Consider the following 144,179-nt stretch of genomic DNA (forward strand, 5'->3'; position numbering starts at 1 on the left):
CTGTGATGCTGGCAGCATTAGCAGACATATGAAGGTGAGGTGGAGTATCAGGATGCTAGGTGTGAGTGCTGAGTGCCTGGAAGTGCTGCAGCTAAGTAATTGGAGCTTGGTGCATTGATTATTGTGTGCGGCCGGTGGAGCAGTGGAGAGGAGAAATAATGTGAAAATGCGTCCACTATCCTTATCTACCACGTGAGGTAATTAGAGTTCTTGTGGCACTGCTGCCAGGTCCTCGGTACTAGATGTTGGAAATTGACCTCGGTAGCCACTTTTATCGAACCACTTGAGGGCCTCCTGGTCCTCCAGCAGAATCCTGCAAACTGTCCTCCTGTCCACCCCCACCACTAAGGTCTCCTAGTGCATCTATGATGCAAGAACTCCCTCTCTGCCCTGCTGTTCTAGTTCCTTGTCTGGAATTACAGCAATAGTATTTAACAGTCCTTTGAAATTTGTTGTACCCTAGGAAGGACAGGCCGCCTTTAAGAACAGAATAGTGGCTGCACCATATGCAATTAGCCCACACTGCTTGTGTCCTTGCTGAGCACCAAGGCAGCCAGTAGTGTGACAGATGCTCAGCCCTTTGCTACGACGAGGTAAACAAAACAACACAACCAAATTTGTGTGCTGCCTCCTTCAACCTCAGCAGGTATGGGCAGGTTATGAATTGTGACCCCTAGGCCCAAATAACAGTGTGAACTAATTTTAAGTCTTTTGACTGGAAGGTAATCTCCCTTACATTACCACGCCACACCTTAAGATTTATGTGAGTGAGGCAGAAGACACGAAATTATAGGCTGGTTAGCCCGACTTCGGTCATTGGTAAGATTTTAGAGTCCATTATTAAAGATGAGATTGCGGAGTACTTGGAAGTGCATGATAAAATAGGACTGAGTCAACACGGCTTTGTCAAGGGAAGGTCATGTCTGACAAATCAGTTTGAGTTCTTTGAGGATGCGACAAAAAAGACAGAGGAGAACCAGTGGATGCAATCGATTTAGATTTCCAGAAGACCTTTGACAAGGTGCTATACAGGAGGCTATTAAATAAGTTAAGAGCCCATGGTGTTAAGGGCATGGATAGATGATTGGCTAACTGGCAGAGGTCAAGAGTGGGGATAAAGGGGTCTTTTTCAGTATGGCAGCTGGTGATTAGTGGGTCGGTGTTTAGACCACAACTTTTCACAATATATATTAACAATCTGGAAGGAGGAACTGAGGGCACTACTGCTAAGTTTGCAGATGGTACAAAGATCTGTAGGGTGACAGGTAGTATTGAGGAAGCAGGGGGGCTACAAAAGGACTTGGACAGGCTAGGAGTTGGGCAAAGAAGTGGCAGATGGAACACAATGTGGAAAAGCGTGAGGTTATGCACTTTGTTAGGAAGAATGGAGGCATAGACTATTTTCCAAATGGGAAAAGGCTTAGGAAGTCAGAAGCACAAAGGGACTTAGGAGCCTTAGTTCAAGATTCTCTTAAGGTTAACGTGTAGGTTCAGTCAGCAGTTAAGAAGGAAAATGCAATGTTAGTATTCATGTCGAGAGGGCTAGAATACAAATGCTGGGATGTAATTCTCAGGCAGTATAAGGCTCTGGTGATACCCCATTTGGAGTATTGTGAGCAGTTTTGGGTTCCGTATCTAAGGAACGATGTGCTGGCCTTGGAAAGGGTTCAGAGGAGGTTCAGAAGAATGATCCCTGGAATGAAGAGCTTGTCATATGAGGAGCGGTTGAGGACTCTGGGTCTCTACTCATTGAAGTTCAGAAGGATGAGGGGGGATCTTACTGAAACTTACAGGATACGGTGAGGCCTGGATAGAGTGGACATGGAGAGGATGTTTCCACTAGTAGGAAAAACCGGAACCCAATGGCATAGCCTCAGACTGAAGGGACAACCCTTTGAAACTAATATGAAGAGGAATTTCTTCAGCCAGAGAGTGGTGAATTTGTGGAACTCTTTGCCGCAGAAGGCTGTGGAGGCCAAATCACTGTGTGTCTTGAAGAAAGAGATAGATAGGTTCTTGATTTATAGGGGGATCAGGGGTGATGGGGAGAAGGCAGGAGAATGGGGATGAGAAACATATCAGCCATGGTTGAATGGCGGAACAGACTTGATGGGCCGAATGGCCTAATTCTGCTCCCATGTCTTGTGGTCTTATTTTGCCCTTTTAACACCAATGTAGCAGAATGTGTGGTGTGCATTCAGCACCAAGGATGCTATGTAAAGATAGCAAACAAATTAAAATGCAGGAAAAGCATTAACACCAACTTTTAAATTAAATGACACTTAAACCCTGGTAATCCAGTCTAACTACATTTTCACACCGCGTTATTTTGGGGTTTTATTTTGCTTGACAAATAGATCTGCTTTCAGCGAGGCCTCTCTAGATGTACCACTTGAAATTATAGCGCACAATTTATTCAGCACCATATGGTCACTCAGCACAATTTACACTTTGATCGCGTTTCATGTGATTCCATCACCACAGCAACTCTGTTCACTTAAACTCAACCATACCCGGAATCAATTCCACATTCACTCACACACCCCGGAGCACACACTATACAGTACCAACATATGGCAGCTCATCTCCTTGTCGAAGTGAAAGGAAGAAATTGACAAAGTACTGACAAATGTAGTGCTTCAGTTGTGTGAAAGGAATTCGGTGTGTATATTGTATGCTGAAGTATTTATAAGCATTGCATCTTCTCTTTGCTTCAATGGCATAATGATACAGCTTCTACCCTTTCTTCAGCAGTGATGTGAGGCTGAAGGGGGCAGTCACCAAAAGCAGCACCATTATACCTCGTACCTTCTGGTTAGCTGTGAGACGATGTGAACTGTTCCTAAAAGGCAGATTAATTTTCTCAGTGAATATGCAGTGGGTATTGCGAGCAAGCAGGAGTGGAGTAGAATTTTAATTTTTCGCCTCCAGATGAAAGCAGCAGCACTTTTGTATAATCACGCAGAGATGCAAAGAGAAAATTAACAGCAGCCTTTGATTTTCATTTTTTGCAGCCACTCTACTGAATGGATCGATTAACGACATATTTTTCAGACGCATTAGAGAAAAAAAGCCTCACACAAGCATAACAGGAAAGAGTGAATTGTTCGAGCTGGACTGAACAAAGAATGACTGAAGATAAAATAATAGATTCCGTTGCAATATCAAACTCAGCTGTGTTCTTGTACAGGTGAATCTGCATATGCCGACGCAAACAACAATTTCTCCGTCTAAATATCGATGTGCTTCTCTTTCTTTGGCAGGCAGAGTTAATCGACAGGCAGGGTTGAATGAATGGCACCAGCTGTCCATTGCCATTACAATTGCCCAAAGAATTTTTCTGGACATTTCATTGGAACTATTGGCCAACCAACCGTCCAGAAAGGTGCAGCACCCTCTACAGCAATCTGCATCTGCAATCTGTGTGATAGGACTTGACTATCTCCTTAACTAATCAGGTTGAGGAATCCTCAACTTGGGGCTGATGGTGGGGCTGGGGGGTTGGAATCTGGTCCCTGATCCTGGGGTTCTGAGGAGGGGTTCAGATCCCAGCCATAGTTGGGGGTGGAGTGCTGATTCCCAATTGTTTGGATGAGTGAGTGAAGAGGGTTTGATAGGAATGTGAGTCTAACCCTTGGGAAGAAATTAAAGTTGGTGCGTTAAGGCCGAATGGTCATGTGATGGCGAGATGACTTCCTACTTAAAGGGTCATGTGACAGGAGCGCGGGAGTTCTCTCTGGAGCGCGGGCAGAGTGCAAGCATGTAGAGCTGCTCAGGCGAGTGAATAAACTATTGTTCTCAGTTCTTTGTCTTATTGGAAGCCAGCACTTGGACAGTGGGGGAGAGGTGGCAGCATTCCTGCTCCATCTGGTTCATGGGCAGTGCTGTAAGGGCAGTTAACCTTTTTCCTGAAGCTGTCCTCACTCCCTTGAGCTGCTGAGTTTTCTGAAATCTGGGAAAACAGGCCAGCCAAGGATAATCATATTAAGAAGCTTAAAGGTGAGACACTTGGCCTCATTACAATATTTCAATGCTGAATCAATATGGGGAGGCAGTAACAAAATGGCTTATTAAAAATTCATTTCCAGGATGTGGATGGCACTGGCGAGGCCAGTATTTATTGCCCATCCCTATTTGCCCTTCAAACGCCTTCTTAACCGCAGCAGTCCCGGTGGTATAGGTACATCTCTAGGTGTTAGGGTGGCAATTCCAGGATTTTGAGCCAGCGACAGTGAAGGAATGGTGATATATTTCCAAGTCAGGATGGTGAGTGACTTGCAGGGCAATTTCCAGGTGATGTATCTACTGCACTTGTCCTTCTCGATGGTCTTGGGCTTGGAAGGTGCTGCCTAAGGACCTTGGTGAGTTACTGCAGTGCTTCTTGTAGATGGTACGCATAGCCGCCACTGTTTTTCAGTGGTGGTGGGATTGAGTGTTTGTGGAAGGGGGGGAAATCAAGTTGGCTGCTTTGTCCTGGATGGCGTTGAGCTGCTTGAGTGTTGTTGGAGCTCCAGTCATCCAGGCAAGTGGAGAGTATTCCATTGCACTCCTGACTTGTGCCTTGTAGATGATGGACATGCTTTGGGGAGTCAGGAGGTGAGTTGCTCACCACAGAATTCCTAGCCTTTGACTTGCTTTGATAGCCACAGTATTAATATGGCTAGTTCAGTTTAGTTTCTGGCCAACGCTAACCCTCATGATGTTGAATGTGGGGAATTCAGCGACGGTAATGCTATTGAATGTCAAAGGGCGATTGTTAGATCCCCTATTGTTGGAGATGGTCATTACCCGTACCAGCCTCCCCGAACAGGCGGCGGAATGTGGCGACTAGGGGCTTTTCACAGTAACTTTATTTGAAGCCTTCTTGTGACAATAAGCGATTTTCATTTTCATTCATTTCATTTTCATTTCATTCCCTGGCTCATGTGTGGCACGAATGTAACTTGCCACTTGTCAGCCCAAGCCTGGATATTGTCATAGAATTTACATTGCAGAAGGAGGCCATTCAGCCCATCAAGTCTGCACCAGTCCTTGGAAAGAGCACCCCATTTAAGCCAATCCTATCCCTGTCACCCCATAATCCAGTAACCCCACCCAACCTTCTTGGACACTAAGGGCAATTTATCATGGCCAATCCACCTAACCTGCACATCTTTGGACTGTGGGAGGAAACCGGAGCACCCGGAGGAAACCCATGCAGTCACAGGGAGAATGTGCAGACTCGGACAGTGACCGAAGCCGGGAATCGAACCTGGGACCCTGAAGCTGTGAAGCAACTGTGCTAACCACTGTGCTACCGTGCTGTCAGGTCTTCCTGCTTTTGGACATAAACTGCTTCAGAGTCTGAGGAGCCGCAATTGGTACTGAACATTGTGCAGTCATCTGCAAACATTTCCACTTCTGACCTTATGATAAAAAGAAGGTAATTGATGAAGCAGCTGAAGATGGTTGGGCTAAGACACTGCCCTGAGGGACTCCTGCAATGATGTCCTGGAGCTGAGATAATTGACCTCCAACCACGACAAACATCTTCCTTTGTGTCAAGCATGACTCCAATCTGGGGAGAGTTTCCCCCTGATTCCCATTGACTCCAGTTTTGCTAGGGCTTCTTAGTGTCTCACTTAGTCAAATGCTGCCTTGATGTCAAGGCCAGACACTCTCACCTCACCTCTGGCATTCAGCTCTTTTGTCCATGTTTGAACCAAGGCTGTAATGTGGTCAGGAGCTGAGTGACCCTGGTGGAACCCAAACTGAGCGTCCGTGAGCAGGTTATTGCTGAGTAAGTGCCGCTTGATAGTACTGTTGATGACTCCTTCCATCACTTTTCTGATGATCAACAGCAGACTGATGGGGCAATAATTAGCCGTGCTGGACCTATCCTGTTTCTTGTGTCGAAGTCACATGTGGGCAATTTTCCACATTGCCATGTCGATGCCAGTGTTGGCGCTATACGGGAACAGCTTGGCTCGGAGCACAGCAAGTTCTAGAGAACAAGCCTTCAGGACAGAGCTTTGACAAAGAGTCATCGGACTCAAAACATTAGCTTTTTTATCTCCCTACAGATGCTGCCAGACCTGCTGAGATTTTCCAACATTTTCTCTTTCCCTTCAGGACTATTGCCGGAATAGTATCAGTGTCCAGTGCCTTAGGCCGTTTCTCGATATCATGTGGAGTGAATTGTATTGGCTGAAGACTGACAACTGTGATCCTGGGACCTCCGGAGAAGAGCTGAAGTGGATTATCCACTCAGCACTTCTGGCTGAAAATTTTTGCGAATGCTTCAGCCTTGTCTTTTGCACAGAAGTGCTTGCCACCTCCATCATTTAGGGTGGGGATATTTGTGGAGCCGCTTCCTCCAGTGAATTGCTTTATTGTCCACCACCATTCACAACTGGATCTGGCAGAATAGGGAGGCAAAGGGCGTAATCTTATGGAAAGTTGTGGCAGCGAGCGGGAATTGGCGGGTGTTTCCCAACAGCTGAACTGGCGAGATAATGTATCCAATGCCAACTAGGGCTGATAACAATGCCCCACGGGCTTCACGTCGGAACTACACTCCCACCAGCTGATTCACCTTGGCCAAGCCCGGAGGCTCCCCGCTAATGAGGGTGAGCAATACTTAAACCAGTCCTGCAGAGAAAACCCCACACAGCACACAGCCATGCCACCAAGACCCGCACTGCGATTCAGAGACACAAACCTGACCAAACTATTGAACGGGGTGGAGTCCAGACGGGATAGCCAGCTCCCCCAAGATGGTTGAAGGATCAGCCACAGGGCATCCAGTGCCAACTCTGAGGGATAGAGGCCGTTGGGGTGGGCATATCACAAGGAGTAGCACTACCCAGTGCCACATGATGCTCAATGACTTCCACCAGGCCGTACAGGTGTGTTAGCATCGGCCACGTGCCCCCGACAACCCTGCGGTTGACACCGCATCACCCCCCCCCCCCAGCATAATACATACCTGTGCCCCAGCACACCCTGGCACCCACCTGCACACCCCACACTTCACCAGAATCGCTGCTCATGTCTGTCAGCTGCCCCACGATGCGTGAAGCGTGCGGCTCATGATGCCCTCTCTTTGTCCCGGCAGAAGAAGTTGGCCTATAACAGATGAAAAAGGGCCCGGATGATCAGCAGGATGCCAGACATCAAAGTTCTCATGCCCTACGAGGAACAGGCCCTGGAGGTTGTGGGAGTGACCGAGGACAGATCTGTCACTAATGTGGAGATTGGCCTGCGCCGCAGAGGCGCATATCCACCAGCCCTCACCCAAATATCCCGACATGTGTATTGTTCATGCCAGACATGATAATACTTCCGTCACACTAACCACATGTCCCTTCTATCACAGGAACTCCTGCCGGCCCATCTGTGCTGTGTTCCCCCCCCACCCCCCAAAAGAACACATTGGAGGACAACTCCGAGGATGCCACTACCGAAAATCACAGCTGTCATCCACACCCTCCACCAGTTCACAGACACTCACCTTGGTGGGCGAAAGTACTGGAGCACAATCTGCTGGGCATCACTCAGTTGCTGATGCACATCAGGTAGAGGCAGGAACGTCCAGGGGGGCAGCAATTGGAGATCTGCTGAATCCCAGGACCCAGATGGGTCCCAGTCAGATGCCAAGCTCCTCGACCAGGTTTGCCCAGAGCTGATGTAAACGTTCGGGTGTGGTTGTGAGATTCAGAGGGGATGTCAGTGACACTCCAGCAAGTCTATAGCTGATTGGAGGAGTCCCAAAGGCTACAGGCACGGGAGATGGTGACAGCAATCCGTGGCAACAAGACCAACACCGCTATGGTAGCGACCGCAGTGGAGAGCCTGGAGCACGACTTCAGCAACATGAGTGGTGGTATCCAAGGCAGATGAATCTAATGCACGATCTACAGATTCTGCCACATGTGGGGCAGGCATTGCCTGAAGGGTTCATCAGCCGAGATGTTTGGAGGTTTGTGCACGATCTCCAATTCCTCAGCTTTGCCTTTGCATGTTCCTGATGAAGCCTTTCAATGTCTTCAGTGCCTCCCTGAAAGAACCTTCTCATTTTTGATCAGTAACGAGCCAGAATCTCTCATGTGTCGCATTTGATCTCTTCAGGGTTTGTTTGCGGACATCCCTAAAGAGTTTCTCTTCGGAGTCTGCTGCCGTGACAGAATTCTGAACATGATTGCTGCAACTGCTGCTTACTGAGCTGTTTGCAAGTGAAAAGAGCATTATTACTGGGTCTGTGCATTTACAAGTAATACTTACACCAAGTGTAAAAGCATGAGAAAAAGTTAATCCCGACTTAATTGGCATGCATGAGCTCTAGCGCATAGTGTATTATAATGACAAGAAAATACCAGTCAGGGAGAATGGTAAAAGGTAGAAAAGGTTACACAGCGAGAAACAGAGTTTGTGGAATGTTACAATGCTTTATACATGCTCAAGGGGTTTGAATGGTTTTGGAAACATAGGGTGACATCATGCTAACATGTTTCAGGGTTTTATTCCATTAAAAACATCTCATGTTGTGGAATTTTTATAAGAGCTGGTATTTCCTATTACTGTTATCATTGCTGTACATGGCAAACATACCTTGCTCTGCACAACTATTTTGTATTACAAAGACAATTCTTCACCAATTTTCATAAAATGGCTGACAGGCAAACAAAAACAATTAAACTAATTTGTAATATGTGTTTAAGCAGAAATTTAAACATAATCTACTGTGTTATCTTTTAATTATTTGCATTTCGTTTCAAACTTTTCTTCAAATTTCTGGTTCAAAAATGTCATTTTACTTTTTTTATTGAAGATTAGAGGTCAAGGTTCAACAGATCAGGAAGGAGTAGTGAAATGTGAAGGTTTGGGCTGCTGTGGAAGAAGGTAATAGGGCGTTCTGCAGTCTGGCTTCTGAGAGTTCTGCAGGGTCTGGGTATTTGGCTATGTTTCATTCACATCACCAGATAACTGCGCGCTTTATGCAAACATGATAATAGCAGTTGGACTGGCCAATGGGTTTTGAGAGGTGTGTGGTGCTGCACTTAAAATGCCCAGCTTCGGTTTACTGGTGTGGAACATTGAATCTGTGTATTAGTTCAGGTAGCTAGATGGTTAGAGCATAGAGCAAAATATCACTAATGGTGGGGTTCAGTTCTTGTATTGGCTGTGGTAGTTCAGTGAGGCCTGCTCCTTCCCTTGTCCCATGCTTGATGGGAAATGGTGCCCCTCAAGCTACACAATCAATTGTCTCTCTTTAACGGAGAGAGATGCCTATAATCCTTCATGGATCCTATCATATCGTTCATCAGATTGTGGATGGTAGGAGGATAGAGAAAGTTGAATGAGTGTAATATTTATATTTGTGGACTGCTTGAGTGGTTGGAAACGGACAGTGGTGTTCCTCAGAGTTCAATTCTGGGGCTACTCCTGCTCACTGTGTAAATGGATGATATGGATATAGGTCGAGGAGTGCTGTCACTATTTTCAGAAAGTAGGAGGTGTAGTTCATTCTTTGGAAGACTGAAGGAAACTGCGACAAATGCTGATAAGATGAGGGACTGAATTAAAAAGACTGATGGGAGAAATTTGGTGTAGTGAGTGTGAGGTGGTATATTTTAGTAAAGAAAATAGCAGTCTTAAATATAGGAAGTAGGTTCGGTGCAGTAAAGAAACAGAGTGACTTTGAGAAATATGCCGAGAGAACATTGAAGTCGATGCTCAGGTGGATAAGGTTGTGAGAAAAAAGCTAATGGAGTTCTAGATTTTATCTCCGGAGGTATGGAACATGAACATATAAGTCAACAGATAATGATAAACCTGTGCAAAGGAGCTCAGAGTACTGCGTGGACCATTGGCTCAACACGGATATTCAGGTTTTAGTGAGAAACAAAGTGAATGGAAATACAAATGCAAAGAAAACATATTTGTAGTAATCCACGGGAGGCAGGAGCTCCGTCACCACACCAATATTTATTTACAATAACGATATTACAGGAGCAGCTACAAACAGTGCTGCTAGCAGTCCAGTCAACTTAAGACTGGCTCACAAAGCCTACACAGGTGATTATATGGCCCCCCTCAATGAGTTATCATTGAGGGAGCTCATACTCCAATTGGCCAACCAATAAAGCCAATTAGAGTTCATTACAGTATTACTTTTGTGACTAAAATGTAGGTTCTGTGGTAATATAATAGAAATTTTAGAAACAATGAAAGGATGTGCCAATTTAGATAAAAGCAGAATGTTTCCAGTGGCCGAGAGATTATGGATAAAGAGCTGTAAAATATTGAGAAGAAAGATCAGGAGAAACTTCTTCATTTTGTTACAGCCAGGTGAGAAGAGGGTAAACTGACTCCTCGATTGTTCACAATAAGTTTCAAGTTTCTTTTTTCATGAAGATATGCATAATCCAGATCCAAATGTATTTCATTTTTAGCTATCAGCACAAACACACAATTCCAGCACCACTTGAACCTGGAGTCGCAACATAGGTAAAATTAGATTTTATATTAATAGCTGTGGCTTTCGTTGAGGTACGTTGATTACCGTCACCAGGTTTGTAAAATCTAAACATAAGTAAACTTTTATTATTGACAGTAATTATAATTATTTAGGCAAAAAAGTACAACTGGCTATCCATTATATGATGATATGATTCCCAAACCCCCTTCCTATCTAACTTCCCCCCCCCCGACTGTCTATACGCACACATGCAGACAAACAACACAGAGACAAAGGATAGTTGCAAGGGAAAGAAATAATAAAATAAAAGGATCGTTGATTCGGGTGGATGTCTTCCAGTTAGTTTCATTCTCAAGTTTAGGCCTTCAACTGGGTACTTGCTTTTCTTTCAGCCTGTAAGGATCTTCACTGCAGACTCACAGAGGTAGCAGGAAACGGACCGCAGAGAGTGAGAGAAAACACAGCTCCTATTCCTTCCAGGGTCGATAGGCTTCTGGCAGGTTACCTTTGAAAAAAAAACACCTGGTAGGAATCAGTAGCTGACTGTTGTCAGCCAGAACACTATCCCTGGCCAATCCACCAGTTGGCCAATCGAACCAACTTCCTCCAAAACCGGTTCGTAAGGTTCCCTCAGCATCAGTGGGTCTGGTTTCACCTCTCCAAAATACAAAACCTAGGAACACACTGTCCTGAAAAGCACTCTTCTGCTTAAAGGCACATTCCGATTATGGGTCCATGGACCAAAAATAATAAAATAAAATACAAAATATGGGAACAAAGGAAATAAACAGAAGGACTCTTGCAACATACACACACACACAGATACACACTCACTTCTTCCAAACTGGGTAATATACTTGTTCCAAAATAGATTAGCAGATCTCAGCTTCTTTCCTCTGCTAAAAGATATCTTGCAATCTTTCTGCATCCTGGCCTGTTATACTTCACCCATTGTGTATTTCCAAGAGATTTTGGGTGAGTACATCTGTGTCACCCATTGTTTTTATCTCCAGCATTTGCATTTTAATGTAGTTTCCTGAGACAATGATGGGTTTCCATTCTCCCAAAGGGAGACAAAGTGCCGACGCCAGAGTGAAACCTGGAGTGTTTCACTCCGGCGTCGGATACCGCTCCTCGCCCCCTATTCTCCCACCCCCAGGGGGCGAGGAGCGGCGGCGCGTTAATCACGTGCGGCGGGCCTTGACACTTGCGTCAAAGCGGCGCCTAAATGATGTCACCCGCGCATGCGCAGGTTTGCCGGCGCCAACCCGCGCATGCGTTGTTGCCATCTTCCCCTCCGCTGCCCGCAAGACATGGAGGATTGATCTTGCGGGGCGGCGGAGGGAAAAGAGTGTGTCTTTCAGAGACGCCGGCCCGACGATCGGTGGGCACTGATCGCGGGCCAGACCCCTCCTGAGCACCCTCCTGGTGCTTGATCCTCCCTCCGCCCCCCACAGGCCCCACACGCAGCGTCACACGATGTTCACACCGGCAGCGACCAGGTGTGGTTGGCACTGGCGTGAACCGTTTGGATTAGGCAGGCCGCTCGGCCCATACGGGCCGGAGAATCGCCGCTCGACCGGAGCGGCGATTCTCCGAGTGGCCTGTCGCAAAACGCGACACGCCGTTTTGGGGGGGGGGGGGGTGGGAGTGGGAGAATCGCGTGTGAGTGCCAGGGAGGCGTGGCGTGAATCGCCCAGCCCTCCCGCGATTCTCCCAACCGGCGTGGGGATCGGAGAATCGCGCCCATGGTTCTTTGAAGCATTGGAAATGTCCCTCTCTTCACACACCCTTGAAGATGTCTTGCTTGCTTTTTCACCTTCAGCTTGGAAGGTGGCCATGCATTTTTAAATAGTTTACTCTGGTTCATTTCAAATTGCAAAATTTCCAGTCCGTTGAAAGTTGAATGATCATATTTTCAAAAATAAGGAAGCACAGCCTCGTGATAACACAAATAGCTGTGAGACTGCAGAAGCCACCTCCAAAGCTAATGGTTGAGGCAGAAAATGCCAAAGTTGGATATGGTAGACACAATTGTTTCCTCTAAATCAAAGATAAACACAACAAAAGAACTATGAGGCACTCTGGCAATTGGCTGACAATCAGATTCCTGCCAGTGCATCACTGCTCATTGTTGTCTATCAACCAATAGTTTTTATTTCATATTAATGCATTCCCATTCATCCTATGGCCATGGATCTTACAACATAGTCTATTATGTGTGACTGTGCTAAATGTCTTCCTGAGATTCTGGCAGATAACATCCACTGTGTAAAGTGTCATTATATAATAGAAATCCAATAATCATGACCTCCCTCTCCGAAAACAGGTGACCTTGGATAAACTCTGACCCCTATTGATGCTCTGTTACATTATGGGCGTGATTCAGCGAACCTGTTGCACCCGGCACCAATCTGGGAATGCTGGGAGAATCGTGGAAGAAGCTCAAATCGGGCTTTGCGCTGGGCGCAAATCCGTGCGTGAGCTACACGACCCAAATAATTATATTAAAATGATCCATTATCTCATTTAAATATGCACAGCCTAGTTGACGCCGCACCCTCCCAGTGGCCAGGAGTCACTAGCCACACTGGTAAGGTCTCAACCGGGCACCGATTAGTACTGGTCTCCACGAACAGAAACAGGCGTACTGGCCACTTCTGGGGTACACGGGGGGGGGGGGGGGGGGGGGGGGCCATTGGAGCCTTTCAGGTAGTCGGGGATAGGGTAGGACAGTACTCAGGCGCTCTCCCAGCACCCGGGCACCCTTACAGTTCCAGCCTTGCAGGTTCCCGATTGGTACTGCTAGGGTGCAATGGACAAAGCCAGGGTGCCTGGGGCACTGCTTAGGAGCATAGTTGGCACCGCCAGTGTATCAGGGTTACTGTTTGGGTGCCATTTTGACAGTATCAGGGTGCCAGGCTGGCCCTGCCAATGATCTGGAACTGAGGAGGACTATGCCCATGAAAGGGGGTTATGAAAGATGAGAGGGTGAAGGGAGGCATTGAAGAAGCATCACAAGGATTTGGGAAGAAGAGGTTGTTCCTGAAAGGGAGGTTGGGGGAGCCTGAAAAGGGGGGCCCTCAGTGACTCGTTAGCGGGGTGTACTCACTTGGTGAGGTGTGGTATAATGCCCATGGTTGTCGGGGGCAGTGGCATTGTCCATGGGAGGGTGTGTGGAGGACTCTCAAGCTCACTTAGAGATCGGGATACCCTTTCAAAATAGCATCCCAATCTCTGAGAAGCCGGCCATGCTGGCGAACCCAGCTCCCCCTGATAAAAACATTTTGATCTGTGGGCTAGACTGGGGAGAAACTCCCCAAGGCCCAAAAGAATGCCTCAGTGTGGGTGAATCCAGGTCTGGATCTCACCCAAAAAGCTGGCAAAAACCACCCTACTCGCCCAAAACGCCATTTTTTGGGAGAATTGTTTCCTATATCTTTACCATTTGGAAGGAAAACTGGGGTGAGGTAGGATGAAATAAATCGTATAACTTCAAAGAAGGTCTCAAAGCAGAGACACCTGGGGATTGTAGGTTTTCAAAGACACTTTAAGCTGGTAGGATAAGTTGTTAAAATGAATTTGCAATCTTTCTCTTTGTAAATAGAGGCATCAGATTAGATTAAAGCTCTGCAGTCCTGGCACATTGTGAGTGGTGAGAGACAGTTAAATGGCTAATGGGAGAGAAGTCTCCATAAGCATCCCCTTCCTCAATGATGGTAGATTCCATCACATGTGTGCAAAAGATGAGGCTGAAGCATCTACAACCTTCTTCACCCACTGAATGACTCACCCTGGCCTTCTCCTGAGGTCCCCAACATTGCAGAAACAAATCTATGTCCCATTTGATTCATATGATACCAAGAAACAGATGAATGGACTGGAGAAAACAATATTATGGGCCTGCGAACATCCTGGTATTAGTACTGCAGAATGCGCTCCAGACTAGCTGCAGACCAAACCAAGTTATTTCAGTACAGCTACGACACTAGCATCTACTCGAAGGTATGGTAAATTGCCCTGGTAAATCCAGTCCACAATAAACAGGACACATGCAACCTGGCTAGTTACCACTCCATCGGTCTACTCACAACCATCAGAAAGATGATAGAAGGTGCTGTCAACAATGTCAACAACTTGCACTGGCATAGCAATAGTCTGCTTGCCCATGCTCAATTTAGGTTCCGCCAAATCCAGTTGACTGCTGAACTCATTATAGCCTTGGTTCAAACATAAACAAAGGAGATCAATTCAACAGGTGAGGTGAGACGACTGCTCTTGACATCAAGGCAGCATTTGAACGAGTGTGGCATCAAGGAACCGTTACAAAATTGAAGTCAGTGAGAATCAGGGGGGAAATTTCCAATGGTTGGAGTCATGACAACACAAAGGAAGATGGTCGTTGGTGTTTGAGGCCCCAAAACATCACTAGGCCGAGATCCTAGGCTCAACCATCCCAAGATGATTCCCTCAAAGGTCAAAAGTGGGGATCTTTCCACATGTTTGCAGTGTTCAGTTCTATTTATACCCCCTCAAATAATGAAGTTATCCATAAGACCATTAGTCATAGGAGCAGAATTAGGCCACTCGGCCCATCGAGTCTGCTCCGTCATTCAATCATGGCTGATATTTTTCTCAACCCCATTCTCCTGCCTTCTCCCCATAACTCCTGATCCTCTTATTATTCCAGGGATCATTCTTGTGAATCTCCTGTGGACCAATTCCAAGGCCAGCATATCCTTCCTTAGATATGGGGCCCAAAGCTGCTCACAATACTCCAAATGGGGTCTGACCAGAGTCTTATACAGCCACAGAAGTACATCATTGTTCCTGTATTCTTGCCCTCTCAACATGAATGCTAACATTAGAACATAGAACATACAGTGCAGAAGGAGGCCATTAGGCCCATCGAGTCTGCACCGACCCACTTAAACCCCCACTTCCACCTTACCGCCCTAACCCAATAACCTCTCCTAACCATTTTAGAACATAGAGTACATTGAACATTACAGCGCAGTACAGGCACTTCAGCCCTCGATGTTGCGTCGACCTGTGAAACCACTCTAAAGCCCATCTACACTATTCCCTTATCGTCCATATGCCTATCCAATGACCATTTGAATGCGTTTCGTGTTGGCGAGTCCACTACTGTTTCAGGCAGGGAATTCCACGCCCTACTACTCTCTGAGTAAAGAACCTACCTCTGACATCTGTCCTATATCTATCTCCCCTCAATTTAAAGCTATGTCCCTTCGTGCTGGACATCACCATCCGAGGAAAAAGGCTCTCAATGTCCACCCTATCTAATCCTCTGATCCTCTTGTATGCCTCAATTAAGTCACCTCTTAACCTTCTTCTCTCTAACAAAAACAGCCTCAAGTCTTTCAGCCTTTCCTCATATAATCTTCCCTCCATACCAGGCAACATCCTGGTAAATCTCCTCTGCACCCTTTCCAATGCTTCCACATCCTTCCTCTAATGCGGCGACCAGAACTGCACGCAATACTCCAAATGCGGCCGCACCAGAGTTTTGTACAACTGCAACATGACCTCATGGCTCCGAAACTCAATTCCTCTACCAATAAAAGCTAACACACCATACGTCTTCTTAACAACCCTCTCAACCTGGGTGGCAACTTTCAGGATCTATGGACATGGACACCGAGATCTCTCTGCTCGTCCACACTACCAAGAATCTTACCATTAGCCCAGTACTCTGTCTTCCTGTTATTCCTTCCAAAATTAATCACCTCATACTTTTCTGCATTAAACTCCATTTGCCACCTGTCAGCCCAGCTCTGTAGCTTATCTATGTCCCTCTGTAACTTGTAACATCCTTCTGCACTGTCCACAGCTCCACCGACTTTAGTATCATCTGCAAATTTACTCACCCTCCTTCTACCCCCTCCTCCAGGTCATTTATAAAAATGACAAACAGCAGTGGCCCCAAAACAGATCCTTGTGGTACACCACTAGTAACTGGACGCCAATCAGAACATTTCCCATCAACCACCACCCTTTGACTTCTATCAGCTAGCCAATTTTTGATCCAAACTGCTAAATCACCCTGAATCCCAAGCCTCTGTATTTTCTGCAATAGCCTACCGTGGGGAACCTTATCAAACGCTTTACTGAAATCCATATACACCACATCAACTGCTTTACCCTCATCCACCTGTTTGGTCACCTTCTCGAAGAACTCAATGATGTTTGTGAGGCATGACCTACCCTTCACAAAACCATGTTGACTATCTCTAATCAAATTATTCCTTTCCAGATGATTATACATCCTATCTCTTATAAACATTTCCAAGACTTTTCCCACAACAGAAGTAAGGCTCACTGGTCTATAGTTACCGGGCTTATCTCTACTCCCCTTCTTCAACAAGGGGACAACATTTGCTATCCTCCAGTCTTCTGGCACTATTCCTGTAGACAAAGGTGACTTAAAGATCAAAGCCAAAGGCTCAGCAATCTCCTCCCTAGCTTCCCAGAGAATCCTAGGATAAATCCCATCCGGCCCAGGGGATTTATCTATTTTCACACTTTCCAGAACCGCTAACACCTCCTTCTAACTGGGGCTGGTTTAGCTCACTGGGCTAAATCGCTGGCTTTTAAAGCAGACGAAGCAGGCCAGCAGCACGGTTCAATTCCCATACCAGCCTCCTCGGACAGGCGCCGGAATGTGGTGACTAGGGGCTTTTCACAGTAACTTCATTGAAGCTTACTTGTGACAATAAGCGATTTTCATTTCATTTCATTTCTTATGAACCTCAAGCCCTTCTAGCCTGTATCTCAGTATTCTCCTCAACAACTTTGTCTTTTTCCTGTGTGAATACAGACGAAAAATACTCATTTAGCACCTCTCCTATCTCCTCGGACTCCACGCACAACTTCCCACTACTGTCCTTGACTGGCCCTACACTTACCTTAGTCATTCCTTTATTTCTGACATATCTATAGAAAGCTTTCGGGTTATCCTTGATCCTACCTGCCAAAGACTTCTCATGTCCTCGCTTGGCTCTTCTTAGCTCTCTCTTTAGAGCCTTCCTAGCTAACTTGTAACTCTCAAGTGCCCTAACTAAATCATCACGTCTCATCTTTACATAAGCCTCCTTCTTCCTCTTGACAAGTGTTTCAACTGCTTTAGTAACCCATGGTTCCCTCGCTCGACCACTTCTTCCCTGCCTAACAGGTACATACTTATCAAGGACACGCAGTAGCTGTTCCTTGAACATGCTCCACATTTCTATTCTGCCCATCCCCTGCAGTTTTCCTCTCCAGCCGATGCATCCTAAGTCTTGCCTCATCGCATCATAATTGCCTTTCCCCCAGCAATAACTCTTGCCCTGCGGTTTATACCTATCCCTTTCCATCGCTAAAGTAAACGTAACCGAATTGTGGTCACTATCACCAAAGTGCTCACCTACCTCCAAATCTAACACCTGTCCTGGTTCATTACCCAGTACCAAATCCAATACGGCCTTGCCTCTTGTTGGCCTATCTACATACTGCATCAGGAAACCCTCCTGCACACATTGGACAAAAACAAACCCATCTAAAGTACTCGAACTATAGTGTTTCCAGTCAATATTTGGAAAGTTAAAGTCCCCCATAACAACTACCCTGTTACTTTCGCTCCTATCCAGAATCATCTTTGCAATACTTTCCTCTACATCTCTGGAACTTTTTGGAGGCCTATAGAAAAGCCCTAACAGGGTGACCTCTCCTTTCCTGTTTCTTAACTCAGCCCATACTACCTCGCTGGACACTAAGGGCAATTTAGCATGGCCAATCCACTTAAACATGCACGTCTTTGGACTGTAGGAGGAAACCGGAGGACCTGGAGGAACCCATGCAGACATGGGGAGAACATGCAGACTCCGCACAGACAGTGACGCAGCAGGGAATTGAACCTGGGTCCCTGGCGCTGTGAAGTCACAATGCTAACCACTATGCTACCGTGCTGCCCACAATTGCCTTCCTAACTGAACTTGCACGTTAACCTTAAGAGAATCTCATACAAGGACTCCAAAGTCCCTTTGTGCTTCTGATTTCCTGAGCATTTCTCCATTTAGAAAATAGTCTATGTCTCCATTCCTCCTTCCAAGGTGCATAACCTTACGGTATCCTGGCTTTGTTGCATGCTTGTATGCAATAGGGCCAGGACACCGTTTGGGTTTGAGCTGTCAAATGAAAGGTAACATTTGCCCCTTCAAAACCATAATTTCTGCCACATGGAAAACAAGGGGTTTAGGTGTGTGGGAACACTGCAATGTTCCCTCCAGACTCATCTTGATTTGAAAATATATCATTATTTCTTCATCATTACTCATTCAAAATCCTGGAACTCCCTCCCTGGCAACACTGTGGGAGTACTGATCACAGATAGCAACAGGTTAGAAAGGTGGTTCACCACCTTATTACCAAAAGCATTTAGGAGGGAACAATAAATCTGGGCCTTGCCAATGACACCCACATCCCATGAATGAATGAAGAAAACACAAAAACAAGGCAGTCTGGTAAATGTTCATAAATCATTATTTAACCTCAGCCAGAATTTTGAGTTCAATTATGGGTGCTATACTTTAGGGAGGATATCAAGGGCTTGGAAATAGCCGAGTGAAAGCTTACTGGAACAGTATCAGGGAAGAGCTATTATGTGAAGATACTTGGGAACCTGGGATTGTTCTCTTTCCAGTGGAGAATTATAAAGGGAGATTTAATAGAAGCTTTCAAAATCATATGAAGCTTTAATAGATTCGATGGGGAAAAGTTTTCCACTGACAGCAGGATTTGTAATTGGAGGGCACAGATTAAGATAATTGGCCAATGAAAAAGCCAACAGGGGAGTTAAGAGAAATACTGGGCTGGATTCTCCGCCGTCGGGATGCTCCATTTTGCCGGCAGCCCGGGGATATCCCGATGTCGTGGAGCTGCCCCACAATGGGAAACCCCATTGACCAGCTGACGAAATGGAGCATCCCACCGGCATGCTGAACCAGAAATCTGGCAGGGCGGCGAATCCAGCTCACTGTTCTCAGTGAGTTGAGACCACATTACCTGAAAGGGTGGTGGAAGCAAATTCATTAGCAGCTTCCCATTCGGAATTGGATACAGAACCTTAAAATTCCTGCAGTGCGGAAGGCATTCAGCCCATCAGGTGAGTACCCTCTGAATGAGTACCGTATCACGGCCCTATCCCTTTAACCCCACCTAGCCTGTACATCTTCGTACACTAAGGGGCAATTTAGCATGTCCGATCCACCTAACCTGAGTATCTTTGAACTGTGAGAGGAAACCAGAACACCCGGAGGAACCCACGCAGACACGAGGAGAAGGTGCAAACTCCACATAGACAGTCACCCAAGAATGAAACTGAACCCAGGTCTCTGGCGCTGTGAGGCAGCAATGCTAACCAATGTGCCACCGTGAACTGGAAAGGAAAAGACTTGCAGAGGAATGGGACTAATTGGTAGCACTTCCAGAGAACTGGCATTATCATTTTGAGGGGTCTGGGTCCCAGGATCCTAGTTGTGACCATCTAAGATGGATGGACTGCATATCAAAGCATTCCCTTGCCCACGACTAGGGATTGGGTCCAAGGAGCTAATTTAAACAAAATTCTGCAGCACAAGTGAGGCTTTGCCTATATATGGAAACCTTCATCTGTAGTGGAATACATCCTGGGTCCCAAGTCTCCACTACCAGAGATTTTCATTAAATTATTTTATGTTAAAAGCGAAATGTGGAGCAAGTGACGTCAATGATGAAATGTGATATATTTTTGCTGTATGAAGAAATCGATGCGCTTCACACAGGCTGTTAACCTTACACGTTATGTTAGTGAGGATTATTGAACAGCCAGCACATCCATATGGTACATTGAATAAGGTTGTGGTTGGGATTCTCCTGCCCTACCCGCCCTGGGACCAGGAATTCACGCCAGAGGTCAACAGACGTTTCGCTGGCCCGTCAAATTATCCTACCACGATGGGCGGGACTGGAATATTTAAGGCAGTAGGGATTTTCGTAATTTATTGATGGGATGCTGTGGGTTAAAAATCATCCGTCACTTTTCAGCTTTTGCCCAATTTAATATTGCAATATTCAGAACGATAATACATCTCCAAGATAGCTTGGAGTAATGAGAGCATACAGTGGGTGACCTGCGTCACACGCAACCTATTTCGCTCAAAGTCTGATTCAGCTAGAGCACTCCATCATAAAACAAATAAACTTCAAACTTAATATCACTGCAGATCCCTTTTATATCAAAAACGAGAAAAAGCCTTTACCTATAAGCGCCAACTATAATATAACATGCTGTGTGACCTCTTCAGTGATGTGTCTGATTTGGAGGATAAATGCAACACTGCCGTACGCTGTAGTCACAGGGCAAGACTCTGAGCATTTATTCTCAGTGACATTTAAAATAAAATTGGTGTATAAGGTGGCGTCAGCCAGCATGATGTGTGTTTGAGAAACAGGTGACAATCTGAAGTGAAGATGTCTCATTTTTATGGGTCTTTCTGGACTATGGTCATGTTACAGTTTTCAATGGTGATTATTTCAGGTCCAGATCAATGCAGAACTGCTCCCATTTTAATTGAATCTGGTAATTCTAATAGTCTGCAAACACTTGCCATTCAACGCCTTTCTGAAAATATCATGCGGTATTTATTAAGAGATAAGAAGGTAAGAGATACGTACCAGAAAAGGAAAAAGATCAAATCAGTCTGAAAATGGACGGCAATGCCACTGATCATAGTGCTATTCTAGGAATCTTCAAAACTATACAATTATTTAGCAACCTATACAAACGATAACTTGCCAGCTTGGCTCAATGGTAGCAACCTTAACTTCCAAGGCAGAGAATCATGGGTTCAAGCCCTATATCAGGGTTTTAATCTAGGCTGACACTTCAATGGAACAATGAAAGGGTGCTGCATTGGTCAAAAGTATTGTCCTTCAGGCGCGATTAGACTATTCCTCCTGTCCGCCTGTTTAGTCTGATGTAAAAGATCCAATCACACTATTCTCTCTGTGTGCTGACCAAAATTCAGCTTCAACCAATCTCACTCAGACAAATTGGGGATGAAAAGCTTTACCTACACCTGCCCCATGTTGTTGTTGATGGGCCACAAATTAGGCCACGTCCTCAGCAGTTCTTCATCAGTTTTGTTTGCAGAGCCTATGGTCACTCTAAATGTGCTCACTTAGGGTGTAGCTAAATGACGTGATTCAAAGGGTGAAATCTTCAACACCCCAAAGCTGGCAAAGATAGTATCAGGTTAGTGGGTTGTGCGAGCAGGTATGCCAGTCCTCGGGTGTCCTTCATTCCTAATAATCGAGGGGGGTTTCCTCAGATTTATCAGCCTCTTTGTGTATATGGCACCCTCTCGCACATTTCTCCATCCTCCTCTGGTGGACATCTGCTTTATTCAAATGAGGTGGCTATCTCTGACACCGCATACATGGTCAGCATTAGGAGTCATGGGTGGGTGCATCTCAGCACTTCTGGCGGGATGGATTGCTTGCATGTTTTTGAGCCCAATAACTCGTCATTTGCTCTGCCCAGGTATTGTCATGGGACTAACAATCCAGGGACCCAGGGTAAGACTCTGGAGAGCCCAGTTTGAAACTCACCAAGTCAGATGGCGAATTTTGAATTTACTAAAAATCTGGAATTAAAAGCCCAGTGATAACCTTGAAAGCATTGTCGATTGTTGCAAAGACCCAATCGGTTCATTATTGTCCTTTCGGGAAGGAAATCTGCCATCCTTACCTGTTCAGGCCTACATGGGACTCCTTATTCACAGCCTGATGGTTGACTCCTACATGCTTGCTGGAATGGCTTCAGTTCAAGGGCAATTAGGGATGGGCCTTCATTCTGTGGAACGAATAAAAAACAAATTGGCTGTGCAGTTACCAACATAGCAATGGTGATATTAAATGAAACCTAATTAATTGGCTGTGAAACAACTAGGCCACCCAGAAGAGTGCAATATAATAAAAAATATTCTTATTATATGTCAAGAAAACAATGAGTCATGCAATTGAAGTTCTAGCACAGATGACATATTTCTGCTCAATATAGATCCTAATTGTAATTGAAAGTTACTAAATGAAGAAACATCATGATTGTGTATTGTAAGAAGATATTGTTACCCATAAATTGCATGTTTCAAACAATTGGCCATGATGTTAGAGACTGTAAAGAGGGTATAAATGACCAAATGTCTCCACTTTAGTCACAATGGATGCAAATGTTAATTAATTGAAAGAATCCCCTCAACATCCATGCCATTATTTTTGCTGAATGCCCCAACATCCGTATACTGTGAGTGGTTGCGATTGACCAGAGTCTTTTCTGGACCAGCCATGCAAATACTGTGGCTACAAGAGCAAGTCAGAGGCTGGGTGTTCTACGACAAGTAATGCACCTCCTACTTCTGCAAATCGTCTCCAACTTGTACAAGGCAGAAGTCAGGAGAGTGATAGAACACCATCCACTTGGCCAGGTCAGTGCAGCTCCAAGAACATCACACATGACTCCTAATGCTGACCTTGTATGTGGTACCAGGAATAGGATGCCTCATTTGAGCATTTAAAAATCTCGGCACCAACAAAAACAAATCAGCCCTCTTTATCGGCACTCATATCAAACATTAATTCCCTCCACCATTAGAGCATGCTGGCAGCAGGATGTGCCATATCCAAGATATGCTGCAGCAACTTGCCAAGGTTCCTTCGACAGCACTTTCTAACCCCGCGATCTCTACTACTTAGGACAAGGAAAGTAGGTGCGAGGATACACCATTACCTGAAAATTTGCCCTAAGTCAAACACCATTTTACTTTGCAGTTATTTCACCATTCCTTCACTGTCTCTGGACCAAAATCCTGGAATTCCTTACCTCACAGCATTGTGGGTATACATATACAAACTAGGGCAAAGCAACCTACTTGATCTGCATCCCATCCACCACCTTCAACATTGACTCCCCCCACCACAGATGCACATTGGCAGCTGTATGTATCATTGACAAGAAGCATGGCAGCAACTCACCAGGGCGGCTTTGACAGCACCTTCCAAACCTGTGACCTCTACCAGCTAGAAGGACAAACACAATAGATACATAAGAACACAGGCGTTTGCAAGTTCCCCTCCAAGTCAAACACCATCTTGACTTAGAAATATATCGGCGTTCCTTCACTGACGCTGGATCAAAATCCTGGAACTCCCTCCCTAACAGCACTGTGGGTGTACCTATCCCACAAGAACTGCAGTGGTTCAAGAACGCAGCTCACCACCCTCTTTTCAAGGGCAATTAAGGATGGGCAATAAATGCTGACCTAACCAGTGACACCCACAATCCCAGAACAAATTTGATAAATACGTTCGAAGCAGAACTAACTTTCAGTGATGGTCTTTTGGCTCAAATTCCTGCCCAAACTCATTCGCACATTGTCAAACTGAAAATCTTCCATGACCCAGTACAACACAACAATGTTTTAGAAGGCTATTTTTCTTAAAAACAATTTGCATTACAAATCTCTTGATGTAATTAAGAGTCATAACCTAGTGTATTTTCATTAACATATCTGAAAGTGGATTTATTACAAAAATTATGCATTTTAATAATACATTTCAACCAAGGGGCAATTTAACGTGGCCAATTCACCTACCCTGCACAACCTTTGGTGTGGGGGTGAGACCCATGTAGACACAGGGAGAATGCGCAAACTCCACATGGACAGTGACCAGGGGCTGGGATTGAACCCAGATCCTTGGTGCCTTGAGGCAGCAGTGCTAACCACTGCACCACCGTGCCGCCCTAAACAATATGCTTTTTAAATCAGAATATTTAGTCCGCTGGCTGTGAGTAACCTAACTTTAAATAACTCAAATTAATTTTAAAATCTCTACAGAACCACTTTCTGGTTAGATTGGTATACAGTAGTAATCTTCTCAGTAAATTAGAAAATCAATAAAATCTTTTGTAAAATAGCTTATGGTGCCTTCTACTTATTGCAAAACGTACATTTAAGAGCTTTGCTGAAAGTTTGCAAATGACTGTAATTAGCCCAAATTCGCAATGGTGATAAATTCAATCTAGTCACAAGGTCTGTTTTGTAGGCGGGGCTGGCATCAACCACAATGTTTTATCCATTAGTGCAACATGTTTAAATCCAAAGAGCTTGTTATTGCAGAGTAGAACTAGAACCAATCTTTCCACACTTTTACTTATACAGTTACACATTACATGCAACTGCTTCCTAACCCTATCACCCCAATTTCAGTTTTTGTCTCTTCATAAATAGGGGTCCAAGTTAACCCCCAGTCCATACCCACAACTTGCATAATTAAGCACAATCATTATAAAGTTAACACAATGGTTTTGTACCAAGCACAATTTTACCTTGAAATTACTCGAACCTTGGCGCTGGGTTGGCCAATTTCTGGCTAATTGTGCTGAAGAAACCAATGGAACTGTGCTGAAATTCCTTTCATTGACTATAGTTCAAAACTAATCTAAACTAGCCTTTGCTGGCCTTTGTCACTACACAAACCTGTCCAAGTACAATATGGATATTAACATTGGTGATAGCTGAAATTCTCCAAATATTCAATTTACAACCTGTATAAAGACAGCAATATGTGAAATGTATTCAGATATTTCAAATTAAGCCAATGGCCTGTTAAGTTATTTGGTACTAAGATAGGTACACGGCATTCGGAGAACACGAGCAATCTTCCATTCATTCTCCGGACTGTGAATCTGCATTCTCATCTCATCTTTCTCTCTCACATGCACTGACTGTACTCCACCATTTGAGACACTTCCGTATGGGTGAAGTTTCAATTTTGTTGATGTAATCAGTACATTTCTTGCAGACTAGCAGGTATGCCATGCTTAGCAAGGTAAGTAAGTTACCTGCTCATCACATGTCTTTATAAACTCCTTTTATTGTTACAAGTACGTTCAGCATAGCATCTGAATATTGTAACAGGTAAGGTGGCTCCAAAATCTGGCACCCGAGTTATTTCGTTTCTTTACATTCATATCCAGCTTTTGAGGGCAGATTTTCTGAAACAGTCCATTCACAGGTAGAGTTGCCCTTCAGAAGCATGCATTCAGTAGAAGTCAGCCTCGAGTGCTGAGTGCAACCAATGCCTTATAAACTTCAGACAATTGTAGCCATAAACAGCAGTCCCAAGGTCAATAGGCAATGAAGCAAACAAGGTAAGGCCTCTGTGACATTATCGTAAATGTAAGAACTGTAAGGGTTAAGGAAATGTCTAAATCAACCACTAGAGGGAGCTAGATGTACAAGTATAAAATACATTGATGCTAAGCCTTATGGGTGAGAGGTTGAGGAGAAAGCCAGAGAACAGACTGAAGGAAAGATAGTGTGAGTTAGAGCAGATCATAGTTCATGTAATAGTGTAGCGAATAGTAATAGATGAGTGTAGATTATGGGCGGGATTCTCCGACCCCCTGGCCGCTGACAGCCCCCCCCCCCCCCCCCCCCCCCCCCCCCCCCCCGGCAATTCTTTGGGCCTGTTTTGTGCCGGTCCTGCCGGTGTCAATTAGAGTTGGTCCTTACCAGCGGGACCTGGTGGCACGGGCAGCCTACGGGGTCCTCGGGGGGCGCGGGGGATCTGGCCCCAGGAGTTGCCCCCATGGTGGCCTGGCCCTCGATTGAGGCCCAGCGATCCGCAGGAGGGCCTGTGCCATGGGGACACTCTATTCCTCCGCGTCGGTTGGTGTGGTCCTCTGCCATGGCCGGTGCGGAGATGATCAGGGGGATCATCCCTGCGCATGCGCTGCGATGACGCCAGCACAGGCTGGCACTCCCGCGCATGCGCCAACTCGTGCAGGCCAGCGGAGGCCCTTCGGCACCGGTTGGTGCGACGCCAAGCCCCTTCATCGCCGCACCTTTGGGACGGCCCGACGCCGGAGTGGTTCATACCACTCCTTGGTGCTGGGACCCCCCGCCCCGTTGGGTAGCGGAGAATCCCGCCCTATGTGGAGAATCGTAAAGGCTGCCATGGGATAGGCCGTGACCCAGGGCAGCCTTCACGGCCACTTCTGGGGCCGATTCTCCTCCCCGGGCGGGGCTAAGAGCGTGGCCCCGTGCGTCACGGCGGCACGGCGGCACGGCCTTGCCGACGGTCGTCAAGGCCGCATGGCAAGCGTCACGGCAGCTGACGCGGCCGATGACGTCAGCCGCGCATGCGCAGGTTGGACAACGCCAACCCACGCATGCGCAGTTTTGCCGTCTTTCTCCTCAGCCACCCGGCAAGACGTAGCGGCTTGATGTTGCCGGGCGGCGGAGGGGAAAGAGTGCGTCTGTTTTGGACGCTGGCCCGACAATCGGTGGGCACCGATTGCGGGCCTGTCCCCTCCCGAGCACAGTCGTGGTGCTCCCGTGCCAATCGGGCCTCTAGATGCCCCAAACGGGCATCTGGTGCCCGTTTCACGACGGCAGCAAGCAGGTGTGTTTGCCGGCCGCTCGGCCCATCGGCCTCGGAGAATCGCCACTCGCCGTAAAAAACGGCGAGCGCCGATTCGTGGCGTGGGGGGGGGGGGGGGGGGGGAGAATAGCGGGAGGGTGTGAAAAATGTCGGGAGGCCCTCCCGCTATTCTCCCACCTGGTGTGGGGGGCGGAGAATCGCACCCTATATGTTTATTATCAACTGTGTATTAAAAAGGAGTAAGTGTCGAATCCAAATTATTAGTGTTAATAAATTTATAGCTTTGTTCAATTTAAAACTATTTGTGGTCTTTGTGAACACTGTGCCAACCATCCTAAAATTAGCAACACAAAGAACACCACAGCCATCAGTTGCACCAAGACCCATCTAGAAGCTGGCATCACCAGCTGTAAGAGAGGAGGTCATCATCTTTTCTGGCCACTGGTTCATTGAATTATGCTTTATTTTGGTGCTCACCTACCTATAGGTATTCCAACCACAGGAAAAGGAATGGCAGCCAGAAAACAAGGAGATTATTACTAACTTTAAAAGAACTGCGTATGTGCTGGATATAAATTAGTGCTTTTCATACCGTTCTGACATTGTGAAATCAAGTCCACGATGCAAGCAAGATGGACATGGCACAAGCAAGAGACAGCGACTTACTTTGACTCTCTCCGTGTCAGGTTTAGTGTTGGGGTATCTCTCTCTCTCTCAATACATTAGCATTACCCATTCAGGAGATTGAAAAGCTGTTTTAGATTGAAAGCTATTTTGAAATGAGACTATGTCCTTCATGAAGTCCCACTGTTCTTTAGTCAGTTGTCAGATTGGGCCTTGACTCTGGGCTCAGGTTGGATTTACACCATGGGTAAATTCACACAAAACAGGTGCTCAGTGAAAAATTGCGGGCAGCTCATTCACTGCACCAACTGCACGCTACGCCCCGCCAGTGGTACAGGATATCAAAACAAAATGTTCCACTATAATTATGACATCAATAATATTGCAAAATGTACCCTTTAAATGGTAGCCAATTTGTTTGGAAATGTGTCGGTAAAGACAAATAGCACAGATTAATGAAAAAACAAGAGCATGTACGTTTGCAAACTGCTAAAGACCCAATCTTTTCAAATTCAATTCCAAAATATGCAGTTTAGTAGAGTTGCATTTAAATGTAGATTTTCTTGACATTAAACCCTTAATCTGGAGATTAAGAAGTTTTCATAAACTAATTTAACATTGCAGATCCCGGTAAGATAAATGTTATCACAATACTTTCAGCTGCCGTTGTACCTTTGATTTATTCCAGCTTTTTTATCATCATTTGAGATGCAAAAGGCTGCTGTTCTCCTCCAGTGCCTACTCCTCATGACTGCACAGTATAATTGGTTGCTTCTGTGAAAAAATTCACTTTAGTTATGATAAAATCCCTATAATACCTGGGATGTGTGTTTCCTCAAAATATAAAGTACAGAGAGAGTCAGCAGGATCTTATATCGCCAATGGACAACGGCGCTTGCAATGAAGATATTTCAATCTTATTATTGAAATGGATCTTTCCTATGCATTGTTCGATGACTATTTGTGAGCAGGCCGGTGACCTATCTGGCTCTTGAGATGAGAAATTTACTCAAGGTCCCGTCTCTCCTCTGAAGTGGATGTAAAATGTCCCATAACACTAATTGGAAGAACAAGGGTGGACTCCCGGCTGTCCAGTTAATATTTATCCTAGAATCCATATGGGGCGCGATTCTCCGCAAATGCGGAGAGTCGTAAAGGCTGCCATGAAACTGGCCGTGTTTCACGGCAGCCTCCGCGCCCCCTCCCGGGACCCGATTCTCCTCCTCGGTCGGGGCTAGCAGCGGGGCCCCGTGAACCACGGCATCGCAGGCTTAGCAACCGTCGCTAAGCCCGCGCGGCAAGGGTCACGGCAGCTGACGTGCACGATGACGTCAGCCGCGCATGCGCGGATTGGACAGCTCCAACCCGCGCATGCGCGGATGACGTCATCACGCATATGCATCAAACCCGCGCATGCGCGGGCCGTCATGCCCCTCAGCCGCCCCGCGGAACAAAGAGTGCGTGGGTTTCGGACCCGCTGCCCGCGATCGGTGGGCACCGATCGTGGGCCCATGCCACCCTTGGCATGGCCGTGGTGCGGCCGTGCCAATCAATGCCATGGTTGTCGGGAACGGAACTTTGCGGCCGTTTTCACGAACGATGAGAGCAGGTGTGTTTGCGTTCGTGAAAACGGCCGTAAAGGCCTGGGAACTTGGCCCATCGGATAGGGGAGAATCGCTGTTCGCCGTAAAAATACGGCGAGCAGCGATTCATGTCGTGTGGCGGCCGTGGAGGGGGGAGAATAGCGGGAGGTCGGGAAAAATGTCGGGAAGGCCCTCCCGCTATTCTCCGACCTGTCATGGGGGGCGGAGAATCGCACCCATAATATAATTCAAGCAAATTCAGCACATTTCTGTTTGCGACCGTTTGGTGTCTGTTTCCATGTTGGCTCATAACATTAACTACGATTTGAAAGGTACTTTTAAAAACGTTCTGCGGCATCCTGAGGTTGGGAAAACTGCTGTATCAATCCAAGTTCTTCCTTTCTTTCAAACCACCACCTCCTGGTTGATTGAATGTCTGGAAGTGTCTGTAGATCTGCCCTCCATCCCTGTGGAGGAGTAGCATCTCTTCCAAGAATACCAAGATGGGATCAAACATTCACCACGTTGGAACCTATTCCACTGAGGATTAATCCAGCAACACGGTGGATTCACAAAAGGTGGACACTGCAGGAGATTGCATTTTCAAATAGGTGCACTTTTCAACCCAATTCAAAATAAATTGTTAAAATAATTTCTTCAGAGAGACTGAATCAAACTGCTATGTTTGTATTCTCACTGAATATTTGCTCGAATCAGTCCTGGCATTGTGCCATGTATTTGGAATAGAATACATATATTTATATATTCATGATATTAAATATATTGATGTTCATATATGGAGTGAGCACCAAATTATTTTACATAGAAATATCGGGCAGGATTCTCTGTTTGGGAAACTAAGGGCGTGATTCACCGCAATAATGTCTATATCTGGTTTTGGATGTATTTTGGGGGGGGGGGGGGGTGTTTCTTGGTGGCTGCAGCATTGGGAACTATCTGGCTCTTCAACAGCACTTTGCCATTTGATTTGACCTCGGGGGCTTCTCTCCACTGAGGTCACAAGCAGAGGGATTTAAGCTCACCAGCAGGAAAGGCTCCTCGCAGATCAGGGTGCCATTTTGTCTGGCTGCCCCGATCATCATTCCCCCCGCTCCCCCCACGTTCAAGCTTTGCCCTGTTTACAAACCCCCTCCCCACAGCACCCCCACCCAACCTTCCCTCCCCCCAAAACTTTGGGGATGTCCCAGGGATCGTTCCTCACCCCTCCTATCTGGTAAGGCCCCCTGGGCAGATCCCTGATACTGCCAACCTGGCACCCAAGCACCCTGGCAGTGCCAGCCTGGAAACGTGGCAGTGTCCCTGCCACCCGGTCAAACTCCTGGTACTGCCAGGCTGCCAGTGCCAAGGTGCTCGGGTGTCGAGGGAGTGCCAAGGTGCCACCCTGCCCTGCCCATGACCAGCCGGGGGTCTCTAATGGCCTGAGAGACCCCCAAGTGCCATTATGATTGGTCCATGTTTGTGTGGGCCAGCACTAAACGACAGCATGGTGAGATCTCCCAGACGTGGCCGTTGAGTACAGGGCACTGAGAATCTGGCAAACGTCTATTTAAATGAATGTTAAATATGTTGATCTGGGTCATGCCCAATGAGGGCGAGATCCAAATTGCAAAGTCATGTGATCCTGCAAGATATTCTGGGTGCTGCGAATCTCGTGAGAGGCTTCTGAGGAGATTCAATAACCTCATCCCTATACCAAGGTGGGAGTGACGAGGCCGCTGAATCTCACCCTAAGTGTTTATGCCGGGACTGAATTGTGTGCGGTTCACGTTCCTGTTGGGGGCGTTATTCAGTAAGAGAGTCAGGACATGTAAATAGGTCAACACTCTGCCGGTGTGAATTCCGGGCAATTCCCAATCACTGGGGCCGGAGTTAACGTTAAAGAGCTTGGCAGCTGGTTCTGTTTTGAAACGGTGCACTTACCTCACACTCACTGCAGCCATCAAGATGGCTCACAGAAGACCTGCCCCCAAGCTCGGGAGTCCAAGTTGGATCCACAGCTCCACGTGAGGAGAGGAGGGACACCCCCTTCCCCAGGTTGGGCCGCTGACTCAAGCCTGCCCTCTAGAACACTGTCTGGGAGGTGGTGGTAGAGGCAGTCTCAGGAGGAGACAGCTGGGGATCCAGAGAGGTGAGGGTCACTGGTGAGGCCTCTGCCCTGAGAGGGACAGAGAACCAGGGACTGCACCAAAGGCCGAGTGCAGGTGTCCTCTGTTCGGGATCAGCTCTACTGATCACCTGCACCCTCTGCAGTGGGGCAGCACTTCTGAGGAGTGCCATCACCAGGTGGGCTCCAATTAAGCTTGGCCGCACCCATCCCCTTGATGTAACAGCTGGGGTATGAGGGTGTCCTGAGGGTTGGCCTGGGCGGGCTCCCAGATGACCAGAGGCCTTCTGAGCATTCGAAGGATACAGGCAGCACTCAGAAGTGTGAGCATCCAGGAGCCTGTAAGTAGCACCAAAGGGGTGCCTTTAAATAACAGCAATAGAAGTCTTGAGCTAGGCCACCCCAATCCCGAATCCACAGACTCAGCACCAAGTCACTCCCCACTACTGGCCCGGCCCAGGCAGCCACCCTCGAGCAAGCCTGACAATTTTCGACAGTTTTTCTGTGCTTTTTAGCCTTCTGCTCCCACTCCACAGCCATAGCACCCAGTTCCCATGTGTAAATACACGTAGTAATTCCCGCCTCAGAGGCCTCTGTCCGAGAGAGATGGAGCATCGAGGAAGGGCAGAGCATGGTGTCCAAGCTGTTAATCTTGTTTAAATCAGAAGAAAACTGTGCAGTACTGATCCGAGGCATCAGAGGATATCCTCAGCAACTGCTTGGAGTCTGTGGACTGGTCCATATTCAAGGCTGCAGCAGCTAACCTGGACAAGTACGCAACCACTATCACAGATTTCATCAGTAAGTGTGTTGAGGACTGTTTACCAAAGAAGACAATACGGGTGTTCCCCAATCGGAAACACTGACTTAACCAAAAGGTTCATTCCCTGCTGAAGTCCCGCACAGAGACGTTCAAGTCTGACGATCCTGACCTTATCAGAAATCCAGGTATGATATACGGAAAGCCATCAGGGATGCGAAAAGGCAATATCGGACCTAACTAGAGGCCCAGGCCAATGACAAAACCCGCGACGTCTATGGCAGGGCTTACACGAGATCACAGACTACAAAGCAAGGCCAGGTAGAATCTCTGGTGTTGGAGCATCCCTCCTCGATGAACTGAACGAGTTCTGTGCCCGCTTTGATCAGTCAGCCAATACATCAGTGCCACACGCCCCAACTACCCTGGACAAACCCATACCCACTATTACAGCCTCAGAGGTAAGAACTGCCTTCTTGAAAGTGAACCCGCAGAAAGTGGCGGGCCCTGACGAAGTCCCTGGGCAAGCACTCAGATCCTGCGCAGACCAGCTGGCGAGTGTTTTCGCAGACATCTTCAACACCTCACTCCTCTGCTCTGAGGTTGCCACTGCATCAAGAAGACCACCATAATACCAGTAGCAAAGAAGAACAAGGTAGCCTGCCTCAACGACTACTGGCTGGTAGCCCTGACATCTGTTATCATGAAATGCTTCGAGCGGCTAGTCATGAGACTGATCAATGCCAGCCTCCCAGATGGTCTTGATGCACTGCAGTTCACCTACCGTCGCAACTGATCCACAGCAGATGCAATGACCCTGGCCCGACAATCAACACGAACACCTCGTCAATAAGGACACTTACGTCAGACTGCTGTCCATAGACAACAGTTCCACCTTCAACACCATTATCCCGACAAGACTAATAGCCAAACTCTGCAATCTTGGACTTGACCACCTCCCTGTGCAGCTGGATCCTTGACTTCACTCCCGTAATCTGTCAGGAATGGTAACAGCACCTCCCCCACAAAAGTCCTCAACACCAGGGTCCCGCAAGGATGTGTGCTCAGTCCTCTACTGTACTCACTATGCACACACGACTGTGTGGCAAGATTTAACTCCAATTTGATCTATATGTTTGCGGATGATACGACTGTGGTGAGTTGTATCTCAAACAATGATGAGTCAGACTACAGAAGTCAATAAAGCCCAACGTCGTCCCTACTTCCTACGGCATGTCTGCAGTGACTCTCACAAACTTCTACAGATGTGCCATTGAGAGCATCCTATCTAGCTGCATTACAGCTTGGTATGGCAACTGCTCGGCCCAAGATGGCAAAAAACTGCAGTGTGGTGAACTCAGCCCAACGCATCACACAAGCTTGCCACCCTCCCATTGATTCTGTATACACCTCCCACTTCCTCAGGAAGGTAGACAGCATTGTCAGAGACCCCTTGCACCCAAGCTTTGTCCTCTGCCAGATGGAAGATACAGAAGTCTAAAGACCTGCCCATCCAGACATAGGAACAGCTCCTTCCCCACAGCTACTAGGCTCCTCAACGACTCTCCCTCAGACTGATCTGTTCCCCGTAAGAACAGTATTCATGACGCCTTATGCTTCTCGTGTTCATGTCGTATTTGCTTTGTTTGGCCCTTGTTCCGCACTGTAACCAATTGCATATTTGTCAATGTACTTTGTTGATTATTCTTTTTGTCTACTGTGTACTGTGTACGTTCCCTTGGCCGCAGAAAAACACTTTTCCCTGTACTTCGGTACATGTGACAATAAATCAACCAATCAATCAATCAATCAATAAATCAATTAATGCGTACAAATGCCAGTTGTGCATGATTCCACCCACGCAGGTTGCAAACTTTGCTATCGCCATCAGAGATTGACTGGAGCATGACACTTGAATTGGCATGGGCGCAAACCTCAATTTTTGCCGTAAGCCGGGTTCTTTGCCTGATTGCGATTCGTGTTTCCAGCATCACAAGGTGGTGAATCCAGCCCATAAATGTAGGCCTTCAAATTACCTCATTCTTCATGAGATTGCTTGAATGGCATAAAATGATTAGCCAGATGGGCACAGGTCGGACAGAAAATTAATTCATAGAATGTTTTTTGGATAATTTCTTAGATCTGCACATTCTAGAACCAACCAGTTCTCAGGCTATACTAGACCTGGTATTGTGCAATGAGATGGATTTAATTAACTAACCCATAATAAAGACACCCCTATGAAACGATGATCATGGTATGATCGAATTTCACATTCAGTTTGATGGAGAGAAGGGTGGGTCTAAAACTAATGTTTCAAACTTAAATATTATGAGGGCATGATAGCAGAGTTGGCGAAAGGGAACTGGCGACTCCCTGTTTCCTGTCGGCCTGAATAGAATTAATTTTAATATTTGGACCTTTGATAGTAGAGGAGGCCAGTCGCAGGTTAGGAAATGGCAAGCTCTTGGAGAAGTTTTTCAGAGGCTCTTTAAGTGAGCCAAAACATTAGCATCCTGCTTCCGGGTTTCCCGACCAATCGGTCATGACCACACCGGATTGTTGAAGTTTCAGTATTTAAAGAGACCACAGAACATCAGGGAGAGGCAGCGAACTGAGGAATGGTCCTCCAAACAGAGTGCCCTGATTGCTGTGGAGAACAATGTATTGCAGAGAAAGAGAGTCTGGGCATGCTTTGGAAATGGAGAGTTGGGGGTCTCCCAGATACATGGTAACAGAATTAGATACAACACAGCCACTCGTGTAGCAGCAGCCATTGTGAGATCCACAATGTTGATGTTGAACTCTTTCACCATGTCAGTTTTAATTCATGACTTTAATTTCACCAGACCTTCAAGCATCGCTCAGGAACAAAGGCCAGAGGAGGAGGAAGACTCCCCAGAGGAGGTCATGCACTCTGAAGAAGCAATGTCATATGACTTGTGCACCCTATGCAATAGCTTTTTGGGAGCTTCCAAGAGGGATGGTTGGATTTTAATATGGTGAGGCCCCCATCACCAGTGAGTAGGAGCAAATGTTGGAGGCAAGGATTTCAGTGAAGAGCCCACAGCAAGGGGTGCAGATTCTCAAAACACTGCTCAGCTGCCCAAGGTTCATTGATGAAGAGATCCATTCTTAAGCAGAAAATTGATATGATTCTGTCAGTATTTCCAGTGGTCACATCAATAGAGAGACAGATTGGAGGAGTTAGTTTCTTGCATGTTCCTATTTTCCATGAGCACCATAATGCCTTTGTGTTGACATTCCACTCCATGGAACGAGTGGCCACCTGCATGGAGCACCAGATGGGGCAGGTAATGAAGTGCATGCTGGTCCTGACCAATGGCCCTTCTGTCAGCTTAAATAGCATGGAGGAAAGCCTCATGTTGGTTGTGCAGTGCTTCAGCAAGTACATGAAAGAGCTCTCCAGCAGTGGAGATATGTGGTTGGGCCATGAAGGGAAAGATGGAAAAAGGGGTCTCTCCTCAAACTACTTCCAGTTGTTCTCTCAATCTCCCCCCCCCCCCCCCGCCCCGCACCTCATCAGTTAGAACCAACCATTCTACTTCCTTACCTGCTGACTGAGTCTGATCCTTTCTAGGTATAAGGGAGGCAGTCTTTAATAGAGCTTTTAAGGGCTCCAAAACCCATGGCCATGATCATCTCACCAGTCAGAGCAAGGGAATGAGCAGCCTGCCTCCAGCTCCAATGAAGCCTGGGGTAGTCCCACATAGAAATAAAAGGAAGAGGAAGAGAAAGTATTAAAGCAAAATACTGCGAATGCTGGAATCTGAAATGAAAACAGAAAATGCTGGACAATCTCAGCAGGCCTGAAAGCACTTGTGGAGAGAGAATGGAGTTAACGTATTGAGTTTGGATGACTCAATGGTTTATGCAACATAATCTTTATTTTATATCTTCATTGTCCTTTCATCCCAGTGTGCCTGTTGTATGTTAAATGGTCTTCAGCCATTGAGTTGAAAGGAGTAGAGGACGAACAATGCTGGCCGGGATTCTCTCAGCCCACGCCAGGCCGGGCGTGAATCGTGTGACGCAGCCCCGACACCGGTCTGCCGATTCTCCCGACAGCGGAGAATCAGTGCCATTGGCGCCGGCACGGTCAGTGCGCCACCGGCGGCACGCCCCGGCAATTCTCCGTCCAGGATTGGCCGAGCGGCCGCAAAAAAAATTCCGAGTCCCGCCGGCGCCGTCCACGTGTGGTCTTACCCAGCGGGATCTCGGCATGCGTGCATCCAGGGGTGGCCTGGGGAAGGGGTCCGACCCTGGGGGTGGGGGGGCCTCCGCTGTGGCCTGGCCCGTGATTAGGGCCTACCGATCGGCGGGCCGGCCTCTCGGGCTGGGGGACTCTTTTACAACATGCTGGCCCCTGTAGCCCAACGCCATGTTGCATCAGGGCCGGTGCGGAGAAGGGAGCCACTGCTCATGGGTGCATTGGCGCCGATCGCAGTGCGCATGCGCACACCCGTGGCGCCCATCTGACGCCGGCATCGGCAGCTGGAGAAGCGTGGGTTGCTCCAGTGCCGTGCTGGTCTCCTGCCAGGGTCAGAATCGCTGCTCCTGAGGGCATGTTGACGCTGTCGGGAAACGCAACGTTGTTTACGACGGCATCAACATTTAGCCTCAGGATCAGAGAATCCCGTCCGGTACCTTTGAAAGAAGTGGATTGTTGACTGTGGGATTGCTTTGTGCTGGGGGGCTGGGGTGTTGCACAGTGCATTTAGAATTGGTGTGCCATATGCTGCACTACCACAGACTTGCTGTAATCTGATGTCCCAGACATCCCTGGCAGCTAGGTTTATGGTTGCAGGTGCTCTGGCTACATCAGGTTCCTCCATCTCCTGTGAATTATCCACTTCTTTCTCCACCACCTCTGAAGATCCAGAACACCTTCCTCCTTCTGTTGTTTTGTGCAAGGTGCTGAAGACCACTATCATCCTCGACACCCTTGTTGGCGCACTCTGAAGAATGACCCCAGACCTGTTCCTGCAGCCTAACGGCATCCTCAGTTTCCCAATGTCCTGCTCAATAACTATCCTTGTGTTCCTTTGGCACCTGTCATTTCTTTCCTCAGCATCCATCGTGGGGCTCCTCACAGGTGTCATCAGCATTGGGGTAGTTCTTAGCCCCAAACGTCATCCAGCACTTTTCCAGGAGACACATCCGGAGTGAGACTCATACAGAGTGGGAGATTTAAACTTGGTAATTTGGTGCAGTGAGGTAATTCGGTGCAGAGTGTGAGGAGGTGCTTTTTAACCCTGGTAAGTGACTGGTAAGTAGTCTCTCTTTTTCTTTTCATTGTCTAATTTATTTATTTTTATTTTGAAATTCTAGTTGTTTAAGTTTACCAAGGGTTTAAGACATGGCAGGAGATCCCAGACCCGTGTCATGCTCCTCGTGTGCGATGTGGGAGCTCAGGGACACGTCCACTGTCCCTGGCTCCTTCATGTGCAAGAAGTGTGTTCAGTTGCAGCTCTTGTTAGACCGCTTGACGGCTCTGGAGCTGCGGATGGACTCACTTTGGAGCATCCGCGATGCTGAGGAAGTCGTGGATAGCACGTTTAGCGAGTTGGTCACACCGCAGGTGAAGGTTACTGAGGGAGATAGAAAATGGGTGACCAAAAGAAAGAGCAAGTGTAGGAAGGCAGTGCAGGTGTCCCCTGCGGTCATCTCCCTGCAAAACAGATATACCGCTTTGGATACTGTTGAGGGAGATGGCTCACCAGGGGAAGGCAGCAGCAGCCAGGTTCATGGCACCGTGGCTGGCTCTGCTGCACAGCAGGGCAGGAAGAAAAATGGCAGGGCTATAGTGATAGGGGACTCGATCGTAAGGGGAATAGACAGGCGGTTCTGTGGACGCAATCGAGACTCCAGGATGGTATGTTGCCTCCCTGGTGCAAAGGTCAAGGATGTCTCGGAGCGGCTGCAGGACATTCTGGGGGGGGGGGGAGGGTGAACAGCCAGCTGTCGTGGTGCACATAGGCACCAACGATATAGGTAAAAAACGGGATGAGGTCCTACAAGCGGAATTCAGGGAGTTAGGAGTTAAACTAAAAAGTAGGACCTCAAAGGTAATAATCTCAGGATTGCTACCAGTGCCACGAGCTAGTCAGAGTAGGAATGTCAGGATAGATAGGATGAATGCGTGGCTCGAGAGATGGTGCAAGAGGGAGGGATTCAAATTCCTGGGGCATTGGGACCGGTTCTGGGGGAGGTGGGACCAGTACAAACCGGACGGTCTGCACTTGGGCAGGACTGGAACCGATGTCCTAGGGGGGTGCGTGTTTTCTAGAGCTGTTGGGGAGGGTTTAAACTAATGTGGCAGGGGGATGGGAACCAATGCTGGAAGTTGGAAGGTAGTAAAACAGGGACAGAAACAAAAGGAAGTAAGGGGAAAAGTGCAAGGCAGAGAAGACATAGTCAGAAATCCATAAAGGCGACAGTACAAGGTACAGGGACTGAGGGGAGCACAGTGAATAGGCCCAGTAATAACAAAAGGAATAAAACTGGAGATGTTAAGATTCAAAACAGAGGTAAAAAAACCAACATAAGTGTACTTTACCTGAATGCTCGTAGTATTCGGAATAAAGTAAATGAGTTGGTGGCACAAATCATCGTAAATGACTATGATTTAGTGGCCATTACTGAAACATGGTTAAAGGATGGTCACGACTGGGAGTTAAATATCCGAGGGTATCAAACTATTCGGAAGGACAGAGTGGATGGTAAGGGAGGTGGTGTTGCTCTGTTATTTAAGGATGACATCCGGGCAATAGTAAGGGATGACATCGGTGCTATGGAGGATAAGGTTGAATCCATTTGGGTGGAAATCAGGAATAGTAAGGCGAAAAAGTCACTGATAGGAGTAGTCTATCGGCCACCAAATAGTAACGAGATGGTGGGGCAGGCAATAAACAAAGAAATAACTGATGCATGTAGAAATGGTACAGCAGTTATCATGGGGGATTTTAATCTACATGTCGATTGGTTTAATCAGGTCGGTCAAGGCAACCGTGAGGAGGAGTTTATAGAATGTATCCGCGATAGTTTCCTAGAGCAGTATGTAATGGAACCTACGAGGGAACAAGCGGTCCTAGATCTTGTCCTGTGTAATGAGACAGGATTGATTCATGATCTCATAGTTAGGGATCCTCTCGGAAGGAGCGATCACAATATGGTGGAATTTAAAATACAGATGGAGGGTGAGAAAGTAAAATCAAATACTAGTGTTTTGTGTTTAAACAAAGGAGATTACAAGGGGATGAGAGAAGAACTAGCTAAGGTAGACTGGGAGCTAAGACTTTATGGTGGAACAGTTGAGGAACAGTGGAGAACCTTCCAAGCGATTTTTCACAGTGCTCAGCAAAGGTTTATACCAACAAAAAGGAAGGACGGTAGAAAGAGGGAAAATCGACCGTGGATATCTAAGGAAATAAGGGAGAGTATCAAATTGAAGGAAAAAGCATATAAAGTGGCAAAGATTGCTGGGAGATTAGAGGACTGGGAAATCTTTAGGGGGCAACAGAAAGCTACTAAAAAAGCTATAAAGAAGAGTAAGATAGAGTATGAGAGTAAACTTGCTCAGAATATAAAAACAGACAGTAAAAGTTTTTACAAATATATAAGACAAAAAAGAGTGGCTAAGGTAAATATTGGTCCTTTAGAGGATGAGAAGGGAGTTTTAATAATGGGAAATGAGGAAATGGCTGAGGAACTGAATAGGTTTTTTGGGTCGGTCTTCACAGTGGAAGACACAAATAACATGCCAGCGACTGATAGAAATGAGGCTATGACAGGTGAGGACCTTGAGAGGATTGTTATCACTAAGGAGGGAGTGATGGGCAAGCTAATGGGGCTAAAGGTAGACAAGTCTCCTGGCCCTAATGGAATGCATCCCAGAGTGCTAAAAGTGATGGCTAGGGAAATTGCAGATGCACTAGTGATAATTTACAGAAATTCACTAGACTCTGGGGTGGTCCCGGTGGATTGGAAATTAGCAAATGTGACGCCACTGTTTAAAAAAGGAGGTAGGCAGAAAGCAGGAAATTATAGGCCAGTGAGTTTAACTTCGGTAATAGGGAAGATGCTGGAATCTATCATCAAGGAAGAAATTGCGAGGCATCTGGATAGAAATTGTCCCATTGGGCAGACGCAGCATGGGTTCGTTAAAGGCAGGTCATGCCTAACTAATTTAGTGGAATTTTTTGAGGACATTACCAGTGCAGTAGATAACGGGGAGCCGATGGATGTGGTATATCTGGATTTCCAGAAAGCCTTTGACAAGGTGCCACACAAAAGGTTGCTGCATAAGATAAAGATGCATGGCATTAAGGGTAAAGTAGTAGCATGGATAGAGGATTGGTTAATTAATAGAAAGCAAAGAGTTGGGATAAATGGGTGTTTCTCTGGTTGGCAATCAGTAGCTAGTGGTGTCCCTCAGGGATCCGTGTTGGGCCCACAATTGTTCACAATTTACATTGATGATTTGGAGTTGGGGACCAAGGGCAATGTGTCCAAGTTCGCAGATGACACTGAGATGAGTGGTAAAGCGAAAAGTGCAGAGGATACTGGAAGTCTGCAGAGGGATTTGGATAGGTTAAGTGAATGGGCTCGGGTCTGGCAGATGGAATACAATGTTGACAAATGTGAGGTTATCCATTTTGGTAGGGATAACAGCAAACGGGATTATTATTTAAACGATAAAATATTAAAGCATGCCGCTGTTCAGAGAGACTTGGGTGTGCTAGTGCATGAGTCACAGAAGGTTGGTTTACAAGTGCAACAGGTGATTAAGAAGGCAAATGGAATTTTGCCCTTCATTGCTAGAGGGATGGAGTTTAAGACTAGGGAGGTTATGTTGCAATTGTATAAGGTGTTAGTGCGGCCACACCTGGAGTATTGTGTTCAGTTTTGGTCTCCTTACTTGAGAAAGGACGTACTGGCGCTGGAGGGTGTGCAGAGGAGATTCACTAGGTTAATCCCAGAGCTGAAGGGGTTGGATTATGAGGAGAGGTTGAGTAGACTGGGACTGTACTCGTTGGAATTTAGAAGGATGAGGGGGGATCTTATAGAAACATTTAAAATTATGAAGGGAATAGATAGGATCGATGCGGGCAGGTTGTTTCCACTGGCGGGTGACAGCAGAACTAGGGGGCATAGCCTCAAAATAAGGGGAAGTAGATTTAGGACTGAGTTTAGGAGGAACTTCTTCACCCAAAGGGTTGTGAATCTATGGAATTCCTTGCCCAGTGAAGCAGTTGAAGCTCCTTCATTACATGTTTTTAAGGTAAAGATAGATAGTTTTTTGAAGAATAAAGGGATTAAGGGTTATGGTGTTCGGGCCGGAAAGTGGAGCTGAGTCCACAAAAGATCAGCCATGATCTAATTGAATGGCGGAGCAGGCTCGAGGGGCCAGATGGCCTACTCCTGCTCCTAGTTCTTATGTTCTTATGTTCTTATGTTCCACTGACTCTGTTTGGAGATGTAAGTATCTGTGAGGGACTTGACTATCACAAATTTAAGGCATTATGACTCTTTCAGGATATCTTTCCCACAAATTACAATAATTGTGTGACGGCCACACAGCAGTTGAACATCAAATGAGTGGAATACCTTTCAATTGCTGATCATTCTGAGATTGATTGATTGCTATACATGTGCAGTCTCTGATCCCCACTACCTCTGATTCTCACCTGGGAATCCAGCCAGGGCAGCAAATCCAAGGACCTTTCATTCTGATCGGATGTATCAGCAGCACTCGGAGATACAATTATTTGGAAGAGATTGTGAGATGTACGGAAGTCATCTCAGAACTGATCCCTGGAAGAAGCCCCAGGTAAAGCACGGTAGCACAGTGGTTATCACAGTTGCTTCACAGCTCCAGGGTCCCAGGTTCTGTGTGGAGTCTGCACATTCTTCCCGTGTCTGCGTGAGTTTCCTCCGGGTGCTCCGGTTTCCTCTACAGTCCAAAGATGTGCAGGTTAGGTGGATTGGCCATGCTAAATTGCCCTTAGTGTCCAAAAACTTTATGTGGGTTTATTGGGTTACGGGGATAGGGTGGAGCTGTGGCTTAGATAGGGTCCTCTTTCCAAGGGCTGGTGCAGACTCGATGGGCCGAATGGCCCCCTTCTGCACTGTAAATTCTATGATTCTATGGTTGTAAAGGAATTCAAGACTGTAGTGAGTTTGACTGCTTGTGGCTGTGCTTTTCTACCCGTTCCACTTGGAAGAGGGCCTTCTTCCAGGAGGCTGAAAATGTCAGCAATGACCAAAAGTGAGAGTGTAAACATTCTGAGGCATTGGTGCTCAGTAATGTTCAGAAAATATATTCTTTGCCCACATAGCTTATTCTGAGGTTTTCACCTCCTCTGAGATGGAACCCAGGGACCAAAATAGTTAGGAGGGGTTATGGGGATAGGATGGAAGTGAGGGCTTAATTGGGTCGGTGCAGACTTGATGGGCCGAATGGCCTCCTTCTGCACTGTATGTTCTATGTCTATGAATATGTATGATTCTCCATATATTCTATTTGAGGATTGAACAACTTTGTAAATTTACTCCATTATCCAGCCTAAAGATTGGTCCAGACCCACTGATTGACAAGTTGAGAAAGAGTTAGTGGTTATATGACTGAGAAGTTTGTTGAAAAGATCCCAAAGCACAACGTTTCTTTTCAAAGAGTAGAGTTCAGACCATTATACTGAATTACACTAACGAATCACAATTCATTAGAGGAATAGGCTGAATCTTCTGTTGTCTTTTCAGATTTCATTATCTTTCTAAACCACTAACCAAATTTAGTAAGGTGACAACTTTGAACGTTTCAGTGTTTGTTTCTTGTGTACCTATCCTACCTGAGTCATTCTTTTTCAGTCCATCTATTTTAAATGCAGGTTGATCTTCACCTTGAAACTCAAGCAATCTGTATAAAGTGTTATTTCTGTTTCAAAGGATGCTGGCAGTTCAATGACCCATTCCAAAGACTTTTTTTCAATAAATGTTTTTATTGGGTTTGTTATACATTGCACAGTATGAATACATGCAGAATGATAAGATTTACAAGGGGGGCACCTGGATGGTGCCCTTAATGCTATTTACATTTTGGCCGTTTTTTTTGTTGTTTATTTACATGAGTGCAGAATTTAGACCTTTTCTTCTTTTTGTTCTTTTTCCATTCTGTTCCCCAGTGCTTCCTTTCCCGCTTGTGTTCCCCCCCACCTCTTTTCTCCCTCCTGGTTCTCCTCTGTTGTTTCTCCCCCTCCCCCCCCCCGCCTTCTTCCCTGTTGACCCCCCCCCCCTCCCCCCACCCCCTCTCGCAGAGTTTGGTTATGCTTTCTTATTTCCCCGGGTCTTCCTACTTCTCCTTCTTTCCTATTGCATCTTTGCTACCTTATCCCAGTCCCTGGCTTCATGGTTGTTGGTCAAAAATAGATCCCGGAAAAACCAGGTGAATGATTCCCATGTTTTGTGGAAGCCAATAGGTCATTTGATTGACCTATCGCACAGGAACTGCCATTAGCTCTTTGCAGTACGCTATGAAATAGAGCCCTAATATGCATATAAGTCAGTGGCAGCGTTTTATCGGTTCACTTTACTGAACATTCAGTTGGTTTTCAAGGCCAGACTGCCAACCATTTACTGTCTCAGATTGGTGGCTGTATATGGTGTATCTCCAATTCAGAAATAGTTCGCCATATGTGCAGGGGTTACTGGTGCCAAACATGCAGCTGCTAACAGTGGTTCCCAATAAGAGGTCAAGAATCACTTCTGTTGCCCACCAGAAGCAGATTCCTTGCTGTTAGCTGTGTCCCTTAGTCTTACCCTGGCAACCAAGCAGTATTGCCTATCAGCTCCAGACTGGTGGGCATTTACTATGCCTATCTGATCCACAACAGCATTCATTCAGATTGTCTAATAATCAACAATGCTGATTAATTCACTAATACCATACAAGAACATGTACTGTTTAAATGGTAAAATAGACGGATCAACCAAGGAGGGGGAGTGAAATTATAATTTCCAAGAGGTGGCAAATCAATGCTTTTTAATCTAATGTTCAGGGACTCAAGACTAAGTAATGAGAATACGCTGACTAAATTTAAGTCAGGGGATGTATTAACCAAGTTATTAAGATGCTGAAAGGCACGGATGGTATGAATGTAGCCATGTTATTTAATTTAATTTATCTAAGGTCTAGAGAACACAAGCGCAGACTTGGACAGCCTCAAGTGACATAAGATTGCTTTTCCCCAGAGTATGTGTGGAAAAGCTTCCATTAAAGCAGTTAATCCTCTCTCAATTAACTAAAAATGAGATGGATGAATATGTGGGGATGAAAGAGGCTGAAGGTTATAGGATTAAGTATCGGATAGATGTTCAAATATTTATGGAACGCCACAGTTCTAGTACTGTCGGGACTATGGGAATGTCATTTGCTCAATGCAACTCCTTAACGGTGAATAATGCAGTGATATCCTGGAATTCTCTTTTGATTCGTTTTGGAGGTCAGGGAGATATTCCAACATTTTCTTGGATATTTTGGCTGTGAGCATCCATTTCCATCAAGAAATTAATTGAATTAATCGATGTATTTAAAGGAAAACCTGGATAAGTACATGAAGGAGCAAGGGATACAAGAATCTGTTGATAGTTGTAAATTAAATATGGCAGGAATATAGGCTCACGTGGATTAATCCGTTGGAAAGACCAGATTTTGTGTTTTATGAATTTGCAAGACTTTTTGTCGGTACAAATTACACGTGGAAGGAGCAAGTTTGATATGTCCAAAAGCTTTTATTCCTCCCATGCCTTCTTGTGTGCTCACAAAACATGACTAATAAACACATAAACTGAATAATTAGGCTTGATTAGATAACTGAATAATAATGTTGTTGCCAGTATCATATTTTGCTTCAGTAGACTCGGCTAATGAGTTAGAATTAAGTGAATTTCTATTTGGGAAAAGAAATTGATTGGCCCAAAAGAGGATTTAATCTCACCAGAATCTCCCCAAAGTTATTTTTAACAATGTAAGTTTGATAAAGGCACAAGTGGCTGTTAATTAAAGTTGGGCGAACCTCTAAAGAATGATGATGTAAATTTATTACTCAAAGAAAACTGACTTTCAAGTTTTGTCTATCTGGATCCAGTGAGAGACTATTTGGATGAATCTTCAGTGATGTGCTGCGGGAAAGTCGCATTGTTAGCAGTAAGCAAAGGGCTGACCTTTTGGGACAAAACTACTGTTTCCGGCAGAGTTCTGCAAGGATCAGTACATTGTCCAATGCTGTTTCTGCGATATATAATCAAAGATTTAGGACGGGATTCTCCAATCGGCGATGCCGGAATGTGTTGCGAAATCGGGGGGCAGCGGCGTTTTGGCGATGCTCCGATTCCTCACATGCGGCATTTGAGTGCGCTGCACGCCGTCGGGATGGCTTCAGGATGTCACCTGAGGCCTTCCCCCGATGTTCCGCCCCAATGGGCCGAGTTCCCGACCCCACGGAACACTTATGCTATTTTTTTTCTCAAGCCCGCGTGGCGACTGTAGACTGTGTCCAGTACCGCCACAGTCAGAGGGGGAGCCGTGCCGCTGGCCGGGAGGGGGTTTAGCAAGGGCTGGGGGGACTGATGGGGGGTGATCCGAGGGTAGGGAGGCTTGTTACAGAGGGGCAGTTTTTGGCAGATCAGGTCCACGCCCGGCCGGCACCATGTGCGCATGCGCGGTCACGGACCTGGCTATTCTCCAGCCGTTTCTGGCGTGGGAGCCAGTAACTTTACCCCGCATGGCTGCAACCCCCTCAACGGTCCCAGAATCAGTGCAGCTGTTCCACCATTTTGTCTGGCGTAAAACGCCACTGTTCCCATGCCAGCATCAGCACTTAGTCTGGTAATTGGCGAATCCAGCCCTTGGACATCAATGTATTGTAATAATAAGCGTTATTATTTTCACAAGGAGGCTTACATTAACACTGCAATGAAGTTACTGTGAAAACCCCCTAGTTGCCACATTCCGGCGCCTGTTTGGGTACACATTGAGAGAATTCAGAACATCCAATTCACCTAACAAGCACGTGTTTCGGGACTTGTGGGAAGAAACTAGTTGGATTGGGGTGGCATGATAACACAGTGGTTATCACTCTTGCTTCACAGGTCCCAGGACCCAGGTTCAATTCCCGGCTTGGGTCACTGTCTGTGCAGAGTCTGCACGTTCTCCCTTTGTCTGCGTGGGTTTGCTCTGGGTGCTCCGGTTTTCTCCCACAAGGAAACCCCTAATGTTTCACAACATGGGAGTGCTCATGCCAGCTGGCAATTCCACCTGGGCACCTTGGCAGTGCCATGCTTGCCACACAGTTGCCACTGCCAGGGTACAAAGCTGCCACTGCCAGGGTGCCCAGGTGGCACTAGCAGTGCAAGGGCACCACCCTGCCCAAAGAGCACGCAGCTCGGGGCCTCCGATCCACTTGGAGACCACCATGACTGCCGTTTCGCCTGGTCATGGTCTGTGGGGACCAGTACCAAACGCCGCTTGTCTGAGGTCTCTGAGGTGAAGGGGCTGAATTCCAAAGCCTCAGGTACCTCAGTAATCTGGCTTACTGCCTCACTCAAATGTGCAGATTTGCTAAAAAGCTAAACATTGTGGGCTGGATTCACATCGTAACATCTTGCAAGATTGCGTTGAATCTCGCGAGATGTTGCGAACCGGGGAGAACCCGGGTGTGGGTTCGCCCAGCTTTCAATGACCATGCTGTACCACGGTGAGCGTGGCCGTTGGATTGTGCCCAAAGTGAAATGAAATGAAAATGAAGGTGATGGAATTGTTGGATTTTAAGAGGTGCAGAGGAACAGTGGGATCTTGTGGTTTATGTCCACACATCCCTGAAGGTCACCGAAAGACAGATGCGATGGCTAAGGTGGTATGAGGACTACCTCTTTTATTAGCTGAGGCAAACAATAAGGATGCAGCACTGGTTAGCACATAATTAGGTTGCTGCATACAGTTCTGGCCATCACATTACTATTGAGGGTACAGCAAAATTTATCAGGATGTCGTGAAGTGGGGGGATGTGTAACCATGATGAAAAATTGATAAGGCTGTTGTTGATTTCTCCAGAACAGAGTAGGCAGAGGGGACATTCAATTGAGGTGTATAAAATTGTGAGGGATCTTGATTGAGTGGATAGGTAGGATCTATTAGCAGAGAACACAAACTAATTGGCAGATGGATTAGAGAGGGGCTGTTGAGGAGCAACTTTACACATCTAGAGTGTTGGGGACCTGGAACTCACAGTCTGAAAAAAGGATGGTAGAGACAAAAAATCCCTCATTGCCTTTAAAAATACCCAGATATGCATTTGAAGTGACGTAACTTATAGGGCCACGTAGCAAGAGCTGGAATTCGCTGGGGTTAGACTGGATAACACCTTCATGGTTGACATGATGGGCTGAATGGCCCTTTCTGTGCAATCAATTTTCTGTACTCCTGTTGGTGCTGCCTTTCAGATCGGGTGTTAAGCAGATAATTCTGCTTCAGGCCGATTTGAAAGATCGCACGGAATTTTTTGTGTAAGAACAGTGCTGTGACTAACATTCAGCCATCACCAACCCAACAAAACAAAAACAACGGAACTTGTCTCATTTTGCTGTTTATGGGGCTTTGCCATTTGCAAATTGGCTGCCACATTTCCTATAAACAACAGTGATTACTACCTTAAAAAAAATAATTCATTGGCTGCGATCCAACGGCCACGCTGCATCCGAAAAGCAGCTCGCCTCGGTGCAGCGTGGCCGCTAACAGCCGGGAGACTCCGCTCCTGGGATGTACCCAGCTCGCATCGCCATGTGAGATGCTGCAATGTAAAACCCACCCTTTGTGGACGCCATCACATTTTAGCAAATCTGCATATTAGAGTGAATCAGCTAGTCTCACTTTAAAGTGCAAACTCCTGAGTTACCTGAGGCATTGGAATCTAACTCCTTTGCCTCAGAGACCTTGGGTGAGTGCTGTTCAGTACTGGCCTCCACAAATTTTAAACAGGCACCAAGACCTAGCTTGGCTGGTGGTGAGAAGGACCCTCCCCGTCAGATCCTTCATGTACACTCGAAGTCTCAGCGCCGTCGCACGCTGCCCTTGGAGTGGCTGCAGGGCAGATGAGACGGTCGCCCACCTCCTTGTGGAATGTGCCTTTGCAAAGAAGGTCTGGAGAGAGATGCAGTGATATTTGTTCATCCCGAGTAGCTCTGTGACACAGGACTCTGTGCTCTATGGACTGTTTCCAGGGACACGCACGAGACAAACATCAACTGCTGCTGGGAGGTCATCAACTCGGTGAAAGACACTCTTTGATCTGCCCGAAACTTGCTGATCTTCCAGTGCAAAGAATTGTCCTCGACTGAGGTTTGCAGACTGGCACATTCCAAGGTCCAAGACTACGTGCTGAGGGACGCACTCAGGCTTGGGGCAGCTGCCACCAAGGCGCAATGGGGAAAGGCCACTGTGTAAGGTCTTACCAGCAAATGTACACTGAGGGGTTGGTAACCGTGTAAAACCCCTCGGTCTGGTCATTAACACTCCAATGTATAAAGGCATTGAAAGAAAAATGACGATGTAAATACTTATGAAAGACTTGTAAAATAAACAGGGAAACGTGCGGAATGTCATCCCAATTGAATCTAGGATAGCCAAGTGAATATGTAACTTTGATGGAAATGTACAGTCACGACAAGTCAAAATGTTCTGTAATATTTATTAGAGAATTTATGAATAAAGTATATTTTTTGAAAAAAAAACTGGTCTCCACAAACAGGGCGAGATGCAACAGCATTCATGGGGGTCTCCCAGGTGCATGCCCTTTGGGCAGGTTGGTACCCTGGCACTGCTAGTACCTCCTGGGCACCCTGGCAGTGCCACATGGGTGCCAGACTGACACAGCCCAGGTGGTACTGCCAGCTGCCAGGTTGGAACTGCCAAACTGGCATTTTTGTGTGGGTGTGGAGGGGGTGGGCTCCCTCAGGGCTTGAGGAGGGGGGGGGGGGGGGTTTGAGGTTGTGTTGGGGGCTTCGGAGATCGGGATGCATTTTAAAAATGGTGTCCCGATCGCTCTCTGCACTTGAGGAGTTCTGGCCTGTGAAATTTATCTCTTCCCAGTAACTTCATTGCAGTGTTAATATCAGCACTTGTGACAATAAAAGATTGTTTATTCATTTATTTATATTTAGCAACATTGCAAATCAGAATTGATGAAGAAACACTCGAAGCTTTCGTCGCTCCTGTCTGCAATATGTCTGCATGTCACTGGTAATCATTTATGCTGCTGCATTTGCAGTAGTTCTGTTCTGTAAGAGGACTGGAGTACGTCTTTGCAGGACTGATTTGGAATATGATTGAGATACTCTTGTACTTTATTGTTTTTGGCAATTCTTCCGACTTGACACTGATGCCCACTGCAGCAGCAAATGGATTGCAGGGGCTGAAATCAATCTTCAGAAAGTGGTGCAAAAGTGCACAAAAGCCATGTTCAAATAACAAGGCCACAAGTAATGATCGGGAGGAAAGGATTTATCACTGGGACTTATGTCACGGCAGCAATATTTCCATGGGACTGATCAGATGTGATTGAGGCTTGATTGGCCACCTTGAAGAATCTATTCAAACCGCAATTTCATTAACGAGTCATTGCTGTCTGCGAGGGAAGGCAGTGAATTCAAAGTAAATAGGGACCAAATTTATAGTCAGTAGATTTCAATCTAATATGATTGACAGTGATGAAAATGACCGTCCATTGTCATGTTGCAGTGAATTGCAATGGTTTAATTGGGTTTTGAGCTTCATTGAAGCTGACCCGATTACAGAACTGGGTGCAGTGCTGTCAACCAAGGTGAAAATAATCATTCCAATCTATTGCATAAATTCCATTCATCACCGCTTCTAAGTACCTCACTATTATTTAGTGACATTTGCACTAATTACAGGCCAGATTAAAGAAACTATCTCACAGTGAGAAACGGCTTCAGAAACATTTGTAATGCAGTCTGATAGGAGTGTAAGAGCAGCATGGAAAATAATGAACGTATAGCAAGAAGAACAGTAATGTCAACAATGCCATAATACATGGTTGATGAATGTTAAATGTCAAAAAGTACAGTAATGAACGCCAGAGATTAACGGTGATTTATTTCTCAATCATTCATTAAAGAAGTTTTATGCTTGATTAAAACTGTGCTGTAAGTGTATGTTTTAGTTTAACTGCGTGATGCTGCTACGATAATATCATTTCATAAAACTAGTATTTAGTTCTGCTTTGAAGTTTAGGAATTGAATATTAGCCAGTCGAGGACGACTGAAATCTTAATAGCGTTGAAAACAGTATGAGGTTTTACAAAAAAAAAACCACAGCTCAAATAGACAAAAGAAAGCTTGTTTAAATATTGCTTAATGTGTTTAAATAAGAATAACAAATAATTCATAAAATTAAATTCAATGCCGTTTGTTTGTCCATTAAACTCTCCTTGCGGAAAGTTCCAGAGAGACAATTCCTTTGTGGATCAGACATCCTACTTCTACCTGAGAATTCCAGTTTCCAGTAGCTGGCAATTGCATTCTGTCTTGCTGTCAGATGATCACGCAGCAATCTGAATCATGCCTGCTGCATTTTCAATCTTGGTCTCAACATTGACAGCTGAGACCATTTTAGCCCTTTCTGTGCTGTGGCAGCCCTTCTCATTTAATCTGCTCTTCGGAGCAGGTACGAAGGCCGTACACGTGAAACAGGTGGGTTTGTTTTTTAAATATGCAGACCCGGGGGGGGCGGGGGGGAGGGAGAGGAGAGCGGCATGGTGGCAGAGTGGTTAACACTGCTGCCCACGGTGCTGAGGACCCGGGTTTGATCCCGGCCCCAGGTCACTGTCCGTGTGGAGTTTGCACATTCTCCCCGTGCTTGCAGGGCTCTCACTCCCACAACCCATAGATGCGCAGGGTAGGTGGATTGGCCATGCTAAATTGCCCCTTAATTGGATATTTAAAAAAAGGAATTGGGGTAGCACGGTGGTGCAGTTGTTAGCACTGCTGGCTCACAGCGCCAAGGTCCCAGGTTTGATCCCGGCTCTGGGTGACTGTCCGTGTGGAGTTTGCACATTCTCCCCCTATTTACGTGGGTTTCACCCCCATAACCAAAAGATGTGCAGGCTAGGTGGATTGGCCACGCTAAATTGCCCCTCAATTGGAAAAAATGAATTGGGTACTCTAAATTTAAAAAATAAATAAATATGCAGATCAGGGTCCAGTGACAAAGCTGGGATTATTTCCATGAGGCCCTTTTTACCAGTGGCCATTTTCTCTGGTGATGGCCTGTGACCCCCCGGTTTCTGGAACTCTGTTCACAACTGCCACCCAGATGGAACTTCCTGCCAGGGGGTGGTGGAGGGGGTGGGGGGGATGATGGTGGTTAGGGTGTGGTGCTGGTGAGGGTAAGTGGGTGATCACTTCATTGGCAAATTGCAGGTAAGGCATAGGAGCTAACGTCGCTCCTGTCTTTCAGGGCCAGGGCTGATGCAGAGTTAACACCACTCTCCATTCCCAGTTGCCTGATTCCCACTTCTGGCTAGAATTGAGGCTATAGCATCGAATGTTGACTTCTGTTCCGAAATCCCAACAAATGCTGAGCACAAACATTGCCTGGGTTATCTGTGCTCTTCAGTTTATTGGCAAAAGGCATGTTTCCACTGATCCCCCAAATTGAGCTTCCAATCCACAAGTGTATGAGTCAACTGGCAAGTATTCCTTGCTATTAATTCAATTTGGCACTGCTGATCCTGCCATGTGATTTTGCTGGGACAAAACTAACAAGGTTTGGAGCTGAGCTGGTGCTTATTTTGGATGGGTCAGAAATTGCCTGAGGGCTGAAATGATTTATCTATGGCACATGAAAGAAAGCCTACTGCACAGGATTTGTTTTATTTTGCCTCCAGGGAATATTCCCTTGATCTATTCAGCCATTGTTGAAATGACCTGCTCAAATGCCTCTTGTTTCCTGAGCTGGGAGTTGTTTGTAGGTTGCTATGAAAGATGACATGTTAGAGGTGCATGTGAAAGTTTGCTTTATTCACAATATCCAATAAAATTGCAAACACATTTGTTTGAAATAATGGCTAAATATTTACCGAGGAATATTGTGATGATACTAAATGCTCCACAGCTGGCATATAGCTGCTTTGGTACATTCAAAGAACAAAGAACAAAGAACAAAGAAAAGTACAGCACAGGAACAGGCCATTCGGCCCTCCAAGCCTGTGCCGACCATGCTGCCCGTCTAAACTAAAATCTTCTACACTTCCGGGGTCCGCACCCTTCTATTCCCATCCTATTCATGTATTTGTCAAGATGCCCCTTAAATGTCACTATTGTTCCTGCTTCCGCCACCTCCTCCGGCAGCGAGTTCCAGACACCCACTACCCTCTGTGTAAAAGACTTGCCTCGTACATCTCCTCTAAACCTTGCCCCTTGCATCTTAAACCTATGCCCCCTAGAAATTGATTCCTCTACCCTGGGAAAAAGTCTCTGACTATCCACCCTGTCTATGCCCCTCATAATTTTGTAGACGTCTATCAGGTCGCCCCTCAATCTCCGTTGTTCCAGTGAGAACAAACCAAGTTCATTCAGCCTTTCTTCATAGCTAATGCCCTCCGTACCAGGCAACATCCTGGTAAATCTCCTCTGCACCCTCTCCAAATCCTCCACATCCTTCTGGTAGTGTGGTGACCAGAATTAAACACTATACTCCAAGTGTGGCCTAACTAAGGTTCTATACAACTGCAACATGACTTTCCAATTTGTATACTAAATGCCCCAGCCAATGAAGGCAAGCATGTCATATACCTTCTTGACTACCTTCTCCACCTGTGTTGCCCCTTTCAGTGACCTGTGGATCTGTACACCTAGATCTCTCTGACTGTCAATACTCTTGAGGGTTCTACCATTCACTGTATATTCCCTATATTAGATCTTCTAAAATGCAATACCTCACATTTGTCTGGATTAAACTCCACCTGCCATCTCTCCACCCAAGTCTGCAGACGATCTAAATGCTGCTGTATCCACTGACAGGCCTCATCGCTATCCACAATTCCACCAACCTTGGTGTCATCTGCAAACTTACTAATCAGACCAGTTACATTTTTCTCCAGATCATTTATATATACTACGAACAGCAAAGGTCCCAGCACTGATCCCTGTGGAACACCACTCGTCACAGCCCTCCAATCAGAAAAGCACTCTTCCATTGCTACTCTCTGCCTTCTATGACCGAGCCAGTTCTGTATCCATCTTGCCAGCTCACCTCTGATCCCGTGTGACTTCACCTTTTGTACCAGAATGCCATGAGGGACCTTGTCAAAGGCCTTACTGAAATTGTTTCTTCCTGCTGTATTGAGATGGAAAAGAATATTAACTTATTTACATTTAATCTCTCTGTCTGAAACCAACCACTCAATTAATTAAGTTCACCCTTAGGATGTTGTTCTATAGGCCTGGATTTTGCAGGGCGCCATATAGCTCCACCTCCCTTACCTGAGTGACAAGCTATTTGGAGCTTCTTGGTGGAACATTAATTGGCTCAGGGTGAGGTTGTCACCCCACTCTGTGAAGGAAGTCTCCCCTTTAAGAGCTCCCAGACAATTGGATTGGCCATCAGCTCTGTAGTCTGAACAGTGCCAGATTCGAACTTTGGCCATGGCTGGAACTACAGCCAATTCTCGATCAAGAGGAGATTTTGGAGGCTGGATTTTGAGTAGCTGTGGGGTATTGGATTGGATTGGATTGCATTTGTTTCTTGTCACGTGTACCGAGGTACAGTGAAAGGTATTTTTCTGCAAGCAGCTCAACAGATCATTCAATACAAGGAAGAAAAGGGAATTAAACACAATTCAAGAAAATACATAATAGGGCAACACAAGATATTCAATGTAACGACATAAGCATTGGCATCGGATGAAGCATACAGGGTGTAGTGTTAATGAGGTCAGTCAATCAATAAGAGGATAATTTAGGAGTCTGGTAACAGTGGGGAAGAAGCTGTTTTTGAGTCTGTTTGTGCGTGTTCTCAGACTTCTGTATCTCCTGCCTGATGGAAGAAGTTGGAAAAGTGAGTAAGCTGGGTGGGAGGGATCCTTGATTATGCTGCCCGCTTTCCCCTGGCAGCGGGAGGTGTAGATGGAGTCCATGGATGGGAGGCAGGTTCTGTGATGGACTGGACGGTATTCACGACTCTCTGAAGTTCCTTGCGGTCCTGGGCCGAGCAGTTACCATACCAGGCTGTGATGCAGCCCGATAGGATGCTTTCTATAGTGCATCTGTAAAGGTTGGTAAGGGTTAATGTGGACATGCCAAATTTCCTTCGTTTCCTGAGGAAGTATAGGCACTTTTGTGCTTTCTTGGTGATAGCGTTGACGTGAGTGGCCAGGGCAGATTTTTGGTGATGTGGTGGGTATTGATGGTGCCTGACTGGCAAACCTTAGTGGAAGGAGTGAGGGGGATAAGGGCTGGCTTTGAAAGGCTGGGTGGGAAGATTAGGTGGGGAAGGGAGCTATGGCCTTGAGAGCGGGATGCCTCCGATGAGCGCAGGGAGCCCCAAAGGAGGACCCACCGCTTCAACCAACACCATCCCATGCAGTAATGGCTGCTGGGCTATCCACTTGTCCAATCACCCTGCCCTGAGTAAAAAAGTGAAAGAGGCAGGATGAGACATTTAATAGACTCAAAGTGAGTGGGTGGCCTCCTGTGGTGAATGTGTTTCACACCGGATTGTAATCTGTATATACATGTGTCTGTATTGTAAGTGCAGTTGCACTACCTGTCCTCCAGGGGGAGTAGCTCTGGGAATGCTCGAGTTGTGTGAGGATTCTCCCTTGGCTCTGCCCAGGACTCCCCCCCCCGGAAGCTCCTGTATAAAAGCTCAGTGCCACATGGTCAGCCAGCCAGTTCACCGAAAGTTCAATGGCTAACCGGCTGGCTCTGTTGTGAGTATATTAAAACCGCTATTCTAATCCTACAAGCACGTGTCCGTAGAATTGTTGGTTCCAACACCTCCCAATGCCTCCACCATGCCCCTTAAAATGGGGGACAGGTTGGAGTTAGGCAGGAAGTCGGCGGGCAGGCAACGTGCTGCATTTCATGGGCCTCCCTTGTTCACATATATCAGCATGGGGCTATGAAATCGAGGCCATGGTCTTCAAACAATACTCAACAATTCTGTCTGATCACAAATGCAGCATATTCTAGCCGCAGCTAAAATCTCCTCGGATGAAAAACTAGCATGTAAAGGTAAGAAAGTACTGGTGCTGTTCAAAAGAAACGCATTAGACACAGGCAAGACAGGAAAGACTAAATGTCATTTTCCACTGAAGGGCTGCACAATTGAAGGTAACAGGTGCCTGAAGGGAGGTGAGAGGCATTGATATTACTGAGGTGAAGAGAGAGCAAACTGATAATTTGCCTTTGTTGTAGGGTGATGTATGTTTATATACATTGACCCTCTTTGTCCCAGAACTGTTTACATTTGTAATTAAAGAGCATTGCACTGGAGAGGTGTTCAATGGTGGAAAAATCTTTCCTTCAAGTGCTGACAGATTGCTAACATTGAGACATTTTGAACTTTGCTTGATCATTTGAGCCGAATAAATATTTGTCGGGAGTCCTTGTGGCGCTGTTTTGTTTTGGTGTTCTAACGTAGGAGTTAAAGATCCAAAATAAGGAACCTGTATTCTGAAATTTAATACTACCCAATGCATTCAAGGCCACTGAGAAAACAGTAACCTCAAGCAGCCATTTCTGTGCTGTTAATGAAGTCACTGTTTGTTAGCAGAAGTAAACACAGCTGTGTTTTGGAGGAGGTAGCACTGAACATGTAAATCTAATTAGTGTGGACACAGATCAACATTACATTTGGAGATTGTAATGATTAAATGTAATTATTTCATATATCATAGCTGGTGCAAGCTGGAATATCTGAGAATAATGTGAATCAAAATAGCAACTTAAAACAAACATTGAGGAATATTTGACACTCAGCCATGTAATCTTTCAGGCTGGTAGCTTCGAGGCAGTGCAATTATCCTGCCCATGGGTTTCAGTGGAAATGTGTGATGTCTGACTTTCTTCAGATCAATGAAAAATAATTCCATCCCTCTTCAAATGTGCAAAGAATGTAGTGCTCTGATTGACATGACACTAACTTTTTATATTGTGATGGTCAGTGAAAGAAATCAGACAGATTTCTAGACTCTAAAGTTGTCAAAGGGTATGGGGAGAGTGGGGGTGTGTGGCGTTGAGATAGAAGATCAGCCAGGATCATACTGTAAGAAGTCTTACAACACCAGCACCAGCAGTGCTCCGAAAGCTAGTGATTTGAAACAAACCTGTTGGACTTTAACCTGGTGTTGTAAGACCTCTTACTTACCGTGTTCACGCTATCCAACACCGGCATCTCCACATCAGGATCACATTGAGAGGTGGAGTAGGCTCGAAGGGATGAATGGTCTACTTCTGGTCCTATTGTTTCTATGTTTCAGATTTGGGAAATGCTGCTGGTGAAAAGGTGGCAAATTGCCCAGCAGAACTACTGTAAACTGAAAATGCATAGAACATAGAACAGTACAGCACAGAACAGGCCCTTTGGCCCTCGATGTTGTGCCGAGCAATGATCACCCTACTCAAACCCACGTATCCACCCTATACCTGTAATCCAACAACCCCCCCCCCCTTAACCTTACTATTACACTACGGGCAATTTAGCATGGCCAATCCACCTAACCCGCACATCTTTGGACTGTGGGAGGAAACCGGAGCACCCGGAGGAAACCCACGCACACACGTTGTGGTGGATGTCTGAGTTAGTGGATGACAGGCTAATCAAGTGGATTGCTTTGTCCTGAATGGTATTGAACTTTGAGCATCAATGCAGTTGCAACTGTTGCTTCTTTTTTTAAATCTCAGAGCACAGCAGAAACAGCAATAGTTTCTAACTGGGCAATAGCTTTATTTGCAAAAGTTTAAAAATGTCTTTACAATCACAACATGTTTCCACTCATGCTTGCAGCTCAGCTCCTGTGGTGTCTGATTACTTTTCTCTGAGTCCGCACCCCGGCTTAATGGATCAAGCACAGTGAGCACAGGTCAGTTACCAGACTCACATAATCAAACACAGAACAATTGAACACTACATTAACCATCCAGGCAAGTGGAGAGTTTTCCATAACATTCCTGACTTGTCTTGGTCTTCGAGAGGCTTTGGGGAGTCCAACCACCAAATATTCGGTCTCAGATCTATCGCTGCAGCATGCATTTGGCTGGTCCAGTTGAGTTTCTGGCAACCCCCAGGACGTTACTGTCATCAAGCGGAAGAGGTTAAATGGCTTACGCTTGTGTGCTGAGAATGTTGCATGTCACTCGTCAGCCAACCTGGAAGTTGTCCATGTCTTGTTGCACATGGACAAAGGTTATTTAATTATCTGAGAAATTGCAAACAGAGCTGAAGATTGTCATTATCAGAAAGCATCCCCAGTCCTGAAGTTAGATGGAGGGAAAATCATTGATGAAACTGCAGAATATAAAACTTTGAAATCTAACCCAACAAAACACAGAATCACAATAAAAACTAACCGACCTTCAATCTAGATGGAGGCTGACACCATTTTCTAGATCTGAAGTCGATGATGAGTGTTCGACTGACAGACGCTGTTTCTTTCTGCGGAGACTGGTAAGTTAAAAGGATCACTCATCTGCATTTCAGAAAAGTCCTCGTTCTCAAGAGCTTTGCTTACAGGCATCTTCACCGAGATAAATCAGCTGATGGTGATTCTTGGGCCTCTGAATTCCATAGAACCGTAGAAATGTTACAGCAGAGAAGAAGACCTTTCGGTCCATCTTGTCATTGCCAGCCCATAGACACCCAGGTGCCCTTTCTAGCCCACCGTCCTGCACCTGGCCCATAGCCTTGTAGCTTACAGCACTTAAGGTGCATATCCAGGTTCTTTTTAAAAGAGTTTGAGCTCTCTGCCTCCACCACCCTCATCTCGGGCAGCAAATTCCATACACCCACTTCCCGCTGCGTAAAAAGATTCTTCCTCAAGTCCCCTCTACACCTTCTGCCATTTATCTTGAACTGGTTCTAGAATTCTCCACCAAGGGAAACAATTTCATCCTGTCCACTCTATCTCTTCCCCTCATGGTTTTGTACACCTCAATTAACACACCCCTCAGCCTTCTTTGTTCCAAGGAAAATAATCCCAACCTACCCAATCTCTTCTCGTAGCTATACATTTCTAGCCCTGGCAACATTCTTGTAAACCTCCTCTGCACTCTCTCCAGAGCAATTATGTCCTTCCTGTAATATGGTGACCAGAACAGCACACAATACTCCAGTTGTGGCCTCGCCAGTGTTTTATACAATTCTAACATTATATACTTACTTTTATATTCTATACTTATGTTAACGAAGTAGAGTATCCCATATGAGTTGAACTGTTGCCTTCAGGGACCTGTGTACTTGCACACCAAGATCTCTCACTTCATCTACCCCTCTCTGTATATTTCCATTTATTGTGTACTCCCTATATCTGTTTGACCTCACTATATGTGTATGACCTCACACCTTTCTGTGTTAAAATCTATCTGCCGCTTTACTGCCCACTCCAACAACCCATCTATATCGTTTTGGAGATTACAGCTATCCTCAACAGTATCCACCACTCAGCCAATCTTTATACGCCACCCACATTCACATCCAAATCGTTAATATATAACACAAACAGTAGGGGTCCCAAAACTGAGCCCTGTGGAACAGCACTTGAAACAAGTCTCCATTTGCGAGGGCATCCATCGACCATTACCCTTTGTTTCCTGTTACTAAGCCAACCTTTTATCCAGTTTGCCACATTACCCTATATCCCATGGGCTTTTATTTCTTTGACCAATCTGCCATGTGGTACTTTGTCGAACACCTTGGTAAAATCCATGACCACAACACCCACTGCACTACCTTCATCATCAATCCTTCTTGTCACATTCTCAAAGAATTCAATCAAATTTGTGAGGCAAAACCTTCCTTTAACAAATCCATACTGACTATCCCTGACTAGTCCATGCCTTTCTATGTGACAGTTAATCCTATCTCTCAGGATTGATTCTAATAATTTGCCCACCATCAACGTTAGACTAACTGGTCCATAATTGTTTGGCATTTCCTTTGATCCCAATTTAAACAAAGGAATTATGTTTACATTTCTCCAGTCCCCCGGTACCTCCCCTGTATCTAGTGAGGATTGGAAAGTCATCCTCACAGCATCTGCTATCTCCTCCCTGACCTCCTTCAGCAGCCTCGGAAACAATTAATCTGGCCCTGACCTCTTATTAATTTTCAAGGATTCCAACTCTTTGAGTACTTTCTCTCTCTTTATGGCTATCCCATCCAACATCTCAGTGTTCCTCCTGGACTACTATATCTGCACAATCCCATTCCTTTGTAAACACGGAGACAAAATATTCATTTAAAACCCTTCCCACAGCCTCTATACCTATACACAAGTTCCCTTCTTCATCTCTGATAGGTCCCACTTTTTCCTTAACTAACCTTTTACTCTTTAACTTTCCTCTTTGATTTCCTTATTTCCTTTTTTTCTTCATCCCTTCACTCATCTAGGTTACCAGCAGTGCTTAATTCTTTGTGCCTATCGTTTTTTTTGTTTGATCTTCCCCTGTATTCCTCTAGACAACCAGGGGGCTCTAGATTTAGCAGTACCACTCATATTTTTGAAGCAGACATGTCTACTTTTAGGTTCTGGCTTTATAGTGCTTCCCACTGGTTTTCCACTGATTTATCTTCTGACAGTGCTGGCCAGTCTACCTCAGCCAAGTCCCTTCTCATTCCTGCAAAATTTGCCTTCCCCCAGTTAAAACTTTTACTCCTGCTCTGTCCTTTTCCATGGTAATACTAAATTTAACCGAATTGTGATCACTATCCCCGATCTGATCGGCAACTGTCACTTCACGGAGGACTAGGTCTAGAATTGCATCTCCACTCGTTGGGTTTGTCACTAATTGGTTGAAAATACTTTTCTGGACACACTGCATGAATTTTTCTCCCTCAGTGCCCCTTGTATTGCTTGAATCCCAGTTGATATTAGGATAGTTAGAGTCTCCTACTATTATTGCCCTCTTGTTCTTACAGGCATATATTTGCCTACACATGTGTTCTTCTAACTCCCTTTCACTATTTCAGGGTCTGTAGTATACTCCCAGACTGTTCCTTTTTTATTGCGAAGTTCAATGCATAATGTCTTGATGGTTGGCCCGTTTAGTATACACACTTCTCACAACTGGTATTGATTCTTTAATCATTAGTGCTACTCCCCCTCCTTTTTTATCTCCCATTCTCTCGTGTCTGAAGAAACAAAAACCAGGGATATTGAGCTGCCAATTTTGCCCCTCCTTTAGCCAGGTTTCCATTATAGCAAAGACATTCTTCTGCCATGTGTCCATTATAGCCTTAACTCATCTACCTTGTTTGCAATACTCCTTGCATTGAAGTATAAACAGTTTAACCCCCTCAATTTCCCTTGCTGGACACTTTTTAAACTTTGCTTCTCCGATAATTCCAAGTCTATTACTACATCTTCTCCATCACTAGCTAATATTCTACCCCCATTTTCCTGATCTGTATCTGACTTATCTGATTCTACTCCTGGGATCCCATCCCCCTGCCACACTAATTTAAATACTTCCCAACAGAACTAGCAAAAGCCCCTGCAAGAACATTGGTCCCAGCTCTGCCTGAGCCCCTGGCTTGCACATCAAAACTCCTTGGTCCTAGATGTGTGTGCATGTCTCAACATTCCAATTACTCTGACAAGGGCATTCCATCTGTGCTGCATGATGAGCATGTATTTTTTAAAGTGGTTTACCATCCCTATCACAGTAATTACAGCTGACATTGTGTCATGCAAATGAGCACGTGAATTCCTCAGTTGGCTATTTAGTCTGTATTAATGCTCCCGCTATGAAAATTAGTGTCTCCAATCTACACTGTTCAAGTCACTGTGCAGTATTTGATCTGTCCCTTCACTTGCCATGTTACGCCAATCTGATTGGCCAGATGAAGAGTTGTTTCATGGTCTTGACTGTATTCTCAGTTTTGCCGTCATTTGAGGTGACAATTCCACATGGCTTAAACCCCATCTCTTGGCAAGCACTGCATATTTTGCTGATACAAATTGCAGACCATTATCTGTTCTTCTAAGCCTGGCAAAGCTTGTAAACATTTTACTCACTGCACCAACAGTGACAGAAGTGAAGTTAGCTGCTTTGACAAAAGTTACTGCAATAGTTGCATATGATGAGCAGAGCATGCACATGCAACTTATATAGCGGTTAACTCTAACTTTTCTGCAAGGGCTAGCCACAATCTTGTGTTGTGGTAATAGCTCTTTACTTGGATAAATCTTAATTAAATAGATATTACACTTAGCTAAGTATTGTTTAAGTTCTGTTGAACTTTCGCAAATCCTCTAAGCCGGAATGTGTTGAATGGGCTACTGGCATCAACGGAATCAAGATCTGCAGGTTAGGTGGATTGGCCATGCTAAATTTGCCCCTTAGTATAGGTTAGTTAGGGTTACAGGGTTACGGGGATAGGGCGGGGGAGTCGGCCGAGGTAGGGGGCTCTTTCAGAGGGTTAGTGCAAACCTGATGGTCCGAATGACCTCCTGCTGCACTGTAGGGGTTCTATGGATTCTATTCTATCGAACTCTTTTCACAATGCTGCTGGTACCACAAACTACTTCCCTTTGAATATTAAATTCCCTTGTGTCGCTATCATATTTCAAGTGAAAGGAAATGAAAATCGCTTATTGTCACGAGTAGGCTTCAATGAAGTTACTGTGAAAAGCCCCTAGTGAAAAGTCAAGGAAAGGCTGTCGGAATTCAGGTAGCCTCAGTTTGATCCCAGCCACCTTGTTGAATGACAGCAGTGTTATTTTAAAATGGACCATCCGCTGCAATCTAAATTGCTGTCAGCAATAGTGGAAATGATTTGCAATGATCCTTTTCTTGCACTTAAAATAACAGGCATTAAGATCTGGAAGTTATGCCCTGCTCAACATGTCTGCTAGGGCAGGCCCTTCCACTTTCTTATGAGACACTTTCAGAAAAAACCTTTGAGTTTTGTGTTACAGATGCCAGTCCAAATCCCAACAGTAGCTAAGAAACTGGACCAGATTCGCAACATTTATTTTTATTTTTAAGACTGTGCGGAAAGATCTCCAGGAGTGATTGCATAAGAACTAGGGCTTTGTTAATTTTACAAACAAAAATTTATTAAAACAAAAGAATAAAAAAACAATCTTGTCTGTGCTGCTCATGAAGCTCACTACAAATGTATCCAATTGTCCATGCTGTACACTCTAAGTCCAAATAGAGTAATTCTTTCCTTAAGGTTATAATAGGGATGTTGGTGACCACTTCTTTGTGAAATCGAAGCCCTAGTTCTTGAGACTCAAAACCATCCTGTGTTCAACTTTTGAGTTTTATTATGTCAGGCAGATGCCGGACAAGTTGACACAGATATTGGGCATGTCCAAGTAGTTGTTGGATTGCAACAGTCAATACAGGCATTTACAAAACCGCTTTAACATTAGCTGGATCTACAGAAACACGTGCAATAAATGGAACTGCTTGCTTAAGGTGATTCATTTTGTTAGTGTTTAACAGCACATCATGATCCTTGTTTCTATGTAGGAATATTTCTACTTAGTGTTCCAGCTTTCCTCTGTATGATCACCATTAAACTGATCCATGAGGTTGGTATTCTGATAGCAACTGTTCAAATCATCTAGGGTTTCATTTAACTTATCCCCTAAAGCCACTGGTACATGGTACACGACATATTGACCCAAACGACTGCCTTGTGAAACGTTTTTATAAAATTTTTCGAATTAAGGGGCAATTTAGCGTGGCCAATCCACCTACCCAGCACATCTTTGGGTTGTGAGGGTGAGACCCTCACAGACACGGGGAGAATGTGCAAACTCCACACGGACCGGAGCCAGGAGTGAACCCGGGTCCGTGAGGCAGCAATGCGCCACCCTGCCTTGTTAAACCTGACTTGGTATTCTCCTTCAACTTATCCTACCTCATCACTCCATATCTGAGGATGTTGCAGTGTTAAACTTACCAAGGCCAGTGGCTTGTCATCATTATTTGCATATATATTACTCCAGTAGATGATAGTTTATTAATTGCACTGTTATCATTGTACTTAATAGTGTTCATGAACAGAGCGATTATAGCCAGAATTCCCCAATGGGATTCTGTGTTCCCAGCCGGCAGTGCACCCATGCCCGCAGGTTTATCCACGCCGTCCGGTGGTTTCAATGGAAGTATAGAATCCCGGCACGGACAAACACGCAGGGGGACCGGAGAATCCAGCCCCATATCATCTTGCTTTCAACGCGCTTACAGTCCAAATTACACTTATGGCTACATAATTCATACTGTCCTAAAAGGGAGAAACTTGGTCCACTGCAAGCTATATTGCTGACTTAAGTTGTTCCACAATTGCCAACTTAAAACATGTTGCTTTCTAATATGTGAAGCAGAATTATACTGTATTGTGTGCCCGGGTTGATTTGAAATCTTAGGCAGTTGCCAGAATGCAGTAAATGTGTAACATGCTTTGAGTCATCCAGAAATATCACTGACCTAATGGATAACAAAGTCTTGTTTTTTCCCCTCGTTTCGTCATCAATTGCTCTCACTGTTCATTAGTGTACAATTTTTTTTCCCATGTCACATTGCTGCAAAATGGCTGCTTCTGTTAAACCCCTTCCGAAATGCTAGGCATAGATCTCCCTTTATGGAACTTACGTTTCTTTCGACTGTTCCTGCACTTTCCAACTTTAATGTTACATGTCTCTGTTACAATTAAGGGTTTCCTTGGCTATATGTACCCCACTCACATTCGGGTACAATTCAATTCCCTGATGACTTTAATTTGCACCACCATGCCCTCAACCCGACGGAAAGTCCTTTTGAACTTTACCATTGTTAGATTAGTCTCTCATGCTTGAATCCACAATTCCAAATGGGGGTGGGTCTCTGAGTATCTCTTCTACTGTTATATTGTTGAACTCAGACCCTTCAGCAAGTTTTCAATGTGTCATATGACCTTGGTCGCAGGTGACGCCAGCAAACTGCATTCCCTCTCAAACTAATATCTTTCAAAAGGACAATTCTTGTGTGGTCGGCAGTACTGAGTACAGCCCTCCTGCACCACTGCTATGTAGAACACCTCCCAATGCTATTGTATACACACTTTGGTTTTTGTTTAACTTTACTAAAATGTGCCGACTGCTGCGGAGTCCAGCAGAAATAATGAAAATGACTTCAAATAATCACTATAGCCGTTTCGAGTGTTCCTTTCTGTGGTATCATGCATGGGCAGAGAGACTGCACAAATTGCTGCAGGATTGTAGTCTTGCATAACAACCAACAAATACTGTAACCTGGATGAAGATTAGGATCAACTTAATCCACACCTTGAGCTGGGATCAGTTGGGGATCAGGTATTCACAACTTTCAGTGAGTCACTTAGCCCATATTTTCTCAGTAACTGAGCACTGGGTACCAGCATGGACAAGAAATGCACATGCCCATCACTCTGCAATGGAGGATTATCACTGAAGTGGGAATCCAGTAGGTTTGGCACTGAACTGCTCTCTGAAGTAGCCCAGAAAGCCATTCAATCATAACAAAACCAAGGCAACTAGATGGTAAATGTATGCCAGTCTTGTCAGAGGCATTCTGAAAGTGAATAATTAAAAATTAAATTCCTTGTTATTTTAGCATCTGGTCAATTTTCGGTTCTAATGTTTTGGCAGGTGACAGAAGTGCCTGATCGAAAATGGCTGGGAGCATTAAAAAGGCCAACAATTGGTGTCCAACATTACAGCAAAGTTAGATGGTGACAAGTTCTTAACTATTTGTTCTTTTTACCTTTTGCTTGGCCTACGTTTTTACACAACCTCGGTTGCTGGCAGGCCATATTGGATTACCACTGGGGAATCTCCATCCTTTTTGATTTTGGGCACAGTAAGAAGTCTTACAACACAAGGTTAAAGTCCAACAGGTTTGTTTCAAACACGAGCTTTCGGAGCACTGCTCCTTCCTCAGGTGAGCTGCCATTCACCTGAGGAAGGAGCTGCGCTCCGAAAGCTCGTGTTTGAAACAAACCTGTTGGACTTTAACCTGGTGTTGTAAGGCTTCTTACTGTGCTCACCCCAGTCCAACGCCGGCATCTCCACATTTTGATTTTGGGGGAAGAAGACGTCAGGTTGGTCAGACAGCGCTGCCAAATATACAGATTAAGGTGCCTCTCCTAAGTGTAATTGTCCAATAATTGCAGAGGTAATCCCAGGAGCGGTGCTTGTGAAGGTTGTGCTTTTCAATGGAAGACATTAATAAGCTATATTACAACTGCCCATGTCCCAGTTCCATTATAGGCCAGTGACTGTGACAGTTCACAGTCATTCTATATAGCATTTACCCCAATGGAAATAAGCTATACAGCCAAAAAGGTCCATGCTGCAGGGCTTGAAGACTGTGCATGAATATGCAGGGTTTGGCATTAATCACACCATTTCCATCTACAAACTGCTGAATGTGAGGAGCAAATCTGCTTCCCTCATGTTACGTTTGGTCTATAATTTAAAATCTGATTATCTTTATTGTTTTGATATATTTTTTTATATGTCTCATTGCTTTCTGATAACGGCTGGGATTCTCCGTTGCCAGTCCGTCTCGCCACCACTGCCAGCGGGAACAAAGAATTTGGTGCTCAACCAAAACTCCATTCACTGTATGGAACCGGAGAATCCCGCCTGAGTGCACGGATAGAAAATTCCGGTTAATGTTTATTTGTGCATGACCAAGTGTTAATATCAAGGGCCATGTCAGATATAGAGTAAATCTGATTATTTACAACAGACTACCTCCTTCCACCCTTCCACCCTTCTTCATCAAGCCCCACGAGGCGGCACGGTGGCGCAGTGGTTAGCACTAGCACTGTGGCGCTGAGGACGCGGGTTTGAATCCCGGCCCTGGTTCACTGTCCGTGTGGAGTTTGCACATTCTCCCTGTGTCTGCGTGGGTTTCGCCCCCCCCCCCCCCCCCCCCCCCCCCCCCCCCCCGCAACCCAAAGATGAGCAGGTTAGGTGGATTGGCCACACTTAATTGCCCCTTAATTGGAAAAAAAAATTATAATCGGACACTCTAAAAAAATTTTTAAATCCACCAAGAAAACCTTTTACTGATTTCTCTCTCTTGTGTTTTTCAAGCTGCCCCTTAAATATATGCTACAGACTTCGAATACACTGAGTGCTGCACCGAGGGCTGCTTGAGTGAGCAGTGTGGGAAGCCGGGAGTTTGGTGAGTGAGGGAATTTAGTGAAGAGGAGAACAATAAAATGATTTTAAAAATACATTTAATTAGCACAGTAAAAATGGCAGGGCAAATGACGTGTCATGTGCTGGAGCGTGTAGGGCTGCTGGATGCCATTGTAATCCATGGCAACCACATTTGTAGTAAGTGTCTGTGGCTTGAGGAGCTTCGGCTCACACCTAATGAGCTGGAGGTTGGGCTGCAGACATTGCGATGCATTAGAACATAGAACAGTACAGCACAGAACAGGCCCTCCGGCCCTCGATGTTGTGCCGAGCAATGATCACCCTACTCAAACCCACGTATCCACCCGATATCCGTAACCAAACAACCCCCCCCTTAACCTTACTTTTTAGGACACTACAGGCAATTTAGCATGGCCAATCCACCTAACCCGCACATCTTTGGACTGTGGGAGGAAACCGGAGCACCCGGAGGAAACCCACGCACACACGGGGAGGACGTGCAGACTCCACACAGACAGTGACCCAGCCGGGAATCGAACCTGGGACCCTGGAGCTGTGAAGCATTTATGCTAACCACCATGCTACCGTGCTGCCCCGACAGCGAGGGGGAATGCTAACTAGATACACTTTGTTCTGGAAAGCAGTTAAAGCCCTAAGGCTAGCATCATCTGATTTGGTCAGTGGTCAGGGAGAGGAGGGTGTGACTGCAAGTCAGGTAAGTAAGGGGATTGAGATGGTGGCAGTGCAGGGCCCTCAGCCTTGAGCAACAACATTGAGGTTCTTGGAGCTTTTATGGACAAGAGCAAAGGTTTAGTGTGGATAAACAGACTGACCATGGTAGAGGAAGTCATTCAAGTGGGGGGAATGTATTTGTAGCAGGGGGGCAGTCTTGTCAGGGGAATAGACATTGTTGTCTGCAACTGGGAGCAAGATGCCAGAGGGCTGTGTTGTCTGATTATTACCTGTATATTAATTGGCATAGGGTAAATAAGATTAGAGAGATGAACACATGGCTCAAAGACTGGTGCTGAGAGAAGTGGAGAAATTCGGAGGCCAGGAATTCCAGTTCCGGGAGGGCCTCAGGACTTCTGCATATGAGCCAGCAAGGAAGAGGCTGCACATGGGCAGTTCGTCCATTTTTATGTTAATTTTACCGGAAACAGGCCCTGTGCAAATGCCTGTAAAAAAGAAACAAAAAAGAGTGAAATAATGCGTAACTGAAGGTCAATTGACCTGAACAGGGGTGTGATTGGAGAAAAGTTGTTCTGGGGAACAGGACATGGGGAGGGGAATAGGGAGAAGGTCCCAATGCACAAAGAAGATCCCAAACTTTGCAGGGACAAAGACAGAGATGAGAGATAGATTCCATTGAGTCAAGATAAATGACAAGAGCAGAGGAAAATGTCCCAAGTAAAGGAAAGAGCTGCAGGAAGCAGACTGGAAGAAAATTGGGCTCAACATAAGCTCAGAGGATCCGAGAGGGCAGTCAAAGGTTGGTGGTTCTGTGTTGCGGGCTGAAAGGGCAAAGGTCTCCTTTTGGAAGAGTGGTGTTCTGCTTGGCATGGCTGAAGATCTGAAAGTGTGCCTGGAAGATGAGGGGCAAGATCTTCTGGCTATTAACGCCAGCAAGGTCTTCCGGCCCAGCCGATGGCACACTCCTGCCACCTGTTTCCCAGCATGTGGAGTGGATTCAATAGGAAATCCCATTTGCAGCAGTGGGATCAGAAGATCCCACCACCAGCCAACAGGGGGCCACCTCCCAACCCCAAGAAACACATGGTGGGGAGGTCGGGGAATCTCGCCCGAGACTGAAATCTTGGAGATGGATCCTTGTTGAAGTCATTCCAGGGTGAGTTCTTCAAAGATGGAGATTGGAGAAAGGCAGAGTTTCAGTGAGACTGGTTGGTTTACTGTGTGACAAGTGTATGGATGGCTGTTGAGAACATAGAACGTACAGTGCAGAAGGAGGCCATTCGGCCCATTGAGTCTGCACCAACCCACTTAAGCCCTCACTTCCACCCTATCCCTGTAACCCAATAACCCCTCCTAAGCTTTTTGGTCACTAAGGGCAATTTTATCACGGCCAATCCACCTAACCTGCACGTCTTTGGACTGTGGGAGGAAACCGGAGCACCCGGAGGAAACCCACGCAGACACGGGGAGAACATGCAGACTCTGCACAGACAGTGACCCAGCGGGGAATTGAACCTGGGACCCTGGCGCTGTGAAGCCACATGTGCTACCGTGCGGCCCTGAGAAATCCATAGTATCTGCTTTGGTCACATCTGTCATTTAATTTGGAGAGTGGTATGTCAAACCACAGTCCGCCTGTTAATTCATGTCTACCTCATATTTGCTCTGAATATTAGAGTATGAGATAGATAAGAAAATGGTTTTATTTTTCGTCATTTGTATGTGTCTGCAAAGATCTAGCTTGCGTGAAGAAATAGGGAAGATTTGAATCATATTCTTGTATTCGTATTGAGCTATTGCCAATATTTTTGTCTGATGTTGTATAGTTTATTGCTCTCATTTAATAAATGTTTTATTCGTTGTGTTAAAAATTCATCTGCAGACTCCTGTGAATTTGTTCAATAAATTACATCCATGGTTTTGAAAAACATAATCCGAGTTAAGATGTATCAAGTCAGGTTTCACTCTGGGATTCGACTCATCCAGTATTAACATCAGCTGGGATTGTAACACTGCAGAGATAATAGATATTTGGAGGTCATATTTTAACCTCTATTGACTCTGAATTAGTTCCTGCAGATTGGCCGGCGGTAATTGTAACCCCGCTATTTTAGAAAGGAGGGAGAGCGAAAACGGGGAACTACAGATATGTTCGCCTAACCTCAGTCATAGTAAAATGCTAAAGTCTACCATAAAGGAGATGAAAACAGGAAGCATAGAAAATAATGGCAGGATTGGACAGAATCAATATGGATTTCTGAAAGGAAATCATACTTAACAAGCCTGTTGGAATTTTTTGAGGCTGTAACTAGCACAATGGATAAGTAGGAACTAGTGGTTGTGGTATATTTAAATTTTCAGAAAGCATTTGATAATGTCCCACACAAAAGGTTAATAAATAAAATTAAATGACCTCGGATAGGGGGGAAAACCCAGCTAAGAAAGTCATGCAGTGCTGGTCCGAGGAAACAGAAGAGCTCTTACGTGACTGCTTAGAGACAGTGGACTGGTCCATATTTAAGAACTCAGTGACCAACTTAAATGAGTATGCCACCACCGTCACAGACTTCATCAGCAAATGTGTGGACGACTGCGTGCCAAAGAAAGCAGTATGTACGTTCCCCAACTGGAAACCATGGCTCAATCGTGGAATTGACTCCCTACTGAAGGACAGATCTGAGGCGTTCAAGTCAGACAACCCTGACCTATACAAAAAATCCAGGTACGACCTCCACAAAGCCATCCAAGATGCAAGAGAGAATATCAAACCAAGCTAGAGTCACAGACAGACTCTCAGCGGTTGTGGCAAGGACTAAACAACATAATGGGCTACAAAGCGAAGCCGAGCAGTATCTCCGGCAGCAGATCACCCCTCCCCGATGAACTCAATGCATTCTATGCTCGGTTCGAGCAGGAAACCAACAATCTGCTGTCGAGTGCCCCAGCAGCCCATAACTCACCCATACCCACCATCACATTTTCCGAAGTCAGATCGGCCTTCCTGAAAGTGAACCCTCGGAAGGTGACGAGCCCGGACCGTATCCCTGGTCAGACACTCAGAGCCTACGCGGACCAGCTGGCAGAGGTGTTCGCGGACATCTTTAACCTGTCCCTACTCCACTCCGAGGTCCCCACCTGCTTCAAGAAGACCACCATCATACCAATACCAAAGAAGAACCAGGCAACGTGCCTCAATGACTACCGTCCGGTGACTCTGACTTCAGTCATAATGAAATGCTTCGAGAGGTTGGGCATGAAGCGCATCACCTCCATACTCCCAGAACGCCTTGATCCACTGCAATTCGCATACCGCCGCAACGGGTCCACAGCATATGCCACTTCCTTGCCCCTACACTCATCCCTAGAGCATCTCGACAACAAGGACTCCTACATCAGACTCCTATTTATTGACTACAGCTCCACCTTCAACACCATAATCCCAGCCAAGCTCATATCAAAGCTCCAAAACCTAGAACTTGGCTCCCCACTCTGCACCTGGATCCACGACTTTCTGACCCACAGACCACAATCAGCAACAAGAATAAACAACAACACTTCCTCCACAATAGTCCTCAATACCGGGGCCCCGCAAGTCTGCGTACTTAGCCTCCTTTAATACTCCCTGTACACACACGACTGCATGGCAAAATTTAGTTCCAACTCCATCTACAAGTTTTCTGACGATACGACCATATCGACAGCACGGTATCATTGTGGATAGCACAATTGCTTCACAGCTCCAGCGTCCCAGGTTCGATTCTGGCTTGGGTCACTGTCTGTGCGGAGTCTGCACATCCTCCCCGTGTGTGCGTGGGTTTCCTCCGGGTGCTCCGGTTTCCTCCCACAGTCCAAAGATGTGCAGGTTAGGTTGATTGGCCATGATAAATTGCCCTCAGTGACCAAAATTGCCCTTAGTGTTGGGTGGGGTTACTGGGTTATAGGGATAAGGTGAAGGTGTTGACCTTGGGTAGGGTGCTCTTTCCAAGGGCCGGTGCAGACTCGATGGGCCGAATGGCCTCCTTCTGCACTGTAAATTCTATGATAATCTATGATAATCTAGAGAGCCGGATCTCGAATAACGACTAGTCAGAATACAGGAGGGAGATAGAGAACCTAGTGGAATGGTGCAGCGACAACAATCTCTCCCTCAATGCCAACAAAACTAAAGAGCTGGTCATTGACTTCAGGAAGCAAAGTACTGTACACATCCCTGTCAGCATCAACGGGGCTGAGGTGGAGATGGTTAGCAGTTTCAAATTCCTAGGGGTTCACATCTCCAAAAATATGTCCTGGTCCACCCATGTCGACGCTACCACCAAGAAAGAACAACAGCGCCTATACTTCCTCAGGAAACTAAGGAAATTCAGCATGTCCAAATTAACTCTTACCAACTTTTACAGATGCCCATAGAAAGCATTCTATCTGACTGCATCACAGCCTGGTATGGCAACTGCTCGGCCCAAGAAACTTCAGAGATTCGTGAACACAGCCCAGTCCATCACACGAACCTGCCTCCCATCCATTGACTACATCTACACTTCCCGCTGCCTGGGGAAAGGGGCAGCAAAATCAAAGACCCCTCCCACCTGGCTTACTCACTCTTCCAACTTCTTCCATCGGGCAGGAGATACAGAAGTCTGAGAACATGCCCAAACAGACTCAGTAACAGCTTCTTCCCCGCTGTTACCAGACTCCTAAATGATCCTCTTATGGACTGACCTCATTAACACTACACCCCTGTATGCTTCATCCGATGCCAGTGCTTATGTAGTCACATTGTATACCTTGTGTTGGCCTATTATGTATTTTCTTTTCTTCCCCTTTCTTCCCATGTATTAATGATCTGTTGAGCTGCTCGCAGAGAAATACTTTTCACTGTACTTCGGTACACGTGACAATAAACAAATCCAATCCAATCCAATCCAAAATACTGGCAGTGATTTACAATGGGTTAACAGTCAGAAAACAGAGTAGAAATAAATGGGCCATTGTCAGGTTTGCAGGAACTGACTAATGGGGTACCACAAGGATCTGTGTTGAGAGCTAGCTATTCACAACCTATATTAATGATTTGGGTGTGGGGATTAAATATATTTCCAAGCTTGCAGATGGCACAAAGTTAGGTGAAAGTGTGAGTTGTGTGGAGGATTCAGAGATGCTTGAAACGGAGTTGGAGAGGTTCAGTGAGTGGACATAAATTTGGCGGATTGAATGCAATGTTGTGAAATATGAGGTTATCCTTGCTGGTAGGAAAAAACAGAAAATACAGAATATTTCTTAAATGGTGAGAAGCTAGGGGGTGTTGAACCTGAAAGAACTTGGGAGCCCATGTTCATGAGTCACTGAAAGCTAGCATGCAATTACAGCAAGCAAATAAGAAGGCAAATGGTATGTTGGCCTTTATCACAAGCGGATTTGAGTATAGGTGTAAAAATATCTTATTGCAATTTACAGGGCCTTGTTGAGACCCCCACCTGGAATATTTTATGCCGATTTGGTCTCCTTGCCTCAGGAAAGAAATACTTGCCGTGGAGGGAATGCAACAAATGTTCATTAAACTATGAGGAAAGATTAAATAGACTGGGCCTTTATTTTCTGGCGTTTCGAAGAATGAAAGAGGATTTAATTCAAAGATACAAAATTCTTACAGGGCTCAACAGAGTAGATGCTGGAATGACATTGAAATGAAAATGAAAATCACTTATTGTCACAAGTAGGCTTCAAGTGAAGTTACTGTGAAAAGCCACATCGGGGAGGTTGGTACGGGAATTGAACCTGCGCTGCTTGCCTTGGTCTGCTTTACAAGCCAGTTATATAGCCCACTGTGCTAAACCAGCCCCTTATTTCCCCTGTGCGGGGGGTGGGGATGGGGGAGGGGGAAGGGGTCGACACAATCTCAGAATAAGCAGCAGGTTTTTAGGACTAAGATGAGGAATTTCTTCATTCAGAGGGTGGTGAATCTTTGGAATTCTCTACCACAGAAGGCTATGGAGGCTCAGTTGTTGAGTATGTTTAGAATACACAAGAGCACAGGAGATGGAAGCATCAGTAGGTCACTAGGCCCTTCAAGCCTGCCACGCCATTCAATGCGATCAAGGCTGAGATTGATAGATTTCATAGAATCATAGAAAACCTGCAGTGCAGAAGGAGACATTCGGCCCATCAAGTTCTCACCGACCCTCTGAAAGAGAACTCCACCCAAATCCACTCACCTGCCCTATCTCAGTAACCCCTTCACCTAACCTACACATCCATGGACACTAAGGTGCAACTTAGTGTGGCTAATCCAACCTAACCTGTACATCATAGGGGCAGCACGGTAGCATGGTGATTAGCATAAATGCTTCACAGCTCCAGGGTCCCAGGTTCGATTCCTGGCTGGGTCACTGTCTGTGCGGAGTCTGCACGTCCTCCCCGTGTGTGCGTGGGTTTCCTCCGGGTGCTCCGGTTTCCTCCCACAGTCCAAAGATGTGCGGGTTAGGTGAATTGGCCATGCTAAATTGCCCGTAGTGTCCTAAAAAGTAAGGTGGGGGGGGGGGGGGGGGGTTGTTGGGTTACGGGTATAGGGTGGATACGTGGGTTTGAGTAGGGTGATCATTGCTCGGCACAACATCGAGGGCCGAAGGGCCTGTTCTGTGCTGTACTGTTCTATGTTCTATGTTCATCTTTGGACTGTGGGAGGGAACCAGCCGCACCGGAGGAAACGCACACAGACACGGGGACAACGTGTCAACTCCACAAGACAGTCACCCAAGGCCAGAATTGAACCCGGGTACCTGGCAGCATTTCAATATATTAAAAACATCAAGGATGCAGAAAAATGGGATTGAAGTAGAAAAACAGCCAGGATCTCATTAAATGGTGGAGCGGGATCGAAGATCTGAATGGCCTACACCAGGTCCTATTTCTTAGGTTCTTATGTTATTTTCTTGCATCATGTGGGAGTAAGTGCTGTGAAATGCCTTTACGGGATAGCAGCATGACATCATTAGAAGGGAAGTGTGTCCTGTGATCCAGTTCTGGATTTACTTTTCTTTGAGCAGAGCACACACATACAAAGCTCTCATGTCTTCAAGCTTTAAACCTATATAACTGTCCTAATAAATGAAATGCAGTTACTGAACCCCTTCTGAGGGATGAGGCATTATATCATTACAATAACATGATAGTGAATTCCAAATTCTAACCACTCTGGGTAAAGGACGTTTCTCATGAATTCCTTATTGGATTTCTTACATTCATGGCCCTTGTTCAGGTCTCACACACACACATGGAAGCATCTTTGTTGTGTCTCCCCTACAAAGGCCTTTCAAAATCTTAAACATTTCTGAGGTCACCACTCACACAGCCCTTTCCAGAGAAGAGACTCAGCCTGTTCAATCTTTCATGATGTGTATAACCTCTTAGTTCGGGAATCATTTTGGTGATTTTTTTTTTTTTGCACCTTCTCCAGTGCCTCTATATTGCTTTTATATCCTGTCCCTTTATTCTACCGGAGCATTTAGTCTGCTGCTAAAGACATCAGCAACTTTAGTAAATCAGCTATGCATAAATGCATTAAGTTGTTCAAATGCGCATTGTTTGCCAGGATGATTACATTTACACCCTTATTGACAGCCAATGGGAGTATGATAGAGCATTTCAATTTTGAAGAAAGAAAGATTTCCCTAAAGTCCAAGCAATCACAGATTTCACTTGCATGAATATATGTTTTCCCTGCATCACTCCCATCACTTACATCGGCTGGAAAGGGTCAAATCTTTGAATGTCCAGCTTATTTGAAATTCGCCTCGTGCAATCATGCAAATAAATTGCACACTTATAAACCAAAAAAGGCAATTTGACCAAGAGTTGTGTTAATTGTATTCAATCAATTGTATTCAGGTTGTATTCCTATATAAAGCAGCGGACAAATTGACCTTTAATTGGTCTGGGCAGTGGGGTCCTCTGATCTGACTGTCTGCCTCTATCCCGGGTTCATGTTGGCAGTCAGGTATCTTTGGAGAGGATATCCTGGCTGGGAGGTTTGATAGTACGGTTTGGGTGGGTTTAAACTAATGTGGCAGGGGGGTGGGAATCAGAACACTAAGCCAACAAGTGCAGACAGTAAGAAATCTTACAACACCAGGTTAAAATCCAACAGGTTTGTTTCGAATCACCAGCTCCTTCATCACAGCAAGTGTAGAGACTGGGGATGAGCATGGTACCAGGGCAAGGCTGGCTAAGAGGAAGGGCAGGCTTGGGAAGGTCAAACACAGTGGACCTGGAGATCTGGAGTGCGTCTGCTTCAATGCACGGAGTGTAACAGGTAAGACAGAGCCTTGATTCATGTGCAGAGCTTGGATTTGGTTGCGGTAACGGAGACTTGGTTAAAAACAAACCAGCTAAATATTCCATGATATAGGTGTTTTAGGCAAGACAGAGGTGAAAGTAAAAGAGATGGGGGAGTTGCAATACTGGTTAGAGAACATATTACAGCTGTACAGAGGGTGGACACCTTGGAAGAATCAAGTAATGAGAGACTCAGAAACAGGAAGGGGGCAGGCACTATGATGGGGGTGTAGTACAGGCCTCCCAACAGCCTACGGGAAGTTGAAGAACAGATATGTAAGCAGGTTCTGGATTAACGTTGAAATAATAGGGTTGTTGTAGTGGGAGACTTTAATTTTCCTCACATTGACTGGAAATCCTTAGGGCTAGGGGCCCGGATGGTGAGAAATTTGCTGAGTGTGTCCAGGGAGATCTTTTGGAACAATATGTGGATACTCCAACTAGAGAGGGGCTATACTGGAACTAGTACTAGGGAAAGAGCCCGGCCAGATCATCAAAGCTGCAGTGGGGGAACTGGCCACAATTCCGTAAGCTTTTGCATACTCATGGAAAAGGATGAGTGTTGTCCTTGGGTTAAAGTGCTAAATTGGGGGAAGGCCAAATAAAACCAGACTAGAGGCTGCTGTTTGGGACAGGAAAGGCAGGATTCAAGAACCGTGGATGACCAGGAAAATTGTCTAGTCAAAAAGAAAAAGGATGCAAACGTGAGGTCCAGGCAACTAAAAACAGATGAAGCACTTGAAGGATACAGGGAAAGTAGAAAAGAACTCAAACAGGGTGTTAGGAGGGCAAAAAGGAGTCACAAATTGTCCTTGGCAGACAGGATTAAGGAGAATCCCAAGGCATTTTATACGTATATCAGGAACAAGAGGGTAGCTAGAGAAAGAGTTGGGCCACTCAAGGACAAAGGAGGGAAATTATGTGTAGAACCAAAGGAAGTAGGTGAGATCCTTAATGAGTACTTTGCATTGGTATTCACAGAGGAGAGGGATATGTTGATTGATGGTGTCTCAGAGGGTGCGTAAATACTTTAGAGCAAGTCATTATTGCGAGAGAGGGAGTGTTAGGTGTATTAAAAAGCATTAAGGTAGACAAACTCCCAGGGCCAGATGGCATCTATCAAAAATTTATTGAGGGAGACAACAGATGAAATTGCTGGGCCTATAATAGAAAACTTTGTTTCCTCGTTAGCCACAGGTGAGGTTCCAGAGGATTGAAGGATAGCCAATGTTGTCCCGTTATTTAAGGGTAGAAAGGATAACCTGGGTATTTATCGGCCAGTGAGCTTGACGTCAGTGATAGTGAATTATTGGAACATATTTTCAGAGATAGGATCTGATGCTCGATCAATGACTCCAGAAACGAGATTGGACGACAATTGAAGGCTTTATTGTACTAGATGTTTCCCCCAGCAGCGCAGGTACATAATGCAACAGCTGGGGAGACACAGGCTCTTATACTCTGCCTTACTGGGCGGAACCAGCAGGCAGGCTTCACCAATGATATAGCAGTTTCAGGTACCTCCCACACCAATGGTCTTACAGCATTGTCCAGGTAACCATAATACCTCTAATACCGACTACCACATTCACCCCCTGTTTAAAAAAAGAGACCGGCGGGGTGGTTGTCTCAAGTTATACAGGGTAGAGGTTGAGGTTATGGTGGTACCTGGTATACATTAGCACAGTGTTTTGCCTCGTTACATGTCACAACTATTTACAGTATTTATTTACAATCAGAATGAAGCAATTAGTCGATTGGGGGGCCTGGTCGTCCTCTGCGATTGTCGTAGCTTCGGCGGTGATGCAGGTGCCGGCTTGGGCATCTGTGGCTCCGGGAGCGTGGCTTCGGCAGCTTCATCACCCCTGGATGGGACCGGTGGGAGGACTGATCTACCTGGGAAGGGGGCGGCTGTGGGGTGCGCTGCTGCGAGGGAGGAGGGTGGTGGTGTGGGTGGGGATCCAGCGGGCGCCAGGTCCCGAAGGGAGACCGTATCCTGTCGGCCGTCGGGGTATGCCACGTAGGTGTATTGAGGGTTAGCGTGAAGGAGGTGGACCCTCTCGACCAATGGGTCCAACTTGTGCGCCCGCACGTGTTTGCGGAGCAGGATGGGTCCAAGAGCTGCCAGCCAGGTCAGGAGCGAGGTCCTGGAGGAGGACTTCCTGGGGAAGACAAGGAGATGTTCGTGAGGTGTTTGGTTGGTCATGGTACACAGCAGTGATCGGATGGAGTTGAGAGCATCAGGAAAGACCTCCTGCCAGTGGGAGACTGGGAGATTCCTGGACCGTAGGGCCAGTAGGACGGTCTTCCAAACCGTTCCATTCTCCCTCTCTAGCTGCCCGTTTCCCCGAGGGTTGTAACTGGTCGTCCTGCTCGAGGCAATGCCCTTGCTGAGCAGGAATTGATGCAGTTTGTCACTCATAAAGGAGGACCCCCTATCGCTGTGTATGTAGGCGGGGAAACTGAACAGTGTAAAGATACTGTGGAGGGCTTTTGTGACAGTGGCTGCGGTCATGTCGGGGCAGGGGATGGTGAATGGGAACTGGGAGTACACGTCAAACACATTTAGGAAGTACGTGTTGCGGTCAGTGGAGGGGAGGGGCCCTTTGAAGTCCACACTGAGGCGTTCAAAGGGACGGGAAGCCTTTAACAGGTGCGCGTTCTCTGGCCTATAGAAGTGCGGCTTGCACTCCACGCAGATTTGGCAGTTCCTGATGGTGGTCCTGACCTCCTCGATGGAGTAGGGCAGATTGCGGGTCTTGATGAAATGGAAGAATCGCCGGCCAGGTAATGCCTGCCTGGGCCTCCTTTTCGACTGAGGAATGGTGGATTTCTGAAGCATGGAAGGTGCGTGAGAAGAAGGCCATGGGCCTGCCCGCTTGGTTGAGGGTAGCCGCCAGAGCTACGTCGGACTCGTCGCTCTTGACTTGGAATGGAAGGGATTCGTCAATTGCGTGCATCGTGGCCTTTGCGATGTCTGCTTTGATGCGGCTGAAGGCCTGGCAGGCCTCTGCCGACGGGAAAAACCATGGATTGGATTAGTGGGCGGGCCTTGTCCGCATAGTTGGGGACCCACTGGGCATAATATGAAAAACATCCCAGGCAGCGTTTCAGGGCCTTGGAGCAGTCTGGGAGGGGAAACTCCATGAGGAGGCGCCTGCGTTCGGATCTGGGTCCCTAAGTCCATCATGCACTACGTAGCCGAGGATGGCTAGACGGTCAGTGCTGAACACGCATTTGTCCTTGTTGCAAGTTAGATTAAGGATTTTTGCGGTATGGAAGAATTTATGGAGGTTGGTGTTGTGGTCCTGCTGCTTGTGGCCGCAGATAGTGATGTTATCGAGGTATGGAAACGTGGCCTGCAAACCGTATCAGTCAACCATTCGGTCTATCTCCCGAGACTCCATTTGTGACACCGAAGGGAACCCTTAGGAAGTGGTAGAGCCGCCCATCTGCTTCGAATGCAGTGTATTTGCGGTCGCTAGGGCGGATGGGGAGCTGGTGGTAGGCGGACTTGAGATCCACCGTGGAAAAGACCTTGTATTGTGCAATCTGGTTGACCAAATCAGATATGCGGGGAGAGGGTAAGCGTCGAGCTGCATATACCTGTTGATGGTCTGACTATAATCGATGACCATCCTATGCTTCTCCCCGGTCTTTACAACTTGAGCTCTCCAGGGGCTGTTGCTGGCCTCGATAGTAACCATTGGACTTCCGACCTAATGAAGGTATGGTCCTGGGCACTGTACCGTCTGCTCCTGGTGGCGACGGGTTTGCAATCCGGGGTGAGGTTCGCAAAAAGGGAAGGCGGCTTGACCTTGAGGGTCGCGAGGCTGCAGACAGTGGGGGTGGGTATAAGCCCGCCGAATTTAAAAGTTAAACTTTGGAGGTTACATTGGATGTCAAAGAGTGAGACCCGGAGGCCAGGGAGATTCTTTGATTAACTGGGTGGATGGGAAGAGAACAGCGCCTTACCATGTTGGGGTGTATGAACCTCTCTGTGCTCCCGAAGTCGATCAGGCAGGACTATTTATGCCCATTGATGAGCGCGGTCATAAGCGTTCGGGGCCGAGACTGGTCCAGGGTCATCGAGGCAAGTCGTGGCAAAAGCTGGAAATTTTCTTCGGGCGATGAGTGGTCATCCGAATCGGGGTCCTGAGACTAGAGCCAAGATGGCGGCGCCCAATGGTCGCACATGGCTGAGGGTGCGCAAGATGGCGATGCCCATCTGTCGCACGTGGCCCCTAGGGAGCAAGATGGCGGCGCCCGGGGTCCACACGTAGCTCTGGGAAAGGAAGATGGCAGAGCCCGCTGGCCGCATGTGGCTCATGGAGAAGGTTGGGGTGGCGTATCGTTTCGCTCCCGGAGACCGCGGCGACCGCCCGGGCCTGGCATACCGCCATGAAATGGCCCTTTTTGCCGCCCCCTTTGCAGGTGGAGGAGCGGGCTGGGCAGAGCCACCGGGGGTGCTTGGCTTGCCCGCAAAAATAGCAGTGGTGCCCTCCGGGGTTGCCTGGTAGTCGTGCCACACAAGCTTGCGGGGGGGTGGGGGATGCATCGGAGTCAGCCGCGGAGGGGGGGGGGTTCCACGCTGCCCAAGGGGCTGCCGCGCGGTCGGGGACGTACGTGCGGGCGTTTCGGGAGGCTACATCCATGGAGCTAGCAAGGGCCCGTGCCTCCTTGAGGCCTAGTGTCTCTCTCTAGCAGCCGCTGGCGGATTTGGGAGGACACCATACCTGCAACAAATGCGCCCCGGATCAAAAGTTCTGTGTGGTCGCTGGCTGAAACTTGTGGGCAGTCACAGTTCCTACCTAACACCAGAAGTGCACGGTAGAAGTCCTCCAGTGATTCCACGGGGATTTGCCGCCTCGTCACTAGCAGATGTCGGGCCTCGACCTGATTCACTGGGCGAATATAGTGTCCACATCCTCGATGAGGGTGTAGATCTCTGGGCTCACCGGGCTCTTATACTCCATTTTACTGGGCGGAACCAGCAGGCAAGCTTCGCCAATGATATAGCAGTCGCGGGTGCCTCCCACACCAATGGTCTTACAGCATTGTCCGGGGTACCGTAATACCCCTAATACTGACTGCCACAGGATCTATGCACATTTGCAAGTGAATGTCTTTGTAGCGACAGACAGCATGGCTTTGTACGAGGGAGGTCATCTCTCTAATTTAATTGAGTTTTGTGAGGAGGTGACAAAAATGATTGACGAGGGAAGGGTAATGGATGTTGTCTACATGGACTTTACTAAAACATTTGACAAGGTCCCTCATGGCAGGCTGGTGCAAAAGATTAAATCACATGGGGTCAGGGGTGAACTAGCTGGATGGATTCACAACTGGCTTGGCCATAGAAGACAGAGGGTAACAGTGGAAGGGTGTTTTTCCGAATGAAGGTTTGCAACTAGTGGTGTACCGCAGGGATCAGTACTGGGACCTCTGCTGTTTGCAATATATCAAAATGATTCAGAAGAAAACGTAGCTGGTCAGATTAGCAAGTTTATGGGTGATACTAAGATTACAGGAATTGTGGATAGTGATGAAGATTGTCAGAGAATACGGCAGCATGGTAGCATTGTGGATAGCACAATTGCTTCACAGCTCCAGGTTCGATTCCAGCTTGGGTCACTGTCTGTGCGAAGTCTGCACATCCTCCCCGTGTGTGCGTGGGTTTCCTCCGGGTGCTCCGGTTTCCTCCCACAGTCCAAAGATGTGCGGGTTAGGTGGATTGGCCATGCTAAATTGCCTGTAGTGTCCTAAAAAGTAAGGTTAAGGGGGGGGTTGTTTGGTTACGGATATCGGGTGGATACGTGGGTTTGAGTAGGGTGATCATTGCTCGGCACAACATCGAGGGCCGGAGGGCCTGTTTTGTGCTGTACTGTTCTATGTTCTATGGTGGATTGGCCATGATAAATTGCCCTTAGTGTCCAAAATTGTCCTTAGTGTTGGGTGGGGTTACTGGGTCATGGGGATAGGTGGAGGTGTTGACCTTGGGTAGGGTGCTCTTTCCAAGAGCCGGTGCAGACTCAATGGGCCGAACGGCCTCCTTCTGCACTGTAAATTCTATGATAGGATATAGATAAACTGCAAAATTGGGCGGATAAATGACAGATGGAATTTAACCTGAGCAAATGTGAGGTGATGCTTTTTGGTAGATCCAATTCAGGTGGGAGCTACAAAATAAATGGAAGAACCATCAGGAACATGGACACACAGAGAGATCTGGACTTATGGGTCCACAGATCCTTATAGGTAGAAATGATGGTAAAGAAAGCATATGGCATACTTGCCTTCAACGGATGGGGCATCGAGTATAAAAGTTCCCAAATTTGTTACAATTATATAGAACATTGGTTTGGCCACATTTGACATACTGTATCCAATTCTGGTCACCACACGACCAGAAGGACTTGGAGGCTTTGGAGAGACTACAAAAAAGGTTTACCAGGATGTTGCATGGTATGGAGGGTATTGGCTATGAGGAGAGTGTGATGATATGATCTGCATACTCGTCTGCCATTGGGCCAGAACGTCGGCTTACCATTGGCCCTGGTCGGTCATGTGCCTCTCGACCGATTGGCCGAGAGGCTGAGTTAACCACGCCTCTATCAACGAGGTATAAATGCTCAGAAGCCTGACGATCGGCCTTTTCCACTGTAGACGATCGCCAGGCTGTGTTCTAGTTAATTAAAGCCTGACATTGGTAAATCACTCGCCTCGCGTGCAATTGATGGTGCATCAGAGAGTTTAAATAAACTGGGATTATTCTCCCCAGAAAGTTGGAGGCTGAGGGGCGATCTGATAGAAGTTTATAAAGTTATTAGGGGTATAGATAGGGTGAAAAGTGGGAGGCTTTTTCCCAGGGCTGAAATGACAATTACAAGGGGGCACAAGTTCGAAGTGCGGGGGGATAGATTCGGTGGAGATGTGTGGGGCAAGTATTTTTACACTGAGGGTGGTGGCGGCCTGGAATGCACTGCCAAGTGAGGGGGTTGAGGCAGATACGTTTGTGACCTTTAAGATTTATCTCGCTAGACACAGGAGGCGGGATTCTCCAATAATGGCGCTATGTCCCCACGCCAACGTGAAAACAAGCGCCAGCTACTTCGGCATCAACAGCCCCCGAAAGTGAGGAATTCTCCCCTTTCTAGGGGCTAGGTTGCAGCTGGAGTCGTTCGTGCAGCTCCAGCTGGCGCCGAATGGCCCGCGAGTGTTCGCGCATGCGCCAAATGGCTGGCGTATTTCCGCGCATGCGCGGGGGTTCCCTTCTCCACCCCGGCCCACGGGCAATATGGCGGCACCCTACAGGGGCCCGGCATGGAGTAAAGTAGGCCCTCATGGAACCAGCCTGCCCGCCGATCGGTAGGCTCCGATCGCGGGGCGATCTCCGATCATGGGTCGGATCACCCCACCCCCCCTCCATGACGGACCCCGCACACTTACCTTCCAGGTCCTGCCGTGTGGGAGGTGAGTAATCCACGCCGGCTGGACTCGGCCAAACTCGTCGGCCACTCAGCCCATCGGGGCCCGGAGAACCGACCAGTGTGGCGGGAATCCCGCGGGCGCCTGAAAAACAGCGCCAGAGAATAGGGAAGCTGGCATCGGGGTGGGATTCGCGACTCCCTGCGGAGATTCTCCGACCCAGTGCAGGGTCAGAGAATCCCGGCCATTAATAGATGGGTTATAGAAGGATACAGGTGGCTGGTCTAGATAGGACACGTGATCAGCATAGGCTTGGAGGCTGAAGGCCCCCGCCCCAACACCCATGCAGGCACTCCCGGCCCAATCGCCAGCACATGTAAAATGCCAGCTTGGCACCAGGCAGTGCCCCTGCCATCTCAACACCTTGGCAGTGCCAGGCTGGCACTCATGTGGCACTGTCTGGGTGCCAGTGTGCCAGGCTGGCACCAACAATGCCAGGGTGCCACCCTGCCCAAAGATCATGCACCTGGGGGGGTCTCTGATCCCTTGGGAGACCCCCACAATTGCTGTTCCATCTGGTCCCTGTTTGTGGAGAACAGTACTGAAATTCACTTGCTTACCCTGGGCCGCTGAAGTGGAGGAGATAGATCCCAACACCTCGGGTACCTCAGGAATCTGCACATTAAAGTGAGACTTGCTGTTTCGCTTTAATATGCAGATTTGCTAAAAGGTGATCATGCCCACAATGGGCGGGAATTACATCGTAATGTCTCGTCAGATTGCATTAAATCTTACGAGGCGTTGCGAGATGGGTAGATCCCAGGAGTGGTGTCTCCCAACTATTGGCCACGCTGTGCTGCGGTGAGCTGCTTCTCGCCTGCAACATGGCCGTTGGATCGTGCCCCAGATCTTAATTTGAATTATTGTAAGTTATCTTTTGTGATCTGGTTTTTAGTTAATGTCCCTTTCAGGGACTGTCCTGTCTATTGTTCATTTACTTAATTTGTTTTTCATTGGTTGCAGTGAAGGAATATAAAGCAGCAGGCTGGAGCTGTGGATGTTTGTGTTTTGGAGATACATGCTTGGAAAGTGTATCTATGTAAATAAAAGCTTATAAAGGTGAAGACTGGATTCCAGTTCTATCATTCACTGCCTGGTTTTCTGGGATATGATGGGGAAGCCCTCTGCAGCTACGTCTGATTACTGGTACACTGTCCTACGCCAGCAGCCACTGCCCATTCATCCACCTGATTTGCCGTTCAGAATCAATTCAACTGCTTAACATACCACTTGGGCCTGTTTGAGTCTGGGGCTCCCTTCATTATGGTGCAACAGTCTCTAAAGAATCACAATTCTTTGCTGCCTGAATGTCAAGGTGAACTCACAGCGAAGGCATCCAGGGGAAGTCAGAGAACCCACCAAAGAGGCAACAGCAGGGTGCAGAAGCTCCAATTCCATGCCCCATAATCAGTCGTGCCTGCAAGTACAGTGGCCATGTAAGGTATTGTGCCTTCAATGTGTCAGCTTGTCTCAGTCATGCCTGTAAGTTCCACTCCAGTGGCTTGACCACAAAATCTTAGCACACTGTCAGAAACAGCAGCAAAAGAAGTCAGGATTGCTTCTGCAGCCATGTAAAGCATGTGAAAAAGCAGAATTCCGTAATGAATGTGCTGACAGACCAATGCAAAAAGCATTCCACGCTATTTGCATGCAGGGATGAAGGAGCATTTGGAGGGGAAGGCTCAATGTCAAAATAACTCTGACACCTCATGGATACTCGGAAGCTGTTCAAACCCTTTAATACATGCAAAGGGAGGTGGGGTATATATGATTGACATGCTGCTTATAATACATTCCTCAAAGATGTACCTGGCTCCTTATACATTAACTGACAGCCATTCAAATATTTTCAGCTTTGTGTCACGATGCATTGAAAACCAGAGTTATCAATTTTCTTCTTATTGGGGCTGGGTTTGAGGCAAAGTAAAGTCGCCATAGTCCCAGATGAGCACAGGCTGCTGTCCCCTTTAAGGGTGAGAGCTAACTGGTGGTGATTTAACCCAAGGATCACCACACCTCAGGCGAGAGGCAAGGTTGAGAAGGCGAGGCCTTCATGAATAACCTCAGCCGGTACGGGAATTGAACCCGCGGTGCTGGCCTTGCCCTGCATCACGAACCAGCTGCCCAGCCAACTGAGGTACACTGCGTGTCAGTGAGAAAAGGTATCACTGGCCACCTGCAGCAGCACTTTCCCATCAGGTCAGGTGGGAGGGGAGTTGTGATCGGAAGTGTGGTGGGCAGTGGTCGGAAACCAGGAGCAAACATATTTGGCATGTTACGAACATTTAAACTTCGAGTTTACTGTGAAATGTATCTGTGACCTGCTGCAAGTGTTTGAATCCTCCAACCTTCATCAGTCGTGTCATAGAATGTAAGAGAAAGAAGACTATGATGGAGCTGTACAGAATGTTGGTTAGGCAGAAACTGGAGGGCTGTGTGCAGTTCGAGTCACTTCACCACTGGAAGGATATGATTGCACTGGAGCAGGTACAGAGGAGATTCACCTGGATATTGCCTAGAACGGAGAATCTGAGCCATAAGGAGAGAATGGATAGGCTTGGATTGTTTTCTTGAGAGCAGAGGAGGCTAAGGGGGACATGGTTGAGGTGTGTAAGACTGTGAGGGGTTTGGACAGGTTAAATAGGAAGCAGCTGTTCCCCTTGGTTGAGGGGTCAGTCATAAGGGGGCATAGTTTTAGTGTGAGGGGTTTGAATTTGGATTTGTTTTATTGTCATGAGTTGTTGTTTTCTGCTGCTTTGGATAACACAGGCTGCTACTTGATGCAGTCTTAACTAAAGGATGCTCCACACTCTGAAATGAGTTCAACGTGTTTATTGAACTATTAACACAGTTCTCAAATGAGTTTGACTCTTGCTAATCTAACTGTAGTAACTCAATCTAACTGTACCAGCTTGCTCTAAGCCACGTGCTGGGGTGTGATGGTGCTGATCAACCCTGTCTAACTCTCTAGATGTTTGTCTGTGGAAAGAGGCAGGGTGTGAGTGCCTCATCCCTTTCATAGTGTTTATGTCATGCCCCTTGTGGTGATGCCACCTCTGAGTGTCCTGACTGTCCATTGGTTGTGTCCTATTCTGAGTGTTCATTGGTTGAATGTTTGCATATCATGACATCTCCCCCCCCTTTTCTTTAGATGTATATACATGTGAATGCTCATAAGTCCAGTCTGAGGCTTACGTCTGATCCTCGAGGAGCGCCGGAGAGGTGGTGTAGGGGATGACGGTGTCTTGACAGGCGAGTGGATGGCATGACTTCTGGCCTTGTGGTTTGAGGTGTCTGGAGGTGGCAATTCGACATGTGGAAATGGAGGGGGAAGTGGTTGTGGCCAAGCAACGTTTCTTCGATTACTTCACACAATGGAGCCATCAACCATACAAAGAAAGAACAAAGAAAAGTACAGCACAGGAACAGGCCCTTCTGCCCTCCAAGCCCGTGCTGACCATGCTGCCCGACTAAACTAAAATCTTCTATATTTCCTGGGTCCATATCCCTCTATTTCCATCCTATTCATGTATTTGTCAAGATGCCCCTTAATTGTCACTATCGTCCCTGCTTCCCCCATCTCCTCCGGCAGCGAGTTCCAGGCACTCACTACACTCTATGTTAAAAAACGTGCCTCGTACATCTCTTCTAAACCTTGCCCCTCTCACCTTAAACCTATGCCCTCTAGTAATTGACCCCTCTACCCTGGGGAAAAGCCTCTGACTATCCACTCTGTCTATGCCCCTCATAATTTTGTAGACGTCTATCAGGTCGCCCCTCAACCTCCATTGTTCCAGTGAGAACAAATCAAGTTTATTCAACCGCTCCTGTAGTACATAGGACATACGTATGACATAGGATCTGGGCGCGGCCTGTCAAACAATGACAGCCGGAGCAGACCACCCACCATCCGGTATCTTGATCCTGACCGTGTCTCGTGGGGATAGCACGTCCAGATCGTTGGCATGTGCGTCCTAGCCCTGCTTCTGGCTGTCGCAAAGCTGCTGCATCTTCTGCAGCACCGGGAGGTGATCAAGGTTGGGCAGGTATATGGCTGGAAGCATCGTCCGCAGGTCCCTGTTCGTCAGCAGTTGAGCTGGTGACATGCCAGTGAACAAGGGAGTCGCCCGGTACGCAAGTAGTGCAAGGTGTATGTTGGAAGCAATTCCGAGGCCTTGCGGATGAGCTGCTTGACGATGTGGACCCCTTTTTTCGACTTTGCCATTGGACTGCGGATAGTGCGGACTGGAGGTGAAATGCCTGAAATTGTAGCTCTTGGCAAACGTGGACCATTCTCGACTGTGGAAGCACGGGCCATTGTCACTCATGACGGTGCTCGGAGAATATCGTGAGAATGTCTCTTTACACGCTTTAATGATGAGGTCTGATGATGAGGTGAGGTCTGGCAGCTTCAGCACCTCAGGATAGTTCGAAAAGGAATCAATGATTAAGATATAGTTGCGTGGAATAGGTCAGTGCCAACCGTGGACCACGGAGAGGTCTCTAGGTCATGTGGTTGAAGTGTCTCCTTGCTCTGCTCTGGTTGTAACTTCTGACAGGTTTTGCAGTTCAGGACCATGTCTGTGATGTCCTGGTTGATGCCGGGCCAGTAGACAGCTTGCCGAGCCCTATGTCTGCACTTTTCTATGCCCAGGTGTCCCTCATGAATCTGCAGCAGCACCATGCTCTGGAGACGTAGCGGGATGACTGTCCTGTCCAGCTTGAGCAGGATGCCGTCGATCAGCGTCAGGCCATCCTTGACGTTGTAGAATTGACGGTATTGCCCTTTCTGCCAGCCATTGCTGAGGTTGTGGATGACTCGCTGCAACACGGGGTCTTTGGCCGTCTCTTCTTGGATGAGAACGATCTTCTCATCTGTTGCCGGGAGAGTGCTTGCACACAGTTGTACCTGCAATTCAATGTGCTGGATGATCTCCAGTGGTTCACTGGCTGAGTTGATGGAGCGGGGCAATGCATCGGCAATGATGAGCTCCTTGCCAGGTGTGTACACCAAATTGAAATCATACCTCCGGAGTTTGAGCAGAAGTCTCTGCAAACGAGGCGTCATGTCGTTCAGGTCCTTTTGGATGATGTGGACCAGAGGCCTATGATCCGTCTCAACAGTGAATGTTGGCAAGCCGTAGACATAATCATGAAATTTGAGGATGCCGGTGAGAAGACCTAAACACTCCTTCTCAATCGGAGCATATCTGGTCTCAGTGGGTGTCACTGCCTGTGACGCATATGCTGCTGGTACCCAGGATGATGTGGCATCTCTTTGAAGCAACACTGCCATCCTGAACCATCCTGACTCGCATCTGTGGATATCTTGGTCTCTTGGTCTGGGTCAAAGAATGCAAGGACGGGTGCAGTGGTGAGCGAGGCTTTCAGCTCCAGCCACTCAGTTCAGTGCTCCACCTTCCACTCAAAGGCGGTTGATTTTTTTCACCAGGTTGCGTAGGGCCGTGATGTGTGTGGCCAAATTCGGGATGAACTTGCCAAGGAAATTGACCATTCCCAGGAAGCGCAGTACTTCCTTCTTGTCCTCGGGGACTTTCATTGCCTCGATGGCTTTAATTTTGTTTGTGTCTGGGCGCACAACCTATCGCAAAATCTGATCGCCCAGGAACTTCAGCGTGGATGTCCCAAAACAGCACTTGGACCTGTTTAGCTTGAGGCCATGTTCATATATGCGTCAGAATACTTTCTTGAGTCACGACAAATGTTCCTTTAGGGTTGTGGACCAGATTATGATATCATCAATGGAGACATGAACCCCTTCTATTCCCTCCATCATCTGTTCCATGATGCAATGGAATTCTCTGATGCCAAGATGATGCCAAATGCCATTCGGTCGTAGCAGAATCTGCCAAAAGATGTGTTGAAGGTGCAGAGCCTTCTGCTGGATTCTTCAAGTTGGATTTGCCAAAATCCTTGGGATGCGTCCAATTTTGTGAAAAAACGCGCGTGTGCCATCTCACTCGTGATTTCCTCCCTCTTCGGGATGGGGTAATGTTCCCACATAATATTTTTGTATAGATCCTTGGGGTCAATGTAGATGCGTAGGTCTCCCGACGGCTTCTATCCGCACACCATCGAGCTGACCCAGTCGGTTGGTTCAGTGACTTTGGAGATGATGCCTTTTTGTTGTAGACTTGTGAGTTCTGCTTTCAGGCACTCTCTCAGTGGAGCAGGGACTCATCGTGGGTGCGTGGACCACTGGATTGGCATCAGGCCGCAGTAGAATCTTGTACTCGTACGGCAGCGTGTCCATCCTGCTAAATACATCAGGGTACTGGGTTAGGATGTCGTCGAAGCTGCCTTGAAGATCCCAATGGGATGGCATCATGGTGTAGAGCCTTTGAATGAGGTTCAGTTGCTTGCAGGCATGTGCACCTAGCAGGGACGCCCTGTCTGGTTTAACAATCTCGAAGCATAAGGTTGCTTGTGTGTGTCGGCTGGACACCTGCAAATGGCAGGACCCCAGTGCCTTGATTGCGTTTCCATTGTAGTCCAGGATTTTGCAGGGAGCTGGAAGGATTGTGGGGGGCTTCTTGATTCTCTTGAAGCCCACCTGCGAAATCAAGTTGGCGGAGGCACCTGTGTCCAGTTTGGACTGGATGGGGCAGTGGTTGACCTTCATCACTGCATGCCATTCGTCCTCGGAATCCACTGCCAGGATTGATTGGACTTGCAATGTGTCCGGTGTGGCGTATTCACACTTTGTAATAATGCCCACTCGGTAAGTGTTGTCCAGGTATTCATCATCTGGATCCGTCGCACTGCCTAGATCAGAGATACGCATTCGGCATTGCACACTTCTGATGTGCCGCTGTCAGAATTGGGAGAGCTGGCTCCTGACTGGTGGTGCAGATCTGCACAGGGCTGCATAGTGGTTTGGTTTCCCACAGTTTAAACAGCGTTTGCCTCTTGCAGGGCAGTTGTTTAAAAAATGGGCGGTGCCGCAGTTCGCACACGTCAGATACTCAGTGTGTCGTTGCGCATGCACGGTGCGGTTCTCGGACATCTGCACCTGCACAGTGCGGTTTTCAGCCGTTTCGTATTCCCCGATCGCATTGCGCATGCCCCGGGAAGAGCGCGTTAAATGGCTGCTTTCGGCAATATGGAGGCGCTGCATCCGGGAGATGACCTAAACACTCTCCACCCCAAGGGAGGCTTGTTTTTTCACTTTCTGCCGTTTTGTACTGTGAATAGCGATTTTTAGAGTGTTCATGCATAGTACACCTTTCGATCGCGACTGGCAGGGTCATGTGCTTGATTTTCAACAATTGCTCTTGCAGAAGATCAGAATGGACTCCGAAAACGATTTGGTCTCTGATCATGGAGTCAGTGACATCACCGAAGTTTCAGGATTGCGCTAGCAGCCTAAGGTTAGTTAGATAGGAGTTGAAGGATACGTCTTTACCTTGCATCCTCTGCTTGAAGTTGTAGCGCTCGAAGATTTCGTTCATGTCCACCTCGCAGTGGCTGTCGAATTTGTCCAGGATGGTTTGGTACTTCGATTTGCCCTGCCCTTCGGAAAAGTGAAAGGAGTTGAAGATCTCTATCGCATGGTCACTCACAGTGGTGAGTAGAAGAGCTATCTTCCGAGCATCGGTCGTGCCATTGAGGTTGGATGCTTCCACGTATAGTTGAAATTTCTGCTTGAATGATCGGCAGTTGGCACTAAGATTGCCGGTGGTCCTGAGCTGATGAGGAGCCTGAATCTTGTCCATTGTGCCTGTATTCAATAGCTGGTTGTCACGGATCTTGCTGAATTTAACTAAATAGATTGAACAGTCACTCCTCGTATCATGTTGTGTTCTGCTGCTTCGGATAGCACAGGCTGCTACTTGATGCAGTCTTAACTAAAGGATGCTCAAGACTCTGAAATGAGTTCAACGTGTTTATTGAACTATTAACACAGTTCTCAAATGAGTTTGACTCACTGCTGATCTAACTGTAGTAACTCAGTCTAACTGTACCAGCTTGCTCTAAGCCACGTGCTGGGGTGTAATGCTGCTGATCAACCCTGTCTAACTCTCTAGATGTCTGTCTGTGGAAAGAGGCAAGGTGTGAGTGCCTCATCCCTTTTATGTCATGCCCCCTTGTGGTGATGCCACCTCTGAATGTCCTGAATGCCCATTGGTTGTGTCCTGTTCTGAGTGTTCATTGGTTGCATGTTTGCATATCATGACACGAGGTACAGTGAACAGTATTGTTCTGCATACAGTCCAGACATATCATTCCACACATGAAAAAAAACACAGGACATACATAAATATACAATGCAAATACATAAACACAAGCACACAGAATGCAGTACTACTCATCAGTAGAGAAGATGTGGGGAAATATCAGATCAGTCATAAAAGGGTAATTCAGCAGTCTGGTAACAGTGGGGAAGAAGCTGTTTTTGAATCTGTGATTGTGTTCTCAGTCTTTTGAATCTCCTGCCCAACGGAATAAGTTTGAAGAGTTAGTAACCCAGGTGGAGGGGTCTTTGATTGTGCTGTTCCCAAGGCAGTGGGAGGTGTAGACAGTCAATTGATGGGAGGTGCGTTCATGTGATAGGCTTACCTGTGATCATGATTCTCTGTAGTTTCTTATCGTCTTGGGCCGAGCAGTTGCCATAGCAGACTGTGATGCAGCCAGATCGGATGCTTTCCATCGTGCATCTTGAAAAACTGGTAAGGGTCAATGTGGACATGCCGAATTTCTTTAGTTTCCTGACGAAGTATAGGCGCTGTTGTGCTTCTTGGTCATAGCGTCTACTTGGGTGGACCAGGACAGATTGTTGATAATGTGCACACAAAGGAATTTGAAATTGTCAGCCATCTCCCCGTCGGCACCGTTGATGCAGATGGGGTGGGTGTACGATACTTTGTTTCCTGAAGTGAATGACCAGGGCCGGGATTCTCCCCTACCCGGCGGGGCGGGGGGGTCCCGACGTACTGGAGTGGCGAATTCTCCGCACCTTTAGGGGCTAGGCTTGCACCAAAGTGGCTCCTGCTCCGTCGACCGGCACCAACGGCCTTTGGAACCCCGCTGACCGGCGTCAGGGCTGGCCGAAAGGCCTTCGCCGGTCGGCGTGAGTCCGAGCATGCGCCGGAGTGTCAGCAGCCGCTGACGTCACCCCGACGCATGCGCGGTGGAGAGGGTCAATTCCGCCTCCGCCATGGTGGAGGCCGTGGCGGCGGCGTAAGAAAAAGAGTGCCTCCACGGCACAGACCCGCCAGCCGATCGGTGGGCCCTGATCGCAGGCCAGGCCACCGTGGGGGCACCCCCTGGGGTCAGATCGCCCCGTGCCCCCCCCCCCCCCCCCCCCCAGGACCCCAGGGCCCGCTCGCGCCGCCTGCTCCCGCCGGCAACAGAGGTGGTTTAAACCACGTCGGCGGGAGAGGCCTGACAGCGGTGGTACTTCGTCCCATCGCGGGCAGGCGAATCGCCATGGGGAGCCCACCGACCGGCGCAGGGGGCCCGCCGACCGGCGCGCCGTGATTCCCACCCCAGCCGATTCCCGGGTGGGGGAGAATTCCGGCCATGGCAGGGGCGGGAGTTACGCCGGCCCCGGGCGATTCTCCGACTCCACAGGGGGTCGGAGAATTCCGCCCATGGTCTTTAGTTTTGCTGACATTGAGGGAGAGATTGTTGTTACACCACTCCACTAGGTTCTCTATCTCCCTCCTGTATTATGACCCATCGTTGTTCAAGACCGACCCACTACCGTTGCGACATGAGCAAACTTTTAGATGGAGTTGAAGCCAAATGCTTCAGTCTTTCAGAGGTAGCAGCGAGAGCAGTAACCAGGGGTCTGTCGGAAAGGTAAGTTTCCCCCTTTAAAAACTTACCTTACAGGAGAAGCGGCCTTCAGTTTTTCAGCGGTAGCAGCGAGAGCAGTAACCAGGGGGCTTTCGGGAAGGTACGTTTATCGATTTTAAAACTTACCTTACAGGAGAAGCGGCCTTCAGTTTTTCAGCGAGAGCAGTAACCAGCGGGCTGTCGGGAAGGTAAGTTTCCAATTTTAAAAACTTACCTTGCAGGAGAAGCGGCCTTTGCTTTTTAACTAACTTTTTTTCTTGGAGTTGTTTTTCTTTGTTTCAGAGTAGCAGGAAACCGGAAGTCAGCCGTGGGGATTTCTGGGAAGGTGTGTAGTACCTGTATATAAGTTGGGAGGTTGCCAAACCCAAGACACTACACCTGTAGTGTCCCCCACCCTTCCACCTCCTCTAACCTAAGGGGTTGAGTGAATATCAGGTAAGCTCCTCCTTTCTTTTTCTTGTTTTATCTAGAGGGGATGACAGGGAAGGCAGTGCAATGTTCCTCCTGCAGAATGTTTGAGGTGAGGGACACTGTCAGTGTCCCTACTGATTTCACCTGTGGGAAGTGCATCCATCTCCAGCTCCTCAGAAACCGTGTTAGGGAACTGGATCTGGAGTTGGATGAACTTCGGATCATTCGGGAGGCAGAGGTGGTCATAGATAGAAGTTTCAGGGATGTAGTTACTCCGAAGAATGAAGATAGATGGGTGACGGTGAGAGGGGCTGTGAGGAAGCAGTCAGTATAGGGATCCCCTGTGGTCATTCCCCTTAGTAACAAGTATACCGCTTTGGATACTGGTGGGGGGGGGGGACTTACCAGGGGTAAGCCATGGGGTACAGGTCTCTGGCACAGAGTCTGTCCCTGTTGCTCAGAAGGGAAGGGGGGAGAGGACTACAGCATTAGTCATTGGAGACGCCATAGTTAGGGGGATAAATAGGAGATTCTGTGGGAACGAGAGAGACTCGCGGTTGGTGTGTTGCCTTCCAGGTGCCAGGGTCCGTGATGTCTCGGATCGTGTTTTCGGGATCCTTAAGGGGGAGGGGGAGCAGCCCCAAGTTGTGGTCCACATAGGCACCAACGACATAGTAGGAAAAGGGATAGGGATGTAAGGCAGGAATTCATGGAGCTAGGGTGGAAACTTAGAGCTAGAACAAACAGAGTCATTATCTCTGAGTTGTTACCCATGCCACGTGCTAGCGAGACGAGGAATAGGGAGACAGACCAGTTGAACACATGGCTACAGGGATGGTGCAGCAGGGAGGGTTTCAGATACCTGGATAATTGGGGCTCATTCTGGGGTAGGCAGGACCTCTGCAAACAGGATGGTCTACACCTGGACCAGAGGGGTACCAATATCCTGGGGGGGAAATTTGCTAATGCTCTTCAGGAGGGTTTAAACTAATTCAGCAGTGGGTTGGGAACCTGAATTGTTGCTCCAGTATACAGGAGGTTGAGAGTACTTAGATCATGTGTAAGGTTTCAAGGTTGCAGGAGTGTACCGGCAGGCAGGAAGGTGATTTAAAGTGTGTCTACTTCAACTCCAGGAGCATCCGGAATAAGGTGGGTGAACCTGCAGCATGGGTTGGTACCTGGGACTTTGATGTTGTGGCCATTTCGGAGACATGGATAGAGCAGGGACAGGAATGGTTGTTGCAGGTTCCGGGGTTTAGATATTTCATTAAGCTCAGGGAAGGTGGTAAAGGAGGGGGAGGGGTGGCATTGTTAGTCAAGGACGGTATTACGGTGGCAGAAAGGACGTTTGATGAGGACTCATCTACTGAGGTAGTATGGGCTGAGGTTAGAAACAGGAAAGGAGAGGTCACCCTGTTGGGAGTTTTCTATAGGCCTCCAAAAAGTTCCAGAGATGTAGAGGAAAGGATTGCAAAGATGATTCTGGATAGGAGCGAAAGTACCAGGGTAGCTGTTATGGGGGACTTTCCAAATATTGGCTGGAAATGCTATAGATTGAGTACTTTAGATGGGTCCGTTTTTGTCCAATGTGTGCAGGATGGTTTCCTGACAGTTTCCTGAAGGTTTCCCTCTTGTAGATAGGCCAACAAGAGGCTACATTGGATTTGGTACTGGGTAATGAACCAGGACAGCTGCTAGATTTGGAGGTAGGTGAGCACTTTGGTGATAGTGCCCATAATTCAGTTACGTTTACTTTAGCGATGAAAAGGGATAGGTATATACCGCAGGGCAAGAGTTATAGCTGGGGGAAAGGCAATTATGATGCGATGAAACAAGACTTAGGATGCATAGGATGGGGAAGGAAACTGCAGGGGATAGGCACAATTGAAATGTGGAGCTCGTTCAAGGAACAGCTACTGCATGTCCTTGATAAGTATGTACCTGTCAGGCAGGGAGGAAGTGGTCGAGCAAGGGAATCGTGGTTTACTAAAGTAGTTGAAGAGGAAGAAGGAGGCTTATGTAAAGATGAGACGTGAAGGTTCAGTTAGGGTGCTCGAGAGTTACAAGTTAGCTGGGAAAGACCTGAAGAGAGAGCTAAGAAGAGCCAGGAGGGGACATGAGAAGTCTTTGGCAGGTAGGATCAAGGATAATCCTAAAGCTTTCTATAGGTATGTCAGGAATAAAAGAATGACTAGGGTAAGAGTAGGGCCAGTCAAGGATAGTAGTGGGAAGTTGTGCGTGGAGTCCCAGGAGATAGGAGAGGTGCTAAATGAATATTTTTCGTCAGTATTCACTCAGGAAATAGACAATGTTGTCGAGGAGAATACTGAGATACAGGCTACTAGACTAGAAGGGCTTGAGGTTCATAAGGAGGAGGTGTTAACAATTCTGGAAAGTGTGAAAATAGATAAGTCCCCTGGGCCGGATGGGATTTATCCTAGGATTCTCTGGGAAGCTAGGGAGGAGATTGCTGAGCCTTTGGCTTTGATCTTTATGTCATCATTGTCTGCAGGAATAGTGCCAGAAGACTGGAGGATAGCAAATGTTGAGCCCTTGTTCAAGAAGGGGAGTAGAAACAACCCCAGTAATTATAGACTTAGAAATACAGAGCCTTACTTCTGTTGTGGGCAAAGTCTTGGAAAGGTTTTAAGAGATAGGATTTATAATAATCTAGAAAGGAATAATTTGATTAGGGATAGTCAACACAGTTTTGTGAAGGGTAGGTCGTGCCTCACAAACCTTATTGAGTTCTTTGAGAAGGTGACCAAACAGGTGGACGAGGGTAAAGCAGTTGATGTGGTGTATATGAATTTCTGTAAAGTGTTTGATAAGGTTCCCCATGGTGGGCTATTGCAGAAAATACAGAGGCATGGGATTCAGGGTGATTTAGCAGTTTGGATCAGAAATTGGCTCGCTGTAAGACAGAGGGTGGTGGTTGATTGGAAATGTTCAGCCTGGAGTTCAGTTACTAGTGGTGTACCACAAGGATCTGTTTTGGGGCCACTGCTGTTTGTAATTTTCAGAAATGACCTGGAGGAGGGCGTAGAAGGATGGGTGAGTAAATTTGCAGATGACACTAAAGTCGGTGGAGTTGTGGACAGTGCGGAATGATCTTGCAGGTTACAGAGTGACATAGATAAGCTGCAGAGCTGGGCTGAGAGGTGGCAAATGGAGTTTAATGCAGAAAAGTGTGAGGTGATTCATTTTGGAAGGAGTAACAGGAAGACAGAGTACTGGGCTAATGGTAAGATTCTTGGTAGTGTGGATGAGCAGAGAGATCTCGGTGTCCATGTACATAGATCCCTGAAAGTTGCCACGCAGGTTGATAGGGTTGTTAAGAAGGCGTACGATGTGTTAGCTTTTATTGGTGGAGGGATTGAGTTTTGGAGCCATGAGGTCACGTTGCAGCTGTACAAAACTCTGGTGCGGCCACATTTGGAGTATTGCGTGCAGTTCTGGTCGCCGCATTATAGGAAGGATGTGGAAGCATTGGAAAGGGTGCAGAGATTTACCAGGATGTTGCCTGGTATGGAGGGAAGATCTTATAAGGAAATGCTGAGAAACTTAAGGCTGTTTTCGTTAGAGAGAAGGTTAAGAGGTGACTTAATTGAGGCATACAAGATGATCAGAGGATTAGATAGGGTGGACAGTGAGAGCCTTTTTCCTCGGATGGTGATGGCTAGCACAAGGGGACATAGCTTTAAACTGAGGGGAGATAGACACTGGACAGATGTCAGAGGTAGGTTCTTTACTCAGAGAGTAGTAAGGGCGTGGAATGCCCTGCCTGCAACAGTAGTGGACTCGCCAACATTAAGGACATTTAAATGGTCATTGGATCAACATATGGATGAGAAGGGAATAGTGTAGATGGGCTTTAGAGTGGTTTCACAGGTCGGCGCAACATCGAGGGCCGAAGGGCCTGTACTGCGCTGTAATGTTCTATGTTCTAAATTCTATAGTATTATAAATTTTGATCGCTTGTGGACTTGCTACCATGGGCAGCAATGCAATTCGCCTTTCAGTAGGCTGTGCCTGCAGGCCAAGGGCGGATTTTTGGTGCGGCACGCCGTCGGGATTCTCCGTTTCATCGGCTGGTCAGTGGGGTTTCCCATTGTGGGTGTGGGGCAGTCCTACACCGTCGGGAAACCCGTGGGCTGCCGGCAAAACGGAGAATCCCGACAGCGGAGAATTCAGCCCATGTTTGCAAAGATGTCGGGCGAAATTCTCCAACCCCCAGCAGGGTCGGAGAATCGCCTGGGGCCACCGGAAATCCCAGCCCCGCCGTGGCAGAGATTCTCCGCCACCCAGGAAGTGGCGGTGGCAGGAATCTCGCCACTCCGATCGGAGAGGTCCCTGCGGTGATTCTCCGGCCCGGATGGGCCGAAGTCCCGCCGCTGGGAGGCCTCTCCCGTCGCCGAGGTTTAAACCACCTCTGAAACGGCGGGATCAGCAGCGCGAGCGGGCCCCGGGGTCCTGGGGGGGGCGGGGGGCGATCGGACCCCGGGGGGTGCCCCCACGGTGGCCTGGCCCACGATCGGGCCCCCCGCTCAGACTCCGGGCCAGTGCCCTGGCTGCACTATTTTCCTCCGCGGCCACCACGGCCTCCACCATGGCGGAAGCGGAAGAGAACCCCACATTGCGCATGCGCCGGCAGTGATGCCAGCGGCCAGCTGTCGCTGACGTCACTGCCGGCGCATGCGCCGACCGGCGAAAGCCTTTCGGCCAGCCCCGCTGCCGGGGGCGCCAGTTGTTTGCGCCAGTCTTCTGGTGCTAACCGCTCCGGCACGGGGCTAGCCCCCAAAGGTGGGGAGAATTCCACACCTTTGGGGAGGCCCGACCCTGGAGTGGTTGGCGCCACTCCCCTACCCCGGGACCCTCCGTCACGCCGGGTAGGGGAGAATGCCGCCCGTCATAAGGAAGGTATTAGAGGTGAATATATCAACATTCCATTCTGTGCATCTAGATGAGAGCTGTTGCAGGAAACATATTCCAGTGGTTAAGTCACCATGTCTGGATCCCTACTGTTAATAAATACAAAAAACCGACTCTCTAATTTTGGCAAGTGCAAGATGAAACATGATGTGAGCTTGATTTAATAAAGCAAACGTCACTCAGTTATCATGCACAAAGGTTAACTTGGAAGGAATGGGTTCGGCTGAAATAAAAATGCTTGAAATATTCGGTAGGTTTGACAGCTTCTGTGATGACAGGAGCAGAATTAACGTTTCAGGTCAAGCCTCAAAGGCGAGTGGAAAGAGTTCTAACTTGTTGGCATCAAGATACTTCTCTCCAAATCCTGTCTTCGCCTCTCTGCAGATTCCTACACCAGTTGGGCCACACTCTCCCAGTCCCATGTGGGCCCACTGCAGGCAGAAATTCGACATTCTTTACAAATCCTGTCAACTACAGATTACTACAATGCCTCGACAACATTCCTTTACCCCTCCTGTCATCTAATTTCAACAAAGCAGCCACTGTAATTCATACCTGTGTTTGATTGATGAGTGAAATTCTCTGTGGAAACCGTCAGACCTTGAATTGCTTCTTTACTCTGAGACCCTTTGACACCGCCACTCAAATAAAAGCTGCCATTCTTGACTCCTGGCTTGTTAGGCAGAGTCAAGTAATACTGCAGGTTATGAACCCGTCCTAACTGTTATAGCAGAAAACCAGACATTTTTCCTGGGTGTGTTTCAGCCACTCTAATATTACATTAAATTTCTTTACTTCTTGGGGCTAAAGCATGTTTCTCACAAAAACAAAACCTGCCTTCTTCACTTGCATCGGAAGTTTTGCCCTACAATTGTACCTAGAACTGATAAAAAGAAAGGCATTCTTTTCAACAAACTGCAGCGGGGTACCTGTCTCAGACAAGAGCACCGACATTACCTGACTCCAATAGCAGAATAAAGGACTAGTACCTTATCACAGCTGTCAGAGCAATGCACACAACTAATCTCTTTGAAAATGCGCTGATCATTACGTACAATAAATAATTGAACCAATTTTCACACGGAGATCCCACAAAAAAGTGACAGAAGTGACAAATAGAATTCTGTTTTGATTGTGCTGGTTGATGATAGAATTTTTAATAATAATACACTTCATTGTCACAAGTAGGCTTACATTAACACTGCAATGAAGTTACTGTGAAAAGCCCCTCGTCGCCACATTCCGGCGCCTGTTCGGCTACACGGGGGGGGGGGGGGGGGGGGGGGGGCGGGAGAATTCAGAACGCCCAAATTACCTAACTGCACGTCTGATTCTCCGTCCCGCCAGCCTGTTTTCTGGCACGGTGTGCCCACACCGGCAGCGAGATTTTTGCATGTTCGGCTGAAGGAAACTACATGGGCCTGGGGGTATAGAACCCTGGGTCACAGGACAATTGAATGCAACACTTCAATGTGGAGAGAGAAAAATCACCCAAATCTTATGCGATACTGAAACAGCGGTGATCAGCAGGGAAGCCCGTACCAACTTGTATCTGATGAATGTAATGAAAATGAAATGAAATGAATGAAAATCGCTTATTGTCACAAGTCGGCTTCAAATGAAGTGACTGTGAAAAGCCCCGAGTCGCCACATTCCGGCGCCTGTTCGGGGAGGCTGGTACGGGAATTGAACCATGTTGCTGGCCTGCCTTGTTCTGCTTTAAAAGCCATCTCTTTAGCCATGTGAGTATGGAGAAACTGGAAGGCCAAGAAGAATAGCCAGAAAATGTCAAAGCTGAATTTCCAAAACTGCTCACAGGTCTAGGAAAGCTAAAGACAGCACACCACCTCACTCCTGAAATTAAACTAGTGTGTCTGTTTACACCCAGAAAAGTTCCCCTCCACTCTTGGGGGATGCTAAAGGAGGAAATTGGCTCTGAAGAAAGGGATTATTTCACCTGGGACAGACCAATGTGCAGGTGCTAGGGGAATTTGCCCAGATCTTATCCAGCTGGACAAGCAGTTTAATAAAGTTCACCTTATGTTTCACAATTATTGCAGTGTTAATGTAAGCCTACTTGTGGCACTAATAATGATTCTTATTATGTTGTCCATCGACAAAATATTCCTTTTCGTTCTCAGTAGCTGTAGCTTTTAAGTTTGGTTTTAAACAGTTGAAACTGGGGGCGGAATTCTCCGCACCCGCGCGGCATCGGGAAGGCCGTTGTGAACTCGGCCGAGTTTCACGACGGCCTCGGAGGCCGCTCCTCGCACCCTATTAACCCCCCCCCCCAGGGGGCTAGGAGTGATGCTCCATAAATCTCGGCCGCCGGGCCTTGACGCTAGCGTCAAGGCGGCGCGCCGAGAAATGATGCGACGCATAAGTGACGTCAGCCGCGCAGGTTGGCCGGCTCCAACCCGTGCATGCGCGGTTGCCGTCTTCCCCTCCGCTGCACCTCAAGACGTGGCGGCTTGATCTCGCGGGGCGGCGGAGGGGAAAGAGTGCGTCTCTTCGAGACGCCGGCCCGACGATCGGTGGGCACCTATCGCGGGCCAGTCCCCTCCCGAGCACGGCCATGGTGCTCACTCCCCTCTCTGCCCCCCACAAGCCACAAACGAACCTTTGGCGCCATGTTCACGACGGCAGCGACCAGGTATGGTTGCCGCCGGCTTGAACAGGTCGGGAAAGTCAGGCCACTCGGCCCATCCGGGCCGGAGAATCGCCGGTCGTCGTGCAAAACGTGAGTCGCCTGGCCCTCCCGTGATTCTCCCACCCGGCGTGGGGAGCGGAGAATTCCACCCCTTTTGAGAGTAAGTATTTAATTTGTCTCTAGTCCACCACTTGGGCATAATCTGGTTTCAAATAACTGGGTCTGATCTTAAAAACTGTGCTGAACAATTTGCAAACTATATTGGTTGAGGAGAAACAGGGGGCTGGATTCTCCGTTTCAGCGACCCAAGTGTTGACACCAACGGGGCATGTGTGGTCTTTTACCACCAAAATTTCTGAGTGAAACCCTCACCGATTCCAGGACCGGTGAGAGGTTAGCAGCGGCGCCGGGGGTGAAGCTCGTGACTCCCACGCCGAAAATGGGCGGCAAATGGCTGGATGCCTGGCTGCACATGCGCAGGGTTGACGGCCTGCAGTGGTCATGCCGTTCAACATAGCGTCGGCCATGTGGGGACCTATCCCGCCATCCGCTGCCCCACAGCCCACCCTCTGGCCACCCCCAACTAGTCCACCCAGCCCTTGCAGAAGCCCCCCCCCCCCACCTCCGGCCAGTGGCACAGATCCCTGTCGAGTGTGGCGGCGCTGGACACAGTCCACAGCCGCCAAGCCAGGTTCCCACACGGCTGAGACCACACATGTGCTGTTCCGTCGGAAACTGGGGCCGTTGGGCTAGAGCATCATGGGAGGGCCGGCCGATAAAGCGCCAACGGCGTTGCTACGGCGCACGGCACGTGACGCGATGATGCCATTTCCGAGGGGGAGGAGCATGGCTGACCGGTGTCAAGCTGGCGCCAGCCCCGATTTGGGCGTTGGAGTCGATTCTCCGGCCAATCACCGATTACAATATTGGCGCCGGGAATTGGAGAATCCAGGACCTTTAATAAATTATGGGCATGATTCCCCGAAGACATTTTGAAGTGTGCTAGCGACGGGGAATTGTAGCGAGTTTCTTAGTGCTCAGCCCCGCGATGCCAGCAACGCTATTCAACATTAATTGGTCCACTTGACAAAGCCTCACGGGCTTCCTGCTCGTCGGGATCACGCTCGCTAGCCCCTTGCTAACATGGTCGAGCAGCACTTAAGCTGCCCTTTCTCAGCCAAACCCAGCCATCTCACAGCAATGGAGCCAAGGGGACCAGCTCTAAGATTTGGGGAGGCTGACCTGGGAAGGCTCCTAGATGCGGTGGAGGCCAGGAGGGATGTCCTGTTTCCCCAAGGGTCCTGGAGGGTGAGCCACAGGGCAGCCAGTACTTCCTGGAATGCAGTGGCAGCAGTGAGTGCAGGAGGACTGGCCTCCAGTGTCGGAAGGTCAACGACCTACACCGTGCAGCACGAGTGAGTAGACACCAATGCCCCAGCCCCCACCCCCCAAGGGAGCATCCCCCTAGGTGACATCCAACCCTCACTTCATACCCCTCCCCCTTCAGCACTCCCTCCATCCACCCCTTCAACCCTCCCTCCACCCCAACCCTTCCTCCACCCCCTTCCCCTTCAATCCTACCTCCACCCACCTCTTCAACCCTCCCTCCACCACAACCCTCCCTTCACACACCTACTGCTCCAACTCTCAACCATGTGTGTGGCTAACGATGCCCTCTCTGTGTCTCCTCAGGAAAGGCGCTCCCATAATCACTAGGAGAGGGCCCAGACTGGCGGTGGGGTGCCGGACTTGAGCATCCTCACCTCCTTCGAGGAGCGGGCCCTGGAGGTGACCGGTGTGGCCAAGGAGAGGATGGTCACTAACGCGGAGGCTGGCAGATGCCGCAGAGGTGAGGAACCACCGGGCCCCAAATAGGAGATGTGATTGCCTTACTGACTGACCCATCCTTTCCATTGACCACATGCTCATTCCCCCACAGGTCCAGCAGTCGACGACGACGGCCCATCTTGTGCGGCACTCTCTCCTGGGCCTGAGGAGAACACCTCGGAGAACAGTTCCGAGGATGCAACCGTTATAGTCGCGTCACAGCTGTCATCCCCATCCTCCACCAGTGCAGATACACACATCTCAGTGGGAAATGTTAGTGGACAGGCTTCTGGGGCACAATACAATCTGATGATTGTACCACCTCACTGCTGGTGATGTATATCAGGTGGAGGCAGGAACGTTCAGGCAAGACAGCAGTCGGAGGGCTGTTGGATCTCAGGACCCAGCTGGGTCCCAGCCTGATGCTGAACCTCTGGAACAGGGTTACCTGGGGCTGGTGGAGATGATTGGGAGTGGCTGGGACGTTCAGAGGGAGATATCAGTGTCAGTCCAGCAGGTCCATAGCCGATTGGAGGAGTCCCAGAGGCTACGGGCACAGGAGATGGTGCCGGCAATGAGTGCTTTCTAATTCTGAAGAAAGGTCAGGAATGTTAACTGCTTTTCTCTCTATACCCTTTCCAACATTTCTTCTCTTAATTATCAGAGGCACCTACAACACAGGCTATGCCATAAGCTCCAGCAGAATGTCCACACAATTCCTTGAAGACTCCTCCCTGTTTTCAACACGGGCCCATTACCTTAATTGCCTTCATTAGGGCAGCACGGTAGCATAGTGGTTAGCACAATTGCTTCATAGCTCCAGGGTCCCAGGTTCGATTCCGGCTTGGGTCACTATCTGTGCGGAGACTGCACATCCTCCCCGTGTGTGCGTCGGTTTTCTCCGGGTGCTCCGGTTTCCTCCCACAGTCCAAAGATGTGCAGGTTAGGTGAATTGGCCATGATAAATTGCCCTTAGTGTCCAAAAGTGCCCTTAGTGTTGGGTGGGGTTACTGGGTTATGGGGATAGGGTGTAGGTGTTGACCTTGGGTAGGGAGCCGGTGCAGACTCGATGGGCCGAATGGCCTCCTTCTGCACTGTAAATTCTATGATTCTATGATTACATGAAGCATACTGAAATCTGAACTGATTTCTGTAAATGTGCATCAGAACTTGTGGAGACCAGCAGCCTGCATTAATTTCTATTCCCTCTCCGAGATCCTCCCTGCTACAACTAGCTGGACTGTCGTAGCTGAATTCTGCCATGGTGTGTGAACTTGAACAGGCAGTGGGAATTATCGATGTAAAGCTGCTTCAGCATTACAAAATAAAACACATCCTCGCCGGGGTACCAAGAGACAACTCCGATCCAAATGAATAACTCAAGGTTATTTATCCTTCTATTTACTCCGTTGGGACGAACATGGCTCATATCACAAACCTACTTAGTCTTTGGCATTTACCCTGGTCGTTTCATTCTGCATCAGTGCCCTGAACAGATGGTGCAAAGAAAGTGTGGCACTGTTCTATGTCGACTGTGGCTAATGCTGAGATCTGTGGTTAGAGCCTGGGAGAAGGGACCTGTCGTAGAAACAGAGCCAACTAACTTGTACACAGTGTAAATGATAATGTTATAAGCTGCAAATGGGCATTATATTCCCTTATCAGTTACCATTATCCGTCTGTTTGATAAACAACAAACAAATTATTTCTTTCGACTAAATATAAATGTTCCTCATAAGACTTCGTGGGGGCGCAATTAATTGTTTTGTTGTACTTGAGTCAATTTGTGCTGTTATTCTATAAAAGGTCGCCAGGGCTAACAACACCATTAAACCCTATCACTGCATGTTAACCGTACATGAATCATTATACACCAACTTTTCTCTAGCCACCATGGAACCAGTTGGATTTTTAAAAGCAATTCATTCAATCTATCAAAACACAGAGGCCACTCTCCTTTTGGCGAGCCATTCACGCCGCTTTTGCCACGATTGGAATTTGAAATACAGGTGGAGGGTGAGAAGGTAAAATCAAACACTAGTGTTTTGTGCTTAAACAAAGGAGTTTACAATGGGCTGAGAGAAGAACTAGCTAAGGTAGACTGGGAGCAAAGACTTTATGGTGAAACAGTTGAGGAACAGTGGAGAACCTTCCAAGCGATTTTTCACAGTGCTTAGCAAAGGTTTTTACCAATAAAAAGGAAGGACGGTAGAAAGAGGGAAAATCGACCGTGGATATCTAAGGAAATAAGGGAGAGTATCAAATTGAAGGAAAAAGCATACAAAGTGGCAAAGATTAGTGGGAGACTAGAGGACTGGAAATCTTTAGGGGGCAACAGAAAGCTACCAAAAAAGCTATAAAGAAGAGTAAGATAGATTATGAGAGTAAACTTGCTCAGAATATAAAAACAGATAGTAAAAGTTTCTACAAATATATAAAACAAAAAAGAGTGGCTAAGGTAAATATAAAGGTCTTTTAGAGGATGAAAAGGGAGACTTAATAATCGGAGATGAGGAAATGGCTGAGGAACTGAACAGGTTTTTTGGGTCGGTCTTCACAGTGGAAGACACAAATAACATACCAGTGACTGATAGAAATGAGGCTATGACAGGTGGGGACTTTGAGATGATTGTTATCACTAAGGAGGTAGTGATGGGCAAGCTAATGGGGCTAAAGGTAGACAAGTCTCCTGGCCCTGATGGAATGCATCCCAGAGTGCTAAAAGAGGCTCACTGGCCTATAATTACCCGCTTTCTGCCTACCTCCTTTTTTAAACAGTGATGTCACGTTTGCTAATTTCCAATCCACTGAGACCACCCCAGAGTCTAGTGAATTTTGTATTAGTGCATTTGCAATTTCCCTAGATGATTTGGAGTTGGGGACCAAGGGCAATGTGTCCAAGTTTGCAGATGACACTAAGATGAGTGGTAAAGCAAAAACTGCAGAGGATACTGGAAGTCTGCAGAGGGATTTGGATAGGTTAACTGAATGGACTAGGGTCTGGCAGATGGAATACAATGTTGACAAATGTGCGGTTATCCATTTTGGTAGGAATAACAGCACAAGGGATTATTATTTAAATGGCAAAATATTAAAACATGCTGCTGTGCAGAGAGACCTGGGTGTGCGAGTGCATGAGTTGCAAAAAGTTGGTTTACAGGTGCAACAGGTGATTAAGAAGGCAAATAGAATGTTGTCTTTCATTGCTAGAGGGATGGAGTTTAAGACCTTGAGGTTATGCTGAAATTGTATAAGGTGTTAGTGAGGCCATACCTGGAGAATTGTGTTCAGTTTTGGTCTCCTTACCTGAGAAAGGACGTACTGGCGCTGGAGGGTGTGCAGAGGAGATTCACGAGGTTAATCGCACAGCTGAAGGGGTTGGATTATGAGGAGAAGTTGAGTACACTGGGATTGTACTCGTTGGAATTTAGAAGAATGAGGGGGGATCTTATAGAAACATATAAAATTATGAAGGGAATAGATAGGATAGATGCAGGCAGGTTGTTTCCACTGGTGGGGAAAGCAGAAATAGGGGCATAGCCTCAAAATAAGGGGAAGTAGATTTAGGACTGAGTTTAGGAGGAACTTCTTCACCCAAAGGGTTGTGAATCTATGGAATTCCTTGCCCAGTGAAGCAGTTGAGGCTCCTTCATTAAATGTTTTTAAGGTAAAGATAGATAGCTTTTTGAAGAATAAGGGGATTAAAGGTTATGGTGTTCGGGCCTGAAAGTGGAGTTGAGTCCACAAAAGATCAGCCATGATCTCATTGAATGGCGGAGCAGGCTCGAGGGGCCAGATGGCCTACTCCTGCTCCTAGTTCTTATGTTCTTATGTTCTTATGATGCTGAACATCACCGGCCAGTAAAACATGGGCATCCTATTGAAATACAGGAATAGTAGCTCACACTCACTTCATACTGTCAAGACCACTTGAAATGTTAGAGATCAGCCTGACAACACTAAGCAAGGTGTCATCTCCCAACTATCAGGTTTCTTTTGAGACAGCTTCTCTGTCGGCAAGGCAATTAAAAAACATTATTTCTGTTCCATGCACCACACATCCTAGATTACCAGCAAATGTAGCACTTTGTTATGAAGCTAAAAAAAAACTGGGTGTAATTTGAAGTCTGTGAATGTACAATACAATGATAGATTTTTATTCGAAGTAAAATGGTGAGTCAATTTGCTTATGGCCGTTTACACTGTCACACAAAATCAGCCCTTTGTGCTTTTCCTGAGGCCTGCGGGAAATACTGCTCTGGTTCCGTATGCTTAAGCAGTCTTCAGTGCATCTCTGTAAAAGAGAGAAATAATTGACTGGTTTGGCTCCCACTCCTGCCGAGTTAGGGGAATACTCTTCCAAGAAAAAGGATTTCCGAAAGAACCTGGCCTTGTTGTTGGCCGCGGGGACTGCTGAAGAATCCTGAGTCGGGGCATGTCTGACACCTGCCCCCACTGCTGCAGCCTCTAATCTATGAAGGGTGGCTATAAACAGGTGTTTGGCCCTTAATTTATACATTCTAGGGTCCTTGCACCTGTTCTGGGCATCCGTGCAGAACTTACTCCACAAATTCTGCGTATTAAAAATATCTGCCTGACTTCTCTTTTTAATTCCAACTCTTATTCAAATTGCTTTCCAATAGTATTTGGAACCATCGCTAGAGTGAGCAGCTTGCTTGGATTCAATTTGCCAGTCTCCCATGATGAATTCAGTTGTAACTCCACCAGTTCTTTTCTGCGAAGCACAATCAGCTATTCAGCAACCACATGCCAATCAGGCCTCAATGTAAATTCATGAGGTTAATAGTAATGCGCAGAGAAAGGTTTGTGGACTTTGTTTGAGAACAATACTGTGATGTTGGCAATGGGTAAATGGATTGTGCAGTACTTGCCCGTACAGACCAAGAAAGCTCGTGCCAATGCTTACTTAGCTGGTCTCAAACAGGGTAACAGCCAAGGCACTATAATTGGTCTCAATGTTTCTGAGATAGTAGACCTAATCGCTGGGTGCTCCTGATACGCCGACTGGAAAAAGACCACTTTGTTGGGCTACCAGAAAACTGCCCACATCATTTAGGGGCCTCACGGTAGCATGGTGGTTAGCATCAATGCTTCACAGCTCCAGGGTCCCAGGTTCGATTCCCGGCTGGGTCACTGTCTGTGTGGAGTCTGCACGTCCTCCCCGTGTGTGCGTGGGTTTCCTCCGGGTGCTCCGGTTTCCTCCCACAGTCCAAAGATGTGCGGGTTAGGTGGATTGGCCATGCTAAATTGCCCGTAGTGTAAGGTTAATGGGGGGGATTGTTGGGTTACGGGTTACGTGGGTTTAAGTAGGGTGATCATGGCTCGGCACAACATCGAGGGCCGAAGGGCCTGTTCTGTGCTGTACTGTTCTATTTGAAGCGAGCTTCAACATGTATTACTGAATCTGGGTAATAAACCTGATTTAGAGGGACGGCAATTATTGTTTCAGAGGGGCAGCACGGTGGTGCAGTGGTTAGCACTGCTGCCTCATGCCACCAAGGTCCCAGGTTCAATCCCGCCTCTGGGTCACTGTCCGTGTGGAGTTTGCACATTCTCCCCGTGTTTGTGTGGGTTTCGCCCCCACAACCCAAAGATGTGCAGGGTAGGTGGATTGGCCATGCTAAATTGCCCCTTAATTGGAAAAAATGAATTGGGCAATCAAAATTTACATTAAAAAAAATTATGTTTTCAGGAAATATATTTTCTTGCGCTCCTCTGGAAGGAATTATAGTTAAAATAAGAAAGATTCTAGTTATTTGATAGAATATGATATTGGCCAAACGAGGCTGGGTTACTATCTAATATGTACAAAGAAGATGACATATTATTAAAATGCAATAGAACATGATAATGATGTCCCTTTTATAGGTAGTGACAATTTTTACAAAATTAGTGTTTCCAGTGTTTTAAACTTACCTGTCATATAGGCAATACGACCAAAGGCATATTTATTGCCTGGCCATGCTCTGAAAAGATATTGGTGGATCTTCTTGAATCGCCACAGTCCCTGTGAAGATTACATTCCCATGACAATGTTCAATGGATAATTCTCAGACTTTGACTGTCATAACCTTCACGACGGGGATTACCCAATTGATCTCTCCATGGGGCTCATTAATATGAGCTCCCCTGCTGAGTGGCAGAGGCCTACCAGCTGAGGCTTGTTGAACTGGGCAGTTAAAAGTCAGCCAAGATTGGAACCAACATCTTCGGATGGCCCCAGCTGGGACTGAAGTACTGCCCGCCATGGTGCGGCCTTGCTTTTGCTTTGACCGAATAAACTTGTGAGTTCCAGCAATCTCGGGCCTTCTGTGAATATTATACTGGCGGCGAGGAAAAATGGATTCTGGACGTCTGAATCAAGGGTGAATTTTTCTGCAAGGGAGTAAGGTCAGAGCAAATTTTAAAATGCCGGCTTTCGAGAGGCTTGAAGCTTTCGACGTAGGACTAGAGGACTGGACCCAGTTATCTGAATGGACGCGCTACATTTTTCAGTTGAATGCCAGGATAGGAGACGGTCGACAAAAGTTGATATCCCTGACCACCTGTGGAGCCCCTACCTTTAGCACGGTAGCACAAGTGATTAGCACTGTGGCTTCACAGCGCCAGGGTCTCAGGTTCGATACCCCGCTGGGTCACTGTCTGTGTGGAGTCTGCACGTTCTCCCCGTGTCTGCGGGGTTTCCTCCGGGTGCTCCGGTTTCCTCCCACAGTCCAAAGATGTGCAGGTTAGGTGGATTGGATTTAGCGTTATCAAAAGCCTTACCTACCCTGCGGCCCCAGATTCAATGAACTTTGACGAGCTGGTAGCACTTGTGACAGACCATTATGACCCAAACCGTTGGTGATAGTACAGAGGTACAGGTTCAACGCGGACGGGTGAACCCTGGGGTGGGTCTGTCACAGAATTCTTGACGCACCAATACAAACTGGCTGGGCATTACGATTATGAGCCATCCCTTCCAGAGATACTGAGGGACTGCCTTGTGTGTGGCATAAACAAAATGGCGACCCAACGTTGCTGGCAGAACTTTCTTTGGACTTGCAAAAGGTCATAGAGTTATCCATCTCATGTGAAAACATGGAACAGGGAGTCCAGGAACTCCAGGGCTCACTAGAATCATAGAATTTACAGTACAGAAGGAAGCCATTCAGCCCATCGAGTCTGCATCGGCTCTTGGAAAGCGCACCCTATCCAGGCCCACATCTTCACCCTATCCCCATAACCCAGTAACACCACCCAACACTAAGGGCATGGCCAATCCACCTAACCTGCACATCTTTGGACTGTGGGAGGAAACCGGAGCACCCGGAGGAAACCCACGCACACACGGGGAGAACGTGTCGACTCCGCACAGACAGGGACCCAAGCCAGGAATCGAAACTGGGACCCTGGAGCTGTGAAGCAATTGTGCTAACCACTATGCTGCCGTGCTGCCCCTAGACATGGAGGTGAATAGCGTTGGGCTCCCCCAGTTCTGGTGAGCAATACCCCCAAAGATTAGAGCTTGTGGGACCCATCGACTTCCCAAACAGCATCAGGGCAAGACCCATTGGCCAAGGTCCTATTCAGCCTGGTGAGGCATCTCCCGTGAGCAGCAGGAGGATGACTCACAGCCGTGCTGCATATGTGGTCGAAGGAACAGTGTGGACCTGGAATGCAAGAACTGTCAGCAAGTGCTTTGACCTGACTGGGGAGCGTGCATACCTCGAGCCAGGTTTACACCTGGCACAACCCGAGAGGATGGGTGCATGTAGCTAATCTGTATTGCAGCACCGAGAGTCGCCACCATTAAAGTCACCATCCAGGTTAATAGCTACCTGCTAGATATAGAAATTGACATAATGGCTACTGCTTCAGTCATAGGCCAGCAAACATACTGGAAAGCCTGCACAGGAATCCAACGCCTTAATGTAAGGGACATTAAGGCATGATTGGCTAGATATACTGGAGAACTGGCCATCGCTGGTACGACGATGACTCCGGTTGCCTTTGGCAGCAATCCGTTCTTTTGACACTGTGGTGATATGTATCACTGTAAATACACAAGGGGTTAATGTAAATACACGTAGACTAGATAGACATTAGAGGGAGCACCAGAGACATGACACACAGACATTCAACCAATAGGTCAGTAAGATAGGACACGACCAATGGGCATTCATGACACACACAGAGGTGACACTACCACAGGAGGGCATTATACCAACCCATATAAAAGGACACAGCACACATGATCTTCCTCTTTCCAGTGGAGACACACAGTGAGTACACAGGGTTGATTTGGAACACATCATACCCACCACCTGGATTGTAGCAGACTGGTTCGTCAGTCTGAGCATCTATAGCAGGATTAACGGGAGAGTCGAATCCAAGTAGGAGAATTGTTAACAGTTTAATAAGTTATCTCCAAGTCTGAACCTTCCTTTATCAGAGTGCACATCAAGGAATCAGCTTATGCTACGTCAAGAGCATAACAAAACAGACACTGATTGCGGTACAAGGGCCCAGGCCCAATCTGTTGGGAAGCGACTGGCTGCAGAGGCTCCACCTGGATTGGCAGCAGATTTTAAAAATTGGGTTGTATGAGGTCCTGGAGAAATACCGGACGTTTTCCAGGATGGCTTCAGGAAAATAAAATCTATGTGAGCCCAGAAGCCCACCAAAGTATTTCCAGGCCTACCCAGTTCCCTATGCTCTGTTGTTGAAAGTGACCAATCAGCTCAACTGAATGCCGGGGACTATTCATCCTGTGCTGTTCACAGAGTCGGCAGCACCTGAGTCCCAATGCTGAACTCGGATAAGACCATCTGTCTATGTGCCGAGTATAAATTGACGGTGAACAAGGCCTCCTGGTCGGATGTGCATGCAAGATCTTTACGAGAAAAGGTCACTCCTTTTCCAAATTCAACATGAGCCACACATACCTCCAGTTGGAGTTGGATGTGGTGCCCAGGAGGGTTGTAACCATCAACACCCACAGGGATCTGTATGAATACACCAGGCTTCCATTTGAAGTATCATTCGCCTGTGTGATCTTCCAGCACATTATGGAGAACATCCTCTAAGGGCTCCCAGAGTGACAGTTTACTCCGACGACATCCAGAGTCACCGTGAAGGAACACCTGGATAATTTAGAGGGAGTCCGCTGCCATTTCCCTGAGGTAGGCATCTGCCTAAAAAGGGGCAAGTGTGTATTTCAAGTGAAAGATGTCACACACCCCGGTTATCGGGTTGTCAAGGATGGCTTGCACCCAATGAAGGAGAAGGTTTGAGCTATCAAGCTGGCCCCACGTCTGAGAATACAACCAAACTACTATCGTTCCTCGGACTTGTAAACTATTACGGTAAATTCATTCCAAAATTTGGCAACCCTATTGGGCACTGCTACATGCACTCCTCAAAAAACACCAGGAATGGGTATGGAGGGTGCTGCAAGAAGAGGTGTTTGCTAAGGGAAAGGGACAGCTGGCATCCTCCAGGCTGGTACTGCATTACGATCCTTCGAGACCAGACCTGATCACATGTTATGCCTCCCCATATGGCACCAGAATGATGTTCTCCCCACCGGATGGATGGCATGACGGAGGGACCAATAGCCAATGCATCAAGGACTTTGGCTGATGGAGAACATAGGTATGCTCATATTGAAATGATAAATAAACCAGGCAAGATTCTAGAGCATTCAAACAGGCGACAGTATACCATCGAACCGATTCAGATACATGACAGCGTTAAGCTCCTTAACAACCCCCCTAGAGCACAAGATTGCAAAAATAAGCTTGACCTTTCCAAAACTCAAGTATTGACGGAGAGAACTGGTTGCCATAAATTGTGCTCTTCTCTTTCATGAACACTGCTTGGCATACAATAACTGACCTCATTACAGCCTTGATTCAAACATGGACAAAAGAGCTGAATGCCAGAGGTGAGGTGAGAGTGACTGCCCTTGATATCAAGGTAGCATGTAACTGTGTATGGCATCAAGGAGCCCGAGCTGAACTGGTGTCAATGGGAATCAGGGTGAAAACTCTCCACTGGTTGGAATCATACCTGACACAATGGAAGATGGTTGTGGTGGTTGGAGGTCAATCATCTCAGCTCCAGGCCATCACTGCAGGAGTTCCTCAGGGTAGTGTCCTAGGCCCAACCACCTCCAGCTGCTACCTCAATGTCCTGCCTTCCATCAAATGGTCAGAAATGGGAACGATTGCGGATGACTGCACAATGTTCAGCACCATTTATCACTCCTTAGGTAATGAAGCAGTCCATGTCCAAATGCAACAAGACCCGGACAATATCCAGGCTTGGGTTGACAAATGGCAAGTTATATTCGTGCCACACAAGTGCCAGGCAATGACCATTTCACAAGGATGATCTCTGGAATAAAGAGCTTGTCGTATGAGGAATGGTTGAGGACTCTGGGTCTGTACTCATTGGAGTTTAGGAGGCTGAGGGGGGAATTTTATTGAAACTTACAGGATACTGCAAGGTCTGGATAGACTGGACATGGAGAGGATGTTTCCACTTGTAGGAAAAACTGTAAGCAGAGGACACAATCTCAGACTAAAGGGACGATCCTTTAAAATAGAGATGAGGAGAAATTTCTTCAGCCAGAGGGTGGTGAATCTAGCGAACTCTTTGCCACAGAAGGCTGTGGAGGCCAAATCACAGAGATGGATAGGTTTTTGATCTCTATGGGGATCAGGGGTTATGCGGAGAAGCCGGAGAATGGGAATGTGAAAAATATCAGCCATAATTGAATGGTGGAGCAGATTCGATGGGCCGAGTGGCCTAATTCTACTCCTATGTCTTATGGTCTTATCTCCTATAAGAGATGATTGAACCATTGCCCTTTGACATTCAATGGCCTTACCATTGCTGAATTCCCCACAATCAACATCCTGGGGGTTACCATTGATCCAAAATTGAACTGGATTAGCCATATTATTTCTGTAGCTATCAGGGCAGATCAAAGATGAGGAATCCTACGGGGAGTACCTCACCTCCTGACCCCCAAAGCCTGTCCACCATCTACAAGGCACAAGTCTGGAGTGTAATGGAATGCTCTCCACTTGCCTAGATGAGTGCAGCTCCAACCACACTGAAGAAGCTTGACATCATCCAGGACAAAACAGACTGCTTGATTTCTCCCCCCTTCCACAAACAATCAAACCCTCCACCACCAACAAACAGTGGAAGCCATGTGCCCCATCTAAAAGATGCACTGTAGTTTCCTTGGACAGCACCTTCCAAACCCACAACCATTACCATCTAGGAAAAGACCAGCAGATACCTGGGAACCTTATTACCTGGCGGTTCCCCTCCAAGTCACCCATCACCCTGACTTGGAAATATATCACCGTTCCTTCACTGTTGCTGGGGCAAAATCTTGGAACTCCCTCCCAAACAGCACATTGGGTGTACCTACACCTCAAAGACTGCAGCGGTTCAAGGAGGCATCTCACCACCATCTTCTGAAGGGCAACTAGGGATGGGCAATAAATGCTGGTCTAACCAGCGATGCTCACATCCCATAAATGAATTTAAAAATATATACATGAGTATGTTTTTGAGTATCATCTGGACGTGCAGATTGGAAACACAGATGCCCTGAGCCAACTCCCATTGCTGACATGCCCACCAGAGGCAGACAAAGTCATGTTGCCGCTGAATTTTATGGTCACCTTCTCACAAATTTTTGAGTGGACACAAAGAAACACGACCTTGGCAAAGTTGGGCCACATCATCCTGCAAAGGGGACTAGAGGGAAAACTGCCGGAGGAGCAGCGGGTTTTCATGACTAAGCAACAGGAACTGAGCCTGGAGGATGACATTCTACTTGCCTGGCGTGTGCTCTGATCCCGAGCCAAGGCAGAAAAGCCAAAATGCAGGACCTACAGAATGTACACCCGGGAGCGTCCAATTTGAAGACCCTCGCCGGGAGTTATGTGTGGTGACCGGGGCTTGATAACGCCATCAAGTGGTTGGTGCAGCAGTGCACAGCGTGTCAGGAGCAGCAAAAGCTCCCAGCAGCAGAATCTCTTCACCCCGGAAGTGTAGAAGATTTTAGTTTAGACAGGCAGCAGGGTCGACGCAGGCTTGGAGGGCCAAAGAGCCTGTTCCTGTGCTGTACTTTTCTTTGTTCTTTGTTACACGCTGACTAAATGTTCCTGCTACTCATTGACTGCTACTCATTGACGCCCACTCAAAATGGTCAAACGTTTACCGGGTGCCGTGCACCCCTTCACGAATTACCAATGAGAAGCTCCAGCAATCGTTTAGTGTCCATGGCATTCCGGAGAGGCTCATTATTGATAACGGCACCCTTTTACCAGCGAGGAATTCTCGCACTTCATTCAGTCGAATGGTGTAAAACACATTCGTACTACCCCGTACCACCCATCTTCAAATGGCTTGGCTGAGCGGGAGATCCAGACCTTTAAGAAGCGCAAAAGGAAAAAAGTCCCAACGTCCATGGAGGCAAAATCAGCGAGGTTCCTGTTTAGCTTTCGGACCACATTGCATATAACGACTGGGGTAGCACCGAAGACTCACGACCTGTCTTAGCCTGACTTTTCCTAATATTGGCGGGAAGGTGGAGAGAAAATCAGATTTCCAGAAATCCAGAAATGTTACCATAGCCAATGAAAGCAGGACAGAGGGTTCAAGCCAGGGGACATTGTGTACATCCAGATTTTCGGAGATGGTGCTTGATAGGTACCAGGGATCATAGTGGAGAAGACTGGATCAGTCTCTTATATGGTAAAAACTAAGGAGCCGATGGTACAAAAACATGCGGACCACCTTAAAGGCAGGGACCCCGCTCCAGGACTGGCTCCGCCAGATCAGTCAGCTCTTCGTCCTTTCTGCCCATCATCCACGGGCCAGGAGCAACGCTCCGCAAGGACCAGGATGCAGACATGTGCGAGACGGAAAATCCTGGGTCCGACATGGAGACAGAAGCATCCATAGTCTCAGATGACAGTTTGGCCAAGGAGAGATCGCCGACAGCACCCCCCCCCAGATGATCGGCACAGAAGCATTGCTCACCGACACATTACATAACCTCCGACCCAGCCCCACAACTGCTTGAAACACAATCGTGGGCGAAACAATGATGGTGACGTCTTCACCCTCAATAGCAGAGGGACTTGCGGACTTCGGGAGGAAGCGAGGGATGTGATAACCCTCTCAAGACCCATGGGGATGACCCAATTGATCTCCCAGTGTGGCCTGTGTTATGACTTCCCCGCTGAGGAGCGGAGGCCTAACAGCTGGGGATCATTGAAACAGGCAGTTAAAAGCTGGCCAGAATTGGAACCCAATATCTCCAGATGGTCCCGGCTGGGACTGATGTACTACACACCACCTTGCGGCCTTGTTTTTCTTTGACAGAATAAACCTGTGTGTTTAAACATTCTCAGGGCTCCTGTGAATACCATATTGACCCAGCAAGGATGAAGGTTCTGCAACTTCTGTCAGGATAGTGGGGTATATGAAGGCAGTAGGCTCAGAGTTCAGACAGGACAGAAGTATCTGCTAGTGCAAATCAGATCTAATCGATTGGAGTAACTATCCAACTTTGGGTTCCCACAGTCCATCAACAATGAAAATTATAATTTGTGTGTGCTCGGTGTCTGATTTTCCAAACAGTAATTTCAATGATCATTTTAGACTGCACTTGAATTTCTGGTATGCTTGCTGAGAGGATGACTCCCCTCTGGCAACACCAAGTTGGAAAACCCTCCTTGCTGTGTGTATTTATGGGTTTGTGTAGGAGTTAGAATGCACAATTCATTGGAGCAATTCACCTGGCTGCACTTTTATGTGATCCAGATCAGGCAGGAAACAAAAAACAACATATATATGGTGCATCTAAGTAAAACATTCCAAGTTAATCATTGTTCTAATATAATTATTTTAATTGCTTCACTGAGCATTCAAAAAATAGAACATAATCCTCTCAACTCGTCTGAACAGTCCTTTTCCATCCTCAGCCCAATTCACAATATTTGCTGTATTCCATGGAACCAAATTGTACACTCTTTCAGAATAAATCTCGCTAAAATCATTTAGTTTCAATGGTACGGCTACTTTTCAAATGAATCGCGAACATTGAAAATCATTTCTGTCTCGGATTTATGTGTATATTTTTTTCTAAACAGCATCAGATACCAGTGCACCAGGTTGCAAAGGTAGTAGCGAATGTGAAAAAGATAAAATGGCCGTTTGTATGGCTGGAAAAAAAACATAAAATCTTGAAACGATGTCCTCTGCCATTTTAGCTGCAGTAATGATGAGCCATCAATTGCACGAGAGACGAGTTGCTATCCAAAAGTTAGGCTTTAATAAGCTAGAGCTTAGTCCTGCGGTTGTCTACAATAAAATGGAAGACCGCCTGGCGTTCCGACTATTTATACCTCGGTATAGAGGCGTGGTTAACTCAGCCTCTCGACCAATCGGAGAGCTGTCACATGACTGGTCTCAACCAATCGGTCGAGAGGCACATGACCGACCAGGGCCAATGGTAAGCCGGTATTCTGCACCAATGGCAGACAGCTATGCAAATCATATCACCACAAGTAATAACCTATTTGAATGGAGTAGTGCCTCCGCTAAGTGTTCCCTTAGTACCCACAGCATAATGTCACAGCCATATAGTTTTGGAGAATGACTTTTTTACAAGAGAACAGTAAAAAAAAAATGCCATTTTGTGCAGTTAGGTTTTATTTATTTAATTTCTAATTGCGCATTTAGTCGGTTATAATTTTACCTGCCTTCTGCCTCCCTATTTTGTGCACCGTTCTCCATGTGAGAAGATATCAATGATGAAAGATTCTTCCAATGCTACTCTTGGTCTGATCACTAGAAAATATAAGAAGCCAAAGCTTATTGACTGTCTTCTTATCTTCCATGAAGGGCCTTAAACATCTCCTTGATATTCTTCGCTTGAGTGAAATTATTATGTAGAGGCCCGGAGACAGGCTTTAAGAATGCTAAGCTGGTCGACATGCACCTTTTGAAAGCTCAGGAGTCCCAAGAAGTAGAATAGAAATGGCAGTTTATTTTCAGCCAAAAGAAAATGCCGCAACGCAGCATACAGCACATAGGTCCTAACCGGGACTACCGATCAGGCTGATCCCAATCCGTGCCAGCTTTTAAGGGTTGATTTTATGAGCCCCAGCTGATAGGCCTCCAGCCATTAATGGGGAAGCTCGCATTGCATAAGTCCCACTGGGAGATCACTTAGGTTGTACCAATGGGCCTCGTGAGGGTTATTACAGCATGCTTCTTCAATGACACTTAGGAACAAAATGGAGTGCTCAGTTGTGTTGTGAACCAATCCTATGCAAGAACTGAAATCACATGTGTGTTATGCGGTTCCCATTCCAGGAGATTGCTGTTTTTATGTCTTCACACTTAACCCTTGGAGAATAATTCAAAGTAATGGAAGGATTTGAAGGCTGATAAACTGCCTCGATAAGAACATGTCTTCCATGGCTGTACCTATCTTTAGATCAGTCAATTGGATAGTTTTCCACAGCAAGTGGGTTTTATGGCCTCCCCCAACTTGTACAATAAATGTGGAGTGGGAACAGAAGCAGAAAATGCTGGAAAATCTCAACGGACCCGACAGCAGCTGTGGAGAGAGAACGTTTTGAGTCTGGATGACTCTTCATCAAAGCTTTGACGAAGAGTCATTCAGACTCATAGATCATCATAGAATTTACAGTGTAGAAGGAGGTCATTCGGACCATTGAGACTGCACTGGCTCTTGGAAAGAGCACCTTCACCCTATCCTCGGAAACCAGTAACCCCACCTAACCTCAGGACAATTTAACATGGCTAATCCACCAAACCTGCACATCTTTGGACTGTGGGAGGAAACGGGAGCACCCGGAAGAAACCCTCACAGATACAGGGAGAACGTGCAGACTCCGCACAGGCAGACTCAGTACGGGGGCTCCCTTCTCTCTCCACAGATGCTGTCAGTCCTGCTGAGATTTTCCAGCATTTTCTATTTGGTTTCCGATTCCAGCATCTGCAGTAATGTGCTTTCCTCCAACTGTGGAGTGGGCTATGTGAGTTGCCTGTTTAAATTTATCGACAAAATATTCAAAGTGGCTGCAACAGTGAAAGGCTTTGTTGGTCGGTTCTTGGGCCATGTTGCTCTGAGGTGAGTGTGGTTGCCAAGGCAAAGCACCGTTGTATCCAAAAATAATTTTTAGACATCTATTATGCCAAACTATCATTGGCGAAGCAAACAGTTTGCTCAGCAGAGAAAAACAAGAATTGCACTTACAAATTCTGATTGAAACGTTGACCATACTTTAGCTTAGCAGATGGTAAATGAACGTCAATCTCTACTCACCGGAACTGCCTGGAGAAGATTTGATTCCTGAGATATTTGACTCCGAGTTAATCACTATCACTGAATGATAGACACAGTCCTGCCGAGATGTGATCATTAGCTACGCTGGATGTTTTCTGTTGATAACTGTTTACCTGCATTGAAATAAAGAAGCAATTTTGATTACACATCGAATTTCATAAGCACCATGAATCACAAAATCGTGGAATGATTTTTACAGTGAAATTTGCATGATTTATACAAGGTATGTTTTATGGATAGACATATGGATGAAAATGGAATAGTGTAGGTCAGATAGGCTTCAGATGGTTTCACAGGTCGGCGCAACATCGAGGGCCGAAGGGCCCGTACTACGCTGTAATGTTTTATGTATAACAATTTAAGGAAGGAAAACCATGTGGTCAAGTATATTTGAAAACCATATTTGACCTAATGAAAAACTGACAACCTTGATCTTTGGAGATGTTTTCTTATTCCGACTGTTGGAAGGTCATTACCAATCAAAATGCTTTCTCAGGTAAATGATAGACAACAGCGTGGTACTTTCTGAATCCCGCAGAAAACTCAGTTATTCTTTAATGTAACATTCACAAAACACATTTTGGGTGAGATTCAGCAGCCCCGTTGCCCTAACGCGGACTCGGGCGCAATGGGTGAATCACCTGCGAGCCCCAAACCAGGCCCAGTTCCGGGCCGATCTTGAGTTACTCGACTTGCTCCACCTGGCATGATTTATATCTTGCCCTCACTGGGCGCTATCCAGATCTGAGTATGGCATGTGGCGTATTCCTTGATGATGCCGCTTTTGAGACGGTGAAGCAACTAAAAACAGACACCGCCCCCGATTCGGTCGTAAACAGGGATTCTCCGCCCGATCGCCGATTACGATATCAGCATCGGGCAAGGGAGAATCCCGCCCCTGGTCTCTTCCACAAGGGGAAACATCCTTTCAGCATCCACCCTGTCAACCCCTCTTAAGATATTATATATTTCAATAAGATCATCTCACATTCCTCTAAACTCCAGTGGATACGGGCCCAAACCTGCCCAGCCATTCCTTGTAAGATATGACCTTTATCCCAGGAATCAATCGAGTGAACCTTCTCTGAACCACTACTCATACAATTATGTTCTTCCTAATATAAGGAGATCAAGACTGTACACGGCACCCTGGATGTAGTCTCACCAACACCCTTTGTAAAACTTTCCTACTTTTATTTTCCATTCCCCTAGCAATAAACGACAACATCCATTTGCCTTCCTAATCACTTGTCGTACCATCATACTGAGATTTTGTGATACATGTATCAGGACACCCATATCTCTCTGCACCACAGTGTTCTGTCATCATTCTCCATTTAAATAACATGCTGCCAAAGTGGAAAACTTCACATTTTCCCCACATAACTCCATCTGAATTTCGTCATCGTTGACAGGGTACGTTGATTCCTGATCTTCTTGCCTGTTGCCTTGTGCTCTAGACACCTCATGAGAAAAAGAGCAAGCAATACCCCTGTCCTTGCTGCACTCAGTATTCACTTCAAGTCATCAACATTACTAAACTCTTTGCTACAATAATCTTTGCTCTTCCAAGTGCTCATTGTTTCCCTTCCCACAGAAGGGCCCTTCCAAAGTAAATTGAAGACTTTCTTCTGTAGGGCAAGGAAGATTAAGAATGCTTCCCTGGGCCCCACAAGGGAAGCCATGGCCTCCCCTGCCTCTCGAAGATACTCCCAAAATCCCTTTCATGCAAAGAACCTGCTTGTTGGTGAGCCTTCATTTTAGTGTTGAGCACAGGGCCCACAGCTATCCAAACTTCATTCTCCATCCACCAATTTGCTGCTTCTTCTGCCATTTCAGATGTGCAACAGATCAGCTGCGTACAGATGAGGCTTGGGGGACAAAGGGAGATCCTCAACCTTAGAGTAGCTGGTGTATTTCGCTCTCACTCGACTACACCTTGCTGAGTCATAGAGGTTGCAGGAGAGAAAGATGCCCTTCGGCCCATTGTGTCCACCACAACCATCAAGCACCTACATATTTCAATCCCATTTTCCAGCATTTGGTCTGTAGCCTTGTATGCCATGGCATTTCAAATGCTGTGGTTCTGTTCCAATAATGGCAATCAGTGAGCTTGCCCTTCTTTCTGTGTAGGGTCCATCGCGCTGCTCGAATTTGGCTTACTGTGCCGTCTTTTAGTCTGCCGCCCAATAAAAGCTGTGTTGGGGTGTTCTCGGTCAAAATGGTTACTGGGTTGAGTCTGGTTATGTACGAGAAGTACTGTACCGCCCAGAAAACTGCTAACAGGTGCCTTTCGCAGGCTGAAAATCCTTGTTGCACCAGATTTAAGACTTGTGAGGCATAGGCTACGGGTCCTAGACGATCGTGCCTTTCCTGCAGGGGTACGGCCAAAAGGGTTCAGTCTGTGGTCGCTACCTCTATCGCGTATGGGGAGTGAAGTTCTGGAGCTTGCAAAGCGGGGGCTGTGCTCAGGGCGCATTTCAATGCATCCACGGCATCCTTGTGCTGTGAAAGCCATTTCCATGGGGCTTGTTGCTTTAGTAGCTCGGAAAGTGGGGCTGCTTTTGTGGCGAATCCATCTATATGGTTCCGACAATATCCAACCAGTCCTAAAAATGACCCGAGTGCTGTAACGTTTTGGGGCAAGGGCAAACGTTACAATGGAATCAATGCGTTTGAGTTCTATTTCACGCTTCACATGCATGATGACCGTACCTAAATATGTGACTTTTTCCTGAAGGATTTGGGCTTTCTTGGGGTTAATTTTGCATCCAATCATTGTAAGGAGTTCTAATAATTCAGAAAGAAGCGAGATGTGCCATTCCTAGGTGTCTGTAGGAGCAAGTCGTCCACATACTGAACAAGGCATTCAGGGTGGGAAAATTTAAATAATCCGTTTGCCAATTGCCTGCACTGGTTGAGTCCAACTCCCGGGTCTCCTCTATTATATCCTATGGCGTCTAAAATGGCCGTTTTCATTTCTTGATTTCTTGGAGGCTACCTCATCCTACATTTTGTGGGTTGGGAAGGGCTGAACTAACTGAGGGGTCTAAGCACATAACTATGAGCTTAACCTGCTCCGGCTCATCTAAACCGTACATGAGGGTCTGTTGTTTCACTAACTCGATAAAGTGATGTGGGTCTGATGTGGGGTGGAAAGTATCTATCTTCGCACAGGCATCTCGTAACTGGGTGATCGTTAATGGGGTGGTGTACACAAAATTGGGTTGGCCTTCCGTGGAACCCTGCGCTGTGTGGTAATGGGGTTCATTGGGTTGGGTGCTGCCTGTGCAGTCGGTGGTGTGGGTGCTTTTCTTTTCGGGGCCTGGGGGGCTCTATTTTGATTCTTGGTCTCGCTTACGTACCGTTGGGCCGTTTCACTGAGTTCCTGCCAATCGGGGCCGTCTTCCTGGTCTAGCTGTGGGCCAGAGGTGTCTCTAAACCCATTTTGAACTGATAGCAGGGATTGTAACCTTGCAATTTGCTGCCTGCATTTGGTATGGTTCACCGACCTCTGTCTCTGTGCCGTGGTGGAACTATGGAGTGCTCGAAGGGCTGCTTTTAGATCATCACACTGTTTCTTTAACTGCTGTACCTGATTCTCTGTCTCTTCTCTTACCATTACAGCACTTTGTGCGTCCTGGTAGGCCTTATCGTATTGGATTTCAAAGCTGCTGAGGTAGGTGAGACAGGATTGATGTGCCCTCTTGACATCATCCATTTCCTTGTCCTTCGCCGCTAACTGCTCCCGGAGCTGTACATTTAATCTCTCGTTTTCACTTAAATCTCCCTCTCTACTTTTCTCCTTCTCCTCTAGCTGCTTGCGGAGCGTCCTCATGACCTCCTCTGTGCCTCGCAATTGTGCCAGACAGGACACGATTGCCATCGGCTTACGAACCTTAGTCAAACTCTTTTTATGGATCTCGGTCAGGCTGTCCCACCAAGTCTGTCCTATGCTGCCAGGACCTGTCTCTTCAGTCGCGCAAAACTCAGACCATAACGGCCATCCTTTCCCCTCTAGGTATCTTCTAATCTCTTCTTCCCAACGGGACACTGTGCTGATCTGTTGGTCGCTGTGACCTCGGGCTCTTGCGGATGCATAAGGCGTTCCATTGCCTTCATGGCCATCCCTACAATTACTTCTGACTCCCAGAAATTTGGAACAAGGGGAATAAAGCGGTGGTGCAAACACGGGTACGGCTCAAGCTATTTTCCGGTTTACTCAACTCCCGAAAGTTTCACGCAACAAAATCTATCGAGTTTACCTTATATCCCTTTGTTAGTACGCATGTAAATTACACACATCCGAATTCTGGAGGATTGATCGATACTGGTTTCGCTTGTGGTTCTTTTACTTTGCCAATTTGGATTCTAATTCAAATGCTTTTGTGGGTTCTCTCAGAGTGAAACGGTCACTTCTGGGTTGAGTCCCGTCATATGCTGCCAATAACTGTTGTGCTTTATTTTACTCTGTCTTTTCTGTGACTCTGTTTCAATTATGGCAATCAGTGAGTTTGCCCTTCTTTCTATGTTATCTATGTCCTAATGCTCAGAGTCGCCAGGTATCCAATGATACCACCACAAGTTTCAACCGGCTATCGATCAAAGAGCCAAACACCAGTTAGTTAGTTCAAGGTCAAGGGTACTTTATTTACACACAATTAGTCATGCAACATAAACACTACTAGTTAACTACACCTATCGACTAAGACAACCTGTACTTAACTTTGGGCACTCGGCTTACAGTGGCCGCTGTTCAATTCTGGATCTCTCACCGTCGAAGGAGTAACTGCTGCTCAGCTGGGCTCGTCTGTCTGGTAACGAGCTTTGAACATTGGACCCACTTCTGATGTTGCTGCAATTGGCGATGGTCGTGACTGGGGTACCAAGGACAAGAGAGAGTGGACATATGGCGAACTCTTCTTCTTATACTCGGGGGTTTTTGTGCGCTTTTGGGCAGTCCTTCGATTTGGGCCTTACTAATTGGGTGATCCCTGATCACTCCATTCGATTCCTTAGCTAATAAGTGGGCAGGGATCTGGATGGCTGGGCATGTCCCAAGCGGTCACTGACCCTGTTGTTTGTGTTTCCCTTGAACAGGAAGTGGCACCGAAATGTCTGCCTGAGTACCAGTCCTTTGTTTTGGTGAAGATGGGCCATCAAATGTTAATCGGCCCCATTAAAATGCTAATTGGACAGAGTTTCGATACCGTCTGGACTTTTTGCTGACAAATATGCATTTCAGGCTCTGAGCCTGCCTGAGTCTTGGCTTGTCCATTTTACCCACCAGGCTTTGCGAGTTTCTCTGTACCTAGATGGAAGTGGCCATCCCAGATGGCTACATCATCTAAATGCTTCTTAAATGTTGTGAGGGTTCCCGCCTCCACCAGCTTTTCAGCCAGTGAGTTCCAGATTTCCCTCTGGATGAAGAAAACCCTCTAAATTTCTTGTTCCTCACCTTAACACCCGCCCCCTGGTTATTGTCCCCTCAAATAAGGGAAAATGTTCCTTCCTATCTACCCCATCAATGTCTCTCATAATGTTGTACACCTCAATCAGGTCCCCCCCTCAACCTTCTCTGTCCTGAGAAAAACAATCTCAGCCTAACTAGCCTCCCTTTATAGCTGAAATGCTCCATCCCAGGCAACATTCTGGTGAATCTCCTCTGCACCCTCTCTAGTGCAATCACATCCTTCCTATCATGAGGCAACCAGAACTGTACACAGAGTTAAAATCAATACCTAATGATCTGATAATATTGAAACACACCGTAATAATTGATTCAACAGTTTCTACTTCACTGATGCCTGAACTCCAATTGAATTCTCACCTCATTTTTCCTCTTTTTAATTTAGATTATTTCACAATTTAATTTTACTGATGAAATGTTCAAACTGGCTGCAACTGTAAGAGGCTCTGTTGAATCCTGTTAATCTGAGGTGAGTTTGGTTGCCAACGCAAAGTACCTTTCTGTTCAAAATTAATTTTAGTAAGTCAAGCACTAAAATAATTGTTCACAAAGAAAACAATTTGGTCAGGTGACAATAAGAATTTTACTTTCTAATTCCAATTGAAAGGTTTACCATATTCTGACTTAGCAGATGGTGAATGAGATTCCAAATGGCACAGGAAACAGGAAAAACAGTAAAAGATGGTATTGACAATGAAAGTACTGAAGGAAGCGTGACTGGCCGAGGCAAGGGATGTGTCATTGCTGTTTATTTTTACAGAACTTTTGGGACGTACAAAATAATGAGATAATTTACACTTCGTCAACTGCACATCACATTCAACTGCAGGGTGTGGGATAGATTTTGTTCTTGACAACACCTTCATTGTAATGCCACAGTCTCTGTTTTAAAAATGTTAGATATTAAGGAGGCGTTCTGGATAAATTGTAATTGCTTGCTCTGCAGACATGCATGCTATTGGTGCTCCAGGAAAACAACAACGAGCAACATAGCGTGCTCTCAGCATTGAACTAATACCATGCATGGCATTGCAGTATAAGACTTTGACAAAGAGTCATCCAGACTTGAAACTGTAATGTTCTTGTCGGATGGTCTGTTTATGTTACAAGAACACTCGTAGCTAAAGCTATAAATGATTTATTAACATTAACTGTGGGTAAACTATACAAAACAACAGATGAATAACAGTAAGGTCAAGCACAAGCAACCTTCCTCTTCAGCTTCCTCCAACCAGTCTGAGGGGTCACCTGATTCTAACATTCACTAGTCCCACTAGTGAGACTCCTTGTGGCCAGTCGGTGAATTACAACACAAGCATGATATCACTACAGAAACGTTAGCTCCCTTCTCTTTCCATAGATGCCGTCAGAACTGCTGACATTGTCCAGCAATTTCAGTTTTTGTTGCAGTATAATGGTCTAGCAGATATAGGATTAATGTGACACTGAGTACACACAGTGATGTGAAAGAACAAATGACCAGCATCTAGGGGTCAGTCTGGGGCTGGACAGAGCTGCGTGTAAAGGCAAGCATGGAAACAGCTCCGAGCTTGAACAATCTACTGTAGTCCTTGTAGTTAATAAATACATACAGTTAGGCAGCACGGCGGCACAGTGGGTTAGCACTGTGGCCTCACGGCGCCGAGGTCCCAGGTTCGATCCCAGCTTTGGGTCACTGTCCGTGTGGAGTTTGCACATTCTCCCCGTGTTTGCATGGGTTTCGCCCCCACAACCCAAAAATGTGCAAGCTAGGTGGATTGGCTGTTCTAAATTGCCCCTTAATTGGAAAAAATGAATTGGGTACTCTAAAATTATAAAAATAAATAAATAAATAAATACAGTTAACCTGCTTAAGATTACGAAGACTTAATTAAGACCTAAGAACCAGCATCCAACACCCTACATCTGTAGACCAAATTACAGATTGAACAACTACACAGGCTAAGTTACAGAGGGGAGGTGGGGTAAGGGAAGGGCAGCACCTCTCATAGATGTGCTTGCCACATATTTTGGAGTGGCTCATCCTTGTATTGGTTCCCACCTTCACCCAGCGCTCAGCTGTGGTTTCAAATATTTGTTAACATTCGACAGTGGCTACACCCAATAAACCGCTTTGACAGGTGGGCCAAACCAGGTGAGGATCCAGGCTGGTGCAACCATTAGGCCATCTGGGCAGTCACCTAGAGCAGCACAACTTTGGGGGTTGCTGGAAAACTGAATGAAATATTCAGCAAACTACATAAGTCAACAAACAGTAGAGTGAATTAAAACTCTTCTACTGATAGACATCCACATTTACTGTCATGCATAAAGATTTCCATGGATTTGCATTGCAACTTTTCCCTGAATTTCACATTTATATTCCTCATTCTGTCCATGCAACAGTTTTACAAATGTATACATCTACATGACTATTCCAAAACTGTGAACCAGTAAATAACACCAAAGAACATAATCTCATAATCTAGTGCAGCCCACTCTGTCATAGTGATTATTGATTGTGTAAATTGTGCCTAAAATTATTTAGTAACGGTTCCAGGAACACCGTATTATATCATGTGAGCTATATTACACATCAGATGTGCATTTCTTCTCGTACGTACATATCCTAAGAGTGTATAACAATGAGAATGTATGGGAGGCGGTGGCATAGTGGTATTGTCACTGGACTAGTAATCCAGAGACCCAGATTCATTCTCTTGGGATCCGTGTTCGAATCCCAACATGGCAGGTGGTGGAATTCAAACTCAATAAAAATATCTGTAATTAAAAGTCCAATGATGGACGATGACAATGAAACCATTGTCGATTGTCAGAAACACCAATCTGGTTCACTAGTGTCCTTTAGGGAAGGAAATCTGCCATCCTTACCTGGTCTGGCCTACATGTGACTCCAGACCCACAGCAATGTGATTGACCCTTAAATGCCCTCTGAAATTGCCGAGCAAGCCATTCAGTTGTATTCAACTACTACAAAAGCACAAAAATGGAATAAAACTGGACGGACCACCCAGCATCGAACCAGGCACCAGAAACGACAATGGCAAACCCAGTCTTGTTTACCCAGCAAAGTCCTCCTTGCTAAAGTTGGGAGAGCTGTCTCACAGACTAGTTAAAGCAACAGCTTAACATAGTCATACTCACAAAATCACATCTTACAGACAATGCCCGAGACATCACTCTCACCATTCCAGCAGAGGTGGCGGCACAGTGGTATACAGTCAGGAGGGAGTTTTCTTGGGAGCCCTCAAGATCGACTCTGGACCACATGAAGACTTCAGGTTAAACATGGACAAGGAAACCTCCTGCTGATTACCAGGTACTGACCACCATCAGCTGATGAATCAGTTGAACACCACTTGGAGGAAGCACTGAGGGTGGCAAGGGTGCAGAATAGACTTCCATGTCTATCCCCAAAAGTGGCTCAGATGTACCACCACAGACCTAGCTGGCTGGGTCCTAAAGGACATAGCTGCTAGACTTGGACTGCAGCAGGTGGTGATGGAACCAACAGGAGGGAAAAACATATTTGACCTCATCCTCACCAATCTGCCTGCTGCAGATGCATCTGTCCATGACAGTATCGGTAGAAGCGACCACCACTCAGTCCTTGTGGAGACAAAGACCTGTCTCCACATTAAAGATACCCTCCATCATGTGGTGCTATGTCATCATAGCATCACCGTGCTATGTGGGATGGACTTCAAACAGATCTAGCAACTCAAGACTGGGCATCCATGAGGCACTGTATGCCATCAGCAGCAGCAGAATTGTATTCAACCACAATCTGCAACCGACTGGCCTGACATATCCCACACTCTACCATTACCACCAAGCCAGGGGATCAACTCAGGTTCAATGAAGAGTGCAGGAGGGCATGCAGGAGATGCAACATCAGGCATACCAAAAAATGAGGTGTCATCCTGGTGAAGCTACAACACAGGACTACTGATGTGCCAAACAGAATAGGCAGCAAGTAATAGACGGAGCTAAGCGATTGTACAACAAACACATCAGATCTAAGCTCTGTAGGCCTGCCACATCCAGCCGTGAATGGTGGTGGACAATTAAACAACTCACTGCAGGAGGAAGCTCCACAAATATCCCCATCCTCAATGATGGTGGAGCCTAGCACATATGTGCAAAAGACAAGGCTGAGGCATTCGCAACAATCACCAAATTCTCCAGACCACTGAGTGTCTTTAAAACAGAGATAGATAAGTTTTTGATCAATAAGGGGATCAGGGGTTATGGGAGAAGGCAGGAAAATGGGAATGATAAAAATATTAGCCATGATTGAATGACGGAGCAGACTTGATGGGCCGAGTGGCCTAATTCTTTTCCTATATCTTATGGTCTTATGGTCTAATCTTCAGCCAGAAATGCGGAGTGGATGATCCATCTCGGTCTCCCCTGGAGGTATCCAGCTTCACAGATGTCAGTCTTCAGCTGATATGATTCACTCCTCATGATAGCATGGTAGCATGGTGGTTAGCATCAATGCTTCACAGCTCCAGGGTCCCAGGTTCGATTCCCGGCTGGGTCACTGTCTGTGTGGAGTCTGCACGTCCTCCCCGTGTGTGCGTGGGTTTCCTCCGGGTGCTCCGGTTTCCTCCCACAGTCCAAAGATGTGCGGGTTAGGTGGATTGGCCATGCTAAATTGCCCGTAGTGTCCTAATAGTAAGGTTTAAGGGGGGGGGGGGGGGGGAGTTGTTGGGTTACGGGTATAGGGTGGATACGTGGATTTGAGTAGGGTGGTCATTGCTCGGCGCAACATCGAGGGCCGAAGGGCCTGTTCTGTGCTGTACTGTTCTAAATTCTAAATATCAAGAAACCTACTAAGGCTATGGGCCCTGACAATATCCCGGCAATTGTACTAAAGACTTGTGCTTCAGAATTTGCCGCACACCTCGCCAAGCTGTTTCAGTGCAGCTACAATGCTGGCATCTACCCAGCAATGTGGAAAATTGCCCAGGTGTGTCCTGTACACAAGAAACAGGACAAATCCAACTCAGCTAATTATCACTCTATCAGTCTGCTCTCCATCATGAGCAAAGTGATGGAAGGAGTCATCAACAGGGCTATCAAGCGGCACTTACTCAGCAATAACCTGCTCATGGATGCTCAGTTTGGGTTCCGCCAGGGTCCTGACCTCATTACAGCCTTGGTTCAAACATAGACAAAAGAGCTCAATGCCAGAGGTGAGGTGAGAATGACTGCCCTTGACATCAAGGCAGTATTTCATCCAGTGTGGCATCAAGGAAACCTAGCTAAGCTGGAGTCAATGGCAATCAGGGAGAAAGCTCTCCATTGGTTGGAGTCATACCTGGCACAAAGGAAGATGATTGTGGTGGTTGGAGGTCAATCATCTCAACTCCAGGACATCACTGCAGGAGTGCCTCAGGTTGGTGTCCGGCCCAATCATCTTCAGTTGCTTCATCAATAGCCTCCTTTCCCTCATAAGGTCATAAGTGGGGATGTTTGCAGATAACTGCACAATATTCAGCACCATTTGTGATGCCTCAGATAATGAAGCAGTCCATGTTTAAATGCAGCAACGCCTGGACAATATCCAGGCTTGAGCTGACAGCACGGTAACATAGTGGTTCGCACTGTTGCTTCACAGCACCAGGGTACCTGGTTTGATTCCCGGCTTGGGTCACTCTCTATGCGGAGTCTGCATGTTCTCCCCGTGTCTGTGCGGGTTTCCTCCGGGTGCTCCTGTTTCCTCCCGCAAGTCCCAAAAGACATGCTGTAAGGTAATTTAGACATTCTGAATTCTCCCTTCGTGTACCCAAACAGGCGCCGGGATGTGACGACTAGGGGCTTTTCACAGTAACTTCATTGCAGTGTTAATGTAAGGCTACTTGTGACAATAAAGATTATTATTATAAATGGCAAGTTACATTTGTGTCACACAAGTGCCAGGTAATGAGCATCTCCTACAAGAGAGCATGTAACCACTGCCCCTTAACATTCAATACAATCGCAGAAACTCCCACAACCAACATCCTAGAGGTTACCATTGATCAGGAACTGAACTGGACTAGCCACATTAATACTGTGGCTACCAGGGCAGGTCACAGGTTAGGGATCCCATGGCGACTAACTCAACTCCTGACTCCCCACAGCCTGTCCATGATCTACAAGGCACAAGTCAGGAGTGTAATGGAATACTCTCCGATTGCCTGGATGAATGCAGCTCCAACAACACTCAATAAGCTTGATATCATCCAGGATAAAGCAGCACGCTTGATTGCTCCCCCTTCCACAAACTTTCATTCCTGCACCACCGACGAGCAGTGGCAATCTACAAGATGCACTCACCAAGTAACTCACCAAGGTTCCTTAGACTGCACCTTCAAACCCACGACCACTACCATCTAGAAGTACAAACTCAACCCAGCAAATACCTGGCGACCCCATCACCTGGAGGTTCCCCTCCAAGTCACTCACCAACGTGACTTAGAAATATATCGCCACTCCTTCACTGTCGCTGAGGCAGCAACTTGGAGCTCCCTCCCTAACAGCACAGTGGGTGTACCTACACCTCAAGGACTCCAGCACTTCAAGAATGAAACTTACCACCACCTTCTGAAGGGCATATAAGGATGGGCAATAAATGTCACGATAACCAGCGATGTCCACATCCCTAAAATGATTTTTTTTTAAAGTTATTATTCTATCCTCCTTTATCCTAGAAAACACATCCAGTTATGGTGACTCGGTGGTTAACACTGCTGCTTACAGGGCCAGGATCCCGGATTCAATTCCGGGCTTGGGTCACTGTCTGGGTGGAGTTTGTACGTCTCCCCATGTTTGTGTGGGTTTCCCCTGGGTGTTCCAATTTCCTCCCACAGTCCAAAGATGTGCGGATTTGGTAAATTAATCAATTATCTCATGGATGGGAAGCTGCTCAATCTGAGATACCTCAAGGCAAAGCGCAGGGTCTCCAAGGTCATACTTCATGATTTCCAGTTGCTCAATGACTGTGCACCAGCAACATAGTTTGGACATGTTCTCCAATGCATGCAACAAGCTCAGCCTTGCAATATGCCCAGCTTGCTCCAGAAAAGCCCTATCTCAAGCCCAAGGTTTCAGTCCTCACCAGAAACTGTGGGCAGCGGATAAATGCACTTATCTTGGCAGCACACTTTCTCAAGCTGTCTATGATGATGACAAGATACATGCAAGAACTGCAAAAGCAAGAGTAGCCTTTGACAGACTTCAAACACCAATCTTCAAATGAAAAGAAGTAAATCTGCTCATCAAGTTGAGAGTCCAAAGATCAACATTCTTGCCTACTCTACTCTGCACGTGTGATGGAACAGAGCAGAAGCCTACATGTTTTTATAAAAAATACCTTCATTGCTATTTCCTATTTTTAAACTGGAGTTTTCAACTGAACAAAGACCATTTAAGATGATTGACCCTCTGTGGGTTATTATCTGTTAGTCTCCAGAACAAAATAATTCACTTCTCAGCTTTGGGAATGTCACACCTCATTATGTCAAAGGAAGCTCTACCAGTTCAACTGCAGACTGCATAGCCCACCTGGAAAGGAAGCTACTAGAAGACCACTTACATTTGAAAAACGATCATGTTTGCTCAATGAGTCAGTGAGTTTATGGTGACAATTACTTCCCCAAACTCCAGACCTTCAACAAATAGTGTCTCTTTCAATTCATAATAACTGTGACATTATCAGCCTGGAACACAAAACCAGTCACTGGATAAACATATTTATTGAAGGCAGTGTGGAGGTAAGTTCTTAAAATTCATTTTTACGGGATGTGGGCTCCGTTGGCGAGGCCAGCATTTGTCGCCCACCCCTAATTGCCCTCGAGAAAGTGTTGGTGAACTGTCTCCTTGAACCGCTGCAGTTCATGTGATGTAGGTACACCCACTGTGCTGTTAGGGAGGGAGTTCCAGGATTTTGATCCAGCGACAATGAAGGAACGACGATACATTTTCAAGTCAGGAAGGTGAGTGACTTGGAGGTGAGCCTCCAGGTGGTGGGGTTCCCAGGTATCTGCCGCTCTTGTCCCTCTAGAGGCTAGTGGCTGTGGGTCTGGAAGATCACACGACGTAAGACTCTGCCTTGTTGAACAGGTTAATTTTGCCTTTGTGAGCTGCAAGCTGCAGTCTGCTGTTTAACCTCTGACTGACTGGTCAACTGGATCCCATTCAAACTGATTCTGTGAGAGGTTTTGTACCATGCCTACATACCAGATTCATCTCTGCTTGCCTACTTCAACACTTCAACAACACTGGAAAAGTGGGATTTGCAAATGCTGGTTTTCAACCTGCAGACCTCTGTGAAAGAATTCCTCATTGGACTTTGATTCTAAACTCTGGAACTCACCAGAGCCAATATTCATTTTCTCTATAGTCTGTGCTTTACAAAGCCTTTTTTTCTCTATCCCTCCCCTTACTCCATGAGTGCAGTGGGGCATGTTGTGAACCCTTCTTTTCGCAGTTTTTGATTATGTGTGCAAAAAACTAATCGCCTGAGCTAATCCTACCTCATGTTTGCAGTTTAAACTGACCCTCCCACTCCTGTCCGTAACACATGCAAGACATGGCCAGCATCACGTCAGGAACTGAACTGGACTAGCCTTTCCTTTTCATTTCAGCTGCCTTTGGAAGCTTCTGAAGAACAGATGGCGGGCCAAAATACCACATTGTGAGGTCCCCACCTGAGTTGGCATGCCAAGAACCCACAACATACTAAGACAGTCACAACTAAGTTGGGTTGGTCATGTAGCCAGAATGCCTGACACTCGCTTACCAAAGAGTACCGGGTGATCAAAGAAATCCTACAAGGACACTCTGAAGGCATTATTTAGAAGTTTGGGTATCGAGTTTGAGTGCTGGAAAAAATTCAGCCAGGGTCATTGCAGTTGGTAAAAACCAGTGCCTCTCCTTCGAGAGCAAGCGCATATCAGAGGCGGAGAGAAAATGGAAAGAGATGAAATCCCAAGCCAGCCACTCTTCTAAAACTCAATCACCTGTAGAATCCTGCTCTTTATGTAGCGGAACCTTTTAGATGTAAATTGGCCTCAGCCAACACCTACATACCCACCAGAAACATTGCAGCTGATGAACATTGTCATCATTGCCTTGAACGACAATGAAAAAGATTAAGTTAAGAGACCTGTCTTTAATTTAATTTGATCAAAGGCCAATAGAACTGAAGGGCAAATCCAAGCTAGGCAGCATGATAGCTTTGAAATGTAGTCACAAAGTATTGGCTCAGATTTTAGTTGTTCTGTTAAATCTGTCCAGTATGAGATTGCAATGCATCAAGTGACAATAGCCATTGGTTGACTCTTGACCGTGGTGACTGGCAATTTAAGCAGTTGCTCAGTTAGTAGCCTAATATAATTATCCTATCAGGAACAACGAAGAGCAGCTGTAACATTTTGGAATTTAGCAAATCAGACAATAAACCGAGGTCCTGTTGGTCATCTCAGATGGATGATCACACGGCACTATTTGAAGAAGAGCTGGGGAATTCTCCCAGTGTATCCCCATTATTTATCCCTCAAACAACATTACAAAAAATCAGATTATCTGATCATAATCTGATTGGTGTTTGTGGGCACAAGCCATATGAAAACAGCCACCAAGTCTCCTAGATTTCAACGCTTCAGAAGAACCTTCACCAGTCATAAAGCACTTTTGCACAGTCCAAGGTTGTGGATAAGATGATGTAAATCTTTCTTTCAGTCAGTTAATTGTCTAGTCAGATTTTCAGGCATGCTTTCCAGCCGACCAGTATGAGCTGGTGAGATCTGGGAAATTCAGTGTTGAGTGATCTCACCTGGTCCTCACAGGACTCATTTGCTGTTTCCTGATCACCTGTGATTGTTTTCTTTACAACATAAGAACAGTGGCTACATTATAAGCATGGGTGGACTATATGTACCCTAAGGTTGTCATTCCAGATGCTTCTAGGTTGTGTGCTTATGAGTTAATACCTAATACTGGCAACCCCATGGAAACACCACCTTGTCACATGGTAGACCCCTCCAAACAAAACGCTAAATCAAGATGCCATCTGCTTGAAACATTGGGTCTGACACCTTGACAAGGAAATTTAAATTTATTGGGTGCGATCAAATGGCTGGTTTAGCACACTTGGGCTAAATAGCTGGCTCTTAAAGCAGACCAAGGCAGGCCAGCAGCATGGTTCCATTCCCGTACCAGCCTCCCCGAACGGGCGCCGGAATGTGGCAACTAGGGGCTTTTCACAGTAACTTCATTTGAAGCCTACTTGTGACAATAAGCAATTTTCATTTTATTTCATTCATTGCATTTCATTGCGTCATGCCCGGGTCCGTGAAGCGACAAGGCCGTTAAATATCACGAGGTGGGGTGAGGGGCGGGCTTGGGGACACCCTAAAAGCTAAGTTGGGGGGGGGGGGGGGGTCGAGAGCCTGTGGTAGGTTGCCTGATGGGGTTGAGAGATCAGGGCAGCATTTAAAAATGGCATCCCGGTCTCTTACTGCACTGACGAGCTGAGCTTGTCAGTGCGGGAAGTGAGGTAAGTGCGGCCCAGGCAGGGCATTCCTCACCGAGGCCCAAAAAACCTCAAAGTCCCGTTTGATAATGGGGCAGGTGCCGAGAAACACCCTGTTCTTCCCGCCCAAAACAAGACTCTTTTTTTTTTTTCCGTTGAATCGTGCCCATTATTTGCACCAGAAAAATCCTTCACGCTTCATCTTTTCTTGTCATCAAGAAATCCTTTGGGTTTTAGCACCAGTTTATTACCAGTTTGCTGGTTGTCACCACTTTAAAAGTATTGTTCCAGGGATGAGAAACTTCAGTTAAGAGGATAGATTGGAAAAGTTGGGACTGCTGTCCTTGGAGGGAAGAAGGCTCAGAGGAGATTTGATAGAAATGTTCAAAATCGTGAGTGGGCTGGACAGAGTTGACAGTGAGAAACCATTCCTGCTGATGAAAGATTCAAGGACGAGACGGCGCAGATTTAAGCTGATGTGCAAAAGAAGCAAAATGTGATGTGAGAATATTTTTTTCACACAGCGAGTAGTTTGGGGCTGGAATGTACTGCCTCAAACTGTGGTGGAGGCAGGTTCAATCGAGGCATTCAAGAGGGAATTAGATGATTATTAGAATATAGACATTATACAGGGAAAAAGGCAAGAGAATGCCACTAAGTCAGAGTGCTCATTTGGGGAGCCAGTGCAGACATGGTGGGCCGGATGGGCTCCTTCTGTGTAGCAACAATTCGGTGACCAGTTTATGTTTAGATGTTAATGGCACCGAAATGTGGATCAATAAACTCATCCAACTTAGATTGTGTCACCAACCTCCGAGCAGGATCTGCACAAGTTTCTAGGGGAATTAATTAACCTTTGTTTCCAATTAGCAAAGAAGTCAAACAACAAAGTCATGAAGCAACAATTGTTTATTAGCCTTCGAATCATAGTTAACAGCACTTAAAACATGGAGTATGTAAATAATTAATAACGAGAATTCAAAATCGATGTTAATATAATTCAGCACCAATTACTTACTGGTTATTAATTTACAGAGAGAATTATGTCACAAATTGGCATAAATTGGTAAGATTGCTTTAGGATTAGGCACAGTTAACTGAAAAGTTAAACTCATGAGATAGCTGGCCTGCAGAATAAATTAATGTCTTTATATTTGTGGTTAGCAATGTTCTCAGTGCTTTGCAAGCTCATCCTTGTGAATTGGGCCGGAATTCTTCCATTTTGAGACTAAATGCAGTAGAGGGCAGGGTGCCCGAAACTCAGAGGTTAAAAGCTAGTCGCCTCAAGAGGATGTCTGTTCTTGATTCAACAACCTTCCCCAGAACGCATTACCTGCAAGGTGCCAATGTCCCAGTTGCACGTCTACCCACTGCATCTGGAGTCTCCATCAATCCCCGTCCAATAAAAAATGTGGTATGCCTTTGACCCCTTTGTTTGTGAACTTTTCAAGTTGCCTTCATAAAATCATAGAATCACTGCAGTGCAGAAGGAGGCTATTTGGCCCATTAAGTCTGTACCCACCCTCTGAAAGGGCTTCCTACCCAGGCCCATGCTCCCACCCTATCCCAGTAACTCCACCTAAACCTTTTGGACACTAAGGGGCAATTTAACATGGCCAATACTCCTAACCTGCACTCCTTTGGACGGTGGGAGGAAACCGGAGCATCCGAAGGAAACTCGCGCAGATACAGGGAGACTGTTAAACACCACACAGTCACACGAAGCCGGAATTGAAACTGGGGCCAGGATTCTCCAAGTCCGTGCCGGGTCAGAGAATTGCCGGTCACGCCGGAAATTCCCGCCATGCTGCTCCAACGCCGGGACGCGATTCTCTGGCGACCGGAAAATCACCGCCAGTTGCGCGCGCTGTCGACGCGGCGCCGCTCGGGGGCCAGTGTTTACGCCGGCGTCAACACTTAGCCGGGATTTTAGAGAATCCAGGCCCAGGTCCCTGGTGCCGTGAGGAAGCAGTGCTAACCACTGTGCAACCTTGTCAGGGTCCAGCTTCTCTCCTCTCGATCTTCCCTCTACTTGTCATTGTTGTTCATCCTTATTAATCTCCTTGGCTCTTCTGGCTGCCCTTGTGAGATCTCGTCCTTCCCCCACCTTGTGCAACCCACTTTCCGTGTTGCCCCCCCCCCCCCTTGTCTTTGTTAGGCCAGACCCCTTACACCTACCGTCACTTCGCAACTTGCCCTGGTGAAACTTCAGACATTTGTGGTGGTGGCCGCATGAATTCTGCAGCACAATGCTGTCCAGATAGACACGCTGGTATGTAGCACTGGCGGAGAAGGAGGAAGGAGACCACTGTACTCCTCAACCCCAGGCACAGCACTGATCTGACTCAGTGACACAGGAGGGTCCATGTGTCCAGCAGCATGGTGCTGTTGATGCACATCTTGACATGGAGATGAAGGGCTCCTGGCAGGTGGTGAAGAGTGCATGGCAGAAAACTTTGTTGCACTCACCTCAATGTCTGTGGCGAACTGAGGACCGCCTTGTGCATGCCACCCATTAACAACCGGGTTTGCCACCAATGTAAATTCTACATGGCAAGACTGAAAGGTAGGATGGGATGTCAGTGGGTGTCTATTTTAATGAGAGTTCATGAGATGCAAATGGTGTTTGCTGTACTAGCCAGCGGGAAGACCGACCCGCCATTAACCCACCATTGGGAGAATTGCAACATGATTTTAAATGGGCAGGTTTCCGGGTTTTTGGGTTTTCTTTTGATTTGATTTGATTTATTGTCACATGTACTGAAATGCAGTGAAAAGTATTTTTCTGCGGCAGAGGGAACATACACAGTACATACATAGTAGTCAAAAGAATAATCAACAGAGATCATTGACAAATGGTACATCGACAAATAGTGATTGGTTACAGTGTGGAACAAGGGGCCAAACAAAGCAAATACATGAGCAAGAGCAGCATAGGGCATCGTGAATAGTGTTCTTACAGGGAACAGATCAGTCCGAGGGGGAGTCGTTGAGGGGTCTTGTAGCTGTGGGGAAGAAGCTGTTCCTATGTTTGATGTATGCGAGTCTTCAGACTTCTGTATCTTCTGACTGATGGAAGGGTGTGGAAGAAGGCAATGCCTGGGTGGGAGGGGTCTCTGATAATGCTGTCTGCCTTCCTGAGGCAGCAGGAGGTGTATACAGAATCAATGGGAGGGTGGCAAGCTTGTGTGATGCGTTGGGCTGAGTTCACCACACTCTGCAGTTTCTTGCAATCTTGGGCCGAGCAGTTGCCATACCGAGCTGTGATGCAGTTGTATAGGATGCTCTCTATCGCACATCTGTAGATGTTTGTGAGAGTCGATGCAGACATGCCAAATTTCTTTTGCTTCCATGGGAAGTTTCTCCCACCAGATTCACCGTGTCAACAGGTTGGGAGAATTTGCCTTGGTGTGAATGAAGTGGTCACCTATGATTCAATGGTATTTTCCTCCTGTGAAATCAAAATGATGGACGTTTGCTATTCTCTGATCCTGGATAGATTTACCGAGCTATAGATGGAATAGATGACTTAAATCTTGACCTACTTGATCTTACGAAGCATGTCCAGCTAAATGACATTGCTCCCGCTCTCTGCATACAGCTGGTTAGCCATACAATCTTACCTTCCGTAAACCTTTCTGATTTTGCAGAGTCACATGTACAAGACAAAAATCCAGGCTTTCTAGCTAATTAGCCAATGAACAGATTAATGTCTATTTGCTTGTAATTAACAATGTTGACATATTATCCACTAGCTGCCTATGGCAGAGTGCTGTTAGCCTCCTGAAAATCATGATACCAAAACTCTGTCTGAGGGGGATAGCTACTGCAAAGAAGCCTCATCATCTATAACATTGGCAACTACCCAAATGACTGAATCAACTAAAACTAAACTAAAGCAAATATCTGCACTTCAGTAGATCGAAAATACCTCCGTGTATATCTTTAATTTCCAAAGAAACCTCTTCTGTTTTGTTGAAGCGCTTGAGTAGTTTGTGCATTAGTTTAGCCTTCCTGGCGTCAGCCACCGTCCTGTTTGTAACCTGAATGATCTCCAGATTATTGAACCATCAGCACTGGCACATATCCCGATCATTCACTTTGTACATCAGCTTCTCAGGATTTGACTAAAACAAAGAGATAGCCTGCTGTCCAGCAAATGCAGGACATCTTTATATTCCCCTCAACGCACTGTCTGTGGCCATAGTGGCTATCTTTCAGTCTTCGACAAGCAATGTTCTGTTTATAATGGTTTAATTAGCCTTAGCCCTTTTCTTGCATTCAGCCTGATCAGTGACTTGACACAGTTTTCATGGAATTTTGGCTATACCCTGCTCGGAAACAAAAATCTAAAACCTGCGGATAAACTGGATAATAATTCCCAAGAAAGCTTCCAGTCTTTCTTTTTGTCCCGAATATAGATTTTCACTCATTTGCCGAAGTAAAATATCTGCTATTAATAGCAATAACAGAGCTCGCTCTCACTTAGACTCGTTTACCTCAGTCGAGGAGTTTTTTTTGTTTCAGGTGCAGCAGGAGAAAGAAAGCTGACCTCGCCCATCTTTTCTAATTGGTACCCGTGTCAATCAATCGTCACATAGTTAAAGAAACAGCAAGGGTATCCAATGTAAGGTTACAGTCTTGGGTGAAGGAAGCCACTGGAGAGAGGAGGGCCAAACAGGGTCGGGAAAAGATAGAAAACGATCCCAAAATATTAATGCGTTACATTTTTAAAAGTATAGAAAATGGAACAAACAGATGCTGTGTCAGAAAACATGTCCGCACTTTGAAAGCTGCAAAGGACATTCAGTATTCAAAGGTTGCAGTTCCCTGAGGCAGAGCAGCATTGCGGCTGTTAAGTTTCCCATCTGGCAAGGCTGTCATTTGTACATCATGCAGAAGTTCAAATTAACCCCAGGGCAAATGTGTGCAAGCTACTGTGCGTATCCCTCCTGTTCACTTTGCATTCGTAAATATGGGGATGTTTGCAGGGGTAATGGAAAAAGAGCTTAATCCTCTGATTCACCATAAGAGCAAGAATGTGAAGCATTCTTTTCCTAATTATAAAAGTAGCCATCACCCGATGACCAGAGGCTGCTTTCCCCTTTGAAGGCTCGAGCTGCAGTGATTTAACCTGAGGATCACCACACCTCAGGCAAGGGGCAACAACAAAAAGGCTGGCATTCATGAATTACATCAGCCGGCATGGGAACTGAAACCACATTGTTGGCCTCACTCTGCATCATAAACCAACTGCCCAGCCAGCTGAGCTAAACCAAATTTTCAAATTGCACCATGGAAATGAATAATTAACAGCAATGGTCTTATAATAACTTGCCATTGGTCATGAAACCAAATAGTCGCAGAGGAAGTCAATTGATAAACGTGCCTTTCTGCATATCTGTAGTGCCTTTGATTTATGATTTGAGGTTTATCTGTCGCAACGTGACCTGATTGGACACAACAAAATTGATGTTTCTCACCAAATCCACATCTCATGGGCTGGATTTTATGGGCCACCTGAGGACAGGAAAGTAGGAGGGTGACCCCATTAATTTACAGGCTGGCCCACTTACCCCTGCCCCTACTGTGATTTTATATGTGAAGCATTGGGTTCCTGCCCATGACCCAACTGAGTCCGTTAAGTGGGCGAGTAATGTCAAATCAATACATTGTTCCACTACTACTCTGATTTCATGAGGTGGAAGAGGCCAAAGCTCAATGTGCAACCTGGTAGATTTAATCCTACGTGTTGCTGGCCAGGTTAAGGGGGTGGATACCTCTTGTCAGGCTCCCCTTGTCCACCGGAGGCCCCTCCTCATGGTTGTTTTTTAATTCTTTCTTGGGATGTGGATATCGCTGGCGAGGCCACCATTTATTGCTCATCCCAAATAGTGCTTGAGAAGATAATGATGAGCTGCCTTCTTGAACTGCTGCAGTCCATGTGATGTAGGTACACCCACATTGCTGTTTGGGGTGAAATTCCAGGATTTTGACAGTAAAGGAACGGCGATATATTTCTAAATCAAGATGGCAAGTGACTTTGAAGAGAACTTCCAAACAGTGATGTACCCATGTGCCTGCAGCCCTTGCCCTTCTCCATGATAGCTGTCGTGGGTTTGGAAGGTGCTGTCTAAGGAGGTTTGGTAAGTTCCTGCAGCGCATCTTTTAAATGAAATATGAACTAAAACTAGAGGACCCCATCTCAGACTAAAGGGGTGGTCCTTTAAAACAGAGATGAGGAGGAATTTCTTCAGCCAGAGGGTGGTGAATCTGTAGAATTCTTTGCCGCAGAAGGCTGTGGAGGCCAAATCACTGAGTGTTTTTAAGACAGAGATGGAAAGGTTCATGATTTAAAGGAGATCAGGGGTTATGGGGAGAAGGCAGGTGAATGGGGATGAGAAAATATCAGTCATGATTGAATTGCGGAGCAGACTCGATGGGCCGAGTGGCCTAATTCTGCTCCTATGTCTTATGGTCTTATGTTGTCCCATGTGTGTTGGCTTGTGGGGAGTGAATCTTTGTGGATGGGTGCCAATCAAGTGCGCTGCTTTGTCCTGGATGGTGTCAAGGTTCCTGAGTGTTTTTGGAGTTTCACTCTTCCACGCAAGTGGAGAGTATTCCATCACCCTCCTGACTTATGCCTTGTAGATGGTGGACTGGCTTTGCGAGTCAGGAGGTGACTTACTCTCTGCAGAATTCCCAGCCTCTGATCTGCTCTTGTAGCCACAGTATTTATATGACTAGTCCAGTTCCTAGTCAATGGTAACCCCCAGTTCCTAGTCAATGGGATGCTGATAGTGGGGGTATTCAGCAATGCTAATGCCATTGAATTTCAAGGGACGATGGTTAGATTCTCTCATGTTGGAGGTGGTCATTGCTGGCACTTATGTGGTGCGAATGTTGTCACCTGGCAGCGCAAGCCTGGATATTGTTCGCGTCTTGCTGCATTTGGGAACGGACTCCTTCAGTATCTGAGGACTTGGGAATGATGCTGAATATTATGCAGTCATCGTAAAACATTCCTATTTCTGACTTTATGATTGAAGGAAATTCATTGATGAAGCAGCTGAAGGTGGTTGTACTGAAGACACTACCCTGAGGAACACCTGCAGTGATGCCATGGAACAGAGAAGATTGATTCCAACAGCCACTTTGTTTTAAGTATGGTTCCAACCACTGGAGAGATTCCCCCTCCAGTTTTGCTGGGGCTCCGTAATGTCACACTCGGTCAATTGCTTCCCCATTGTCAAGTGCAGTCACTCTCGCTTGAGCTCCCGACATCCACCCTCTCCCATTTCCCTGTCTAACATGTCCTCCCACCACCACCCCCTCCCTCTATCCCCTTTGCGGGGACTTGTTTGCCTGGCCGCAGCGAGATCACAGACGGCCCTGGATGTCCAGGTCCATCACGAAACAATACCTGCTTTGCTGACCTCCGAGCACCAGCAGTGTCCGCTGCTGCTGCCGGCACTGTTCCTGTGCAGAGCTGCTGGAATCCAATTGGTCAGCAGGTCTATGAAGCAGGACCTTCTCCTGGGGAACGACAGAAAATCCGCCTCGTACAAATTAAAGGGCCGAGTCCCAGAAAAGTAAAGCAGGTTGAGTTGACCACGCAGAGTTGTGCTTTGCTTTGATATTTTATGCTTGGATGAAAGGAGCCTGACCTCAGCCACATGAAACAAAGTGAGTGTGAATTTGAAGTCCATTGTTAATGTACTTTGTATTAGAGACTGAAGTGTTAACAAGAACATCACACCAAGGGACATGATGTGATATAAACAGCGTATTTAAGGATGAATCTGTGTTTTGTACACCTTATTATCTAATTAACAAGGGAGTTGTAAACGATATGTGCTATATTGGATGGTAAAACAGAATATTAAAGTACTGTACAGCAATGATGATCTGCATTTGAAATTGGATACTACCTCACTAAAGTTTGTTCTTCATTGTTTTCTCTAGTCATGCACTATTGATCTGGAAGAAATTTTGAATTCAGTTCAGCCTTGGACTAAAGCATTCTTCTTGGCTTAGTCATCAGATTGAAGTTTTTACAGCATTCCTGTAAACAATTCAAAGCCAGTTCAATAGAATAAAGGTTCTGGTAAAAGTAGTTTGGCAGTGATGATGGTTCGGCTCTTCACCAATCATGGCACCTCCAGAGGTGTAGATTCTGTGCTGGATCAGAGTCTGGCTGCAAAGCAGTCCTTCACATCTGAAAACACATCTCAAAACCCTCCAGGGCCTCATTTGCCTCACTATCTCTGCAACATCCATTAGACCTACAACCCTCTGAGATATATGTGCTTCTCCTATTCTGAACTTTTGAGCATCCTGGACTTTAATTAGTTCACTGTTAAAGCTGCTAGAAATACACTATGTTGTTTCAAGTTGATGACCTTTGTCCATAACAGTTCTAATGAAAGGTCAACCTGATATTCTCTCTCTCCACAGACGCTGCCCAACCTGCTGAGTATTATTAGCAATTTTTTTGTTTTTATTTCAGAGCATCCTCAGCATTTTGTTTTCTGTATCGTTTGATGTTGCTATTCTTTCAGTCGCTACAAATCAAAGCTTGGTGCCTCAAAAGCTTTCAACATTGATGGGTATAAATACAAAACTCTATAGCCACACAATTCTTGATGCCTGAAGCAATGGAAGTCCCAATTCTGCCCAACAGACCTGGAATTTGGAATGGGGCTTGGTTGTGCCAGATTTTCATCTATTTTGTAGTTGCCCTTCAAATGCCAATATGGTGGGTCTTGGACAGATCTTCCATCCACCTCTTTTACATTACTGGGCTGTTCCTAAGCCGGGGCCTGGTTTGTTGAAGAAAGCTTCTCCGGAATCATCTAGATGGGCCCAGAGAAGACTCCAAACATTCAGTAGTGAAGGTAATTGAATTCAGACCAAGTCAGTTAGCTTCTCCCAGAGGCCAACTTGTTCTTTTGGGAGTAAAAGTGGAGAGGATTTCCTTAGGCTTTGCCAGGCCTCCTTTTTGCCATGAGGGTGGCAGAGTATTTTTCTAAAGTTCAGAATGGGCACCACTGAAACGTCCTTTCAGGTGCAATGTACCTCCCTTGGCGACACAACTAGAAAGAAAGAAAGAC

The sequence above is a fragment of the Scyliorhinus canicula genome, chromosome 4 (genome assembly GCF_902713615.1).
Source record: "Scyliorhinus canicula chromosome 4, sScyCan1.1, whole genome shotgun sequence".
Lineage (NCBI taxonomy): Eukaryota > Metazoa > Chordata > Chondrichthyes > Carcharhiniformes > Scyliorhinidae > Scyliorhinus > Scyliorhinus canicula.